Below are 144,179 nucleotides of genomic sequence, written 5' to 3' on the forward strand. Positions count from 1 at the left end.
CATGGAGCCTGCTTCTCCCTCTGCCTGTGTCTCTGCCTCTTTCTCTCTCTGTGTCTGTCATGAATAAATAAATAAAATCTTAAAAAAAAATACAACAATAACATGTAACTTGGAAGGAGGTTGCGAATGGCTCATATTTTTTTAAAATGAGAGTGAAGAGGGATTTATATTTTATTCATCAATTGAAAATTTCAAAGACAATTATCAAAAGGATCAAAATATAAATTACTCCCAAGCCTGTTAAAACAAAAAGATGAATCATAATCAAATAAACATAATATCTCAGTCAATCCAAAAATAAACCAAGAAAGGGAGGGAAATAGTAAAAATGGGACAACTAGCAAAAAAAGAAAAAAAAAGATCGAAATGTCAAAGTACTTATAATCACAATATTCAGTTCTTTCCGGGTGAAAGACAAAATGACTAATTATATATATTTTTTAAGATTTTATTTATTCATGAGAGACACACAGAGAGAGAGAGAGAGAGAGAGGCAGAGACGCAGAGGGAGAAGCAGGCTCCATGTAGGGAGCCTGATGTGGGACTTGATCCCAGGACTCCAGGATCACGCCCCGGGCTGAAGGCGGCGCTAAACCACTAAGCCACAGGGGCTGCCCCAACTAATTTGTATTTTTAGAAAGAAATCCAGCATCCAGCTATATATTGATTTCAAGAGGTATGCATAAAAGTGAAAAAAGTTGAAAACACAGGAGAAAACGATTACTCAGGAGGATTTTTTTTTCAGGAAAATTCTTTTTTAAAAAATGGAGTAGTTATCAATAACCTGTAAGTAACCTTTAATAGCCATTAATCAAAAAAAAGCATTATTAGGAATAAAGAAGTCAGAACATGTATTGATTTATCAATAGCTGTACGTAAACTTACTACTATGGGTTTGTAGGTATTAACTTATTTAAACCTCATTTTAGTCCTCAAGTAGGTATTATTTCTATCTCCATTTTTCAGGTGAAGAATGAAGGGATAGAGGTTAAGTAATTTGCTCAAGATCACCCCGCTAATAAGTTTAGGATTCAAATCCAGAGGGCAATATGTCCCTAGAGTCCATGCACTAAACCACCAAGATATGGTCCCTGATCAAAGGCTCACTGTACTAGAGACTTGTAGGCATCTAATTTAATGGCCTCAAGAATATAAAGTTATTTATTTATTTATTTATTTATTTATTTATTTATTTATTTATTTATTTATGATACAGAGAGAGAGGCAGAGACACAGGCAGAGAGAGAAGCAGGCTTCCTGCAGGAAATTTGACGCAGGACTCAACCCCAGAACCTTGGGATTGCAACCTGAGCCACCTGTACGTGCCCCTATAAAGTAAGATTTGAGAAAGCTACAGGGAGAAAGAGACAAATACAAAAATGATTTTAAAAAAGAAAGATTTCAATACCTTTCTAAATTATCGGAAGATCAGGCAGCTAAAAAATTTGCAAGGTGAAGAAATTGAACAACATAATTTAAGAGTTTGATTTAGCAGAAATTAATATACTCTGTGTTCATTCATCAACACTTTATTCAAGGCAAGGACAATATATGAGTTGTTCACTGCTCACAAACAATCACTCCAAAGCATAGTCTCTCAAAATAACACACATCTTTTATATTCCATTTCCTGTGGGTCATGAATTCAGGTTTGGTTTAACTGAGTGCCCCTGGCTCAGGGTCACTTTTAGGTTTCAATCAGAGTGGTGCCTGGGGCTATGCTTTCATCTCAAAGCCTGATTTGGGCATGATCCACTTCAAAATCTCTCAGGTGGTGGTCAAGATTCAGTTCCTCTTGGGTTGTTTGGACTGAAGGCCTCGGTTCTTAATGGCTGATTGCTGGAGGCCCTCCTCATTCTTTGCTACCTTTTCATAGGTAAACTGACTGTATGGCAATTGGCTTTCCGCAGAGCAAGCCAGAGATCAAGAGAGGAGGGGTGAGAGGAGCAAGGGAGAAGTTATAGTTATTTTATAATCTAAGAAGTGACCGCCATTATTACTTCTCTCATATTCTATTTGTTAGCAGTGAATCATTAAATGCAACCCACCCTCAAAGGAAGGGGATTACATGAGGGTATGACTAGGAGAAAGTGGTAGTCATTGGTGGGCATCTTAGAAGTTGCCTGGCACAGGTAATAAACACAATACAGGGCAGTAGCTTGGGGCCATGAGAAGCAGAGTCACAAGAGGAGCATAGAAGTAGGTGCAATCATATTGACATAGCATATTTCTGGATTGGATGACTGAATTGTGGATGTCTATTTTGGTATGTTTTATAACCTTAGAGATACATACTATTTTCTTTTACATGCATAAAATACCACATGTCTTTTCAAAAAGAAAGGTACCGGTCATCCTCGAAACAAAACAAATCTCTATGTATTCAATACTGACCTCTTTAGTTCTACTGAAAATTAGTCATTGCATTTCATTTGATTTATGAGTCTTTGGGAAAGTTGCTTCATCTCTATCTGCCATATATATATATATATATACACACACACACATATATATGTATATATATATAATGAATAGAGCATTTTAATTCTATCTGTAAAGTAATATGTTCATAAATTCATATTAAAGTATCATTAAGTCATTTCTCTAAAGATTCCAAAAAGTGGCATGTGGGTGGCTCAGTGGTTGAGCATCTGCCTTTGGATCCGGTCTTGATCCCGGGTCCAGGGATACAGTCCCACATCAGGCTCCTCATAGGGAGCCTGCTTCTGCCTATGTCTCTGCCTCTCTCTCTGTGTCTCATGAATAAATAAATAAAATCTTAAAAAAAAAAAGGTTCCAAAAATTTCACATAATAGGCATTCTATAACATACAAGTATAAAACATTATTTTGTGGTATATGTACTCCCATAAATTTAGGCAAATGTGAACTCCTTGATTGAATTATTCAGGTAATAAACTCAACTCTAAGCTGTAAATGTGTGACCTCTAAATGTTAGAACTAATGCAAACAAAAGAACTTGGTTTCATCATTTTCATATGTAGCATATTTCTCTCCTGCCCACCCCCTTGCCTGATAGTATTAGAAATATAGTTTGATAACATGAATCAAGCTAATAACATTAGCCTGTGACTGATTACCTGTCCCGTTTGGCCTCATACGAAAATTCTGAGCAATTAATTTTAATCTTATGATAATACTCAAGGGACTGTAAACCATTCTCCCTAATTTAAATACAATGGTTTCCAAGTTAAACACATGTGCAGAAATAAATTAGCAAAATCTTTTCTCTGAAAAGAGTAGAAGCATCATGGCTAAAATTTTATACAAAGAACATACTATATTTTAACTCATTTTTACTTACCCTTTTCAGTTAAAGAAAACTACACATTGGTTCTTTGATTTTCAATTCCTATTATTTTGAGTGTCTCTTAATTGGCATTTCAAGAAAGCTGCATTGTTTGGGGGTAATTAGAGATTCTGCAAAAAATTATATTGTAAAAATAAGATTATTATTAAAATTTTAAGCAGTACAAAGATATATGAAATAATAAAGAAATCTACTTACATCACCCTTCAGCTCCTAATTACACTTCCCTGACTTACAAAATTTTAAACATTTGATATTTGTCTTTTCTTTTAAAGATTTTTATTTATTTATTCATGAGACACACAGAGAGAGGCAGAGACACAGGCAGAGGGAGAAGCAGGCTCACTGCAGGGAGCCCAATGTGGGACTCGATCCTCGGACCCGGGATCATGCCCTGAGCCAAAGGCAGATGCTCAACCGCTGAGCCACCCAGGTGTCCCGATATTTGTCTTTTTAGAAATTTTCTATGCTTTTAATAATATACATCTGTTTATATATATGCAAACATACACATTTTAAAATGAGAGTATATACTATAATTATTGTCTGAAAATTTGCCTCTGCATTTTTTTCATTTGCTATAACATAGCCATCTTTCCAAGATATAAGACATAGTTCTGCATGAATCATTATTTTATTGAGTATATAGAAATTCTATAGATGAGTATACAATAATTTAACTATTTTCCTACTAGTCACTTAAATATTTTTATTTATTATTTTTTTATTTTTTTGTATTGAAAACTATGCCACAATAAACATTTTTGGCAGTGGAATTATTTATTGCCCTAATAATTAAATTATCAGAAGAGTAACATACCAGAGGTTATAATTTTAAAATCTCCATGTGCTCTCTCTCTCTCTCTTTTTTTTTTTTTTAACATTTATTTATTTATTCATGAGAGAGGCAGAGGGAGAAGCGGGCTCCATGCAGGGAGCCCAACGTGGGACTCCACCCCAGGACTCCAGGGTTACGCCCTGAGCTGAAGGCGGCGCTAAACCACTGAGCCACCCGGGCTGCCCTCCATGTGCTCTCTTAAATGGCCATATCTCATAATTTTCACTGGCAGGTCCCAGTTTATTGCACTAAATAGATGTGATAATTCTTTAAATTTGGGCATCAATGAAAGGTTATAGATTTTGATTTTAATTTTCACTTGTTAATTCAATTATATTATATATTAACTAAAGTATTCATAATTGTCAGTTTCAACTCAAATGAACAGCTTAACAATAATAAAGTTAGTCTTAAATATTTTATCTAATTTAGCATAAAAACTATCACATATAGAGTATAAGAGTATTTGCTCTCCTCTGACAGTCTTACACTTAAGATAAAGAATTTACTTTGCTTTTTAAAAAATAATGAGTAGCAATCATCTTAATTAATTGCAATGTGGCTTTTACAAAGAGCTTGGAGCCTCATTAGTTAAAATCTCACATGTATATTTTCTGCATGAGTATTCTATCAGAAGTTACAAACTGGTTATTCATTTTGGTTTCAACCACACTTGTCTTTTTGAGTATTCCCTAAGGGAGGGGAGCCCACCCCTTTCCTCTTTCCTGCAAGATATCTCACTGATGCTTGTTAAAGGGAAAGGCAGAGCCTGAAATAGGCCTGTCTGGGTTGGTAAAGGAGTTTTCTGTTTTAGTGGAAACTCAATATTTACTCGCTTGGAAGACTGTTATGGTGTTTAAAACAATTACAAATAGAATTTTTCTCTTAATTTGCTTGTCTTAACAGTGATAGGAAGGTTAGGTCAGCTAAACAGAGCTCACAGATAGTATTCTATCTGGGATCTGTGTTCTCTCATTTTAGGTGAAACAACAACAACAATGTATTCCTTGGCAGGCTCCTCCTTTTTTTAACGTGAATCTAATGTTGGAAGCTTTTTAGAATATATTATGCATCAGGACTTTATCATTAACGGTAAACTGCCTTCTGTCCGCTCTAGCCGTTGCCCTTCTTGATTTGACCATATGGCTTTAGAAAAATCCCACTCTTGCTCTGCAGAGCCAGGCACACAGCCATATGCCAAACCCTCAAAAGGAGCAATTCAGGCTTTATGTTTTGGGAATGCAAATTTCCATTTCCTATAGTTATTTCTTCTCTTATGGGGTGACAAGTAAAACTAAAATATGTTTTCAAAGTATTTGCGACTCATGTGAGACATGATGCATTTTCTCTGTATAAAGGTACCCACATTTTACGCCAAGCTCTGTTGGTGCCTTGTGATTTTTTTTTTTCCTGGATCAAACCATTCTACTCTCCTATGTAGTCCATTGTGTAGGAAATGATTGGTCAGACTATGCATATACATCGTTACTGCTTTATTCATTTCACTTGTAATGCTGCAGCAGGCTGTGTTTACAACATTACACTGGAAATGGCTCGACTCTTTGATATAGGGAGACAGGATTCATGTCAACTCCAAAGAAAGAATGGAAAATTGCCACCAGAAAGGATTTGAAATAATAATAATAATAAAAATCCTGTTCGGGATCCCTGGGTGGCTCAGGGGTTTAGTCTGTCTTTGGCCCAGGGTGTGATCCTGGGGTCCCAGGATCCAGTCCCACATCGGGCTCCCTGCATGGAGCCTGCTTCTCCCTCTGCCTGTGTCTCTGCCTCTCTCTCTGTGTCTCTCATTGAGTAAACAAAAAAATTTGTATTTATTTTACTCATGAGAGACAGAGAGAAGGCAGAGACACAGGCAGAGGGAGAAGCAGGCTCCTCGCAAGGAGCCCGATGTGGGACTGGATCCTGTACATTGGGATCACACCCTGGGCTGAAGGCAGATGCTCAAAACCGCTGAGCCACCCAGCAGTTAATAAATAAAATCTTAAAAAAAAAATCCTGTTCAATTTTACTGTCCTCAAAATTGTCAGTCATCAGCGAGAATGCTTTAGCAGAGGTTGACGTAGCAAAAAAACAGTCAGATTAGGGGGATGGGGCATCCATCAGCTGCCATCTGTATTGACCAACATCCAGGCAGCATCAAGGTCTTCCCTAGAAATGAGTGACAGATCTTGATAGCTAAAAACACAACTTGACGGGGCCCTGGGAGGCCCAGTTGTTTAAGTGTTCCACTCTTGATTTTGGCTCAGGTCATAATCTCAGGATCGTGGGATCGAACACACTGTCAGGTCCTCACTTAGCGGAGGATCTGAGATTCTCTCTCTCCCGCTTCCTCTCCTTTTCCCCCTCCACCCCCACTGTGTACATACTCGCTCTCTCTAAAATAAATAAATAAATCTTAAAAAATAAAAACAAATAAATAAAAATAATAAAAACATAACTTGGGGCCATGGAATAAGCAAACTTTAAGAATTTCCTTTGATTTGTAATCAGAGCCCTCAACCAAAAAGGAATATTTCAACTTAGGCAGCACTGAGCCAAAGCAGTAAAGGAAATGCTGATGAAGATCCCTAGATCACAGGATGAGAATCTAAATTAGACAATAATAGTATTTCCTGGCCACATTAACAAGGATTGCCACCAATTCCATGGTGAAGAAGACTGAAGTCTGATATCAGAAGCCGCTCTAGGGACGCCTGGGTGGCTCAGTGGTTGAGTGCCAGCCTTTGGCTCAGGGTGTGATCCTGGGGTCCTGGGATCCAGTCCCACATCGGGCTCCCCACAGGAAGCCTGCTTCTCCCTCTGCCTGTGTCTCTGTCTCTCTCTTTCTGTGTGTCTCTCATGAATAAAGAAATAAAATATTAAAAAAAAAGAAACCACTCTATATATTGTGATCTATGTATCTGTCTGCCTGAAGGAATTAAAAAATAAAACAAATTGAGATTATTCTTACTCTAATATTTGTATCCAGTAAGTCTTATACTTTTCTCAAGTTCATAGTTTTTTTTTTTTTAAAGATTTTATTTATTTATTCATGAGAGACACAGAGAGAGAGAGGCAGAGACACAGGCAGAGGGAGACACAGGCTCCATCGAGGGAGTCTGATGTGGGACTCGATCCTGCGTCTCCAGGATCACGCCCTGGGCTGAAGGTGGCTCTAAACTGAACCACCAGGGCTCCCCAAGTTCATAGTGTTTTTAGTCAAAGATTCTTTAGGTATCCTCATGTCCAAGACACGTGGCTGGGGGGATCCTACTTACTGCAGACAAAAGGCTGGTGACAAGAAGGAGCATATTCAGGAAAACATCCTTCACAAATATTTTTTTCTCTTTCATGGAGAGATCCTATGAATCTTGATTTAGAATTATTTTTTAAGTACAGGAAAAAAAGGTTTAATTTTGAAATACTTGAAACTACTGGCTATTAAATTGCTAGAATTTTCCAAGTTCAGGGTATATATGAAAATCAAAAGGTTTTCTGCTTACATTAATATTACTCACAAAAGTTTTAATCTAGTATAGATTGGGTAAATCACCACATCTTTGAATGAAATGTTCACTGCACTCAGGCATGTGGCTGTTATTATTGATTACTCATAAGGAGTGATGAAGACATCTAGGTTTGCAGGAAAGACTGATACTGTATTAATGAAGAATTTTAATTTTGAAGAATGTCCTGTTTGCATTAAATATTTAGTAGGCTCTCTTACTAAAGTCCTTTTGCGTTTCTGGTGTGTTACCTGGGAACTGAGGATCTAGCACCACCTGCAGGCAAAAATTGGCTAATTTCATCTGGCAGGATACAGTTTTACAAAAGCTTTCCAGTATTTTAAAGCTTTCCAATGCTTTAAAATTGTTTCTCCAATGAAGAAGGCGGTCCTTACAACAAAAATGTCAGGTGAAATGCCATCTAGTTTGTTTTCCATTTCTTTCATTCTCTCAGAGCATCCACAGTGGGTAGTACTGTGGTCTAAGACTCAGTATGCCACCAGCTGCTACACTGGCAGGCAGGGCCACCTTTCTGATTAGGCACAAAAGACATAGTGACTAGGATCCACAGTACTTTTAGAGGCTCAAGAAAATGTTTTAATTTTATGTAAAATCAGGGAAAAAACCATTTATAGGTCAAAGAAAATGTTTTATTTATTTATTTTTATTTTTTATTTTTTATTTTTTTATTTATTTTTTAAGTATTTTATTTATTTACTCATGAGACACACACACACACACACAGAGAGAGAGAGAGAGAGGAGAGAGAGAGAGGTAGAGACACAAGCAGAGGGAGAAGCAGGTTCCACGCAGGGAGCCTGATGTGGGACTCAATCCTGGGACTCCAGGATCATGACCTGAGCCAAAGGCAGACGCTCAACCACTGAGCCATCCAGGTGCCTCAAGAAAATGTTTTAAAGTATAATATTAATATATTGGCCTTTTTATCAACCTTCCTGAAGAATATCATTTTAAATATTTTTAAGTGGAGGAAGTGGCCCAAAAAGACAGGAGGGCTCAGCACCCATGGATGGCTCAACGCTGAGCTAGAAAGAGCACCTCCTCACATGATCAGGAGGAGCAATCAACTGAACCTTGTAAAGCACTTACAACACAGCCTGGCACACACGCAGTTCACAAATTGTAGTCATTCTACACCAGCTGCTTTTAAAGCCTTTTTAGTCTCATTCTCACTAATTGTATGCAGACTTGATTTAAAATTTACATCCACTTATTTTATCTCGTTTTCAGTTCACATACTATTTAATCAATGTCTTTTTTTTTTTTATAAATTCTTTAATCAGGGAACAAGAAACACCAATATACAGTAACCACTGGAAAACCTAGAACCCAAGTAGGGGAGTAGATTTGTCATCCTGTCCTTGGGTGGTTCCACAGACTTATTTTCAGCAACAGAAATAATAGATAATAAATATAAATAATAAACCCATATATTTGGCACTTATTAGATGACAGTCATTGTGAAAAATCATTTCTAATAATCTCATTTTCAATTTAAAATTACCCAGTGTTCCCATGAAATAAATATTACTTACCCCTATCTTACACATGAAGGAATTAAATATGAAGGAAGTGAAGCTCTCTGTGCATGTCTACATCATTGGGAAGAGGTGGAGCAAAGATTTGAGGCTGAATTAAACTCAGGCTCCCCCAACTCTAAAGTCCCAGCCCAATGTCATGCTGCTCTCCTTTAGTTTTATTTCTGGAGAATGCTCTTTCTTATCAGACTCCTTTCTAGATATGGATGCATATTCCACAATTAAAATAGAACAGGCTACTAATTCAGAAAGTCTTCTTGAAACGTGTTCCATTCAAAAATACCTTTGCTAGATAAGTGAATAAATTAAAACCCCTTATTTTAACATGCATTGTCTTTTTTATCAGTGCATACTGTGGATCGAAAAGATATGGAGGGGAAGAGATACCCAAGAGGAATCCTTTATTGAAATATTATCAAGTGGTCTTGAGCCATTGAAAGCCATTGAAAATTCTCAGCTTTTTTTTTTTAAATAAGTGATACGATGCAATTAAATAATAGGCTTCCATTTCAGATAGATATGCATTCAAATACAATCTCTGCAATACGTAAGTAGCAGCATATTAAACAACTGGACTTTTCTGGCCTTTGGAATCTTCATCTGTAAAATGGGGATGAATCACCTTATCTCCATAATTTTGTGAGGTCTAAATAATTAATATTAGTTAAAATCCCTGGCGTTGTGTTCAATACAGTTTAGTTTTATTTCTCTCATTGTAGCCTGACAATTTGATAATCACATAATTGATCTACTTCAAATCAAGTAAATACTTCTGATTCTCATAATACGCTACTAAAAAACCTATGAAAAAAGAGTGGATGTTGACTGGAGATAGTATCATAGATAGCATTTTTCTTTAACAGACATTTATTCTCATGAGCTTTAGTTTACCTGCCTCAAATACATAATTTTTTTAAAATCCAGGGGTGTGTGGGTAGCTCAGTCATTTAAGCATCCAGCTCTTGGGTTTGGCCCAGGTCATGATCTCAGGGGCATGAGATCAAGTCCAGCTGGGGGAATCTCCACTCAGCCAGGGGTGTGGTGGAGATCGTTCCTTCTGCCCCTCCCCACACTGGTAAGCACACGAGACAGAGCACGAGTGCTATCTCTAAAATATATAAATAAATCTTTAAAATAGTTAAAAAGAAAACTCAAATACAAAAAAACTTCCCTTGACAACAATTTTCTGTCTAGAATTACCATAATTTTTCAAGAATAGGGGCCTATTCTGGCCTAATTATTTACCTCAATTAATTTCAGGAGCGCCAAAGTCAAACTCTTAGTTATTTAACTCAACTAACTTTAGCATCACAAAACCTTCTCATAGCCTAAATACAGGCAGCTCCACCCATATAACTCTTCTGGCTGTGATCATGGCTAGTCAGAGCTGGACACTGGTTCAAGCCTACCCAATCCTTAGACTTTCATTACCTTCTGAGTTTTTTCTCACTCTAGACTTTTGAACTAAACGAGATGTTTTCTAGCCAGTGGGTGGCTGCTATGGGAACTGAAAGACTGCCATGTAGATTTGGTGGCTATATTGGATCCTGAGGAGGATCCATAAAGGACAGCAGAGTAGAGAGAACTAGAAAATTTCAGAAAAACCAAGGGAAGATGAGCTATGCAGCTCTGGTAAGAGAAAAGAATGGGTCTATTTTCTTGATTGTTTCTGGTTCCCATTAATCCCAACTTCGCATCTTGCCTTTGAGCTTTATGAGATTTCTCTATATTCTTTTACTAAGTCATTTTCATGGCGTTCAATTAGACTTACAACTTGATGCTTTGTTTGTTCGAAAAGAGGCAGTTTTCAGCAAAGTACGACAAGACAGAAAATGAAGGAAGCTGGGGGCAGTTAACCACTCTTCAACACAGGGGATAGGTAGCCGTCCTACATACATATATGCAGCAAACTCTGAAGTATTCCAGGCTGTTGCGAACAGATAATCAGAGGATGTGGTGTCAATGATGCTGCCCTTTTTTTTTTTTTTTTTTTTTTTTTTTTGCTGCCCATCATTTTCAACATCATTGAAGAGTTATATGAGGAGGTCCTTGGGAAGCGAAAAACTGACAAAGTCATCAACAGGCTCAGTTTTTGCCTCCCATTGTCAGGATTAATGGCTGAGTTCTATGAAAAATGTAAGGTATCTAGGAAAAGACTTTGTAAGATGTTTTTTTTTTTATTTTTTTTTATTTTATTTTTTTTTTTATTTTTTAAATTTTTTTTTTTTTATTTATTTATGATAGTCAGAGAGAGAGAGAGAGAGAGAGGCAGAGACACAGGCAGAGGGAGAAGCAGGCTCCATGCACCGGGAGCCTGATGTGGGATTCGATCCTGGGTCTCCAGGATCGCGCCCTGGGCCAAAGGCAGGCGCTAAACCGCTGCGCCACCCAGGGATCCCAGATGTTTTTTTTTTTTTAAAAAAAAGATTATCTATTCATGAGACACACACACACACACAGAGAGAGAGAGAGAGAGAGAGAGAGAGAGAGAGAGGCAAAGACACAGGCAGAGGGAGAAGTAGGCTCCATGCAGGGAGCCCAACGTGGGACTCAATCCCGGGTCTCTGGGATCAGGTCCTGGGCCGAAGGTGGCGCTAAACCACCAAGCCACTGGGGCTGCCCAGATGTTTCTTTTTCAATGTTAAATATTAGAAATTTCAGCATAACTGTATTTTACTGCTGTTTACAAATGTATCATTTCATCCTCTTCATCAGATGAGGAAAATATGTTGAAAATGTATGGATTCTTAAGACTATCAGGATTTTCTTTTTCTATAAAGAATTGAGTTGATGTTTTTGGTATCATTTGCAGTGACTGAGAAAATATCAGCTACAGGGCTATCAAAGTCTCAGAAGTAATTAATACATTCCACATAGATCATCTACAAATCTTTTATGAACACACAGCTATTTCTCTTTTGTTTCCCCATTTAACATGTTTAATATTTAGGCTACTTCATATCATTTTAGAAATAAGAGGCACACATAAAGAATGAATTATTAAGTGGCATAAAGGAAAGCAAAATATTATATTATTTAACTAATATAAATACACTGGTTTAAACTCTAGCACATAAGTACTATAAAAATAATTACAGACTAATAATGATACTTATAAAATATATATAATATATATATGTTCCATTATTGGTTCTAAATATTTACAGATAATTCTAATCTAAAATTTAAAATTTTATTATGTATGTTGTGATTTGGATAAGTTTTATAATTCATGAATATGAAAAATAAGATATATTTATAATTCCATCAAAAAGATTATGATACTTTAATATTTTAGAAAAAGGGCTGGTAGGGATATTTTAAAAGTTTAGAGAAGTTTATATTTAAATAGAGGGCCAGAGAAAGGATCAGAATATTGGACAACTCAAACATTTCATTTAAATGTTAACATGAATAAACACAAAATAGCCAAGCATATTAAACAAAGCCTATGATCTGAATTCTTTTTGGAAAATGATTTATAAGATAAACATTGAAAGGTACACATTTTAAAGCATTTTTGCTTAAGTTCTCAGACACTCATTATCTTCAAAGTATTATCCAAATGGATTCTGGATAAAACATTTTAAAGTTAATAAATGTGAAAATATCAACAAGAAGTAAGAAAAATTAAATTTCTTCTCCATAAATTTATCAAATTACTTGCTTTTCTAAACTCACATTATATTTCTAAAACATTACTTTCATTGCATGAGTCATTAGCTTTCATAAAGAGTGCTTTTATATAAAATCTGTAAACCATAGCATTTCTTCATTATTAGCATGTACAGGCCCATTTAATCTATTATAAATGGATAGTCTACTGATTAATATTTTAATTGTAGCTTGGGGTTCTTGATGTAGATCTAGAAAATATTAATGAAAGATTAAAAGTGTTGGTTTAGACATTTCAGAATAAATCCTTGAGCAATTATAACTTTTTAGTCATAAAAAATACCTTGAAATTTAATTGAATAAGGTATTGATAAAGTTGCTATGTTGAATACAGCAAAGGTCGTAAAGAGACAATTATTAAAATTATATCTATTTTTATTATATCTATTTTTGTAGGAATTTTAATTCCAATTATTAACTTTTAAAAAGTATTCAGTTTTATCTAGTGTTTTTTTTCTTTCTAGGATTTACATTTTTATGAGAGCACAAAAATTGAAACACACACTAATTGTCAATTGCATTGTCATTCTGCATTCATGTATCTGCACTTTTGGTAACAAAGTAAAACATGGTGAAATACTGTATTTTCTTAAATAATTATTTAAAAATACCTTTCTGTAAATATGAAATAAATTAAAATCTCTTTAATTCTGACATTAAATGCTATTATTTACAAGATTCTTACAAAGTCAGCATAATTTTAGTCTAAAAATGTCTTACTTTATCTTATAGTTTAAACATGACTTAGAAAAAAAATAAACTTGACTTAGGAATGCTCAGTATTTCCACTTAAAAGAACAAAATGAGTTTTGTGAACTTGGATGCTTTAAAATAGATATCTTCAAATTAAAATATTTTCTGGGGGTGCCTGCGGGCTCAGTTGGTTAAATGTTTGCCTTAGGCTCAGGTCTTGATCTCTGGGTTCTGAGATTAAGCGTGGTGTCAGGCTCTCTGTTCAGTGGGGAGTCTACTTCTCTCTCTCTCTCTCTCTCATAAATAAATATAAAAATATTTTTTTTTAAATTAAAATATTTTCTGGAAAAGACAAAGTGAGGTCAAATATGAGATAGGAGAGGAAAAGATTTATAACTGTAGATAATCTAGAATTATTTATATCTGAGGCAAATCCTTCAATCACATGTTTATACTTGTTGACATTACCCACTTCCCCAATAATTAATGCCATTAAGTTTTGCTTTTATTGGGACGCCTGGGTGGCTCAGTGGTTGAGCGTCTGGCTTCGACTCAGGGTTCTGGGATTGAGTCCCACATCAGGCTCCCTGAGAGGAGACTGCTTCTCCCTCTGCCTGTGTCTCTGCCTCTCTCTCTCTGTGTCTCTTATGAATAAATAAATAAAATCTTAAAAAAAAAGTTTTTCTCTCTTGCACCATACACAAAGATAAACTCAAAATGGATGAAAGATCTAAATGTGAGACAAGATTCCATCAAAATCCTAGAGGAGAACACAGGCAACACCCTTTTTGAACTTGGCCACAGTAACTTCTTGCAAGATACATCCACGAAAGCAAAAGAAACAAAAGCAAAAATGAATTATTGGGACTTCATCAAGATAAGAAGCTTTTGCACAGCAAAGGATACAGTCAACAAAACTCAAAGACAACCTACAGAATGGGAGAAGATATTTGCAAATAACATATCAGATAAAGGGCTAGTTTCCAAAATCTATAAAGAACTTATTAAACTCAACAGCAAAGAAACAAACAATCCAATCATGAAATGGGCAAAAGACATGAAGAGAAATCTAACAGAGGAAGACATAGACATGGCCAACATGCACATGAGAAAATCACTTGCCATCAGGGAAATGCAGGTCAAGACCACAATAAGATACCACCTCACACCAGTGAGAATGGGGAGAATTAACAAGGCAGGAAACAACAAATGTTGGAGAGGATGTGAAGAAAAGGGAACCCTCTTGCACTGTTGGTGGAGTGTGAACTGGTGCAGCCACTCTGGAAAACTGTGTGGAGGTTCCTCAAAGAATTAAAAATAGACCTGCCCTACGACCCAGCAATTGCATTGTTGAGGATTTACCCCAAAGATACAGATGCAATGAAACGCTGGGACACCTGCACCCCGATGTTTCTAGCAGCAATGTCCACAATAGCCAAACTGTGGAAGGAGCCTCGGTGCCCATCGAAAGACGAATGGATAAAGAAGATGTGGTTTATGTATACAATGGAATATTACTCAGCCATTAGAAACGACAAATACCCACCATTTGCTTCAACGTGGATGGAACTGGAGGGTGTTATGCTGAGTGAAGTAAGTCAATCGGAGAAGGACAAACAGTGTATGTTCTCATTCATTTGGGGAATATGAATAATAGTGAAAGGGAATATAAGGGAAGGGAGAAGAAATGTGTGGGAAATATCAGAAAGGGAGACAGAACATAAAGACTTCTAACTCTGGGAAATGAACTGAGGGTGGTGGAGGGGGAGGAGGGCGGGGGGTGGGGGTGAATGGGTGACGGGCACTGAGGGGGACACTTGACGGGATGAGCACTGGGTGTTATTCTGTATGTTGGTAAATTGAACACCAATAAAAATTAATTTATTAAAAAAAAGTTTTTCTTTTATTTAGCATTCGCTTCTCTTTTGGTATTTGTAGAAGGATTTGATTTTGTGATAGTTTCTCTCTTTGCTTCTACATCAAAATAGATCAAGGTACCAAAAGAATGGAAAAATGAAACAGACATCTTCATGTTCTTTTTACATATCAGTACAGTGACCAAGTAAGCCTTCCAAGACAAAAATTTCATTATTTCTTCCACTTCATTCAGAAGTGGTACAGGTTAGAGCAACAGAAAGACTTGAGGGGAAAAAACAGCAAAACTAAATACAGTATTTTTATCATGGAAAAATGATGGCTTTAGTCTCTGGAATATAGCCCAAAGCAATAAGTAAGATGCAGGGTATGTCTTCTATTAGCTTACTATTGTCTCGTCGGTAACACTGTGACTTCCTTCTAAGGCTGGAGCGACATTCTCCGGAATCCCCTTTTCTATGTGGTTCTCGGTTAGAGTTTGCTGATGAGAAAAGCTTTCCAGAGAGACAGGAGATGGAAATGGAAGTCATTATTTTTTCAAGGTGTTTGCATCTAGGTATTTCGATAGATAAAAAAAAAAAAATTCACAGTGGCTTTGCAACAATTTTTTTTATGATGACCTGCTTTGCTTGAGAAGTTGGTGGAGTTTTTAAAGATTCTCAAGTATTGCAGCAGCTCTAAGAAAGTTGAAAGGCATCTGCTTGAGCCTTTAGGCTGTCTTCAATATCTACTTCTCTGACCTCCAGCAGCTGCTTTCCTGAACTCTACCTCCCCTTTCCCCATCCTCACCTCCAGCTCTTCCAAGAGTCCTCAGAGTTCCTAATTCTGCACGAAACACTTCATATCTGGATACATCAAATGGCTTCTGTTATGTTGACTGATGACTGATTCTTGATGATAAAGACACCATCACAGTAAGAATTGGGAAATACTCAGTTTATTAGGTTATGGTGAATGTCTCAAATATCAGATACATCATCTCAATATGAAAATAAAAAATCACATTTCCAGGTCAATTCAGATTAGCTGGATTTCTTCTTTGATATTCTCTAACAATGACAGGTAAGAGCATTCTATATGTTATTAGTTTCTTCAGTCTTTACATAATTTTTAAAATTAGGTTCAAATCAACTTCAAGTAGTTATCTTCAACTTTTTCTGAATTAAAAATTTCATTCTTACAACAGGCTTGTGATTCACATAACTTGATATTAACGGCGTTTTGTCTGTAGTAGGAAAAGGGAAATCAAGTTTCAATGAATATTAGAAAACCATTTGACCCTTGCTCATTATTTGTACCTCCTTTTCTCTGATGTGACAGAAAGCTCTTGGTTCTACGTTTGCCACTGCAGACTAAATACTGTTCTCATAAAAATAAGATCTAATCCAGATCATATTTAAATATCAAAGCAGTTGTGACTAAATGGAGCTTGGATACTACATTACTCCATCTTGACAAAAGGTTGTATTCAAGAAACATCCATGCTGAATAGAAGCCAGGACATTTCTTCCTGAAACTTTTCAGGAAAAGACTGTTTTTTCAGTGCGTGACAACATTTCTCTCCAGTCTTTTTCCTCATTTTTTTTCCTTCTACTGGTCTATTCCTCTATTCAATGTAATAATCGTAATAATCGATAACCAGGGATCCCTGGGTGGCGCAGCAGTTCAGCGCCTGCTTTTGGCCCAGGGCCTGATCCTGGAGACCCGGGATCAAATCCCACGTCGGGCTCCCGGTGCATGGAGCCTGCTTCTCCCTCTGCCTGTGTCTCTGCCTCTCTCTCTCTCTCTCTCTCTCTCTCTCTCTCTCTCTCTCTGTGACTATCATAAATAAATAAAAAATAATAATCGATAACCAGCTTACACAATGTTTTCTCCATACTAGGCATATGTGTTACTTTAGTCCTTTAACAATCCTATGATTAGGTGTTATGAGCACTGTAGTACAGATGAAGAAACTGAAACTCAGGGGGTTTCAATACCTTGCTGAAGGTCATAGAGTGAATAAGTGGCAGGGCCAATGCTAAATGTACCTAGCAGCTGGCAGCAAGTTCTGAAACCTCTGGAAGTCTTTCATAAATCCACCTGTCCTTAGCACTTCCTTTGCCCTATTTCCCCTTTCTGTATGTCCCTAGTTTCTAGCTAGAAATTCTCGTTTTGTTGTTTCCATTGAAATTCTAGCAACTCAATCACTATCTTCCATTATTCCCCCCCCCCCCCCACTACCTCAGGATGCTGGAAGAAGGGCCAGGAAGGTAGGCAGGGAGGGAGCAGGGAAGAGTTCAGGGAGGAGTCAGGGAGGGTTCTGTGAAACCCATAAATAGTAGTTGTTTGTTTTTCCCTGTTAAAAAGAAATTTATTTTTATCCTCTGTTATTGTTCACCAATGAGCAATAGAGTAAAGCTCAAGTGAGAACTGAAGTCAAGATTTTGGAAGAGAAGATTATAGGAAAGTAGGACATGGGGTCCCTGAGCTATTTTTTTTTTTTTTTGTTTTGTTTTGTTTTCCTTTTCCTTCCCCATGACCCACTGTTCTTCCCTTCCTTAATAAGACTCCAGGTACGGTCTTAGAAGCACCATTAGTGGGGATGAAGATAATCTCAGGAAGGAGTGAGGTAGTGAAGAAATAGATAAATATAGGTTATAGAGAAGACACCTAATTTAGTATGTCAAAGTGGATTTGAAAGCTTTTGAGGTCATAGGGTTTTCTGTGCCATAAAAATCTCAAATAAAATAAAATAATACATGTGTTTGCTGCTTTTGAATCAGGGAATTCAGGTTTTTACATTTATTGTTCTTAACAACAGTTAATCAAATGGATACTCAATAACTTTGGTTTTCTGGTTTTTAAAACACAGTAATGTTATGAGTTTGTTTTGTTTTTGTTTTGTATGCATCCAGGCTGGACACCAGGGCAAGGAGAAGTGCAAGGGCATGTCCACTTTGCCTCTAAGCCACATTGATTCACTATCACACTTCAGAAAGAAAATTCCTTATCATTTTTCAAATTATGGTACTCCAACAGACTGATATTCACAACCTTGGGCTTTCTGAAGTGCTAAATAGAATATAATTGCTATTTATTTATTTTTTTAGAGATTTTATTTATTTATTCATGAGAAACAGAGAGAGAGGGGGTTGGAGACACAGGCAGGGGGAGAAGCAGGCTCCATGCAGGGAGCCCGATGTGGGACTTGATCCCAGGTCTCCAGGATTATGCCCTGGGCCGAAGGCTGCGCTAAACCCCTGAGCCACCCAGGCTGCCCTATAATTGCTTTTTAAATTAAAACTAATGCAGATTAACTTTAAGAAATTTTGAGAGCTCTGCTGCCTTTTTGTTGTTGTTGTTGTTTTTGCAATTAGCATTACCCTCATACATACTGGAATTAGGACTGATAAAATACCTTGGCTGTAGATATTTACAAATTTAAGACTGGAGACAAAATAAAATTCAGTTTAATCTTGTAAGCACAGATTTGATTACAGAAACTCTTAAAATAGATGTTTCTATAACACTGGCCTTCTAAATAAGTGTGGGGCTCTATCAGGAACTCTAAGAAAGCATCTATTTTTCCTTTGTTTTCTTGATTTTTAAAATTTAAATAAATCCAAATTCTAATGATAAGAAGAGGGTTTTTTAAATTTATTTTTATTTTTTATTGCTTTCCCTGAAATGGATTCTAATAGGGAGCAAGTAAAGAGAAAGAAATACAGTATGATGGGACACCTAGGTGGCTCAGTGGTTGAGTGTCTGCCTTTGGCTCAGGCCGTGATCCTGGTCCTGGGATCGAGTCCCACACTGGGCTCCCTTTGGGGAGTCTGCTTCTCCCTCTGCCTATATGTTTCTTCCTCTCTCTTTGTGCCTCTCATGAATAAATAAAATCTTAAAAAAAAAAAAAAGAAATACTGTCTGAGAAAAGAATGAGGATAGACAAGGTTTTTTTTTTTTTAAGATTTTATTTATTTATTTATGAGAGACAGAGAGAGAGAGAGAAAGAGGCAGAGACAGAGGCAGAGGGAGAAGTAGGCTCCATGCAGGGAGCCCAATGTAGGACTCGTTCCTGGGTCTCCAGGATCCAGGATCATGCTCTGGGTAGAAGGCAGTACTAAACTACTGAGCCACTGGGGCTGCCCGATTGACAAAGTTTTAATGTCACACAATCCATCCTCAAATCAATGAAGTAGTGGATTTAAAAAACAATTGAGGGAGGAGGAAGGTAGTCTTTTAATCTAGTATTTGACCAAAATATAAATTAATGGTCTTAAGTCCATATTGGGGAATATTGGTTTTCTTTCAGCTCCAGTGCCATGAAATAAAACATTATACTTGCCAGTCATATCTATTCATTAAAATTCCTTAAGTGCACATCAAAATTTTGAATAAGATAACTATAATGATACAAAATGATATTATTTTTAGTTTCAGAGGCAAATAGTAAATCCTCCCATGTTTTTTATTTGGAAGTAAAAGAAAATAAACATAATAGGTAGGTGTCAATTGCTAAGTAGAATATCTGAGTATACAGCAGATGTCAATATATAATATTTATTTTCTGTTTAAAATTGAAAATACCTGTACTTTCTTTTCACATTTGACTCCAGAATATCCATTGCGACAGGAACACACATTGGGAAATACACATCTCCCTCCATAAAGACACTTCTGTTTGCAAATTGCTGCAATACACAAATTTTTACAATTACTGTCCTTTGACACAAATGCTTGTGACATCATTTATTCTGGTGGTCTGAATCCATTCAGCTACTCAACCATAAAATAGTCATAAGATTTTATGAACGACCAACTGCAGTCCCATCCTTGTGTAGCCACTGTGCGTGCACACAGACACACACACACTCATACACATAAAAAACAAGACATTCAAAACACAACATTTCTATGTTTCACATTTCTATGAAATGAAATTTCATGTGAATTTCACATTTCTATGAAGATATTTTTAAAGCAAATAGAATTTTCGTTGGCTACACTTTAAACACTAGGAATATGGTTTTGTTTTCTTTAGAGAGGAGATACAAATCAGCAACATAAAATAGAATTCATAATTTGCTTTTTAATAATTTAGCAAAAGTTTAAAAGAGGTAATTCAGTACTGGCCAGTGTATGGAAAAATTGACAATTTAATATACTATCATTGAACGTAATAACTTTATTAGAAACTTCCTAAAGGGATGCCTGGGTAGCTCAGAGGTTGAGCGTCTGCCTTTGGCTCAGGGCGTGATATCAGAGGAGCAGGATCGAGTCCCACATTGGGCTCCCTGAATGGAGCCTGCTTCTCCCTCTGCCTGTGTCTCTGCCTCTCTCTCTCTCTCATGAATAAATAAATAAAATCTTTAAACAAAAAAAAAAAGAAAGAAAGAAACTTCCTAAAAATTTTTACACTAGCAATTTCTTCCTTAAAATCTCTTCTCATGAAATCTAATACCTATACTTATCTCAATATACCTCAATATCGATCTACTTATCTATCATCTATCTATCTAATCTATCAACCTACATTATCATCTATCTACCTACCGCCTTATAGAGAAAATGCCTGGTAGAGTAATACTCTGTAAATGACTATAATATTCAAAATAAGAGTAAAAATCAAGTGAATGTCATATGTATATATGTACATATAAATTATGTTACATTTAAAATTACATTTTATATGTATTACGGAACTTAATATTCCATTCAAAATTATGTTTTGAAGGACATAGAAAATGCTTTTAAGTAATACTGAGTGAAAATAAGCATAATATAAAATTGCATACAATACAGTTATTTTTCATGAGAGAGGTATCTGCTTCCAGAGCTCGTAATGAAAGCTTGTATAACTCAAGAATAATATTGTCTTTGGTATAAGTGCAACATTAAAAGGTTATGTTCTTCTCAGGGCTGGTAGGTATGGTTGGGCAGGTTGTGTAAGGCACAAAGTTCCACAGCTAAGGAAGAACTTTTCACATCACAGACATCATAGATTTGCATATTTGTTACAAGAACTTTCCAGCAGATGGCAATAAGACATCTAGTTCAAGTAACGTCAATATTTAGAATTTCTGGACAGTTGGAAATAAAGGATTTTGAGGAAGGGGACTTTGAAAAATTCTCAGAGAAGCTGCAAGGTACAAAATTAGAGTGCACATCTGCAGGCTGTGGTCAGAGTACTTCAATCCACACACACTAGGTCACGTCCCACATTAATGTGCTTTTAATATCTTATCATTCTCCCTCCTGGTCCACATAGACCTCTCTCCAGAATAAGCAGGCCAAATTGATTGTGATAGCTCTTTTTTTCTAGAAATTTAATCACACTGACCTTCAGGCAGATCAAACTTTTTAGCAGATATTTCCTAACTAGGTACTAGCACTTAGTGAATTCTTTGATAATATTTTCTTAGGATGAAAAATGTACAAATTATAACAGCAGTTACCAATAAAATAAAGTCAAAGAGTCATAAAAGATATATGCAGATTCTCTGGTACATGGAAAGAAGTGTGGTTCATAAAACATCAAAAAAACAGGGCAAGTATTTCTAGTAAAAACACATGGTCATTTTGCAACTGTATATATTCAGTTTACAATGCACTTGGATCATCAGTTTTGAAATGATGCAATTATTGATCACTTGAAAATATTTGGGGGGATTTCCAGTTTTTCCCATTGAGTTAATTATTCAATATTTATTTATTTAAAGATTTTATTTATTTATTCATGAGAGACAGAGAGAGAGGGGGGGGACACAGGGAGAGGGAGAAGCAGACTCCATGCAGGAAGCCCGATGTGGAACTTGATCCCAGGACCCCAGGATCACACCCGGAGCTGAAGACAGGTGCTAAACTGCTGAGCCACCCAGGGATCCCCAAGTTTTTAAATATTTTAACATGGTATTTCAAGTTTTCATAAATTTCAAAATTTCATGAAATTTGATTTTCTTCAATATTCTGACACCTCATTTATGTAACATCTATGACTAAAACTAAAGGGAACTATATTAACATACTAAAGTCATAAAAGGAATTATTTCTGGGTGGTGAAATCTGGGACAATTTAGTTTAAAAAAATTTTTAATATGTTTTATTATTTTCATGATTAATATGTATTTCTCTCATAATATGAAAAAATACTCAAAGTGTATATTAAGTGCTTCTTCAGCACACCTGAGAGAACTTCAAAGGCAATGCACAGACTGTAATTTGGAGTTAACTCTATCATACAAAATCTTAAAATCATTTTACCATATTTTCTCCTTTTGAATGGGTGTAACAATGAATAAGATTTTCTTATTTCTAAAACCATTTTTTGAATGGATCAACATGCTGGGATTTGCTCTTTTCTGTGATTTTTCCTCACACTACACTTTGATAATTGTAAAGATTCAGGTTCAAGAATGTAGACTAACAAAGTTTGTAGGCTTACGTATTTGACACTGCCCTCCTTCCCATGCGGTAGGACAATGGCATATACTGGGAGCAATACATTCACCACCATTTTTACATTTCTGAAAGCAGAGAGCTGTAAACAGAAATATAAAAAAAGTTAAAAAATTAAACCACAAAAAATTTCACTAAAGGAGAGAACCAGTTAAAAGTTGATGATTTAAAGTTTTCTCATAACATTTTGCCAAGAATATTTTTCACTGTTCTTGCTGACTCAAATAAGTTGGTTTTAATGAGTATATAACATTCCACTGATCTAATGCATTGTGTTTCAACTTTTCCTCAATTGTCGGATATTTAAGTTGCCTCTTATTTTTCACTTTGATAAATACCTTATAAGGGCTGATAATTTTAAATAATAATTTAAAAGAGGAAGAAAATGAATCATTTGGATGAGGAGAGCTGCTATCACCTCAAAATCTAGCCAGACTTGAAAGCAGGAGCACCCAACTTGGAAGGTTCTGAATTGGTTTGTCTGAGACAGGGTCGAGGAATGTCATTTTTTACACTTTCTCTCGTCTTCTACTTAATGACAAGGAGACAGGTCTTAAAGACTTGTCATTTATGCTGGCAATCACAGTGTAGACTGGAAAAACACCCTCTTTCTCTGGTAACCTGAAAGAATGAATTCAGAGCGCTTGGCATTTTACTCTATTTCAAAAGGGAATCCCCTAAAGTAGGAACAAAAAAACACAACAAAAACAAGGAAAATGTTTTTTTTTGTAGTAAATTCTGCTTTATGTTCTCATAAGTATTCTTACCTATGTTGCATTGTTTCCCTCTCCAACCGGAAGGACAAGAGCAAATGTTTGGTCCCACGCATTTTCCTCCGTTCATGCACATGGGATCACAGATACCTTAAGGTAAAAGAATGAAACAGCCCTGAAACACCAATACTTTTGAGATTTAATGTGTCTGCTTTACCTGTGGTTGGCAAATACATCCAGCGGTGTCTTACTTTTTTGGCATCTCTTCCCAGCATATCCTTCACGACAGGCGCACACATTATTTCTCATGCAGCGGCCACCATTCTTACAGGGAGGGTGACAGATAGCTAAAAGAACACATGGCAGCAATCTGTGAATATTACAAATTCAATTATTATATATTACATATTGCATCATGTGCTTGTTATCTATGGGGCCATAAGGCAGAGAAATGTGCTATTAAAATAAAAGATCACAACTGCAGGTGATTAAAACCATCCTTTCTAAATCATAAAATCCAATGCTCATAGCTTTAAGCAGCTAGTGAATTAGCACAATTTGAAATGTATTGATGAAGTGTTCACAACAAATGGCATCTTTGGTATTATAATGCTTAAATTATGAATCTTATATTTCACCACTCTTATAAGTTAAGAGTGAGTGAAATGATCTGGGTGGAACCAAGAAAATAAGTTAAAACCTGGCTCAAAATAAGAAATGTATCTATTCCTGCAGAAATTAGAAAAATGTCAATAATCTGTCACAGGATTTTTGGAAAATAATCTTAAGTTGACTTTTGAATAAAGGCAGAACTTTATATGTGACTTATTTCTGTGGATGCTTAGTGAAAATTCATTTTAACAATAAATCCTTGGCTTTGTTAGGAATATTTATTGGATAACCTTGACTATGCTATTACTCGTATTTTCTGTGTAAATGATTCTGCTCCATGGAATTCAGAAGTTAATATTTATCATCTTTTATGAGAGAATTTTTATTGTTTCATGTTTCTTCCAGACATGATGATTAAATGCCTTTACTTAAAAAAAAAAAAAAAGCAATCCTGCCTGGAAATTTAAAGTTTATTTTTTCTGTAAATGATAATAAAGATCATGTTTTTTATCTCTTCTGCATCTTGTCCAGCATGTCTTAAAGACAATTGTACTGGAGCATCTGGGGAGCTCAGTCAGTTAAGCGCCCTACCTAAGAGCCTGATTTCAGCTTAGGTTGTTTCTCAGAGTCATGAGATCAGCTCTACATTGGGCTCTGCTCTGGGCATGGAGCCTGCCTAGCATTTTCTCTCTCTCCCTCTACCTCTGCCCTTCCTCCTATCCCTCTCTAAAAACAAAAGAAATGAAAAAAAATGAAAAAAAATATTATTTATGATAGCTAGCCATGTGCTTACAGTATGTATGTCTCACTTAATCCTACAGCAACTGTCTAGTTCAAACCTGAAAGTCAGGAGGTCTGATCCTAGAGACTTTAAGTAAATTTCAAACCCATGCCAGCTACAACTTTTAGAGGCTACCTAATTCCAAAACCTGCTAGCATGACATATGTTCAATAGGTACATTTTAGTTCAATATTTAATAATTGAGAGATCTGCTCCTTTCCCAGTTATACAGTTGGCATATAAATATTGGAGAAGTTTTCTCACTCTTATCTTACATCTACTGCAAGGAGCATGAGAGAGATCAGCTTTTTATTTCTCTCTTACATTCTTAGTCAAAACTACATCTATAGCTCATAAATATGGGTTTAGACATAGGCGCTTGGTTTCCAAGGTTTGCCTTATCTTAGTCTTTACTTCCTCCCCTTTCACAAACTAATTCCTTAAAGGAAATCTTAATTAGAAAAACTCATCTGCCATGCCTGTATAGCTAGTACTCTAGTGATGGTTTCTTCTCTACCTCAATGGCAATGTAAGAATCCTAGCCAACCTCCAAAATAAAAGAAATGAAATCACATCAAAGTATAACATGGCAAGGAAAGTATAGGTTTTAGGAATTGAATTATGACAGGTTCTGACATAAAAATCTACTCTGCATTTTGCATAAACCCAAAGATATGATGATGTAGAAAATACATTTTAAATTCCATTTACTGATATTAATTCATGACTACACCGTGAGCTTCAGGACATGCTTGTTATTCTGAAAAAACAAAACAAAACAAAACCCTGTATCATTACTATATCAGGAAAAGCATTAAAATAGCAGGCCACAAAGGGGGGAAATGATGCATCTTTAGGTCCCCATATCACCTTGCACAGTGCCGTGCATAGCTAGCTTTTCATAAACATTTAATAAAACTGAAGTTGAGAGATCATGAGATAATAGCAGACATTAGCTTAGCCATAAATCAAATGCTTTTGCTGTGGGGGCAATAAAAATGACACCACTGCACACAACAACAGACTGCAAGAGAACTTTGCTTATTTGGTTCACATTTTGATCCTATCGAACTGCACAGACAAGTGCCAAGGTCGGGAGCCTAATGTATGTTGAATAAATACAAATATTTTATATAATAACTCAAACATTTCTATGATCTGGTCATTTGGTGGTCACAGGTGCAACATCACAAGAAATAGAGAAAAAAATAGCATCTTCCCATTTGAGACTTATGTTTACTCTGAATTCTGTTTATACTTTTCCCTTTTTATTTATAAGAAAAAAAGAAAGACATAAAAACTAATTACCATTCTGACACTGTGCACCAAAGAATCCATTTGGACAGAGGCAAGTGTTTGGCTTATTACAGGAACCACCATTGAGGCAAACGGGGTCACACAAAGCTGAACAGCAGGGGGAAGAGACACCATAAAAGTTTTATTATTTAAAAAATGAAAGCTGCACTGAAGTACAAAAGAGTGCATAATGAAATATTTTATTTTTACTGCAAGTAAAACCCATAACCTACAATTAATTTGACTTTGCCAAACATAAGAGGAATGAAATAACTGGATAATAGCTTTGAAAGTTTGTTCATTAAGTTTACAAATAATACCACGCTAAGAATATGGAGGTTATCATTAGAATTCAGAATGCCCTCTGTAGGCTGAGAACATGATGGGAAACTAGAAGACATTTCAACAGCACTAAGGGATGGTCTATAATCTACTCAAATACCTCTTTAAGTCTCCTTCCTAATCCAAATTGGAACACTCAAGTCGTTCTTTTTTTTTTTTTTAAGATTTTATTTATTTATACATGAGAGACAGAGAAAGAGAGAAAGAGAGAGAGGCAGAGGGAGAAGGAGACACAGGCAGAGGGAGAAGCAGGCTCCATGCAGAGAGCCTGATGTGAGACTCAATCCCGGGACTCCAGGATCACACCCTGGGCCCAAGGCCATGCTAAACCGCTGAGCCACCCGGGCTGCCCAGAACACTCAAGTCCTAACATTTTCAAAAGCATTCTCTGTTTTTGCTTCTTCCCTTGTCCCACTTTGAGAGGCACCCCCAATTCGATTTTTCAACCCAGAATTTACCCGTCCTCCAAGGCCTACCTCAATACTATTTTCTTCCGAACTGTACATTCCAGAATGAATTTCTGTCCTCTCTGCTTCCAAGGAACTGTGCATTAATTACATTGCCTGTTATAATCCAACCTGTATCATAGTCTTTTTAAATAACTGTATCCTAAGTCTCCTTCACTAATGCTGTGCTACTTGAAGTCAGGGTAAACATCAAACTGATCTTTGTTTCCCCCTTGCATCATGCTTCACACATAGTTGGCAAGCTATAAACATTAAGTTAAATTTGTGAAGTCATTAGATCACAATAGATTAGATTACACATAGATACCTGCAAACATTGCTGGCAAAGAAGTAAGCCTGATATTGTGATAAAGAAACAGAATAATGTGATGGTGTCACTTAACTCAATTGCTTGAATGTTTTCGTGAAACAGAATGTCTGTGTTGTGATTAAAAAAAAAAAAAACTTGAAAGAGATCGAGAAGATGTAGCACAGATCCGTTTCTCTCCACTCTAAGGCAAGTGGATGATGGAAATAAAAAGCCCCCCCCCAAAAAAAAGAAAGAAAAAGAAAGGTATTGGTTGGGGTGGATAACAGTAAAGCTGAAATACACTCTATGATCTGAGACAAGAAAAAGAACCAAGATAAGAGATAGGGTTTTAGTAAAACTTCAAATTAATCTTATCATATTAATTTTATGCTTTAAATTTGTTTTAACTGATTTATTCATTGAAATATTTCTTATTTTACCTGTACCACAAGTAGGTCCATACCAGCCAGGCTTGCACTGGCAAATATCTGGTGTAAGACATTCACCTCCATTTTCACAGTGCCTGTTACAAACCACTAAGGTCATAGAATAAAAATAAAAGCAAAGTAAATTAGTCTTGGAATTGGTTATATTATTGGCTCTTACCTAGCTAGCTCATAACTGCCTATCACATTTTCTAATGAATGAGATCAGAAAGAAAAATAAAAATAATTTATTCTTTGGCTTTAAATGGTCTCTGATTCTCACATTCAGCTATTTTTTTTTTTGCTAATAGATATGGGGAAAGAAGAAAATCACTGAACTGAATGGTAAATAAGAGTTGGCTATTTGAGAAAATTATTAATTATTAATGAAAATAATCATAGATATAAATGAAACAGATAAACTTACATGCAAATCAACAAACTGAAATTCTTATTATCTCAAAGAAATGGTCAAGAAGAGAGTTGCTAAGAACAAACTTCTTTATCTTAGTACTGGCACCCAGGGCTCCTGGTGGTATGCAGAATGATAACTGTCATAATAAATCATGAATGTACGTTCTTTAACTAGGCTCTGGGTTTATCTTAGTATTAAAGCCATCAACTATTTAAAGGAGCAGTTTCATTACATTAGGCTGCAAGAGAGTTCTGCTTACTTGTTTCACACCTTGGTCCTATAAAACCGTAAGGACAGGTGCAGAGATTTCCAGCCAAGCAGGTGCCACCATGTTGACAAGGTGGGCTACAATGTTCTGCAGACACAGATTATGTTATTAAATCAGCTATTTGGAAAAGGTCAGTTTATATTTACAAATCATAGCCGCAATAAACTTTCTTGTAAGAGCAATTTATAATAAACTCAGTTCTCTTTTATTTTATTTTTTTTAAAGATTTTATTTATTTATTCATGAGAGAGAGAGAGAGAGGGAGAGAGAGAGAGGCGGAGCCACAGGCAGAGGGAGAAGCAGGCTCCATGCAAGGAGCCTGATGTGGGACTTGATCCCCGGACTCCAGGATCATGCCCTGAGCAGGAGGCAGGCTCTAAACCGCTGAGTCACCCAGCGTCCCAAACTCAGTTCTCTTTTACTATGAAATTTAGTTCTGTGGGATTGACTATTCAGGTTTATACTCTAAAAACACCAGCAAATCATCAGCATGTTTTGGTTAGTTGGATGGAAATATACCATCTTAGGTTTCTTCAGAAAAGTGAGACTTAGACTTACATGTTTCTGCCCTAAAAATACAATACTCCTATATTTCCACAATTACTTTCATATGCTATCGATATTGAGTGTTCTATTAATTCACTCTCTACTGAATTTAATTTGTTAATTTGTACCTACCCTTGACATGAAAGTATTTAATGTAACTTAGTTTGTTCATAATTATTGTACCATCTATCAAAGTGTGTTCTTTAAAATGCTATATTAAAAATAACAAATGTGTTCTTTTAAAATATTAACCATTTTTAAAATGCCATTTCATAAACTCTCCAAAGATTTCAACCAAAATAATAAAATTATATGACTATAGGCATGTTTTTAAAAATCACTCTTCAGGATTCTTTTTACTATTTAGTATCTTCTAACTATTTGGATTTAGCACTTTCTTGGAGCCACATTTGGCAAGTTATTCAATAATCAGGTGTCCTTTGCTTGAAGCTAAAATATACGTAGGGATATGGCACCTTATAACTAACACTCAAAAATATTACTTCCGAAGACAATTTTACCAAGGACAAATAAGCTATTACTCTTTGGATGTCTAATTCTCTATTTTTAAGTTTTCAGAATCTTCAAATGAATTAGTTTTAGGGATGCCTGGGTGGCTCAGGGGTTGAACAGCTGCCTTTGGCTCAGGGCATGATCCCAGGGTCCTGGGATTGAGTCCCACATTGGGCTCCCTGCGGGGAGCCTGCTTCTCCCTCTGCCTGTGTCTCTGCTTTCCTCTCTGTGTCTCTCATGAACAAATAAATAAAATCTTTAAAAATTAAATACATTATTTTCAATAAACATTAAAAAGCTTAGACTTCCTCACCAGCATTAATGAGCATATATTAGTATAAACACAGTAAAACTGGTTTATCTTTACAAAAAAACTTTAAAGAAAACAGTTTTATTTTGGATCTGTTATTTGATTTTTAATTTGAATTATCACCTTCATCACAGGTTGCACCCCCATGTCCCGGGGGACAGTCACAAATGTTAGGCTTGATACATTTTCCATGGTTTTTGCAATCAGGATGACATACAGCTGCGTAAAATAAAGCTCATGTTTTAGAAATGTCAATTATCAATTAATTTCATTATGTCAACTAATGAATATTATACCTACCAGTTTGGCAGTTAGAACCAGTGTAACCAGGTTTACATTTGCATATGTTTGGGGCAACACACTCCCTGCTTTTTCCACATGGGTGTCTACAAATGGCTGCAGAAATGAAGGAAAAAAAGCTGAATTGTTGATACAACATATACATGTTGCTCATAGACTTACAAGGAAGATCAAATTCTCTGAAATTTGAAAATTTTGAGGCTGCTTATTAAGCAATAACCACTGCATTTATCCATAAAATTTTTCCCTTGTATTTGTTTTACTACTAGAGTGACTGAGAAACATGACTAATATAGTCAGAAAGAAGTACCGTATGTGGTACTCATGATATGTTCTATTAGGCATTTAACATTTTTCTGAGGTAACCTAAATGTATGTGATTGTTTTGTTTTGTTCATTAATAATATGGAGTTTTATATTATAAACATGTAAGAATTGAAAGTTGTTATTATTATCACTATTCCTACAAAAAAAAAAACAAAAAAAAAAAAAAGAAAGAAAGAAAACCAAAAAAAAAAAAAAAGTAATTACTCTTAGTAATACTGGGAACAAAGAAATACTCCAACAAGCTCTATTGCTTAAGTGGGTCTCAAATAAATCAAAATACAAATAACACAAAACAAAAAACAAAATAACAGCAACACAGAAAAGCTTCTGCAGTACCAAAGCCAACAATTTGATTTGCATCGAGGAAAACAATACTGATAATTGTGAAAAGTAAACGCTCCTTTCAAAATTAAAGTGATGCCCAACTTGTTTTATTCTCAAGAGCTAGAGGAATTACAGAGAAATCTAGTTTATGCAAATAAGTGAATATGCCAGAATTAGTAATTTAAATTACTAATGGGCTAAATGCCCACCATGAGCTGAAAAGAACCCAGACCACAATGTCATTCACATCCTTATTTTATCTCTTTAGCTGCTTAATGCTAGGCAAGTGAGCTAGCCCTCTAAGGCTCTGCCTTCCTATCTGGACAATGGGAAAAATAACACTCAATATGTGGAGTCTTTCTGGATTATATGGCATACCTGACAAAGAATGTTTCTATAGAACTTGGAATACAGAAGGTACTCAGAAAGTATTAGTACTATTTGACATTATTTAAAAAAAATAACTCAGGAACACTCATGCTAATATTTTTTTGAAATATGAAGAGTATTTATACAAATAATAAATACAATGAATAGAAATTGGTGAACTAAGTGGAGTAAAGAGAAAAGCATCTCTTAATTACTTAAATGTGAACCAAATAGTTTTCTTCCCATCTTCTGAAGAATTTTCATACTACCTCTGCAATTGATACCATCTCCATAATATCCAAAGGGGCAGCGTCCACATTGGAAGTGACCATCTGTGGTTGGCACACAAGAAACACCGAGAAAACAAGGTGATCCAGCACAAGTTGATATTTTCATCCATCCAGGCTTTTCTGGCAAAACAGTGATGGCTCTAGTAACTGATGAGGCATACCCATCTTTATACTGCGTGTAACTTTGGGCAGACCTGTTAATTTGAGAATTATGCCCTCCTGCCTCTGTTTGGATGGTGCTCTGTATAAAATCCTTTACTTCACCAAGGGAATGATTTGGGTTAATGCTTAAAGAATTGTGGTTGTTCATGGAAACTCCCAATTCCTCCAGACTGAGATTTGTACTGATAGTATGATCCACCTGTTCAAAGCCTGATATCTGATGGGAAAGAACTTTCTTTGAATTATTCATTTGAGTTGTAACTGATTGTAATGAGAAGTGTGAGATGTTACTGGGTGTGTCCAAGAACTTCTTGACAGTAGGAGGACTGTGGGTAAAGTTTGCTCCAGATGGTGAGTGATCTGTTGATGGTGGCTGAAATGCTGCATATAAAGAACGAAAAAAAGAAAAAGAAATGTCAGTCAATAACATTTATTAATATTCTGCTCTTCCCATAGTATTTAACATTAAGCAATTAATTCCTTTATTTAATGTCTATCACATGTATACCATTATACTAGGAGTTGTATAGTAATAAGAAGTCACCAATCAGTTCCTGCCTTCAAGGGATTTGTAATCTATTTGGATATGCCAGGTATATAGAATGTTAAGCATTGTAAAAGTTAAAGAACAATAATAATTTTATTAAGAGTTAGAAATAGCCAACAAATATTTATTGACCACTTCATACACTGAGGCTCAAAGCAAAGGAAATTACTCACAATTCATAATAATAATCTGAAGCAAAAATTTTTTTAAAGATTTTGTTTATTTATTCATGAGAGACACAGAGAAGGGGGGGGCAGAGACACAGGCAGAGGGAGAAGCAGGCTCCATGTAGGGATCATGGGACTCGATCCCGGGTCTCCAGGATAGGGCCCTGGGCTGAAGATGGCGCTAAACCTCTGGGCCACCTGGGCTGCCCTGAAACAAATTTTAAATTATACAAACATACTATGTATAATTCTAAGGTAAGAATTTGAAATCTCAAAGAGATAAACATTTTTTTTCAAATTATAAATGATTAAATTGACTGAAGAAGAAACAGAGGAGTTGATAGAACAATTGCAAGGAAAGAAACAAAAATATTTTAAAGTCACCCCCAAATATGATGCCAAGACAGATGATCTAATGGAAAAAAAAATTACCAAATTATCAAGGAAAGAATATTTCATAAAACTCTTGCAATGCACAGAAAGAGATGAAAAGTTTTATAAACAATTGATCAAGTGGCATAACCCTATCATCAATACCATTTATGAAAATACATAAGCATTTTAAATGAAATACTAGCAAATCAAATACAGTAGTGTAATTACAGACTCTTACATCAGGATGAAATAGACTTGTATCTCTACTAATCGAATTACACATAATTGCATTATAATATTAATAAAGAGAGCAATATAAAATGTTAAAAAGTAATTTGATACAATTTTCTGTTGAAACATTCTGAAAAAGTTAGCCTAATGAAACATCAACAGAAATAACAGCAAGTAATAAATGATGCTGAAAAACCATTTGATAAAATTTGAAAACTACTTCTAATTTAAAACTAAAGTGAATTCTTAGAAAGCAACAAATAGAAGCATTCTTAACTGGGTGAAGGTTTTCTAGCAGAAACCTATCATGATATCATACTTAATAGTGAAACATGAGAAGAATTTCCATTAAAACCATTAAGAAACAATTCTCTCCCTACACACTTTGCACTGGAGGTCCCAGCCATTTCAATGAGGGCCCAAGTTTGAGAGCTGGAACTCTGCAGTCAGACTATTCAGGTTCAAATCTCTCTTCTTTTACAAACTCTATAAATCAGAACAGAACACTTAACTCATCTATGCCTCTGTAAAGATGAGTAATATCTGTTAAATGGAAATAATAACAGTTACTGTCTATAACTATTGAGAGGACTGAATGAGATAGTATATAAATATTATCTGTCTAACGCTGGTATATCATGAATACAGGATAAATCATAATTACTACTATAATAAGAAAGTAAATAAGAGTTAGAGACAAACTCACTATTGGCAAGAGGTATTACCTATTTATAAAACAAAGAAAGAGAATAAACTATAAAAACAGTGTAAATAAGAACGTTTAGTAAGGTAATGATGCATGAATACATTAAAATCAGATAGCTTTCCTATATTGCAGTAATCAACGATATCTTTCAAAATAAATAAGTGTAGTGATAATCTTGCAAGATGAATAGCTAATATTACGAAATGCAAAAGCATAAAGAAAACTAATGTAAAATGTGTAAGGTCTTTATGAAGACAATTAGAATATTTATTGTATAAATCAAGAGTTGTAAAGATAGTACTCTTTAGGAAAAGAAAAGGCATTATGAAATAATGAGCTTCTTATAATTTTTAGGGTTTGAGCTGATGTTGAATGACCAGGGAGTTATAAAATGTAACTTTGAAATGGTCACTTCCAGTCATAAGCTTCTCTGAAATCATCTTAAATGTCATTTGTGCATTATACAACATGCATTATTTTTCTAGAATATAAGCCAAAGGAGTCAATGGATTAGCAAGAAAAAGAATAATCTGTAAACTGTATTGTATAATCTTAAAAAGAAAAATCCCTATGGAAAAATATGTTGGTCTTCTCGGAAATAAATGGGAGGTATTACTCATCATTAAATTTTAGCAAGATCGTTACTTACTAGAGGCATTTCCATTTGTTGACTTAACACAGCTCTCTCTTTGTATGGCATTTTTACCATTCTCTTCCTTAGTTTTACTTTTGTTAGAACTTGTCAGAACCACAGTATGTGTAGTAGATTCATGTAAAATCTGTGTTTCAACTGTGGATGTATGCATGAAAAACAGACTAAACTATTACAAAATCAAAATACTCTAAGAACATACAATAAAAATGTCACTTGGAGGGCAGCCCGGGTGGCTCAGCGGTTTAGCGCCTCCTTCAGCCAGGGGCCTGATCCTGGAGACCCGGGATCGAGTCCCACATCTGGCTCCCTGCATGGAGCCTGCTTCTCCCTCTGCCTGTGTCTCTCTGCCTCTCTCTCTCTCTGTGTGTCTCTCATGAATAAATAAATAAAATCTTTAAAAAAAAATGTCACTTGGAATGAACGCTTCACAATTTAGATTACAGAGCTAGTTTAAATGTTCCTCTTCAGCAAATCCATGCGTTATGGACTGAATTGTGTTCCCCCAAATGTATTTATTTATGTTAAAGCCCTAATTCTAAATGTGACTGTATTACCTTTAAGGAGGTAATTAAGGTTAAATGAAGTAATGAGTGAGGTCCTAATTCAACAGGACTGGTGTCCTGTTAAGAAGAGGAGGAACCACAAGGAAGGTGTACAGGTGAGGACAGTGAGAAGGTAGCCATCTGTCAGCCATGGAGAGAAGCCAGAAACCAATTCTGGTGGCACCTTGATCCTGACCTACCACCCTCCAGAACTCTGAGGAAATGAATTTCTGTTGTTTAAGTACCTTATCTGTGTTATTCTGTTATGGCAGCCCGATGTGAATAACAGATGCTCCGACGGTCTCACAGCCACCCAACCAATTTCATCCATCTGTGTTCTCCCAGAGAGTTTTGTCTTTCATGATATTGACTCCTATGTGTTTCTTTCATTTTCTAGTTAGCAACCTCAAGAATAAGAACTGTGCTGCATTTCCTTTTATAGTCAGTGACTCTGGTGGCTGTTATAAAACTAACCAAACAATACCAACAATAAAAAAAAATATTTTGTATAAGCATCTTCTTAAATACACAAATGTCTGTACAGAGTTGAGAAATGTATTAATCACTCATGTGTAATGGGACTTGGTTCAACCTGCTTTTGTCCTAAGTTCCACTTGCTACAGGTTTCATTCAGGGAATGAGTCTCTGTGAAAGGCAGATTTTAGATCACTTGAGTTCATAGAGTGAAGGGTATGATACTGTTGAGTATTTGGGACTGTGTATGGAGGGAGAAATGTGAGTGGCTGAGCTAATAGGGAACTTCCCTTACCATCCTGCATTAATACCTGTTTTTCACCAAAATGGGGTCTTATTCACTTAACGATACCAAAATACAGTTCTTTGACACTGTCTTCTATAAATAACTTTTCTCTTTTAAGCTTTTAAAATGTTGGCATCCACCAATTTTTGTCCTCCCTTCTCTTAGCATTCTCTTTGGGCAATTTCATCCAGGACTTATGCTGCTAAGAACTGTATCTTTACTTTAACCTTCCCTTCTGAGTGCCACTTGAAGTCACCTCAATCTCTATGTATCCATACTGAATACATTCTTTCCCTTCCCAAATCACTTCTTCTTTCTTAGTTTTCATGCATGTTGTGTGTCTTGGTCAGCTCAGGCTGCCATAATAAAACACCAGAGACTGAGGGTCCTACCAACAGGAATTTATTTTCTTACCACTCTGGAGGGTAGCAAGTTCAAGATCAAGATGGAGGCCCTTTTGGTCCCTGATGAGAGTCTCTTCCTGGCTCCCAGACAGCCACCTTCTCCCTGTGTCCTCACAGGGCAGAAAGAGAGTAAGTTCTCCGGTGTGTCCTTTTATAAGGATACTAATCCTATTGGATCCAAATCCTCCCTTATGATCTCATGTAATCTCAATGCGAATGCCAATTCTACACACTCATTTGCCTAAACTGAGTGCTTGGGACTTAGTAACTCTTTCCTTTTCCACATTAATATTAATTACAGACCACGGGTCATCAACTTGCTTCTTTAGTGTTTAAGACATTACCTCTTTATTAAAGGTCAGAATATCTTCATGTCTTTCCTATTTATTTGTAATATTGTCTCAGCTTTTCTTCCCACCTTCAGACTTGCACAGTTCCTCACCCATAAGTGGTCATCCTCCGTACGCGTCTTGAGTAGACTTCTCAGATGTAAACTGTATCATGTTTCTCATGCTGTCTCAGTGATCTGGCCACTGGCTAGTTCTCTAGCTTTAACTCTTTGTAGCAGTCCCTTTTACCCTCGACTTTAAGCACACTGAGTTATTCATAGTGCCCAAGGTGTGCTGTGACATTACATGCCTCTCCACCCTTATTCAAGATGTTTCTTTGCTTAGAAAGCTTCTCTCTCTTGACTGGATACATTAGATTTAGCTGTAACGACACTTCCTTTTTAAAACTTTTCATTATCCCTCCAGGTAGACATGATTCCCTGTCTCGTATTCCTCCTATTCTCTCCAGGCACTTCTATCAAGACACAGAACACCATATTGAACTATGTGATTACACATTAGACTCCCTGGTATTATACTCAAACCTATTAGGTCAGAGGGCATGTCTTATCTATTTTTGCATCCTCTGCATCCAGCTCAGTGCATGGCACTTAAAGAATATATACCGCATGAATGCATGAGTTAAAGAGATAATAGAACTGAGAAATTTGGATTAATTAAATGTAGCAAAAAACATTTCATGGCAGAAAATCGAGATGTTTACCATGACATATTTTCCCATCACCATAAAATCCTTTTGGACATGCACCACAATGATAGGAACCAAAGGTATTGAGACATTCTGCTCCTGGAAAGCAAGGCCTGGATTCACACTCATCAACATCCTCCTGGCAATTTTTGCCTAAACAAAATACAGATTGAGAGTTTAAATTATTTATTTTGAAAAACATCATATGTCCTATCAAGCACTCATTATTTGATTTCTTTTACCTAAAGATATTTTATTTTACTTTCCTAAAGACATCCTTATTTCTTTTACTTTATGCTATGTCTTACAAATTCTGGAAAAGCTATCATACATTAAGAGGAATGTACTCATTTTAAAATTTACAGCAGAATTAAAAAGTCATTAACTAGATTCTATTTAACATTACTTGAAGACCTTTCAAGTACATAAGATTTTTTTCTATAAAAAAGAAGAAGACCATTAATATTTTAAGGCAAAAAATTACCATATAATAGCAGCAAATTTTACCTTGTTACAAAAAGCCCAGGGAATTTTTTAAAAAGTTATTAGAATGACTGCCTGCTTAACTTAAGGACAACTTAGTGCAGTTAATGCATTAGCCGTGAAAATCCATGAAAATTTTACAACATGCTAGGAAAAGTTAATCTTTCCTCAGTAAAATTTTTTGAGATCAAGTATTGCTCTCTGAAATGCTTAAAAACTTAATTGAATTAATATATTCATAGTCATTTATTCATTAGAGTACAACATACGAATTCTTTAAATGTAGTCTATAGTTCAATAGTTCCAAATTATAAAATGATAAAGTTTTTATTTTAAGATTTTATTTATTTATTTGAGAGAGAGGGAGAATGCGAGCAGTAGGAGGAGCAGAAGGGGAGGGAGAGGGACAAGCAGACTCTGTGCTGAACATGGAGCCTATATAGGGCTTGAACTCAAGACCCTGAGATCACGACCTGAGCTGAAATCAAGAGTCTCACACTTAACTGACTAAGCCACCCAGGTGCCCCTATTATTTTTATTTCAAAATGCTGAGAAAACTAGAAGACACCTAAATATCCTGCTTAGTTCTATTACAATGTTAAAATAGATGTCTTCAAGGAAAATATCAGCTCAATAATTGCATATTTACTTATTTAAAATTTATATTTAAAAAATAATAAAATAAAATAAAATTTATATCTGGAAATTAGAGGAAATATCGGTAAGACATATGAAAAGCCTTGGGAAATTAAAAGTTGTCATTCATATACTTGGTTGAGATTTCTAGAATCAGACATTTTAGGATAATTAATGAGTTAGCAAATTTCATTTAATTTCAATTCTAACTTTATGTCATGATCTTTTTTTTCATGATCTTTTTAAGTTAATGAAATATCAACGTTTTTAAATGACAATTTTTACATTTCCCATGGCAAATTTCCTTATTATTCCATACAATATTTAAATGGAAATTCATTAAAATATGTTTCTACCTACTAAATATATACAGAAGTGTTTGGGAACCTGCAAAATACTACATAGACATGGAATATTGCCATTAAAATTATGAAAATGGGAAAAATTGTAAGAGTGTATGCAATGAATATGGGTAGCAAATGTATTTGTGATGACTTTTACTAGACTTTCTAAATGTGTATTAAAATCTTTAGGACCATATACTTGCTTGAGTAATCTGCAGATTAATTTGTTTGCAGATTAATCTGCTGTCTAACTTGTTCACATATTAATTTCATTCACGAAGAACCAAAACTTACCTTTGAGTTCAGGTGGACATACACAAGAATAGCTCTGAAATCCACTAACACATTTGCCAAGACCACAGGGGTTTGACTGGCACTCAGTGACGTTCACTTCACAAAGACTGCCCTGAAAGCCAGGCAAGCAGACACACAGGTACATTCCACTTCCAGGAGGAGATTTAGTGTCTGACACGCATAATCCACCATTCAAGCAATCACAAGACTTCACAGTCACCTTCAAAAGAAACAAAAAGTAAATGCTCTACTTTTCAATAAAAGTAAATTCAGTTTATGCCCCCAGAAATTGTGATAAGTATGTATGTTTATGTGTAAGTAGGACCAGATCACAAGTTTTGCAAAAAATTAAAAAAATTAAAAATACATATATATTTCATGTACAAGAGTATTTGAAAAGATAGTTTAATAAAGCATTTATGCCAACTTTCAATAGCATAGCCAAAATATAAATGCTGGGGAAAATTTTTTAAATGTTACTAGATGATCGATCAATTTCTATAATGCAAGCAAAACAATTGGAAAAAAAAAATCCCTGAAGTGTAAAACAGTCACCAGTTATCCCAAATATAGAGAATAAACAGTCACTTGAATTAACAGGTTAACATGACAGTACACAATTGCACTTCATACTACTACTTCTCTATAAATGTGTCCCAAATTTCAAGTGAATACAGTGTACAAAATACACTATTAATAGCTCATGACTGATAATACCAAAATAATAGTCAATAAAAAATGACTTTCCTTGAAGGAAAAGTATATAATTATCAATCTTAGGTTGATCATTCAGAGAGATAGACATGAATGTATTCTTTATCCTTGTTATAGTTAAATACAGGCCAAAATGGTCTAGGAATTAGTCATTTAGCTCCATGCTCTAGACTTGAGACTCTCCCTAAGGTTTAAATTCCAACAAAAACAGCATTTTGGCAGTTTAATTTTTCCATGACGTTGAATAATTTAGTTCCTCATCACAAATTAAGAATTATATTTTGAGTTTAAAATAGATAATGGTATTGTTAATTAATTCAGTGGCATTTACGTAATGATAAATATTACCATAATCGTGACTCTCGTTTCAGCATTACAGTCGTCATTAAAACGTAGAGTGAATTCCTGTGGAGTTTGGGACTCTGTTTTCCACATAAGAAGTCCTGAAGAGGAAACATTTGCTCCTTCAGGACCCGAGTCCAAGGTAAAATGGACGTCAGAACCTTCAGGATCAAAGGCCGTGAACTGGTACAAAAAGTTCTCCCCGAAAAATGTCTGTAATTTGTCTTGCGGTATCTGAATCACTGGAGGTTGGTTGTCTGTCACAGAGAAAACATATACTTTATATTTGTGTAGAAAGATAAAGGAAAAGGGAGACTAGGCTACAGAGAGCTCTCACTTCAACATTCTGATGAAGTTTTTGAACTCTGCTAAAACATCCAATACCTACCTTGACTCCTTTTTCAATTTTTTTTTTTATATTTGAAATAAATTCAATTGCATTCTTAGAAAATGTAAAAGTAACTGGCAGGTGCAAGACTTCAAAATTTGCTATGAGAGCATAAAAGCACTTTGACCAGAGCATAAGATACATAGCACATTTGCATTCCCCAGACAGGATGCATCTTCTTTGAGATCTGAAAACTACTTCTGGATGTCGACCAACTAACTGCTTGCTCTTTCACTCTCTCTTCTTCATTCTCTCCATTTTCAGCTTTACTTTCCCCCTCGACACCTTTTTTTCTTGTTCATTTTTCTTGTCCCCTGAATTTTCCTCACTGCACCTGTCTCCTCAGTTAGAACTGGGGGCCAGAGAGTCACAGCAATACTCTGCTCCTCCAAGGGCTTTCCTGCTGCCAAGCTCACATGCTGGAATGCTGGTTATTTCAGAGGGCACAGGGGGCTCCCTTTGTGCTCAAGTCATGCTTTAAAACATCTTTTTATACTGTCACATTAAAAAATGTCCCCCTTCCTTACCAACCGGCTTAACAGATAGGAAGAATAGTCTTTTTAATTGCGCTGGGTACAAATACACTCTGCTGACATCAACAAAGCACTGATGCCAAGAGAATGTAGTTCTGGCTCCTGTTCTGCCCTCATATATCTTTTTTTATTTAAGATTTTATTTATTTATTCATGAGAGACACACAGAGAGAGGCAGAGGAAGAAGCAGGCTTCCCGCAGGGAGCCCGATGTGGAACTCGATCCCGGGACCCCAGGATCAGGACCTGAGCCAAAGGCTTAACCACTGAGCCACTCAGGCGTCCCTGCCCTCATATATCTTTATATAATTTACTGACTTTAATGGCCTCACCCCTCAATATGAGAAATTTGGAATAGATGATATTTCCAGACCCTTTTATCCTTGAACATTGTAAATCTATGATGAGTCAGTCACACCAAGCCATGAAAAACATAGACATCAATTCATAAGCTCTATTGTGTTTCCCTGGTCTCCGGCACTAAATTCTTCTCCAAATTCTCATCGTCTTCCTATAACACCCCATGAGTCTTGCACCTGAGCGATGAATTATCTGACAAATGGTCTAACACAGTAACGGAATTTTTATATACAATAATATATATAGTGATGTTACAAAGCACAGTATAAGGTTTTATGACTCAGATAAAATTACATGGGGGTGGGGGCAGGGAGTAATTATATAATTATATCTTGTCATATTTTATGATGCCTGGTCTTTTGACTGAGGAAAGAGAATGAAGAAATATCTACATGGAATTATATAAGCTGTACTTCAGGAAGTGACAAATTTTATTTTGTATATTTTTTATTGGAGTTCAATTTGCCAACATGTAGTATAACATCCAGTGCTCATCCCGTCAAGTGACCCCCTCAGTGCTCATCACCTAGTCACCCCATTCCCCCGCCCACCTCCCCTTCCACTACCCCTTGTTCATTTCCCAGAGTTAGGAGTCTCTCATGTTTTGTCACCCCCTCTGATTTTTCCCACTCATTTTCTCTCCTTTCCCCTATGATCCCTTTCACTATTTTTTATATTCCCCACATGAGTGAAACCATGTAGTGATTGTCCTTCTCCGATTGACTTACTTCACTCAGCATAATACCCTCCCAATTCCATCCACGTTGAAGCAAATGGTGGGTATTTGTCCTTTCTGATGGCTGAGTAATATTCCATTGTATACATTAACCACATCTTCTTTATCCATTCAGCTGTCTATGGACACCGAGGCTCCTTCCATAGTTTGGCTATTGTGGACATTGTTGCTATAAACATTGGGGTGCAGGTGTTCTGGTGTTTCACTGCATCTGTATCTTTGGGGTAAATCCCCAGCAGTGCAATTGCTGGGTCTAGGGCAGATCTATTTTTAACTCTTTGAGGAACCTCCACACAATTTTCCAGAGGGGCTGCACCAGTTCACATTCCCACCAACAGTGCAAGAGGGTTCCCCTTTCTCCACATCCTCTCCAACATTTGCTGTTTCCTGTCTTGTTAATTTTCACCATTCTCACTGGTGTGAGGTGGTATCTCATTGTGGTTTTGATTTGTATTTCCCTGATGGAGCATTTTCTCATGTGCCTGTGGCCATGTGTAGGTCTTTGGTGAAATTTCTGTTTATGTCTTCTGTCCATTTCATGATTGGATTGTTTCTTTGCTGTTGAGTTTAATAAGTTCTTTATAGATCTTGGAAACTAGCCCTTTATCTGATATGTCATTTGCAAATATCTTCTCCCATTCTGTAGGTTGTCTTTTAGTTTTGTTCACGGTTTCTTTTGCTGTACAGAAGCTTTTTATCCTGATTAAGTCCCAATAGCTTATTTTTGCTTTTGTTTCCCTTGCCTTCATGGATGTATCTGGCAAGAAGTTGCTGTGGCCAAGCTCAAAAATGGTGTTGCCTGTGTTCTCCTCTAGAATTTTTTTTTCCTCTAGAATTTTGATGGATTCTAGTCTCACATTTAGATCTTTCATCCATTTTGAGTTTATCTTTGTGTCTGGTGTAAGAGAATGGTCCAGTTTCATTCTTCTGCATGTGGCTGTCCAATTTTCCCAGCACCACTTATTGAAAAGACTGTCCTTTTTCCAGTGGATAGTCTTTCCTGTTTTGTTGGATATTCGTTGACCATAGAGTTGAGGGCCCATTTCTGAGTTCTCTATTCTGTTCCATTGATCTATGTGTCTGTTTCTGTGCCGGTACCACACTGTCTTAATGATCACAGCTTTGTAGTACAACCTGAAATCTGGCATTGTGATGCCCCCGGCTCTGGTTTTCTTTTTCATATTCCCCTGGCTATTAGGGATCTTTTCTGATTCCACACAAATCTTAAGATGATTTGTTCCAACTCTCTGAAGAAAGTCCATGGTATTTTGATAGGGATTGCATTGAATGTGCAAATTGCCCTGGGTAGCATAGACATTTTCACAATATTAATTCTTCTAGTCCAGGAATATGGAATATTTTTCCTTCTCTTTGTGTCTTCCTCAATTTCTTTCAGATGTGTTCTGCAGTTTTTAGGGTATAGATCCTTTACCTATTTAGTTAGGTTTATTCCTAGGTATCTTATGCTTTTGGGTGCAATTGTAAATGGGATTGATTCCTTAATTTCTCTTTCTTCAGTCTCATTGTTAGTGTATAGAAATGCCACTGATTTCTGGGCATTGAGTTTGTATCCTGCCACATTGCTGAATTGCTGTATGAATTCTAGCAATCTTGGGGTGGAGTCTTTTGGGTTTTCTATGTACAGTATCATGACATTTGCGAAGAGGGAGAGTTTGACTTCTTCTTTGCCAATATGAATGTCTTTTATTTCTTTTTGTTGTCTGATTGCTGAGGCCAGGACTTCTAGTACTATGCTGAATAGTAGTGGTGAGTGTGGACATCCCTACTGTGTTCCTGATCTTGGAGGAAAGGCTCTCGGTTTTTCCCCATTTTTTTTTTTTTTTTTTGGTTTTTCCCCATTTAGAATGATATTTGCTGTGGGCTTTTCATGGATGGCTTTTAAGATGCCGAGGAATGTTTTTTTTATTTTTTTTATTTCTTAATTTTATTTATTTATTTATTTATTTATTTATTTATTTATTTATTTATTGTTTTTTCCCCATTTAGAATGATATTTGCTGTGGGCTTTTCATGGATGGCTTTTAAGATGCCGAGGAATGTGCCCTCTATCCCTACACTCTGAAGAGTTTTGATCAGGAACGGATGCTGTATTTTGAGGAAGTGACGAAATTATATGGTGCATAACTATGATGTAGGGTGTTTTTTCAGATGGAACAAAGTATCCAGACATTATCTGGACCTGCTATTATACTCAAGTAGTCACAGAATGGTAGGGCTGGGAGGAATTTAATAGATTCGTGAGTCCAGGTAATTTTATTTAATAGGTGATGAATGCATGGCTTCTGGAATTTAAATAGCTAGATATCTTGTCACAAAACTAAAAAAGAATTAAGGCTAAGAACAGGATATAAAGCATTGGTCTCAAAGCAATGTTCTCTTTCCACTATACCCACCAACCTTACTGATGGATGTTTTATGTACTTACCTAGTACTTGAGAGGTTGTTTTGTTAGTAGCTATTTGACTTGTACAAACTGTATAGCTGAACTAATCATTTCCATTTCTTCTATTAATAATTCACATTTGCTTTCAGTATCAAACGTTAAAATGAAAATCCCATACTCTATTGTAGTATAATCATAGAAATTACATGAAATAACATTTCACCTTATATTACATTCAAGCAAAGTAAATCATGCAGACAGGAAAGATGCTAAATTAAGCACAGTGTTAATCTTAAACACATTTATGTAACTCATGGTTTATAATCACTTTAAAAATATCTTGTAGAGAAAACATTTGGATTAATAAAGATTAACTTACTTTCTAAAACTGACCAAGTAAATTTTGACATTTTTGGTTTACAAATCAAACAAGGGCTGGTAGGATTTTTATCTTCTTCAACGTAGCAGAGTCCATCAATAATGCAAACATTTTCCTAATGGAAGTTTAAAAAGAAAAACAAGATACTATAGTTAGTGTTTAGAAAAAAAATGTACATAGAAAGCCAGCATCACATATGTTGGTGATTCTAGTGAAAGTATATTTTAAGTCTGCTTTGATTTTTTCATATGTCCTAATGGAACTGATCAATATGGAGAGAATAAGAAAACACTTTATAGCTTTATCTCTATGTAGAATTATAGCTTATAAATAACATAAAAAAATCTGTCTTTTCTTCTTGTTTTGTTTTTTGTTTTTTTACTGCTAACTCAGCTGGAAGTACTCTTTTAATAAAGAAATGAAGCAATTTTTTCCCCTGCTCATCTTACAGAAACACATTAGTTTATAGCATTTTCCCTTGCTCTAGGAGCCCACTATGTCCTCTGAACATGGTGAAACTCAACCAGAAACATGGCATAATTATCCACACTTGACAATGGATAGCCTTTTACAAAATAGTAGAAAGAAAGGCTGATCTGCAAAAAAATAATGTTAAATGTAGCAATCATTTTTAACCTGGGTAGAAGACCAAATTTTGTTCAGCATATATAAACTTTGCCCATTTAACAAAATCTCCTCTGATGTCACTTAGAACATGACGCAAAAATAAGAACAGAAAGAATATAAAACAATTGTGAGTTACAACATTTTAAAGGTATTTCTTGGGATGCCTGGATGGCTCAGAGGTTAAGCTCTGATTTTGGCTCAGGGGGTGATCCTGGAGTTCAGGGATTGAGACCTACACTGGGCTCCCTGAGGGGAGCCTGTTTCTCCCTCTGCCTGTGTCTCTGCCTTTCTCTATATATCTCTCTCATGAATAAATAAATAAAATCTTTAAAAAAAGAAAAAAAGTATTTCTTGTAAGATGTGGAAATGGAGTATTTAGGGGAAAGTAAAAATCAAACAACTTTTCAAAAACAGAAACTTCTTACTGATATGGTCTAATTACTAATCTCAAGGGAAGATAGATTTAAAATTTTAAATAATAATACTTTAAATTTGAGTATTATTTGATATGCTTCTCGGTTTTGAAGAGCTAACTAATATTAGATCCATGGTATCTATTAAATCAGCGACTGGCATGTGAGAAAGATCTGATGATAAACCCAACAGACTGGACCTAGGTTAAGAGGGTGTGGCTGTGAGGATTCAGCTTTTTTGGGTTGTTCTGTGATCCTTTCAGTGGTGGAGATTTGCAAGGTTCAATTAATTTAGTTGCCACAAAAAAACAAAAAACAAAACAAAATAAACCAAGAAAAACCTCCTTCCTGTCAAAGTGTTAGGCTTTTACATTTTACAAGCTCCATTCAAATGCACACCACTTGTTACAAAGATTAGGTGATTGCGGAGAAACATCTTACTGGAAAATAATTTTTAGTCCTTAAAAAGAAATATATGCAGGAATTAAAATTCAATCTGAACCTCCTCTTTTAATTTTTTTTTAAAGAATAAACAATCTGCCAACTTCAAAACACAAAAGGTAGAAATCCTTTCCTTGCCATTTCAACAAGAGTTACAGTCAGAGTAACAATTTTAATTAACCTCATATAAACTTGAGAAAGGCTTTTCTCCATTAGTATTTCTGATATGAAGGTGAAAAAACTAATATACCATTATCATGCCAGTAGCATGGGAAATGAAAATACCTATCAAGTAAATGTGAAAATAAGTGAAAAAAAATACATACTTTTAGAGCACATGAGTCGTTCCCATAGAGACCACAAACTTGACAAGCTCCATCATAAATGATCATTATTTTGGGATTACTGAACCTATAACCATCATTGGATACCTGTAAGATATAGTTTTAAAATAAGATAATTTATTCTAAATGTAGCTTCATAAATTATGAAATTTTAATATATATTTACTTTGTTTACAAATATGATAATATATATATTTTTTACCTTTAATTGCCACTTCGCAATTGGTTTCTCACCCATCAGATTCATGGTATCAGATGGTTGAACATCAGGGGGCAGCTGACAATCAACAGTTCTGCTATTTTGAAAAACAGTATGCGTGTAGACAGTTTTTCCAAGGACCCATTTACTGCTATTATACTAAAGGCATAATGAGAAGGTAATTAACCCCTTTTAATTATGGAAATCTCTTGCTAGTGAATTATGTATAATCAGAATATAAATTTTAAAATGCATGCCTGGTATATTGGAATATATAATGAAGTAATAAAAGTGACATCCACAGTGAATTTTATCCAGAATAATGAAAACCATATACACCTTAATTTGACATAAACTGCTTCTAATGCCTCATGCATTTCTTATGGGTTCAGATCAAAGAAGTTACCAATATTGATCATACATAATGAATCACCATGTAGTGAGTTTTGTAGGAAGAGGAAACACATTTGACTACATAGCTGACACACAGTGGATTGATTTCCTACCCAGAAACTAATCTCTCCTGCAAAAGCTCCTTTCTACTTCTACTCAAAATTGCTCTTTCCATTCTTCCATCTGTGTGGTTCCCAGAACCCCCTCATGTTCTTATATGACCCATCTTCCTAACTACACTTAACTACTCCCTGGTGGATCTAAGCTGAGCCAATGCTTTGATTATTTGGAGTATTTTAACTTTGTACTAGAGGGTATGTTGGGCCAGTCCAGCTCTGGTGGCTTGAGGTGCAAGACACAAAGTTATGGAGCTGTGGGGGCTGTGCTTCTCACTACTTGGAGAAAGTTAGTATCTAGTAAAAGGGGAAAAATGAAGCCTGCAGAGAAAAACAGAACTGAGACAGATAAACACACATATAAGTGCAGAGTTTTTATGTGTTCAAGCCTCAAGTTCAAATTATTCCTGAGAATTCAGCAATTACATTCTAATCCTGATTCTGTGAAAAACATCTTGTCCTCATAATAAATACTATTTTTGCTCAGGGTAGTTCGAATGAATTTATGTAACTTATAACTAAATTCTAATCAGTTAGCTCTATTTAATAACTCAGAGGCATATCACACTTAGCCTATGCTTAAAGGACTATTTTTCAGTATTAAAATGCATTGGTGTCTAAAAAAGAAAAGCCACAATAATTTTCTGTGTACTGGTAACTACACAGAAAACTAAAAGGACATATTTTATTGACAATATTTTTTTTATTGACAATATTTTGATTTCAATTTTTTAAAAAAAATTTCTGACTGCAGAATGCTTTCAATTGCTCAGAAATGATCAAGGAGGGATGCCTGGGTGGCTCATCGATTGAGCATCTGCTTTTGGCTCAGGGCGTGATCCCGGAGTCCTGGGATCAAGTCCCACATTGGGGTCCCTGCATGGAGCCTGCTTCTCCCGCTGCCTGTGTCTCTGCCTCTCTCTCTGTGTGTCTCTCATGAATAAACAAAAAAATTTTTTTTTTAAAAGAAATGGTCAAGGAGCATGCTGACACTTCCATACTGAGGGTCAGTCGGAGATGGGAAAGAAAGTAAGAACATGCTCACCTGTGGCCAACAGAAACTATCCTGTTAAGATTTGATAACTGAAAGAGTAGGCCAAAGTAGAAATCTCTACGTTTAAGGGGGTGTGTACAATCTGGCCCAACAGATCGGTCAGTTCAGTGGTCCCTCTCTAGTCCCCCTCTAGTGGAGAGAAATTGACAACAATGTCTCAGGGTAGTCATGATATGGACACTTGGATGGACACAGGACTTTGTGCATTGAAACAAGACTCCAGCCAATGACTGGAAATCCAGAAATTATTTCCGCTTGTCTTTGGAGAAGCCTACCCCAAATAAGGAATAAACAGAGTTCTATTTATTTTCCATTTATCCATATTTTGTGTATCTTTATATGCTGAGGACTCTCTGATGAAAAAAAGATCACAGAGGAAAAGACAGACAAATAAAATAATTTTAATATTGCTGTAATCAAGACTCAAATAAAGCTTAGTGAGAGGGAAAGAAGCCATTGAGTCTAGCACAGTTAGGGAGGCTTCTCTTCCTGAAAGCAGAAGAGACTGCCATCTGGACATTGGGAGCAGAAATGGAGAGAGTGCCATTCAGCGTGGCTGGAGGGGATACCAAGTGCAAGGCAAGGATGCATGAGACAGCATGAGATTTTAGTAGAACATGTCCAGGGAGTTCAAGTTTGCAAAATTAGACAAGAGCTGGATCACAAAGGGCTATTCATTTCTAGGGCAGCTACTTGGATTTAATCCTATAAGTATTTAAAAACTGTATTCTATAAACTCCTGTTTTGGGGGGAAGGGACTGAAAGAAAGGATTGGGTGCTTGCATCTCTAGATAAAAACTTGTTTAAAAGTACTACTGCAAAAGCAGAAAAGAACATCAATAATACGCTACCCTTCATGCAAAAAGAAGGGATTTATCTGTTCCTTTGTGCAAAAGAAATGCAGTAAGGATAAACCAGAAAATAATGAGAGGGGATACCTCAAGGGGATAGATGGAAATGGAATGGAAAGAAAGGATAATGGACAGAGTGGCAGAGATGATAAGACAGTGGCATTTCTCTGTGTATACCTTTCACATGGCGCAGACCCTCAGAACCATGATATTATTTTGTATATTTTCCAAGTAAATAACTAAAATCAACTACAGTGTGGAGAAAATGCAAAGTGGAGTACAAATATTTAAAAATAAACCAAATTGTCTTACAAGTGAAATACAAAAATATCCTGAACAGGGTGCGAAAGAAAATAGCTAATCTAAGTAAGTTCGGTTGGGGCTAGTGAACATGGATATTTCTTTCTGTAGTTCTGTATAGTGTGCTACAGAATTTCAGTGTGCTCTTTATCAGATGTTTAGAAAAGGAATGTAATATGAGAATAAATATCACAGCAAATAATGTATCTGAAAGTAAGCACAACGTGTACTTTCCAAGAGAATATAAACCTACAAAACTCTTTCTTGGCAAATCACTTAATAGTAGTGTGATGTCATATAATTTATTCTGCCATGAACAACATGAACAACTTTACATGAACAACAGTAGACATAATGTCTACTCTCTTGAGTAATACTGAAGTGAATAAAATTTCCGTTTTCTATTTTCTGTCTTATTTCATTGGGATTAAAATATTTCATGGTTATTTAGAAAAGCTCTACTCAAAAAACATGGAAGTAAGTATACTTGTATCATGATTTTATAAAGACAGATATAAAAAAGTTATTTCCTCCTTAAATTCTCAAATCCAGTATTATATTTGGCTTCAACAATTTAGAGAAAAAAGTATAAAGAATGCTAAAATGTCATTTGTTATTTTAAGTTTTCAGCTTCTCCAAGTAAGTACTTCAAAGAATTTTCCTTAAAATAAAAATCCACCTGAATAAAGAAAATGAACATACAAGTAATCATCCAAATAAGGTATAATCTGATATACCAGTGTTCAGACTGAGTGATTATATGTGCTGTTTGTGGCCCAAAGAAAGAAAAACACTATTTTCTTTTTGAAATCCATAGTAAGAGAATATACAGGGTAAGTGCAGTTAATCTTCATCTTTTTGTCTTGTAAAGGGAATTGTTCATATCCTTATGTTCTATAAGTTATACAGATTGTCTTGGATAAAAATGATCTCCATTCTTTGAGGTTTTACATTTCGATGAATACAGAAGCTTGCATATCAAGCTAAATATCATATTAATTTCTTAGTATGACTGGAATAGTGAACCAATACTGCAATAAGAATTATATAAAATAGTTTAATAGAGTTAACAAATAAGGGAGAAGCTTTAAGGTTAAGCAACTTAGCCATTTTCCTACTGAGGTCTCTGTGGATGACATCTTTTGGGATTATGTTGCTAACTGGTAAACCAAATTAGTCCAAGATAAAATTAATCTGAATAACTCATAAACTTAATTGTTTTTCAACACTAAATTTAACATACCTGCAGTTTAGTAATTTCACATTTAATTGAAGGTGAGTCTTTGAAGCCTTTACCAAACACTCTCACTATCATACAATTATATTTTCGAATATTACAGAATCCAGCATTCTCAAGTTCTATAATTTCAGGAGGCATGTCTTTTGGAAAGAATGATAAAACAAAATGGATAAGTTTTCTTTAATTCCAGAAAAATAAACTAATTATTTTCAAGGTCCAGATTAAAAGCATATGGAACATAATATTTTGAAGTCTACTCCAAATATTAGCACATTAATTAAACTATTAAATATTAAGAATAATTTGATGTTAAAAGAAGTGTAACCCACTATCAAACCAATAAAAATAGCAATAAAGATATTACCAATACCTAAATATGCAGGTTTAATTCATGTTTTAATAAAGTTTAATATCAATTATTTACAAGTATTAAGAAATTACTACTACAATGATCTGTGTTTTGTTCTTGCCATTTTGGTTTGTGCCATAGAGATAGGTTACAGAAAAAAATACTTCGGTAATAAAATACTGTAATTAGGAAGGTCTGGGTGGCTTAGTGGCTGAGCATCTGCCTGCAGCTCAGGGCATGGTCCTGGGGTCTGGGGATGGAGTCCTGCATTGGGCTCCCTGCAGGATGCGGTTTCTCCCTCTGCTTGTGTCTCTGCCTGTATCTCTGCCTTTCTCTCTGTGTGTCTCTCATGAATAAATAAATAAAATATTTTTTAAAAATAGTGTAACTAGCAATGTAATGTATTAAAATTCTTAAACATAAGAGGTATCAAAATTTCATTTAACTGTTATTAATGTTTTTAGGTATTATTGCTATCTTATATGTCACCATAATCTTAGATGTACTTTCAATCATAGAAAAAAACTCTCCTAGCAGACAGAGTTAACTGATCTTCGTATAGTTATATCTATGATCTGGCGTTGGTAAAATAATACAGTATTTGTATAAGCAAGATCTGGTTGTCAAAATAGATTAATGCAGCATATAAAAGTAATTGAATCCTCTATTGGCAAAACTGGTGTGAATAGAACTTTACTAGCAGTGGGATATAAAATCATAATTTGTGTACTCAGAATCCCAAAAATGCTTATGAAAATTATAAAAACATATTTGGTAGTTTATGCTTTCATATTCTACAAACTTTTTACTAAGCAATTTCTATTTTTCTGGTTATTCTAGGTACCTGGGATATATAGCCAGAATAAAGTTCCTGCCTTCATATAACTTACATTCTAATATAGGAGGACAAAAAAATAAACAAATGAAAAATAAAGTGTATAACATAAATGTTTTCAAGACTAGGGAGAAAACATATATATTAACCATATGAAGGGACATAAAGACTATAGACTTGTGTGAAGAAAACCACTTTATTTTGAATGACCATGGAAGAAGTCTCAGATAATATGACATTTGAAGAGAGATGAGAAGGAAGTCCATCATGAAGATACGTGCTGAAAGAAGTAAATGCAAAGATTCTGAGGAAGAAGCAGGTTTGGCCCTTTGAGAAACAGCAAACAACCACTTAAGAATACTGGGGAGCAGTGAAGTGAGTTATAGAGAGAATGACAGATGAAATTCAGTGAGAGAGGAGACTCCCATTGGATAGGGGCTTCTAGGCCATGGGAGGGAATGTAGATTTTACTTGGAAGGAGAGGGGAGAGCCATTAGAGAGATTTAAGCTGGAGTACTATGATCTCACTATCATTTCAAAGGGATTACTATTTTTTTTTAAGATTTTATTCATCTATTCATGAGAGATAGAGAGAGAAAGGCAGAGAGAGAAGCAGGCTTCCTGCGAGGAGCCTGACGTGGGACTCAATCCCAGAACCCCGGCATTACGACTTGAGCCAATGGCAGACACTCAACCGCTGAGCCACCCAGGTGCCCCTCAAAGGGATCATTTTAGTTGCTGCATGGAGAATAAGCTTTGAGAGAATTTATAATTAGGTGAGAGCTAATGGTGGCTTGGACTAAGTTGTACCAGGGGAAGAAATGAAAATCGTTGAAGCTAGAGCAGGATTTGCTCCTAACGGATTAAGCTTGAGACATGAAAAAAAGAGGAAAAGTCAACATGACTACAAGTTTTTTTTTTTTTTTTAAATTTATTTATTTATGATAGTCACACAGAGAGAGAGAAAGAGAGAGGCAGAGACACAGGCAGAGGGAGAAGCAGGCTCCATGCACCGGGAGCCCGATGTGGGATTCGATCCCGGGTCTCCAGGATCGCGCCCTGGGCCAAAGGCAGGCGCCAAACCGCTGCGCCACCCAGGGATCCCTGACTACAAGTTTTTAATGCGAACAGTAAGAGAAATGAAGTGTGCATTTACTGAGATGGCAAAGTCTGCAGATGGAAAAGGGCAGGATGGTGGGGGTAGAAGGAAAATCAGGAGGAGTAATTGGTTTAATAGCTAATGAAATCAAGTTGATTTTTAAAAAAAGATTTTATTTATTTGTGAGAGAGAAAGCAAGGCCGGGGTTGGGGGCAGAGGGAAAGGGAAAAGCAGACTCCTCACTGAGCAGGGAGCCTGAGGAAGCACTTGATCCCTGGACCCAGAGATCATGACCTGAGCCAAAGACAGACGCTTGACCAGCTGAGCCACCTGAGCGCCCCTCAAATTGATTTTTAAAAATTTCTTTCTCTTACATATTGAGATATAATAGTTTGTACCATGTAGGTGGACTAGAGAAAAATTAAGCAAATTGGTATGATTAGCAGAATATTATAAACACAGTACTCAAAAAATATTAAATTTGAGTTCTAGAAAAAATAATTATTCTCTACAAGTGGAGGGATGAGCTGTGTGCAAAGACCCTGAGGTCAAGAGAACTTGGCTTTACAGAAACCAAAGCGCACCGAATGAAATGAGTAAGGGTTTTAGTTGTAGGGGATGACTGAAGAGTTACTGCGTGCCTGATTATGTTGTGCAGTATAGGCTACTATAAGTACCTCAGCTTTTACTCTGAGTAATATGAGACACTTTGGAAGAATTATTACTATATTGATTAAATAATTTGGGTTCTTTGCCCTATATAATCTGAACAAATATTGTTAAGATACTGAAGGTAAAAAACAAAGAATTTTCATAATCAAATAACATACACAATATCGAAGTTGGAGAGTACTTACCATGCGAATCACTGCAGTCATAGGAACCAAAGCCAGGGGAACATGCGCATCCCCATTCCATGCACTGCCCATGGCCGCTGCATAAATTGGGGCATTTTAGTACCAAGAGAATATCTTCGACTGACTTGCTATTTTCTTCTGCATTGTATTTCCCCTCTTCCAAAATTCTCTTTTCACATTCATTTTCTAAAAGAGCCACACCTGCTTCTGCCCAGCTGAGGTCATCTTTTAGGAGAACATCTTTAACACACATATCTATAGCATTGTCCAGACTCTTGCCCAGAAAGGCAAGACAGTGTCTTCCTACACTAGAGTTGGCAAGAGTCTGCTGGCACAGTGCCAAAGTGTGGCTTTCGGTGAGACCAGAGGGTGTGGGCCACGTAGGGACAAACTCCTGGTGGACATACTCAGTATGGTCCTCGGGGAAAAAATAAGTCAATTCTTCTAGGTCACTTTGGCTGAGACTCTGGAAAGCAAACATAGGAAGAAACTCATAAAAGTTTTGCCGTTTCCATCTGTTTTGTGGATCCCGCCTCATATCCTGGCTGTGGCTCCCCTGGTCCTGTGTATGTTTCCCGTTGTCCAAAGTCTTCGGTGCCTCTTGTTTTTCATTTCCAGGATGTTTTTGTAAATGTAATTCCAGTTTGCTTAGGTTCACATGCTTTTTTTCTTCAGGCAGGAAGTTCAAGTTATTTTCTTCTCCAGATGTATACTCATTTATCCCTCTGATGAGAGCTTCTGAATTAACATATTCAGAGGTGACATCTAGTTCTGGTATCAGGAAAGAGAATTTGGCATGTTTGAGATCTTTGCAACCTGAAATACTCTCTTGTTGAGATACACTGTCCAGTTGATCAAAAGGATATAATGAATTAGTGTTCAATGAGCAGCTACAATAGGAGAGTTTTCCAGGTGATGGCGGAGAAATTGGCATTGTGTCAAACATGCTTTTCCCCGGCAAAATCCTTCCAGGTGAAAAACAGAAAAGAATAGTAAATTGGACAAGAACATGTTTTCTCAGTAATGTGTTGCAAAAAAAAATCTGAGAATCGTGTCACCATTTTAAGTCAAACGTGAATACAATAACAAATGAAAATAGTTTACCTTCTTACCTCCACTCATTAATAAAAGCAACACAATTATTAAATGTTAGATCAATTTTTATCCCATTTTTATTATGGAAATCATTTTCTGGGTTATTATCAAAGGTGCCACAAAGTCCCAGAGTGTTTCGGTAGTCTAGGCTAGGGGCTCTGATTGTTAAACTCATGCCCCATTCACTAAGATCAGCACGGATAAATGCTCCAGAAGAAAACCAGATCTGAAATACAGAAATAAAAGATGCGTAAACAATATTCAACATGGATTAAGAAAAAAACTATTAGAGAAGAAATAAATTCATTTATTCCTTCAATATAAAAAGAGAACAGAATACTGATTTTCTTCAGACTACAATTTTCCTTTTAATGCTATATGTCAAACCAGTGGGCTTTTGCACTTTGCTGACTTGAAATTTGATCTCCATATTGATTCTTTCATTGATAAATATTGTTCAAGCCTCTTTCTTTAAATAAATTTAAACTAAGGTGAGATATTTTATACAATCAAAACAGTTAAAGATGCTGAGGATAATGTTTATCAAGTAATGTCTCTGATGATAATTAAATATAGATTTAGACTACCAAGTAATTAATTTATACAGATAAATATAATTCCAGAAGAATATATGTTCCTGTGGCTAATCAATATTCTCATCTTCACAGTAGGCAAATTTAATCAGAAGCCAAATTATAACCAGGGCATATCTGGGGAGCTGGAATGAGAGCAAGGGGTTTGTTGAATTATCTTAATAGCCTGTGTCATCTGTGATCCTCCTCGAAGGCCTATCACCACTCCCAGATCCGGGACTTGAATGTTGAGAAACTATCCTCTAAAAATCATGAAGATACACCATCTGTGTCTGTTCTTCCGACTCCTTCTCCATTAATTTTTTAAATTTAAAAATGGCACTTTTTTCTCTTTATAGAAATGGTAAGTGCTCATTCCTGAAAATTATTTGAAAAGCAAACAAACCTTATATTGCTTATTCAATCTGAGCTAGTTAATGTTAATGTGGTGCAGATTCTTCTAATTCTTCTTTCTTCTAAAACTATCTTTGCCTGTCAATAAATACAATCAACTCCAAAAAATACAATCAACTCCAAAACTTTAACAACTAGAAAGTGTTCTATTATATGACATCACTTAGAGTTTTGGTTAACCTAAAATATTCATCACTGATTAATTTCAACTTTTTCCTTTAGAGAGAGATGCAATGAATATCATTGGGGCTCTGCATATACTTAATTATTTATTATGGTAAATTTCCAGAAGGAAAACTTCTTGAAAAATGACATGCAAAGGATTTATACATGCATAATATATGTGTTCTCTGGAAAGAGTGTAGATACTACTTCTACTTTTGCCAATATTGTATGAGATGTTTAATCTGCATTTCTTTAATAATGAGGTTGTGGTTTTCATATTTTTGTTGGTTATTTATACTTTTGGATATATTTATCAGTTTTATTTCTTTTGTAAATTGCCTGTGTATATTATTTGTTCATTTTAACTGGAGTCCCGATTGTTAGTAAAGTATAAGATTGTTTTCTAAGAGCACCTGGCTGGCTCAGTCAGTAGTGGTTCTTGATCTTGGGGTTTTGAGTTCAAGCCCCACGTTGGCTGTAGAGTTTCTTTAAAAAAAAAAAAAGATTGGAAGATAGAAAAATATTTTTAAAAGGGCATATTTTCTCTGCTAGCTGTATGTTTTATATGTAGAAAATATTTCCCCAATTTTTCATTTGCATTTTGTTTTTTTGAGGATGGAATTCAAATATGTAACATTATGTTTAAAAATTCTTGTTCACCTCAGGTAAAAAAACATTCACCTATCTTTTCTACTATTTTCATTTAAATTTGAACCTTATTCACCTGGAATTTACTTTCTTGGAAGATGAAAGAAAAATGACATTATAACATAAAGAGCTTATAGATGTCAAGCATTATTTTAAAATATTAATAATATTTAAAATAATAATAATATTTAAAATAATAATAATTTTAAAATATTAATATTCTTGGATCTGTTTGTTGGTTTTCTAATCTCTTCCATGTACCTGCCAGCCTATTCCTGAGGCAGAACCACCTATAGTCATTTCAAAAATTGGCTAACTACTCCTGAATATTTATCCTTTTTTTAAATAATTTTTTAAATTTATTTATGATAGTCACACACACACACACAGAGAGAGAGAGAGAGAGAGAGAGAGAGGCAGAGACATAGGGAGAGGGAGAAGCAGGCTCCATGCACCGAGAGCCCGAGGTGGGATTCGATCCCGGGTCTCCAGGATCGCGCCCTGGGCCAAAGGCAGGCGCCAAACCGCTGCGCCACCCAGGGTTCCCCTGAATATTTATTGTTAATTATATATTTCATTTCTGTGTAACATATAATTTATTAGGTACCATCAAAAATAATTTTTAGGAATAACCCATCAAGTTACCAAAATCTTTTTTTTTTAATTTATTTATGATAGGCACACAGTGAGAGAGAGAGAGAGGCAGAGACACAGGCAGAGGGAGAAGCAGGCTCCATGCACCGGGAGCCCGACGTGGGATTCGATCCCGGGTCTCCAGGATCGCGCCCTGGGCCAAAGGCAGGCGCTAAACCGCTGCGCCACCCAGGGATCCCAAGTTACCAAAAATCTTAAAATAAGGCTGCTTAGATTTAACAGAGTCTTAACCATGTTGTGTCTATTTGTGTGTGCAAAGTGGAAAAAAAAATGTTATTCCTTCTAAGATCAGTATTAATCAAAAAGCTATTTGGGGGAAAAAAAAGTAATGTTAGAAAACGATAGTTCTTAATTTAATGGAGATGAAAAAAAGTTCAGACTTTAAGGAATCTATAGGAAAAAGAGGAAAAATACTTTTAATTGTAAAGAATTATACATACTGTGACTTTTCTTCCTAAATAAGATTCACTTATCTTGACATTGCTGGTTACATCTTGACTCTTTACAGATAAATATGGCTGTGATTCATGTAGCTGACCACTGCACATGTCGAAAGTTACTACATCACTTTCTTCTTTGGCAACAAACCCACAGTTACATGACACAGGATAGTGAAGGCTTCCACAGTCCCACTGGCGTACATGGACTTCAAAATCACGTGACATACTCTTATAAAGCACAAATGTTCCAGTCTTGAAATTATCATATACCCTATCATTAACAAAAATCAACTGCATTAAGAATTGGTACAAAATACCACAGTAATATGTTATTAGCAAAAAAATATGTGTTAAATTTATTCATACACATTCAATATATTTTGATGCAAGAATGAAAAATTCATATTTCTCATAGCTTCATATTATCTTATTAAGATTTACTTATTTGAGAGAGGGAGTGCATGCATGCATGTGAGAGGGAGGAGGGGCAGAGGGAGAGAGAGAGAATCTCAAGCAGACTCCTTGCTGAGTGTGGAGCCCTACAGGAGGTCCCAGCCAGGACCCTGAGATCATGATCTTGAGCCCAAATCAAGAGTCTGATGCTTGATCGACTGAGCCACCCAAGCGTCCCTGCTTCATATTAGTTTAGAGAACTGAATGAAACAAAGTAGTGATCTCACTACTTGTTTCTTCATTTCACCACTTCAGTCAACTCCTGCTAGATTCTTCTCCTCTCATCCTTGCTGTATCTTTTTTCTTCATAGCACCTATGTTCCTTAGATACACTATGTATTTTATTTATTAATTGTGCATATCTCTCTTTACCTATACAGATGTAAGCTGCATGAGAGCAGAGGATGTTTGTTTTATGCACTGCCATACCCTCAGCATTTAGCACAAATTTTGTCACTCATTGCACAATTAATCTTGTTGAATCATAACCAATTAAAGTAATCCCAACTATGCTTTCTGGAGGCTTTTCCACTAAAACTTCTAAGCTTTTCATTGTAACCATAAAGGATTCTTGCATGTGGGATCAATTTCCACAACTTTTCAACACTTGCTCCAACTTCTGGATTATCATTCGCTATGGAGTTCAAAAACTATTTGCTCATATTGAAAAATATTACTGACAATGATCACATTAAAAAATTAAAAAAAATATTTATTCATGAGAGAGAGAGAGAGAGAGAGAGAGAGAGAGAGAGAGAAAGAAAAAGAGAGGCAGAGACATAGGCAGAGGGAGAAACAGGCTCCCTGCAGGGAGGCCGATGTGGGACTTGCTCCCCCATCCTGGGATCATGCAGAGTGCTTGGGTGGCTCAGTGGTTGGGCACCTGCCTTCCGCTCAGGGAGTGATCCTGGGATCCGGGATCAAGTTCTGCATCAGGCTCCCTGCAAGGAGCCTGTTTCTCCCTCTGCCTATGTCTCTGTCTCTGTCTCTCTGTGTCTCTCTGAATAAATAAATAAAATCTTTAAAAAAATCTTTTTGTAAAGAATAAATTACCTTACATCATGAAGAAAATTTTGACTCAACAAAGAGGTGTTCTTATAATTTTCTTTAGTGACATCTTAAAATTATATATTTCCCAGAATGGTATAACTGAGTTTAAATCCTCGTAGGTAGATATTAATAGCAAGATAGCTTAGATTACTTTTTGATCATTTTGCCCACTTTACTTGCATTCCAGGGGCAGATATCCAGCTATTCATGATAGCTACAATAGTTTTACCCTGATTATTCTTGTCATGAAGTAGAAATGCTTAGTTTTAAAAATAATTATAATATGTTAGTTAGTCTAATCATTTTGCCTAAATCCTAAAGATTATTTCAGTATCATTCAGAAATGTAATATACTAAAATATCACTAAAGTAAAGAAACCTTATTAAAAATAACTAAATGATCAAGTTGAAATGATTGTTCATATTTGCAAGAATTTTCATTTTTACAAATTCAGCTCACAACTAATTTGTGTATTTACCAAGGGCCAAATTTTAAGGTAAAAACACTCCATACAAATAAATCAGTGGTTTGAAACAAGCCAGTGATATCCATATATGCCTTCCCTTCTAATTTTTCAGTGACGAGGATGAAGAAATAATAAAATAGTAAGATATTTCAAACAAGAAAACAGCAAAATCCAAAGGAAACAACAACTACTATAAGAAAAAACTTTCAGGAAATTACCTGCCATCAAATGTAATTATATGTGGGTCAGTAAATGAATAGCAGTAAGCAGTTGGGACATCCTTTACTTTGATCTTAAAAGCAAAGATATTTTTGGTAAATATTATCATTAATTGTATTTACTGATACACAATAAATTTCTTAGCAATCTCAATGACTTTTTCATTAATTATTGTTTTATCATAATTATTGAAATTGAATCATTTAAAATGGAAAAAACAATTTTGAAATGAAAAGTTTACAAGATGCATTGACAAATAAATATATCTTTTTTAAAGCTCCAATTGTAAAGATATTTTTGTAATTTGTCAACCTGGATGCTGTCTGGAATGTAGCTGTTCCACAGGAAATCCTCATGAACTATAGGCTCCACTACAATGTTTGTAACTCGATCTCCATCTCGAGAAAAATCTGTTACAGCAGTGTAGTACACAAAAGCATGGCTACAGGATCCATTAGCACAGGATGATGTTCGGTGAAGGTCCACGTGACAGGAAGACAATGCCAAATTTAAACCTAGCCGTTCTTTACCTATTTTGTGAAAGAATACATTGAGATTTTTTTTAAGGAAATATACCAACCCAAACATGTAATAACTTGATTAACATGGAACACTGAGTTGAGAGATTATTCTTATTTTCTCTTATTTAAAAAATATGGTTGTAATTTTGCCTAAATAAAACCAAAGCTATGAACCCTTCCCAATCTTTACAAATAATTAATCAACTGCAATATAAACATATATCTATACATACACAGTACTATTTTCAATAAGGTTATAAACCTATGTGTACCTGTAAAAAATTCAAAAGCAATATATAAGATTGATTGTATGTCTGTAAAAAAAAATCATAATTCTACCACCAAGGAATATAATTTGATGTTCTTTCCACCTAAAAATTGTGCTTTGTGTCCAGATATGTCTGTAGTATTTCACAGGGTTTGTACTTATGTTCTATCCATTGATGAGTGTTAGCAATGATTATTGATAGAGATGATTATTGTATCATCTTAAAAATGGAAAAATTAAAATAAATTAAGTAACTCCATACCAGTAATAAACTCTCTATTGCTTTTCATCTCCCAATGGCCCAATATATTCAGAACCCTAAGATGCTCCCTTTCCTATGGAACAAGAAATAAAAACTAATAATTTAGAAAGAAAATGGTAACAGAAGAGAAGAAAGGAACATCGCAAATGTGTAACTAAACAAAAAGGACAGATTGCTCCAAAAACTGGCAACAAGGGAAGTTTGCTCTTATATCTAATCAATGATTACAAAACCTTTTTGAGATGTGGAAAAAAATCAGCAGTCATTAAAAACTTTCTATTTTCTTTTCTTCCACACATAATTTTCAGTATAAAATTATACTGCTCTGACATAGAACACTGCACTAGACTCCAAATTCCTGAAAGAAAAAAAAAAAAGTTCCACTTCGTACATTTCTTCCCCAAGAAATACATACTGTTCCTATGCACTTAAAAAATAACAGAAACATCTAAACTCTTAGCCAGTTCCCTAAGGTAATTATGGAATATATCTGGCTTGGATATAGCCCCTGACATCATTTCCCTTGATCCACAGTGTGAGGGCCAAATACTGTTCTCTGTAAGCCTATAAAAATTAGCGCAGTCATTGTAGAAAATCCCTAAGAGACACCAACTTGTTCCCTATTGAAGTAGATACACTTAAAAAAAGATAAAATGAGGCATATCCAGAATGAAATCCAGGAATTTTTCTCCAAAAAAAGGGAAATTATTTTTAATTGAAAAATAATAGGAACATGCCAATTTCTAAAATGTAGAAAATATATCGCTTTCTTATTATTATAATAATGCTTGTCTTGTTGAAAGAATTGAGAGCACAAAAATATAGTTTAAAGTAAACTTGCAGCTGAAGAAAATCTTTGTCTAACACAGGTCTGGAAAATATTGAAAACATCATCCTCTTCCTATTTGCCCCTCATAAACTATAGTAAAATTTACAAAATATGTCTTTCACAGATAGTATGAAGTAGAATTATGTCAAGTCTGATAGACGGTTTTACTGCATATTTCTGTGCTGAATTTCACAACACAGTGTTGTTCATGATGCTCCTGAAATCTAAATAGGTAGTGGGGTATTACCTCAGTCTCTGCTTATTGTCAATTGTCTTGGGATAGCCTCTCCTGATGCCTCTATTTCCATATTCATCTCTTTTCTGAGTGCAACATTCATTCCCATTGGACTCTCCTAGCATTTTTATCCGTTTCTCTGGTTTAATTTGATATAACATAGACATGAAGACCTAGATACATTGTATTTGGTGTATTTACTACATAACAGTTTATGTCTTATGGTGAAAAACTGTATAAACAGAATCTCTCTTACAACTTATATTCTAATTTATGTATCTCTTACATGCTTTGGTCTCTGCATCTATGTCTCAGGGGGAGAAATAAAACTCAATCAAGCCAATGACTGCTATATATGGTCTGTCCTCTCATAGTCAATCGTGTTCTATGGGAGAATTTCATCTCTATCTATAGGCTATGACAGTGACATATATGCAGCCATACATCATACAATCTATATTATTAGTAATTTAAATAGAATTTTAAAACAAAAGATCTCAAACACAGCTTATGTTAGATAGAGGTTAGGAGATCCGTGTTGCCCAAGTTTGAACTTATGTTAGCATAACATATCATACCTCCCTAGTTAGGAGTATCTGGAAAAACTTAAAGGGCAGTTTGTCTCTCCAACTCAGAAAACAAAGCAAAGAAAAAAACATAAGTTGGTTAATGTGTACTGAGTTTGTGGTCAAGCCCAGGAGGGATAAATGTGAATTGCAACATAGATCGTTTTGACAGTCATAAACATGGCCCAGTATTATTAACATGACTGAGCTGTAATTTGATGTAAACACACAACATAATGAATTATATGTGTACACTCCAGTGACTTTTTCTAGAAGAAAAAAAGCATTAAATATTATTTGAAATCTAATAAAATTAAGGGAATTTAGCATATTACCTTGCTCAACAGTTTTCAGTTTTAATGAGATTTTGCATTCCTGGTCAAGCTCATTGAATTCAGAACAAATGACAGGAACTGTGCTCTCTATCTTCAACTGATATTCTTTCCCATCTTCTGATATAGTGCTTAATTCAGGGTGTAACTGGTATAAGAAAATATGTAGAGCAGATATGTAGAAATAGAATTTATTCCAAAGACAAAAATTTGCAAGAGCAGTTTTCTCAACAGCTCATATTTTGCCAAAAAAGCTGGGAGTAATAACCTTAAACCCTGGAATTTTTTTAATTAAATAAGATCAGTTAAAACCAAACCCTTAAAAACATTAGCAGCCTGTAGAGTCACTGGACTGCTCTGAGTTAAGGCATAATCTGGTTCCCCAGCATGTTAGGCAGTCTGGTAGGAATCTGCCTTAGCGATTATGGTTCTGGGAATGGTTACTGGAGACTGGAGGAGACAAAGAAATGCCTATACTCTTTCATTTGTTTGTTACTGTTTACTGACTCACCAAGGTCTCTTTATTCTTAGGGATTAATACCATCCCTAACATAAGTTACAAATCTAAGGGTTTTTTCTTCAATTTTTTATTTAAATTCTAGTTAGTTAACACACAGTGCAATATTAGTTTCAGGGGTAGAATTTAGTGATTCATCACTTACACATAATACCCAGTGCTCATAAGTGCCCTCCTTAATACCCATCACCCATTTAACCTATCTCCTGCCCACCTCCCACTATCAACTGTTTGTTCTCTATCATTAAGAGTCTCTTATGGGGATACCTGGGTGGCTCAGATGGTTAAGCATCTGCCTTCACCTCAGGTCATGATCCCAGGGTTCTGGGATCGAGTCCCACATTGGGCTCCCTACTCAGTGGGGCACCTGCTTCCCCCTCTCTCCCTGCTCATGCTTTCTTTCTCTCTCTCTCTCTCTGTATCCCACAAAAATAAATAAATAAAAATCTTTTAAAAAAAGTCTCTTATGGTTTGTCTCCCTCTTCTTTCTTCCCCTCCCTCCCATATGTTCATCTGTTTTGTTTCTTAAATTCCACATGAGTGAAAACATATGGTATCTGTCTTTCTCTGACTTATTTCGCTTAGCATAATGCATTCTAGGTTCACCCACATTGTTGCAAACAGAAAACTAAGTATTTTTGAATATATAAATCGAAATACTTTTGTCACCTCAAACATTTCAACCTTCAGCTTATTTCACAGCCTCTGTTTTCCTCATTTGGATTGTGTAATATTGAAATCTAAAACTGGTCCTATCCCAGTTCATAGATCAATCCTTTTTTGAGGCAGGAAGTTTTTACTCAGTCTTAATTCTTGTCTAGCTCTCAAAACAGATGCTTCTTAGCACCGCACTGTCTTCCTGTTAGCCTAATCAAAAACATTTTCTGGGGGCTGACCACTGACCCTGATACTGACTGCTGAGTGTTCACCAGTGGAGATCCAAAATTTCTGTGTTCTGATGTCTGAGGCTCTGCTCTCCTTCCACTGTGATTATGCTGTTCTGGCAACATGGTTGCTCTTCTCACTCTTTTCCCTGGTTCCTATTGTGTATAATTGGACCTTTTTTAAAAAAATTAGGATTTTGAGGCTCTTGGTTCTCAATATTCAGTCTATGATGAGATCCTGAAACCAAGGATGCCTAGATAGCTCAGCAGTTAAGCGTCTGCCTTCAGCTCAGGATGTGATCCTTAGTTCAGGGATCAAGTCCCACATCAGGCTCCCTGTGAGAGCCTGCTGCTCCCTCTGCCTATGCCTCTACCTCTCTCTGTGTGTCTCTCATGAGTCAATAAATAAAATCTTAAAAAAAAAAAAAGATCCTGGAACCAGCATCCACAGTATGGAAAACACAATGATAGAGAAATAATCTTTCTGATCCATCCCTATGGCTACATACCTTAATGCCTGCAAAAAATTCTTGGCTTTCGATGGCTATACTTTGTACGTGTGGTTTCTCCAATAAAAAGATGGAAGCACTACAGAATATCTACAAATACAATTAACAAATAATCATTTATTAGTAAAATTATGGAGACAATATGTGTAAACTTATAATTAAGTACTTAACTTTTGGTAGTGCAAAAAAGAAAATAAGAAATTAAATAATGTTAAAATTTAATTGAAAATTGAGAAAAATTCCACCATTTAAAAGTATTAGCTATTCAAAACCTCAACATAAATTAAAGAGCTATAGACTTTGTGTTTAAGATATATTTAAAAAAAAAGATATATTTAAAAATATATATAATGAGTGATACCATCATTAAAAAAATAAAAACATTTTTCTAGAATAAAAACATATCATTTTAAAACCAGAAAGAGGCATCAAGTTATAAAAGTTCATTGATAATACAGCAAACTGTAACAGTGGATATTCCTACGTAGTCACTAAGATCATGCAATTATCACTGGAGTTGGCACAATTGCAAAGGAAAAAAGAAAAACAATAGTGCTTTATATTCTGGGGACAAGAGTATTTTCAGGATATGTTATGTTAAGAAATCCATTCAGAACATAAAGACTTCTAACTCTGGGAAATGAACTAGGGGTGGTGGAAGGGGAGGAGGGCGGGGGGTGGGGGTGAATGGGTGACGGGCACGGAGGGGGACACCTGACGGGATGAGCACTGGGTGTTATTCTATATGTTGGTAAATTGAACACCAATAAAAATTAATTTATAAAAAAAAAAAAGAAATCCATTTTGAAAATTAATACATTCATGACAAGAAAAGAAAAGAAAAGAAAGAAAAGAAAAAAGAAAACCCAATTGTTTGTGAACATACCCTATCTCCAAGTCTGAGATTTATGCCATCCAGTTCTAATAGAGAGGATGCCTGAACTGTGGTCTCTTGCTTCAGTTCCTCTTTGATTTCTTGAGAAGAAAGTCTAGACCAAGTTATGAGAAATCCCACTGAGGTGTTTGTAGGGGAAACATCAAAAGCACACCTACAGAAAAGCCTGGATCCAATCAGCTCCACCACAACTTCCGGCCTTCCTGGGGGTGGTGGTGGCAATGAGGCAGACAGCTGACCTGATGGGAGAAAATGAATGATCTGTAGTCAGGCATCTTAAAGAATGGAAACTGGCTTATGGGTAAAGCTCACGGAGACTGTACTCGGGGATTTATATTAGAAAAAGGAAAATAACATTTAGAGAAATAATTATTCTCTAGCAATCAGCAAAATAGCATGTTCTTATTTTGACCCATAATCACAGAAATACTGATAGCAGAGAAATTCATCAGCTCATCAAGTTTATATTAATGCATGTTGGATACATCTAGCCTTGAAGAGTCTAGCTCTTGAACATTAAAGTAATTTACCTCTTTTTAAGAAATTTCTGAAAGATTTTCCTAAAAGATGGAACAAACAAAATTAAGATTTTTTACATTATAATTTCTTGCTTAAAAATTATAATGTAAATTCAAATGACTTACTATTTTACTGTTATCATTTACTCTTACAACTCAACACATCATTACTCTGGATTGAAAGAGCTGCTCATTATGAGAGTGATTATACTGTTCAGTGAAATACATTTAATGTTAAAAATAGTTTTATTCTTTTCATTTTTCTGATATTAAAAATGTTTGAAATTTTCTCTAGAAACAGGAAGATTTCACAATTTTTATCTCTGGTCACTTGCAAGATTAAATTTGGGGATCTAAATGTTTTGATTTGTTTTTAGAAAAGAAAAAAATAAGTGATAAATTTTACAAGATTTAAAATATATGTGCTAAAATGTACAAATATTCTTCTGTGAAATAGGTGGTAACTTTACAAGAATTGCAAAGTTAAAATTTTAGCCCCATCATATAGATTTTTGGAAACTCTGAGGGACTTTAAACTAAATGTATGGGAGAAAACCTAATGTATTTTGAGATATTTTAAAGTGCTATTTTGTTAGATATCTAGTTACAAAATCTCAATAACAAATGAATTTTTTCAAATTTATCAAAGTAGTAAATATTTTGCCAAACACCAAATCATTATGTTTAGATGAAATAATAGGCTACCCTTTAGTACATTGATTTTTTTTTAAAGGTCCATTTATCTATTCATGAGAGACACAGATGAGAGAGAGAGGCAGAGACACAGGCAGAGAGAGAAGCAGACTTCTCCCAGGGAGCCCGATGTGGGACTCGAACCTGAGGCCCAAGATCACAACCTGAGCCAAAGGCAGGCACCCAACTGCTGAGCCACTCAGGCGTCCCTACTATATTGATTTTTAAAAAATTATATATCCGAGGGAAAATTCCCACTTAAATAAATTAGGAAAAAGAAGATGAACTTTTATCTAAACAGGGAAGAACTATCTGTGGAAATGATGATTAAGAGTAAGAGATGATAAATAACTGAAAATAAAATAATTCATGAAAATTAAAATTTTTGAATCAATATTTTATTTGTTTTTTTAAAGATTTATTTATTCATGAGAGATGCAGAGACACAGGCAGAGGGAGAAACAGGCTCCTCTGAGGGAGCCTGATGTGGGACTCGATCCCAGAACCAGGATCAAGCCCTGAGCCAAAGGCAGATGCTCAATCACTGAACCACCCAGCCATCCCTGAATCAATATTTTAAATGGTACCAACTCTGGGTAAACAGATCATTACAGCAATGTAGATCAAAGAAACGTTGTCAACATATACTTAAAAGGAACGGTTTCAAAAACGGAGAGATAAATGATCTCTGCTTCAAAAGCATAATTATTATCCCTTTGTCAATTCTAATATTAACAGTTGCTAAATATGTTAACATATTCTCTATTTTATCCTGAAGCTGTTGACTTTTTTTTAAGATTTATTTATTTATTCATGAGAGACACAGAGAGAGAAAGAGGCAGAGACATAGGCAGAAGGAGAAGCAGGCTCCATGCAGGGAGCTGGATGTGGGACTCGATCCGGGCACTCCAGGATCACACCCTGAGCCAAAGGCAGACACTCCACCACTGAGCCACCCAGGTGTCCTGAAGCTGTTGACTTTTGACTAAATATTTCCATTCAAGTGTCACTTCCCCAAATTGTGTATGGTTTTGTATAGCATTTTTTCCAATTAATTGCATAAACATTCTGAATAACATAAGTAGCTTAAATTTATTACTTATTCAGAAGAGAAAGTGATTTTACTATAATATATGTGTATGAGAAAGAAAATCCAAATCTATTATGCAGAACAGCCAAGAAATTATACTTTATGGTTAATGTCCGCTATATTAGGGATATCATTTTATTCTCTTAAAAACTTAAATCACAGGATTTAATTAAACTGAGACTTTCAAATAAAATAACAGCTTGTTTAAAGAACACTAGAAAAATGAGAAGGCAAATCCATTTACAACTGGAATAGAATATAGGAACAGAGTGATTTGTTTTGACCACTGCTATAAGAGTACTTTTCAAGGCAAAGCATATTAATTTTTAGAACTGATATCTAAATATTATGTGATATATCCTGATCTGTTTTATATCATTATGGTTTATTTCACCATTAAAACACCTTCATTAATTATATGTCAACAATCCCTTATTCATTTAGAATATCCTCCTATTACCATCAATATATCTGATTCCACCAAAAAGCTAATGTTTCAATAAAAATTTTTAATTTCTTTTCATCCTTTAAGTAGACATCATAAATTTTATTAGACAATCTATTTAGAGTGATTTATTTTAAGAAATATTAGAGTAGTGAGCCTTTATTTTGGAAATAACTTAAAAATTAAAGTTGGAAAATAAAAAATATATAGATTGAGAGGAGGAGAAAAACAGTATCATTGACATCTTTGGTGGTTATCTTTCAAGAATTATTTGGTACAAATGTAATAATTCGCAGAAAAAAAATGGGATTGTGCTGTGTAATCTAATTTCTTACCCACAATATGCTATTAATAATTACTAATGTCAAAGAATGTATTCCTGAATTTTAATATTGTTTAAAGAATATTTTATTATAATGGGTACTTCAAAAATATTGAATTATCAAGTTATTGGATATCTGCAATTTATTTTTTTCATGTTTTTAGAAAATACTGTTTTAAACATTCTACTTGTATACTTTAAATATTTCTCTAAGCTAGATTTTTGAAAATGGAATTGTTACAAATACACATGAATTTTTTTTTAAGATTAAAATAAATTGCCAAATTCCCTTGTAAAAAAGATGCTACCAACATACATACATGTCTTCAGGGTATGGAAATGCTCAACTCTGTATATTTGCCAATTCCAGTATTATTCCTTAAAGGCATGATAAAGTGATTTTCATTTTTGATAGCCACTAGAATGAGGCATTGTCAAACAGTATAATTAACACCTAAGTTAAGTTATAGAACATAAAAACCCACTGAAATTATTAATTTATAATACATTATTAAAAAATAACGTGATACTTACGAACACAGTCACCTCCAATTTCAATTTCATCAGGGTCACATGGGTATAATTTTGCATCAGAAATAGCTGCAGAAGGTTAAGGTTTGGGTACTTATTCAATTGAGCATAAAGATATAAATACATACATAAATACTGAAATGACATTTCTTTGGAGAAGTATGTTTTAATAAAGACTAAGACTTCTCATTTTTTTAATAATAATTTTTTCCCCTTTCAGGATGAGATCAAGTGGAGATAATCTGGAATCCCATTTTAAAACAATAGCTTTCAGGGATCCCTGGGTGGCGCAGCGGTTTAGCGCCTGCCTTTGGCCCAGGGCGCGATCCTGGAGACCCAGGATCGAATCCCATGTCAGGCTCCCGGTGCATGGAGCCTGCTTCTCCTTCTGCCTGTGTCTCTGCCTCTCTCTCTCTCTGTATGACTACTGTAAATAAAAATAAATAAATAAATAAAACAATAGCTTTCATATCTTGTTTTCTTTTCTTTTTTATTTTAAAGATTTTATTTATTTGAGAGAGAGACAGAGAGAATGAGTGGTGGGGAGCAGCAGAGGGAGAGGGAGAAGCAGACTCCCCACTGATCAGGAAGCCCGACAGGGTTTTTGTTTTGTTTTGTTTTGTTTTTTGTTTTTTTACAAACTAGAGATATAAACCTTTATTTCACAACTTTGTCATAATTCACTTTCTGGTAAGACACATACTGGAGACAGAGTTTAAAATACTGGGAAAGCTAGATGCTGGGTGTCTTCCAAGCAGGAGCAAAGATGTGGTCACTCCAGGGCTGATGAGTTCCTGGGACTCTCCAGGCAGCACAGGGCACATGCACCAGTATCATCTGATCCCAGTTCTACTTAGAGCCGCCTCCTTTTTTGGGGCTGTTAGTCCTCATTTCATGCCAAATTTTCACTAGAGGCTCCCTGTTCTCCCAAATGAGTTCATGACCATAAGTAATATACCATATTCCAAAGAGAGCTCCCCCGAGATATGCTGCATGATCAAAAAATTTCCAGCCCAGGAAATTCCCAGGGTCCAGAGACCATGACCTAAGCTGAAGGCAGATGCTCAACAACTGAACCAACCAGGCATCCCATATCTTGTTTTCTAAATTTTAGTCTACATTATTAAGTAATGAAACAATTTCCGTAAATTTATACAACAGTTGGTTTGAACCACTTCCATGGAACTTGCCTCGCCTCTAATCATGTGCATGATCACAGAAATGAGTTAACAACTGTCATGGCAATAACTCAATGCCACAGCTCAGATAATTGGAACAAGGGTAACTACCTGAACAAAGATAGGCTCATCACATTGCCTTTTGGAAGAATTTAGAATTTAAACTGAGAGATAGAACTTGAAATCTGAGTCAGGTCAATGATGGGATGTCTATAGACTTCTGCCAACATCATGGGAGCTGCTTTATGGCTCATACCTTCTGAGGCCTTCCTATGTAACTCTTCCTCAGATTCAATAACATTTCCTAAAATCTCTACAGTTCATCATTTTTAAACATTGTTTTTGTTTTCTAGTATTTGCAACTCTAATAACCATTGTGAGTCACTTTTTCATTTGCATTTTGATCATTTTATTTGTATATGGAAATCTAATTTATTGAAACCACTGTCACTTTTCTAAAGAATTGACTGTGTTCCTGGGTTGAAATCAGTTAATTATGTGTTAATTTATTTCTGACTTCTCCATTCTATTCCACTGATCTGTCTATCTTGATGGAAATATAACGCTCTGTAGATCATTGCTACTTTAGAATAAGTCTAAAAGTTAGTATAAATTGTTCAATTCTTTCCCTTATCAATATAGTTTTGAGTATTGTAGGTATTTTATATTTCCATATAAATTTTAGGATAAATTTATCAATTTCCACAAAAAAGCTTGCTGAGTTATTGACTAGGATTGTTTTAGAGTTTTAAATTATTCTGAGGAGAACTGATTTCTTAATATTGAATCTTTGTTCCATAAACATGGTTTATTTCTCCATTATTTTAAGTTTTCCAATTTATCTTAGCAAAGTTTTACTATTCTCACTTTATAGGCCTTATACAACTTTCTCCATATTTATTCCTAAGTATTTCATATTCTTGGTACTATAATTGGTATTTTTAGATGAAATTTCTCTAGTATATAAGTACAAGTGTCTTTTAATATGTTGGTCTTTCTTCTTTCAGCATCGCTGCTTGCTAGCTCCAGGAGCTATTTTATAGATTCAACTAGATTTCTAAATAGATGATATCATCTATATTTATATTCATGAAGGACATTTTTTCATAGTTTTCTTATAATGTCTGTGTCTGCTTTTAGTTTCAGAGTAATGCTGGCCTTACAGAAATTTTGTAGTTCCTACTATTCATTTTTCTGGAAAAGTTGTGTAAAATTGGTATTATTTCCTCCTTTATTATTTGGAAGAATCCCCAAACCATCTGGGCCAGGGATTTTCATTTGTTTTGTTTTGTCTATGGAATAGATTTTAACTAGAAATACCATTTTTTAATAAATATAGGACCATTGAAGTTATCTTTTTGAGTGAGCTCTATCTGTGTATTTCAAGAAATTTGTCTTCATTTCAGTTGTCAAAAGTATTGGGAATTATTCATAATAATTCTTTATTCTTTTAATATCTGTAGGGTTTGTATTTGTATAACCTCTCATTCCTGATACTAGAAATTTATCTTTCTGTACTGACTGAATTGGCTAGAGAGTTACTAATTTTATTGAATTTCTCAAAGAACTAGCTTTTGATTTTAAGTTTTTTGTTTTGTATATTGTTTCATTGATTTTCATTCTGATCATTATTTCCTTTCTGCTTATTTTGGGTCTCCTTTGTGCTGCTGCTTCTAGTTTCTTAACATATAAGCTGAGGGTTTTTTTGTTTGTTTGTTTTGTTTTTGGTAAAGTTTCTTGTTTTCATAGTATATTTAATGGGTTTTTCTTTTTACTAACATCAAACTTTTTCTAATATTTTAATTTCCTTATTTATGGCCTAGACTGTAATCTATTTTGGTAAATGTTTCCTGTGCACTTGTAAAGAATGTGGGTTGTTCAATCATTTGTGGAATCTTCTCTGTTATTTATTTATTTATTATTTATTTATTTATTTATTTATTTATTTATTTATTTATTTTAAGAGCTGTGATTTATAGCTTTATTATAAAATGGTAATTTATTTTAACAAATGTCTTTAGATCTGGTTATGTACTATAACTTGAGTTTCATATCTCATAGGATTATTTGATTTAATTTTTATAAGCGTCTTATCCCTGAGGAATTACATTTTTTAATAAAAAATTCATTTTTTATTGGTGTTCAATTTGCCAACATACAGAACAACACCCAGTGCTCATCCTATCAAGTGCCCCCCTCAGTGCCCGCCAACCAGTCACCCCCACCCCTCGCCCTCCTCCCCTTCCACCACCCCTAGTTCGTTTCCTAGAGTTAGGAGTCTTCCATGTTCTGTCTCCCTTTCTGATATTTCCTACCCATTTCTTCTCCCTTCCCCTCTATTCCCTTTCACTATTATTTATATTCCCCAAATGAATGAGAACATATAATGTTTGTCCTTCTCCGATTGACTTATTTCACTCAGCATAATACCCTCCAGTTCCATCCACGTTGAAGCAAATGGTGGGTATTTGTCGTTTCTAATGGCTGAGGAATATTCCATTGTATACATAAACCACATCTTCTTGATCCATTCATCTTTCGATGGACACCGAGGCTCCTTCCACAGTTTGGCTATTGTGGACATTGCTGCCAGAAATATCGGGGTGCAGGTGTCCCGGAGTTTCATTGCATCTGTATCTTTGGGGTAAATCGGCAGCAGTGCAATTGCTGGGTCGTAGGGCAGGTCTATTTTTAACTCTTTGAGGAACCTCCACACTGTCATTTAGATCAAGTTGGTTGATAGAGTTTTCCTAGTCTCCTCCATTTTTTTGTTGTTGTTTCTATGTGCTTAATTATCAACTGGTGAGTGTTGATCTTCAACATGAGCTATAGATTTGTCTATTTCTTTTCTTTTTTTTTTTTTTTTTATTTATGATAGTCACAGAGAGAGAGAGAGAGAGAGAGGCAGAGACACAGGCAGAGGGAGAAGCAGGCTCCATGCACCGGGAGCCCGACGTGGGATTTGATCCCGGGTCTCCAGGATCACGCCCTGGGCCAAAGGCGGGCGCCAAACCACTGCGCCACCCAGGGCTATTTCTTGTTGAAGTTCTGTAAGCTTTGCTTTATGTATTTTGAATTCCATTATTAGGTACATAAAGATTTAGAACTGTTTTGTCCTGTTGTTCAATTGACCCTTTTGTCTTTAGGATATGACCTTTTTTTATAGGTAGTATTCTTTGCTCAATAATTTACTTTCTTTAATATTAATAACACCTCTCTAGATTTCTTGTGATTTGTGATACCTAAGTATATATTTTTCTATCCTTATGTTTTCAACCCCATTTTTCTTTATATTTAAAATGGGTTTTTCTGGGCAGCCTGTAGTTGAGCATGCTTTTATTATCCAATCTGGATAACATTTCTGGAATGGAAATTTCTGACTTTCAATTGGGGTTTTTAGATAATATATATTTAATATAATTATTGATACTATAGGGTTTAGACTTATCATGTTGCTCTTTCCTATATGTCCTATTAGCACTTTTCACCTTTTTCCGCCTCTTTAAATAAATGTGTAACTTGTGCATCTTATCTCATACTGGCTATTAGCTATTATACACACATACACACATATACATTTTCTAGTGGGTCCTGTAGGATATATAATATCTGCCCTCAATTTCTCATAGCCTACTTTCAAATGATATAATGCCTCTTCATGTGTAGCATTAGCATCTAAGTACCTTAGATGCTAAGTAAAAATATGGAAAATGTGAAAAATATTTTTCCAGTGAATTCTTCTTAAATGACATATAAATATTTTTGTTTGAATGGCATTGAATGTAAGTATAAGAAATTAACATTTCTTTTATTTGGCTTCTAGAAAATACAGATAAATTGTGTAAAAATTATATATAAATTATTTTTAAAAATCCTCATGACTATGACGATATATTATTAAATTGGAAACATCTTTATTTTTTTCTGTTTTGATTATTTTAAGCTAAATATGACTAATTGTTGATATCTGATAGCCTATTAGTTGGAAGCAGAAGTATGTTCAGGTAAAAACAGTACATTTTACAGACTGCCTCTGAGGACAGAGATAAGCTAAAGAATTCTTCTGAAGTAGCTATGATAAGTCTTCCAAATAAGCTCCTTAAGGGGGGATAAGTTTCAGTTAACAAACACCTTCTTTTGATGAAGAACCTAGGGCTTCTGCTTTTCTCCTTTCTAAAATGCACATAAAGGGTTAAAACTGGAGCTTCATCTCATCACTGTGAAGGAAAAGCAAAAGCCTAGAAACTCACAGAGACCTCCACCTGACATTGTAAAGTGGCCAAATCACCATCACCAGGGAACATCTGCTTCAGATTCTTAGTAAGCAAGAAAAAGAGACACTTAAGTGGGTTAAGTGACTCATTTTTGTCTGCTATCTATGAAGTCTAATTCAAGTCTAAAGAGTATTTCAAAGTAAGCTTTTATTGACACATCAGAGAGGATAATTCATGTGTTTATCTGATTAATAACTAACACACAGAGTAAAAATAACTATCTTCTCCCCAAAATTCTCTTGACTTAAAACCAGTAGGAGGACTTGAACATGGAAAATAAGAGAAATAATCCAGAATATTCAAGCTTGAGGAACTGAATGGGTGGAAATGGCATAAACGAGAAATTTTTTTTTAAGTTTTAAAGGCTTGTCTTAAAAATGCAAATTTTATGTACTAAGTTTTTAAATTCAATGTAATCTCTTTCTGTTGAGGTGATTGTCTTTATTTGGTGTTAAAGTTTTATTTTCATCTTTAATAGTAATCAATATTTCTTAAAATAATGTAGGCATATTTTGGTTTTTTTTTTCCCATTGCAACACCTACACCATTTTCCACACATACTTGGTAATATTATTTGAGATTTTATAAAAATTAACTATTTTTAATGACCAGAATTTTGAAAAATACACAAAGAGACATTTTTCAAAATCTCTCATCTTGGCCACTCAATGAAGCTGAAGCATCTCCCTGGATTTTCTCCTTCCCAGTGAATAACACTAGCTGTATTAACTTGAGCAGATGCTGTCCATCCTTACTGAATATATTGCTTTCCACCAGTTTTAGCTGGCTAGCAGCCCTTTAAGAAATGTGAAGATTTACTGGCTATGGCTCTCAGGATAATTCTCCTAAGACTTCTCAAAGCACAGAGAATAAAATGAAGAGCTCCCTAAATATCAGGCCTTGCAGCCTTTCCAAACCCATGGCTTGTTACAACCCCCACTCTTGGCAATCCAATGTCTTGCTCCAATGTCTCACGGGGCTTCACTCTTGAAGCAACACCACACTGACTGCCTTAATGCCTTTCACATGCTGTTGTCTGGAAGGTTCTTCCCCACACTCTTCTCTTTATCTGACCCAGGACCATTTAGCCTCAAACTCTGTCAATGCCCTGCTCTCAGAAGAGGCTTTCTCAGGTGGCACCTCATTGTAAATGTCACCCTCCCTCCTCTCCGGTGTTCTCAGCTACAACAACTTTTAATCTCCTCATTCATGCCATTCACTGCAATTTGGGGTTCCATGTATGCTCTTTAACATCGTTGTGCCATATCTGTTATTTGGGTTTTTTAATTTGGAAAATCTAACAACCTCAAATGAAAATGTTTGTAGGTATTACTCATACAATTATTATTGTTTGCTGAATCAAGTGTTTGCCTAGTTTAAGAACACTGATCTACAACACTATCTCCTAGCATTTTCAATCTCCTACGTATAGAGGAGTCCAGATAACATAGCAGAGGAAGGTTGGTCTTCTCCCACAATCTGGTCACGTAGCAGCATATCAGTACACTCCCTCCATCCTCCCAAAAGAATAAATCCCTCAATTATTGGCTTCATTCTTATCTAAGCAGCCCAAGTTAAAAAAAATTACCATTATGGAGTTTCTTTCTATTTTGAGCTCCTAGTATATCTGAAGAGTTGCGTCACTAGTTCTATTAAACATTCATTTATTGAGTCCTTACTTTGTTCAAGACATAAGGTCATGAGACCCTGGTATAAAGGGTACATTATCTTCAAAGAGTTCATAGTCATAATCGAGTATAGAGAAAAAAGAAACAAAACATCATTAAGTTCAATTATCTATTGTGAGCTCCATGATAGTGTGTTATGGGAGTTACTCACAAGTGACTCTACTCCCCAACATCCTTAGTCAACACCGTATCAGTGGCAGGCTCATGAATCTCGTGTGCATTTTATGTCTGTACATCTCATGTCCCCTCTTACAGAACAGGACAAAATACAACTCTCCATTTCTATCTTCAATCTAACTGATGTGTTACTTTCCCAATTCAGTGGCCCAAGCAAAAAACAACTAGGACTTGCCCTTGGTTCCTTTCTTTCCATCTTCTATATTCAATGCATGAGCTCTGCTTCCAAAAGACATCTCAACTCAATAACCTCTTTCCTCTGCCACTAGTTTAAATCATTTCCTCTTCCCCCCACCTTTGAGCCACCACCATCTTTCCATAGCCTCCTAGGTGGAGTCTTACTGCAGCATTCGTGGCCCTTTAAATACAATCTTTAGGGATCCCTGGGTGGTGCAGCGGTTTAGCGCCTGCCTTTGGCCCAGGGCGCGATCCTGGAGACCTGGGATCGAATCCCACGTCGGGCTCCTGGTGCATGGAGCCTGCTTCTCCCTCTGCCTATGTCTCTGTCTCTCTCTCTCTCTCTGTCTGTGACTATCATAAATAAAAAATTAAAAAAAATTAAAAAAAAGAAACTGACCTTAAAAAAAATAAATACAATCTTTAGATCATATTCACCTACTTTAAACCCCATAAGACTTTATACTGCAATTATGACTAACTCTAAGTTCTTACCATGGTCTACAGACCCTATGGATTCTGCCTCTTCCTATTACTCTGACTTCATCTCTAAAGTCTCATCCACCCAGTCTTCCTGCCATTTTGTTCCTCCCTCAGTTCTTTGGAGGGCCATTTTCATACCTGTCTAAGGACACTGACATTTGTTGCTCTTTCTACCTGGAATGCTCTTTCCCTCTTTCCATGGCTGGCCCATTGTCCTCATTCAGAGCTCAGCTCAAGTTCATCACCTATTGAGAGAAACCTTCTTCAGGTATTCTTTGTAAGGTAGCAACCCTGTGCCAATCAATGCCTATTGCATTGACCAGTTTTCTCAATCATCATTTTCAACAGGAGGGATGGCAAGCAATCTGCTCTGATACTTTCACATTGACAAATATTTTCCAAGATCTTAAGATCTTGGTAAAGAATCCTAAACAAATTTGGACAATTTAAACCAGAAATTTAGCTATCATTTTAGCAACAGTGGCAGACCAAGCCTCTTCCTGAGATATGTATTATCTCAACACAACCTCTCCAGAGAATGGCCCCAACACATCAACACACACAGTTCTGTGATTAGCAGTTCACATATATTACTCATATTTTCTTACCTTCTGCACAATATCCCATACATCCCTGAGTGGGCTGTAGTAAGTAAACAAAAAAATTTCCACAGTTTCTTACAGACACTGGGATTTGAAAAAGGCAGCAGTCTTTGGTAGCACTAAACAAAACCTGCCATGTAGCACAAGCTGTCAGTTGCTTGATCTCTCCAGGTAAAGGCAGGGTCTCTGTATCTCTCAGAGACAGCCAGATAGGAGCCTGTGTTCCACAGTGATTCATCTTTTGCAACAGAGAAAACAAAAGTTGAAAATCCAATTTATTTTCACACATGATAGATAAGTCAACTTTGCATTTTCTTCTAAATAACCCTTAAAATAATAAATTATTTAAAGATTCTAATAACTTGTACCCTACTATTAAAGTAACTATAGAATACTAAATTTAAGGTAAATTGCTCATAATTAATATAATCTTAACTCTTTTTTTTAAAGATTTTATTTACTTATTTATTTTATTTATGAGACACACACACACAGAGGCAGAGACACAAGCAGAGGGAGAAGCAGGCCCCATGCAGGGAGCCCGATGTGGGACTCTATCCCAGGACTTCAGGATCACGCCCTGGGCTGAAGGCAGGCACCAAACCTCAGAGCCACTCAGGGATCCCCAATATAATCTTATTCAATTTAAATGTATTCTATTTGTTACCTTTGTAAACAAGAGAAATTCAGTGTCAGATAACTTACTACCATAGTGATACATCCTAAGATAAGTGAATCTGAAGTCATCTTAATACAGAGCAAAAGATAAACTCACCTTGGAGATTTCTTCTAAAATTACTGGATATAGGGTATGTAAGAAGTTAATGCACAGTTCAGGAGACATCAAAAGTCAGGGGAGAAGGAAAAGATGTTCAAAATCTGGTGATCAAACAATGGGTTTGCAATTTGGAAAAAAAAAATGAAGTTAAAGCCTCACTTGAAGCCAATTATCAAAATCATTTCCAGATGGAAAATGGAGTTAAATAGAAAACTGACCCAGGAAAAATAAGAGGAAACTTATAATTTGAGAAGGACCCAAGCACTTGCTAAATGCATGACCTCAGGCAAGGCACCCAACATCCTTCCCTTTTGCTCTAGGTGGATGGTAGTACCCACCTCACTGTGCTGTGGTGAGATATAAATATAATTATGTACATAACATAATTTCTACAAAACAATAAGTCAGTAATTGTTAGTCAGATTATAATGCTCAATATTATAACTATTTCCATGCTTAAAAACAAAAGAAATCATAAAGGACAAGATTGATAGTTATGTTTAAATAGTAATTTTTAAAATATAAGATAAGAATAAGAAAAAGTATTTGTTAATAGCATTATATTCAGTGTATTGTTTATTGTCACATTATTATATTTCTTATTTTATTTTAGTGATATATTATCCACTTAAAAACTCTTAAGATCATAGATGCGTAAAATACACAAACGCATAATTCACAGAAGAAACATACAGATGCTTAATGAATACATGAAACTATTCAGTATTAGAAAAGATATTTTTATCTACTAAAATGAGAAATGAGCATTATATTTTTAAAAAATAATCATGTATCGAACCTTCAAAAGGACATTAACCTTCACTAATTTTACTTATAAAAATAATCTAACTACACTAAAATGTAACAGTGATTTTTTGTAGTAGTGATTTATATGCTAATTGCAGAATTATTACAGCAAAAGCCTGACTGTGCACACATGACAATGTTTAAATATGGCATATTATATATGACAGAATATTATTTTCAACATTAATATTAAAGAATTTTCAACAGTATAGGCAAATGCTAATGCTGTACTTGAAAACTGAACACTGTACCTGAAAAAAGCATGTTATGCAACTGAACATGCATCATGAACCTTACAGAACAATATGAAAAGAAGGAAAGATAGAAGAATGTTCATGGTAGTATGACTGTGTGAGTAGATGATGAATGAATGTTATGCTATAAACTGTCCGTTATTCTAAATTTTCTATAATACACATGAATTATTTTAACCATCATAAGTAGGCATTTATCTACACAGATTTGTACAATCCTGTAGAGTTAAAGAAAAAAAATTCTACTAATTCTCCAGTTGGATGCTCTAAAGTCTTGGCTCAAGTAGGATGAGAGGGTGGGGGTAGGGAACACTTCCCCATGGAAGACCCAGCAAAATCAGTTCACCTTTACATTTATGGGAGGCTCTAGATACAATTATAATTAGTTCAGTCAAAGAAAAAGAACACAATATTTAAGGATGTAGTGAATTTCCTCAAATTTTACTTTTATTTATTTATTTTAAAGATTTTATGTATTTATTCATGAGAGACACACAGAGAGAGAGAGAGGCAGAGACAGGCAGAGAGAGAAGCAGGCACCATGAAGGGAGCCCAATGTGGGACTCGATCCCAGGTCTCCAGTATCACTCCCTGGGTCAAAGGCAGACATTCAACCCCTGGGCCACCCAGGCATTCCCAAATTTTACTTTTATTTTTATTTTTTTTTATTTTTTCAAATTTTACTTTTAAATTCTGATTTAAAAGGTGGACTGCATGAATGAGCATAATATTAATGTTACTATTATTATTAGAACAGAAAACATGGCAATGCTCTTTTGCATTAATTCAATCTTGACACAAAAATAAATATTATAAAATAATATTTACAGTAATATTAAAGAATATAATTTATAATATTAAATAATATTATACATATTATAATAAAATATTTCAGAGCAAGAAATAAATGATTGTAACATGATTCAATCCTCACATAAAAGAATATATAAGAAAATACATGTGGGGGATCCCTGGGTGGCGCAGCGGTTTAGCGCCTGCCTTTGGCCCAGGGCGCGATCCTGGAGACCTGGGATCGAATCCCACGTCGGGTTCCCGGCGCATGGAGCCTGCTTCTCCCTCTGCCTGTGTCTCTGCCTATCTCTCTCTCTCTCTGTGTGACTATCATAAAAAAAAAAAAAAGAAAGAAAATACATGTGTAGTTCTTAGTAGTTGAAATACCTCAACACATTTGGTTGGCATCTCAGCAGGTCTGTCAAAGATGAGAAATCGATACCATCCAGGAGACAGGGAATGGTCACATATTAGGTCTTGAAGGGAAGAATGCTGGAGGTGCATTGAGTCAAAATGCACACTTCTATAAGGGCTCTGAAGAAGCTGGTGTCCTCCAGGAGAGCACTCCTGAACTAGGATGGAAAGACAGGTGTCTCATGTGTATGTGTTTTCTTCATTAACATAATTTAGCCCTCAATTAAAATTGATTTCTCCCCCAAATTAAGCAAATAACCTACAAGTGCACATCATGACCATCTGAAATGTCAGGGTCTCTTAGTCAAAGACGACTTGCATTTTCCATAAATGCAATAAACCAATCTACAAACTCTGAAGAATGTTTGAGGTACTGTATTTCAAGAAATATATTTTCATTTAATTTGGACAAGGAATACTGCTGATCACTGTTGAGTTAGGACTGTTGCCACCTGAGGTCACAGACCCTGCAAAGACTCCTCTTGAGAGTCGCCTTCCGGATCTGAAAGCCATCAACGACCCTCCATGACCTGCTTTCCACATGACTCCCCAAGTCCCATCTCTGCCACATCCTGGAAGGCAACATAGTAAATTAAGCTTTTAATGTCAATCTGTTTTTTTGCAAAATGCTCTCCTACTGAAGTTCCCTACATTATTCAGTACAGGAAAGAATATAAAGTTTTCAAAGTTTTTTTCTTTTTTTTTAAAGATAAAGTATTGAAATCCACTTTATTACCAAGCACAGGAAAGGAATAGGGTGCAGGGGAGCAGTTTTGAAGGAGAAACAAGAAAAGACCCTAGAGAAAGGGAGAGTTCTGTAGTTTTTTTTAGGGAAACCATTTTCTGAGTAGCACTTGACCTGGAAGATAGATACCTTTTCTGTCAAACCCACATAGGCAGATCATAAAGCTCTTGTCCCAGCAAGAAGAGAGAAACTGAGGTAGAAATATATCCTAGAAATAAATTAATAACAGCACAATAAATTAGAGATATTAATGTGCAAGTTGATCTCCTAAGTGTAGCTTATAAAAACTGTTATTATTATAATTTTTGTTTTTTGTCATTTGTAGAGATAGCAATTAAACTGTACAAAATATAGTGTTCTTCAAGACAAAGTCTCCCCAAAGAATTTTTTGTAGTAGAAAAATTTAGGAATGAGCACAAAAGATTTCTCCTCCTTTTATCTCTTGCTCCACCAGTTTTCAACTTCCCAAGAAAAATGTAATCCAAAAGGCTCTATTGACTTTGATGATCTCAATCTGTCAACACTAGATAAATATTTCATAAAATGTGTATGGATAGAACTCAGGGGATATATACTGTCATTTCATTTAATTTTGAAATAACTCCAATATACTATCAATATCAGAACATTGTACCTGGTTGGAAACTTAGGAAAATATTTAAAAAGAGATTACCAGTGAGGTTTGCATGAATTATTGAAATGTTTTCTCTCTTTCCTGAGATAGAATATTACCTTGGGGAAAAAAAGTCACTAACTCCGTTTTTATTCTGTACAGTTTTTCTCCTTAATGTTTCTGTAGTGCTCACATTTCCTCTGACTCTGCACTTTGAATTACTGTTCACTAATCCAAAGCTAAAAATGTAATAAATGTAGTGGCAATCACAGCATAACATCAATAGTGTGTGAAAATTCTGAGGTTTAGAGCAAACAGTCAAAAAAGAATTCTTGAGATGTCTTTGGTGCAAAAATGTGGTTTTATTAAAGCATGGTGGGGCACCTGTGGCTCAGTGGTTGAGAGTCTGCCTTTGGCTCAGGTTGTGATCCCGGGGTCCTGGGATTGAGTCACCCATTTCTCCTTCTGCCTGTCTCTGCCTCTCCCTCTCTGTGTCTCTCATGAATAATAAATAAAATAAAATAAAATAAAATAATAAAATAAAATAAAGCATGGTGACAGGACTTATATGCTTTTGAGAGGGGGTTAGAGTAACTCTCTGAGTAATTTTGGAAGCAAGGTTTCTAGGACCTTGAGGGGGTTAGCTATTGTTAGAGAAAGGCCATTCATTACTGTCTACTAAAAACCTAATCTTGAGACCCTGCAGATGTGTATCAATGGGCCATGTGCTTGGGGTATGATTGCTAACATGTATCTTGTGGGGCTAGAGATAAAGGAAGTTTCCAAAAGAATTTTTATATGTTAAAGGAGACTTACAGGATTGTGGGGGTTGGGTTAATATTAAGATAAGGTACTAGCAAAGTATTACATTGAAGTAGTTGAGTTCCTAGAGAAAGGTCACTCTGCTTTTCTCAAGGACTTGTCAGTGGGTTTTAAGTTGTAAGGAAATTTATTTTTTTAAAGATTTTATTTATTTATTCATGAGACACACACAGAGAGAGAGAGAGAATGGCAGAGACACAGGCAGAGGGAGAAGCAGGCTCCACACAGGGAGCCTGACATGGGACTCAATCCTGGATCTCCAGGATCACGCCCTGGGCCGAAGGCAGGTGCTAAACCGCTGAGCCACCCAGGGATCCTCCAGGATATTTAATTTTTTCTTTTGCCTTTGTTCCCCACATCAAAACACTAAAGAACTATAAAATATTTACTCAGAAATTTTTAAAAGTTTTTTTATTTTTAACATTCATTTTAGACAAAAATTCTTATTTCATATAATTAAAAGAACTCATATTTTGTATTGTTCACTTCATTTTTTCCAAAAAAATCAGCTTGTCTTTTTTTTTCTGCTTGTCTTTTTAAAAAGTTCAAGATCTCTGTAGAAAATTTAAAAATTTTGTTAGCAATGAACAAGCCACACTCTTAAAAACCTAATTACAACCTTAACCCTAGAATGCAACATATAACTAACTAGGTGAGAATTATTAGGATGGTTTTGGCTCCCATTTGGAAATTTGGGGACTTAGCTTCTCAAATAATAAATAATATTTCTCAAATAATAAAAGAAAGCTCTACAATTAGATTATTACAATTACTCATTAATCAATTTCATGACATGAATAATGTGCTAAGCTTTCTAGAAAACTTCCAATATAACTTTTCCTTCATAACAAAAGTACATATAGGGGTGCCTGCGTAGCTCAGTCAGTCAAGCATCTGTCTTTAACCTAGGTCATGATCTCAGGGTCCTGGAATCCACCCTCATGTCAAGCTCCATTCTCAGTGGGGAGTCTCCTTCTCCCTCTTCCTCTCTGCTCTCCCTCTCTCTGTCTCAAGGAAATAAATAAAATCTTTATTTTATTCAGAAATACATAGAAAATACACATTAAAATTGACATTTATATTTATTCTGTTCTCTTTTTTTAAGATTTTATTTATTTATTTGAAAGAAAGAGTGAGAGAGCACAAGGGGAGCAGCAGGGGTAGAGGGAGAGCAGGGAGAGCTTGTCAAGTTGTAAAGTTGATACATAATGATACAATATGAAAATGGTTTTCTAGTTTTGTTTGTAGATACAAGATAATCTGTACCAAATTGTTTTCTAGTTTAACACAATAGCCAAGATTCTTTAAAATTCATAATTGGTGGATAAACAAATATGTTAAGAAAGTAGATAAATCATTGTATTATTAAAGGCAAAAATGCTTATTAATATCTGAAGACAGGTACTTCATAATATTTTCATTTATAATTATAAAATCTTTGGTATATTGCCCTATGGTAATTTCAAATATTTGTGGATTTTTAAAATTTTTATACCTTCCCTAAAGCTTCTGATATTCAAAATAGGACTATGAATCCTGCAACAACACAAAGGTTGAAAAGCAAGGTCAAATAGTGACTAGTTTGCTATATTACTTTGCCCTCTTTTATAACAAGAGGCAAAAAGTGTGCCTCTTGCAAAGAATACAAATAGATTGAAAGTAAAAATATGAAATATCATGCAAACAGCAACCACAAAAAATCTGGATTGGCTAAATTAATATCAGACAAAAAAAAACCTTTAAAAATGTTACTAGAGATAAGGAGGGGCAGTTAGGTTCAGTTCATGAGGAAGAAACTCAATTATGAATACACACATGCACAGAAGGAAAAAATACATACTTCAATGGTAATGGTTGGAGACTTCAATACTTCATTTTTTAAAATATTTTATTTATTTATTTATTTATTTATTTATTTATTTATTTATTTGAGAGAGAGAAAGAGCAGGGGCAAGAGCAGAGGGAGAGGTACAAGCAGACTCCACGCTGAGCATGCAGCCTGACACAGGGATCAATCTCACAACCCAGAGATCATGACCTGAGTAGAAATCAAGAGTTGAATGCTTAACCAACTAAGGCACGTAGGTGCCCCACAATTCTCCATTTTCTTTTCTTTTCTTTTTTTCTTTTTTAACATTTTATCTATTTATTCATGAGAGACACAGAGAGAGAGAGAGGCAAAGACATAGGCAGAGGGAGAAGCAGATTCCCTGCAGGGAGCCATTGTGGGACTCAATCCCAGGGTCCTGGGACCACGCCCTGAGCCAAAGGCAGATGCTCCACCACTGAGCAAGCCACCCAGGCGCCCCAATACTTCATTTTCCATATGAATAGAAAAACGGCAGAAGATCAACAAAGAAATAGAGCTAGAACAATACTATAAACCAATGTGATCTAACAGACATCTATAGAACACTCCTCCCAACAACAGCAAATAGAAGTTCTTTCGAAGTGCACACACAACATTCTTCAGGAGAGACAATACACTAGACCACAAGATAAACCTCAATAAATTTTTAAAAAGATAGAAATCATGCAAAATGCGTTCTCTGATCACAATGGAATGAAATTACAAATCAATAGCAGAAATAAATTTAAAGAGCTTACAAATAGGTGGAAACTAACCTAAATAATCAATGGGTCAAAAAAGAAATTAAGAAGGAAATGAGAAAATACATTGAAAAGATTAAAACAAAGATACAATATGCCAAATTTATGAGATGCTGCCAAATTAGTACTTAGATGGAAATTTATAGATGTATTTGCCTACATTAGATAAGAGTAAGATCTCAATGTAATAACTAACCTTGCACCTTAAGACACTGGAAAAAGAAGAGCATACTATGTCTAAAGGAAGCAGATGCAAGGAAATTATAAAGATTAAAGAGAAAATTAATAAAATTGAGAATAGAAAAACAATGGAGAAAATCAATGAAACCACAAGCTGGTTCTATGAAAAAAATCAACACTACCGGCATATGTCTAATGAGGAGAAAGAAAAAAGAGAAGACTCAGTTGCCAGAACCTGAAATGAAACAGGAGGCATCACTACAGATTTTATTAAGGAATATTATTACAAGGGTACCTAAGTGTTGGACTCTAGGTTTCAGCTCAGGTCATAATCTCAGGGTCGTAAATTCAAATCCTGCTTCAGGCTTTGTGTTCAGCACAAAATCTGCATAAGACTCTCTCACTCTCTGTCTCTCCCTCTGCTCTCCATTCTGTACATTCTCTCATTCTCTCTCTAAAATAAATAAATATTTTTTAAAAGAAAGGAATATTATTACAAGCTGGTATATGTCAATGAAGTAGATAAGTTAGATGAGATTGCCAAATCCCTAAAAAGACACAAATGACAAAACTGACTCAAGTAGAAATAAGCAATCTGAATAGGTTTACATCATGTAAAAATATTGAGTTAAAAAACAAAACAAAGCACAACACACCCATAAAGAAAAGGCCAGATTCAGATGGCATCAATACTATATTCTACCAAATATTTAAAGAATAATACCAGTTCTTTACAAACACTTCCAAAGAATATAAAAGGATGGAATACTTCCAGATTCGTTCTATGAACCCAGGATTATTCTTGATACCAAAACCAGAAAAAAAAAAAAAAAACACAAGAAGACTGTAGACCAATGTATCTTTTGAATATGGATGCAGATATCCTCAGCAAGATATTAGCAACATGAATCCAGAAATTAGAAAAAGAATTATAACCATAAGCAAGTGGAAATTAAACCAGGTGTGCAAGGTTGATTTAAATTCCAAAAATGAATCGACATAATATGCCATACTGATAGGATAAAAAAAAAAAATTCACAAGTGCTTTTTCAATAGACCCAGAAGAATCATTTGAAAAAAATCTAACACCCCTTTTTTTTTTTTTTTATGATAGTCACAGAGAGAGAGAGAGAGAGAGGCAGAGACACAGGCAGAGGGACAAGCAGGCTCCACGCACCGGGAGCCCGACGTGGGATTCGATCCCGGGTCTCCAGGATCGTGCCCTGGGCCAAAGGCAGGCGCTAAACCGCTGTGCCACCCAGGGATCCCTAACACCCTTTTTTGATATATATACCCAACAAACTAGGAATAGAATAGAACTTACTCAACCTGACAATCTATAAAAAAAAAAAAAAAAATTTAAAAGAAAAAGCAAGCCTCCAGTTAACATCATACTTAATGAAGAAAGACTGGATGCTCTCTTATAAGATTAGGAAGGCCCATTCTCCCTGCTTCCATTTAACATGGTACTTCAGGTTCTAACTAGGACAACTAGGCAAGATAAATAAATTAAAGGTACACAGAATGGAAAAAAAGAAAAACCATCTCTGTTCACAGATGACATGGTCTTTTATGTAAAAATTCCTAAGAAATCTACAGATACAAAAGTTACAATGAACAAGTTTAACAAGGTTTCAGAATACAAAATCAAGATACTAAGTTTAATTATGCTCTCATACATGTGCAACAAACAAATAGACTGAAAATGAAATATTCAAACGATTCACTTACATAGCTTCAAAAGAACAAAATACTGAGGGATAAATTTAACAAAAGAAGCCCAAACTTACACTTTAAACACCAAAAAAACATTGTTGAAGGAAATTACAGATCTATGTAAATGGAAATACATCTACATTCATGGATCAGAAGATTTAATGTTCGGATTACAATCCTCCCCAAATTAACATGAAGATTCATCAAATCACTAACAGAATACCAAATGACTCCTTTGTAGAAATTAGCAAACTAATTCAAAATTCATATGGAATTTCAAGGGACACAGAATAGCTAAATCAATCTTGAAAAAATATAGGAGGAATCATATTTTCCAATTTCATAATTTACTACAAAGCATCAGCAATAAAAACAGCATAGTGTTGACATAAGGATAAACATAGGTCAATGAATAAAATTGGAAGTCCACAAATAAACCCACGTACCTACCTATGGTTTTCAACTAATTTTCGGCATGAGGGGCCAACGTCATTTAATGGGGAAAGGACAGTCTTTTCAGCAAATGGTGCTGGGAAAATTGGATATTCATATGCAAAAAAAAAATAAACTTAGACCCTTATGCTGTACCATATATAAAAATTAACTCAAAATGTACCAAAGACCAAAATACAAGAGCAAAAACTATAAAATTCTTTAAAAATATATTGGGGTAAATCTTCATGAAACTTTAGATTTGGCAACAAATTCCAAACTATGATAACAAAGCACAAGCAACAAAAGAAAAGATATATAAATTGGATTTCATTAAAATTAAAACTTCCGTGTTTCAAAAGACATTATCAGGAAAGTGAAAAGACAACCCACAGAATGGGAAAAAAAAACTGCAAATCACATATTTGATAAGAGAATTGTATCTGTAATACATAAATAACTCATATAACTTAACCCAATTTAAAAACTGTTAAAGTGGGATCCCTGGGTGGCGCAGCGGTTTGGCGCCTGCCTTTGGCCCAGGGCGCGATCCTGGAGACCCGGGATCGAATCCCATGTCGGGCTCCCGGTGCATGGAGCCTGCTTCTCCCTCTGCCTGTGTCTCTGCCTCTCTCTCTCTCTCTGTGTGTGTGACTATCATAAATAAATAAAAATTAAAAAAATAAAATAAAAAAATAAAAACTGTTAAAGTATCTGAGTAGTATTTCTTTAAAGAAGATATACTAATATCCAATAAACACATGAAAAATGCTTGCCATCATTAGCTACCAGGGAAATGAAAATCAAACCATAATGAAATGTCACTTTATACATAATAGGATGGCTAAAATCAAAATCTCAATCTTGACAAGAACATGCATGAATTAGAACACTCATACACTTCTATGGGACTATAAAACAGCACAGCCACTTTGGAAAACAATCTAGTCCTCAAAAGGTTAAATAGAATTATTCCATGATTCAGTAATTCCACTTCTAGTTATACCTATGCATAAGAGAAATGAAAACATGTGTCCACATAAAAACTTGTACTATGATGTTCTGAGTAGTAATATTTATTACCGCCCAAATGTTCATCAGATGATGAATATACATACAAAATGCGGTAAATACTTAGAATGGAAAACTATTTCACCATAAAAAGAGATGAAGTACTAAATATGGTACAATATGGATGAACCCTGAAAACATGCAATGTGAAAAAAATTCAGTCACAATAGACAACCTGTTACATGATTCCATTCATATAAAGTATCCAGAATAGGTAAATCCATAGAACAGAAAAAGATCAGAGATTGCTTACACTTGGAAGAGTGGGAGGAGAGGGTCATGGAGGGAATAGGGGATCGAAAGCTAGAGTAAGTATTTTTTCTCAAGGTGATAAAAATGTTCTAAAACTGATGACAGTGGTTGCACATATCTGTGACTATACTAAAAACCAGATCACTGTACACTGCAATAACTATTGTACACTGTGGACTATATTCAATAAAGTTGTCTGAAAAAAGTTTCATATTTTCCATTCCTCTCTCCTATCTCTATTAAATATAAAAAAGTTACCAACTTTACCATGATATGAGTTTAGAACCCGGTAAGGGTTAATATTTGGCTTCAGTAGAGAGATGATAAAGCTATTATGGAGAGGCAAGAAGGGGTTATGTGATCTATAGTCAACACTGAAATTCTCTTTATATATACTGGTCATTTTTTTAGAAATATTTTATCTAACCGCAATACATGCATATTTAATGTCATTACACGTATGTTTAACAGTTCTTCAGGAAGATCTAGTAAATCTGTAAGCAAATCAAAGAAGGTATAGACTAATAATGATACCTTTCAGGAAATAATATATTTAATATTCTTTAAAAAATGTTACATGGGCGAGTGCAACTTGCTTTTTTACAGAGCAAATTTACCTTAGTAAAATAGATGGAGATCAACAAGATAATAAGACAAAATTATACCCTAAGCAATTATAAATGTTGCACATAATTCTTTTTTCGAAGCTGTACAACAAATTTATTTCTTAAAAATATATGGAAATTTATAATACAAGAATAAGTTACCTTTCACTTAACATCTTATCTACATATACACAAAAAACAATCAGGAAGCGCTAATTAACGTTTTAACTTCACTGCATTCTATACTATTCTTTGTCATGGATTAAAGAGGCAGGAATGGGGCTATTTTTTTCTCTTTTTTGGGGGGAGGAGGGCTATTTTTTTCGTTGAGATCTCTTACAGGATCAAGAGAGATTCTAATAGATATACTAAAAAAAAATCATACACAAACCTTACTGATTTATTGTAGGGATAGAATGTTCATCAATTACTTATTTCCAGCGGTGGGGTGGGAGTGGGGTGGAAACCGAGCAGTTTGGGACCGAACTCTTTTCGGATAATGCGGATCCACTTGCAGCTGGGATGCCTGGCAGATCCAGTGAAAAAGTTTCTTACGGCAAATTAGAGAGAGGACCAGGATAGGAGGAGGAAACAGAGGAACAGCAACATGCACTGGCCAAAGGCTGCGGTCGGGGAGGAAGGAGCAGATGCGCAGGGGCGCTCCCCGAGTCACCCAGGGCAGCCCCGTCCCCCCAAAGCCCGGAGCGTGGCCCCGGGCTCCCTCCCGCCTGCGCCCTACCTCGCCGACCTCGGCCCGGGGCCAGGAGCAGCAGGGCCAGCGCCCAGACCCGGCCGAGCATCCCTGCTGCTGTCGCAGAGCCCTGGCAGCGGGTGCAGGCAGGACGCGGACCCCCGTCCCCTCCTATCAGGGCTTTCTCAGTCCGTTCGCGCTCAGAGCGCAGGGTCGCCGCGGGTCCTCGCTCTGGGACGCAGCCGCCCTCCCCGGGAAGAGCCGCGCTGGCCCTTCGCGCCTCCCCTCGGCGGCTGCAGCAGCCGGCGGAGCCACGCCCCCGGCGCAAAGCCACGCCCCCGGCGCAAAGCCACGCCCCCGGCGCAAAGCCACGCCCCGACACAAAGCCACGCCCACTTCCCTCTCCCCGGGGACCCTTCCCGCGCTTCCCAGCTCTGGCTCCACCACCTTGGATCTCCACCACAGGCGTGCAGGGGGCAAGCTCCCGGGGTAGAGCTTGGCACCTCGCATCTCACTGATAACCCTAGAAATTGTTCAGATGGGCCTTCAATAAAAGCAACCTTTGAGCCTTTCTGTTGGAAGGGGCAGTGTCCTTGATTATACCTGTGCAGGGATTCTTGGCCTGATCATTGGGGGTGCTGGTTTGCCTCCAAAGGCACACATGCTTCTCAGAAGTTGCCCCTGTCCCCTCAGGCCTCAGTGATGAAGGATGGGAGGGAGGGAGTGGGGATTAATGTTGCTGGCTGTATTGGCTGGTGATCCTACTGTTCTTTCAGTTATCCAGTGGTGACCCAGTAACTCAGGATCCTTTAGTACATGGTCACATGACTCCCAGAATGGCCTGGGAAATGGTCTTTGATCTGAAGCTATCTTCATATGTGTGGTTCCCTCTGCAGAGGAAGCAGGCCCCCACCTTTAAAACAACAAACACCTGATTCTGTATCATACTCATTAATGAAACCTCAACTTTCCTCGCTTTTCTTTGGCAGTCTCAGTTTTTGAGTCCCCTTATCCATCACCTAGAACTATGCCCTCAGAGCTGGTACTTGAGGAGAAAGAAGACACTAGTCAACAGAAAGTAGTCCCAAGGTCCTGGTGGGTTCCAGGATTCAGGCCACAGTTTCACCTATAGATTTGGAAGACTGAGGCTTGGATGAGGCATGCTGATAACACAGAAGATGCCCAAATGCATAAAGAAGTTCTTTTAAAAATAGTTTAGTTTTTTTACTTGAAAGAGAAATTGCAATTAAAAAATTTTAAACCTGTTTCCAAAATATAAATATTAACCTATTTTGAGAAAAAACAAAACAAAACAAAAAACTTTGCAGTGCACAAAACTTGTGTGTAGGGCAGCCCCGGTGGCCCAGCGGTTCAGCTCAGGGCATGATCCTGGAGATCCTGGATGGAGTCCCACATTGGGCTCCCTGCATGGAGCCTGCTTCTCCCTCTGCCAGTGTCTCTGCTTCTCTCTCTCTCTCTCTCTCTGTCTTTATGAATAAATATAATTTAAAAAAAAAGTTGTGCATAGCCTCCTTTACACACAAAGAAGGCACCCAATCCAGAACAAAAATGAAACATAACTTTTTGGTGAGGCTAGGTAGATGATTTTTATCTTTAGACTAATTATGGAAGAACAATTTAAAATAAGCAGGATGAAAGCTGAGAGATTTCTTAGTGTACATCTTTGGTTTTAGCTAATAAGGCCCTACTAAAACTGGGACAGAAGGGCACTTGGGTAGCGCAGTCAGTTAAGTTGCTGACTCTTTTTTTGGCTCAGGTCAGGATCCCAGGATTCTGGGATCCAGCCCTGCATAGGACTCCATGCTCAGTGGGGAAATCTGCTTGAGGATTCTTTCTCTCCTTCACCTCTGCCCCTCCCTCCATTCTCTCACACTGTCTCAAATAAATAAATGAATCTTTTTTTTAATTTTTATTTATTTATGATAGTCACAGAGAGAGAGACAGAGAGACAGAGACACAGGCAGAGGGAGAAGCAGCCTCCATGCATTGGGAGCCCGACGTGGGATTCGATCCGGGGTCTCCAGGATTGTGCCCTGGGCCAAAGGCAGGCACCAAACCGCTGTGCCACCCAGGGATCCCTAAATAAATGAATCTTAAGAAAAAAAAAAACTGGGGCAGAAAAATAAATATCAATTGTCTCAGTCTATTTGTGAAATAACAAGGAATAAAATAATAGTTATAATCAGGATTAAGTTGTAACAGGATTTTTGTAAATTTTTTTGTTCAACAATATATGTAGAAATGCAATAAACTTTTATGCTTTCTTAGAGGACATTACTTACCTAATTTTCAACAAACCCTGATTATACAATTTAAGTACCATTTTTCCCTTCAGTTTTTGATGATGAGTACCATTTTATGAGTTTACAATACATTTGTTACATTTGTAACAAAGAACCAACTTTCTTTGCTATAAGTGAGTTAAGATGGAAAAAAAGCTGAACTCAAAAAATTGATTTTCAAATCTCAATGGAAATATTGTCTAAACTGGTGTGGGTCTGTAAGAACATACCAAATAAAAATTAGTCATAGGATTGTGGGAAAAAGCAAAGTAATAAAAATGATGCTTTAACACATATCTGGTGAAGTTCATCAAAAATTGGTAAAGGATTCAAACACTTTTAAGTTTTTATTTATTTTTGAAAAGGAGAAAAAACAGTGAATGCATGGTACCCTTATTGTAAATATCTATAGCGCTGGGGAAACCCAGCAGATATCACTAAGAGGAAAATAGTATAGAATGTCCCAGGGAAGATGAAATGAAGCCAAGAGTCAATAAGTACAATATAACTTGAATAAAGAGAAAAGCCCGTCAATAGAAACTTTCAAAGGATGATTTTTTTTTTTCTTGGAAATGAAAATAACTCAGCACTTGCCAGGTTCATTTGCAAAATGATGATGAACTTGTCTAGGTAAAGCCCCCAAATTTGGAGGGGGCAGAAAGACACAGCAAATTAAATGCACAGACCTTGGAGTCAGAACACCCAGGCTCTAATCCTAGATCTACCTATTTACTAGCTATGTAACCTTGGACACCACACTTAACCTCTTTTAACCTCATTTTGCTGTACAACGGGGATGATGATAATAATAATACATACTCCACAGAGTTTAAGAAACAGAAGTGTATATATGTGTGGGGATGGGTGCTGAGAAGGAGTCTGAAGAGAGAGCACTTAGCATCTGGTGCAGAGTAACTAAAATGAATGCAGATAATAGTTTACTGTTAATAAAACAAAAGTGTAATACCACATAATTATTCTTTTTCTTATCTTGTTATTATATAAAGGTACATAGTTTCTCAGTAGTATCCTGTAACAGTGTACAGTGTAATTTGGAGTAAAATTATTGAAAACACACATTTACATAACATATGAATTCCTCAGTCAGTGTATATTTAACTAAATGAGAGAGTCTGGCTCTCTCCCAGATACATCTAATTTTTTCTTGGCAGTTGGGGGAGGGTTAACAGGAAATACCATCAGGGGGAGATAATGGTATCACCAAATCAATACTTGAGCTTCATAAATAATGTCTTGGCTCTAATTCCGAGTTTATATTCAGGAGGCTATTGCTCCCAGACAGAGACACTAAATGGAATAGACATCTTACTACCACGAATACAAGCTTCTTTTTCTTAATGAGGAGTGAACTAGAGATTTGATATATTAAAGGAAAGTCATTGAGAACATCCATTAACTGTGAATTTTAATGTTTATCGTGACACGCCTCTACAAAATAACATGAGAGAGGAGAGTTGCCTGCCAAGATGAATGCTGGTTAGAAGAATGAATCTTTCCACACCTGTTCAAAGCAGCATTACTCACCATAGCTAAAATGTGGATGAAACCCAAGTGTCCACTGATGGATGAATGGTAAACAAAATGTGGTATATACATAGAGTGGAATATTACCACTTTAAAAAAGGAGGGACGCCTGGGCGGCTCAGTGGTTGAGTGCCTGCCTTCGGCCCAGGGAGTGATCCTGGAGACCTGGGATCGAGTCCCACGTTGGACTCCCTGCATGGAGCCTGCTTCTCCCTCTGCCTGTGTCTCTGCCTCTCTCTCTGTGTCTCTCATGATTAAATAAATAAAATCTTAAAAAAAATAAAATAAAAAAGGAAAGAGGGACACCTGGGTGGCTCAGTGGTTGAGCGTCTCCTTTGGCTCAGGACATGATCTTGGGGTCCTGGGATCAAGTCCCACATCCGGATCCCTGTATGGAGCCTGCTTCTCCCTCTGCCTGTGTCTCTGCCTCTCTCTCTCTCTCTCTCTCTCTCTGTCTCTCATGAATAAATAAATAAAATCTTAAAAAAAATAAAAAGGAAAGAAATTCTGATACAATACAAACATGGATGAAGCTTGAAGACATTATGCTAAGTGAAATAAGCCAGTTAAAAGGACAAATATTGTATGAGTCCACTATGTGATGCACCTAGAGTAATGATGTTCATAGAGAAAGAAGGTAGAATGGTGGTTCCTAAGGGCTGGGGGCAGGGGCAAAGGGGAATTATTATATAATGATTACAGAGTTTCAGTTTGGAAAGATAAAAAACTCCAGGAGATGGATGGTGATAATGATTGCACAACAATGTGAATGTACTTATTGCTACTGACCTGTATACTTAAAATGGTTAAAATGATAACTTTGTTATGTAAATTTCACAATAAGAAAAAATAAATAAAATGAGTGAATCTTTCAGACATCAGCCAGAAAGTAAACCCTTCATTTAAACAGATCTCAACATTATTGACTACAAGAAGATTCCTTGAAATGTTCAGTAGAGTAAAAATAGTTTAACTTCTGATTGAGTTTACAATTGGGACATAAACTCATACTTACAGAGGTTGACAAATTGATTACACATCAACCAGGCATGCAAAACCACATAAATTGCAACATGGTGACATAAGATTTGCCAGCTAAGCAGTTTTCTTATCTCGTCAGTCAGAATATTTCACATAAATTACTTTTCAAAGATTTGTTTCTGTCATTTTTATAGAATAAAAGCAGATTTTATGAAGTTATTTTAATAAAGAAATTAACTTGTTTCAACTTAATATTTTCCACAATGTGGTTTAAAAACGAGAGTGAAATACTAAAGTTCCTTTGAATGGAATTGGAAAAGGTGTATATTATTCCCTTTAACAGCCATCCATACACATAAGTAATACTGTTTGCATCTGAAGTATATATTATAAAATGCCTTTATAACCAAAATGTCTGCCTAGTAAGTGTCATGATTATACTTGAATGTTATTTAGATTCTTCCAGAAGACTTAAATAAAATGTTGTAGCAGGTGGGAAAACTATGCAACATTTCTGTTTATATGATTTATGTTATCATCCCTTTCTAAATCATAAAACATTTTGAGCCTCATAATTATGACTTGTAATATATAATTAGCTAAATTCTGTAACTATAGAAGGGAAGTTTGATAATATTGGAGCAGAAATTCCATTATTTAGAAAATGAATAGTTAGATTTATGACAAAAATCTAATAAATCTAAATCTAGTAAATTTGTTTTTGTCCAACTGTCCCACTCACCCTAATCCAATTTGAAATAAGCCAGAATTTTATAAGATGCAAAGTGATCTAGGAATGGAATTGCTGGTATTTATCTCTAAAATGAAGTTAGTAATAGTATTTCCTTGATAAAGTTCTCCTGTGAATTAAACTAAACAATTTATATGAGGTGCGGAATATGCTCTACAAATGGCTGAGGCTTTTGTTACTGTTAATATTACAATTTCTCATTTACTGAATCAGTGCAAACTCCTTTACCTTAGCACATCTAGTAACTGCGGCCTGACGAAGATAAAATTATAGGAAATCATCCATTTCTTGACTGGATTATTTGGTTTGGGGTGTCGAATTTGATAAGCTCTTCCTAGATTTTGAGTACTAACCCTTTACTGATAAGACTACGTGTATGGAACTAGAGGACATTATGCTAAGTGAAATAAGTCAATCAGAGAAAGACCATTATATGATTTCACTCATATGTGGAAATTAAGAAACAAAACAGATAATCATAGGGGAAGGAAGAGAAAATAAGACAAAATCAGAGAGAGAGACAAATCATAAGAGACTCTTAACTACAGGAAACAAAGAGTTGCTAGAGGGGTTGAGGGGGGATGAAGTAACTGGGTGATGGGCATTAAGGAGAGCACATGACGTGGTTAGCACTGGGTGTTATATGAAACTGATGAATCACTAAATTCTACCTCAGAAACTAATAATACACTATATGTTAATTAGTGGTATTTAACTAAAAAATTTTTAAATTACAGGAAATTGTCAGGAAACTGAGAGATTGCTTATGGCTATCATAAATACTCATTCCTAGGCAGCCCCTGTGGCTCAGGGGTTTAGCGCCACCTTCAGCAGAGGGCGTGATATATTATATATATATATATATATATATATATATTCTAGTTATATTTGAATAGAATTTACCTATTTAGAGCTGGAGAAGTCATCAAGATCAATGGTTTTTAAGCTTATTTTAAGACAATTCATCAAAAAAAAAAAAGTGTGTATCAAAGGCTCTGATTGAAGATGGAATGGAAGTCCTGAAACCCTACCTACTAGCTTTGCAGAGGACGGTTTAGGAAACACGGCTTGAACTCAGGGTACGTACTCAGGATTCCACAGATGTAGAGCAGGAGAGGTAAATATGTGACAATGGTTCAGTGCAAGGCAACTAGGAAAGGTGGGGACTAGGGCATGATATATGCATTGATTACATAAAGTAGCTGCTACCTCCAGCTGATTGTTGTACTAACAGAATTTGGACCTATTTTGCTAAATATATCTTTTTTCTAAAAAGCAAATACTTTTTCCTTTCATTCTTTCATTTTTAAAATACTTATTAAACACTACAATTTTAAAAGTCACTGGGATGCCTGGGTCCCTCAATGGTTGAGTGTCTGCCTTTGGCTCAGGGTGTGATCCCAGGGTCCTGGGATGGAGTCCCACACAGGATCCCACATCAGGTTCCCCTCAGGGAGCCTGCCTCTCCCTCTGCCTATGTCTCTACCTCTCTCTGTGTGTTTCCTATGAATAAATAGATAAAAATCTTGAAAAAAATAAGTTAGAAACTAGTTTAAAACAAACAGAAAATAAACAATATTTTGTTAGACCAAAGAAACAATTCTGTCAATCAGTAACTTCTGCTTAGGATCAAGGTTCTCAGGCAGCCCCGGTGGCTCAGCAGTTTAGCGCCACTTTCAGCCCAGGGCCTGATCCTGGAGACCCAGGATTGAGTCCCACATCAGGCTCCCTGCATGGAGCCTGCTTCTCCCTCTGCCTGTGTCTCTGCCTCCCTCTCTGTGTGTCTCTCATGAATAAATAAATAAAATCTTAAAAAAAAAAAAAGGTTCTCATTTTATGGGTAAGGGAATGGAAGATCAGAAATCATGACTTCAGTAAGGCTGGTATATATTCTTTGACTTTGGTGTCCAAATACACTTTTCACTAACACATTATCTTTGACTAGGGGAGAGAACTGGGCTGATCATGTAGTAGTTAAGAGAGCAGACTTTGTGGTTGGACAGACCTGTTTTAGAAATCTCAGCTCTGAATCCTATTATATTTTAGCTTTTTCATTTGTAACATTAAAGGATAAGCACATATTTCCCAAGGTTGTGAAGAGGGTTAAATGGGATAGTGAATGGAAATCACTTAGTCCCATTCCTGACATATAGTAATCACTTGATTAATGGGCCTATTACTAAATTTTACAAAGTAATGAAAATTTTGATAAGAAATAAGTGTGAAAATATAGATCTAATTCATTGGTTAATTGTGGCTATGTCCATATACACATTTCTGTCTTTCTGGGTCTACAGAATGAATTAAAGTCTCCAAAAATTATTACATGAATAAAAGTTGTTTTATTATATTAGTTTTCAATCAAGAAAACAAGGACAATATGAATGCTTTTGGAAGTTTCCAGAGGCAGATGGAATGAGACTGTAGCCCTCTATGTATGTAACAGTGACAATTCATGGAAACCCAATTCATATAGCGGAGCCTATCTTGCAAGTATCAGTGAAACATTACATATCTCAGTTTCATGTTAAACGTTGTAACACTCAAGCTAGATGAGAAAGGAACTACACCTAAAAATAAGCAAACACAGGAATATAATTCACTACAAAAGGAGACTGAAGAAATTGTCACATTGAGGAAACATACGGCTTCTTGAAATTCATATCATGTTGAACAATGGTTTTAATGAGAGACTTCCAATAAAATAATGCCTTTGAAAAGATCTCTTTCTTCCCTTTAACTATCAAAGCAAATCCAAGCAAGTCTTGCTTCAGGGAACTGAATTTCCTGTTTATTTCTTAGAGCTACAAGTTGTTTTTATTGAATGGCAATTTCAACTTCAGGCAGTAATCAAAAAGGCATACACCACCAAAGCACTGTAATAAAAGGATTTTGTAGATGATAGAGGATATTATCTGAATTAAATGAAGAAAGGTTTCAAAAACAAATCACTATGTTCATGTTTCATTTCTTAAAATCAAATGTATAGCTCATCATTAGAAGCAGGATATAAAACAAGAAGACTCCCCGGAGTCTTTAGCAGAAAAGTTCTCTTTTTATAGTCCTCTTTAAACCTGATTATTTAAACAGTGAACAGCTTGCTTTGATAAATCATCATGACCTATTCATAATGAAAATTGTTGAAAATAGTAGACTAAAGTAAGTACCAAATTGGCAGGACTGTTGGGTTTTGTAATCTAGTTGTGTGAAAGATTCCTAAGAAATGAAAATAGTAATATTTATTACTTTTCACTTAAATAAATTCTTAGGTAGGCCGTGATTTGTTGGGTACTGCAGAGGAAACAAATATAAATAATACATGGGCCACTTAAAAATAGTGATAAAGTGGGGTGCCTGGGTGGCTCAGTGGGTTAAGCATCTGCCTTCAGCTCAGGTCATGATCCCTGGGTCCTGGGATGGAGCCCCAAATCAGGCTCTCTGGTCATCCAGAAGTCAGCTTCTCCCTCTCCCTCTGCCGCTCCCCCTGCCGGTCCTTTTTTGCTGGTTTCTCTCTCTCAAATAAATAAATAAAATCGTAAAAAAAAAAAAAAAAAAAAAATAGTGAGGGCAGCCCCGGTGACTCAGCGGTTTGGCACTGCCTTCAGCCCAGGGCCTGATCCTGGAGACCGGGGATCGAGTCCCACCTCGGGCTCCCTGCATGGAGCCTGCTTCTCCCTCTGCCTGCGTCTCTGCCTCTCTCTCTCTCTCTGTCTTTCATGAATAAATAAATAAAATCTTTAAAAAAAAATTAGTGATAAAGTTGTGTAAGTCAAGTTGCTGTGCTGGAAACAATGACTCTGTGATGTAAGTAAGAAGGGATTTAATGGAGGAACTGGATGCTCCCTCAATCATTGCAAGGGCTGAGGAAAAGACTTCAGTCTAGGTCCCAGGAATCTCATGGCATGAAGATCTGCCCTGACAAGTGGGCTTCTATCTCTACCATTGTCAGAAATGTGAATAATCAAGAGGCTGCCTCAGAAATATCGACTCAAAAGACCCATTACCTTCTCTACAAAGCAGCATTCAGTAGGTGGAGATGAAGCCAGCAATGCTTCTTCTGCCTCTGCAGCCACCAGCACTGCACCAAAAAGCCAAAATGTTGCTACAAGGAAAATGGAAGAGAGTCTGGCCACCAGGCTCACTCTAATGGCTCTAGATACTCAATAAACTGAAGCCAGGGCGCACAGGAAGTCAGCACTGCTACAGAAAACCTGTATCTTCACATTCTTTTCTGCCTGAAGAACAAGACATGTTTGCCTCTATTTCACCTTTGCAGCCATTCCATTTAATTTTTGTTTCTTTAATATCACTCAATTCCATTCATCTCTCACCTTCCTACTGATAATACATTAGCACGGCTTACCACCACCGCTCCTGGGGTTAGTAAGTAGGTGAACTCACCCCGTGGTCTTCATTCATGCCCCCAGGCCTCCTAACACCTCTGCAGCGGCTCCCCTTTATCTTTGTCCATAAGATAGCCTGCAGGGCTCTTCAGGGTGGGCTGCTCTCTATCCTACATCTCTGGAGTCTCCTACCACAATACAGTTCTCCAGCCGTAATAAACAGCTTGGAATTACCTGGACTGAGCAAGTACTTCCTTGCAGCACTGGATCCCTGGCCTGCATTCTTTCTGTTCCTCACCTTCTACCTGGCTTTCTACTCCCTGAGTTTAAGTCTCACAGAGACATCTTTTTCTCCAGCATTTTCTTGTCCCACTAACAATCATTCTGATGGCATTCATCTTCCACATTCTCACTCGCAGCTCTTATCTTCACCTATGGCATTAAAAATCTCCTCCTCCTGGATTGTCTAACTCACCATATGAGGAGGTCCTGGAAGGTAAATCTTTCTGAGATGTGATGTTTTCCCCAAGGTTGGCTCAGTGCTTGAGGCATCATAGACACAATCCACACATGCCTAATTAAATTGGTTCTAGCAAAACCATGAATTTTACTGATGTAGAATGGAAGGTCAAGATCCTCAGTGGACGAAATTACACAGCAAGTTCATGAGGAAAATTCAGAACAAAGCTCGATCAGGGGTCCAGAGCTCAGAGTGTCCTGTCTGATACCTGGTGAGAGGTCTGGCTTCAGGTATGTAACTACCTACAAAGGCTGCTTTGTCTTCTCAGTTAGATTGTCCCCTTCAAATACTTAAAGAGAAAATCTAAATTTATCTATGTGATCTTTGTAAAATGGCATTAATTATCTCTAGGCCTTGTTAGGCCTAGAAAATATTTAATAATTTTATATATTTTTAAGAATATGTTATTTTGGGATGCCTGGGTGGCTCAGTGGTTGAGTGTCTGCCTTTGGCTCAGGTCATGATCCCAGGGTCCTGGGATTGAGTCCCACATCGGGCTCCCTGCAGGGAACCTTCTTCTCCCTCTGCCTGTGTCTCTCATGAATAAATAAATTATATTTAAAAAAAGAATATGTTATTTTAAGTCGAGACCAGACAAGATGGCCAAGCTGCCGTGCAGGATTATCAAGGAAACCCAGCATCCTGGCAGAACCAGTTCCTGGCATTAAAGCAGAACCAGATGAAAGCAACACCCGTTATTTCCATGTGGTCATTACTGGCCCCCAGGATTCCCCCTTTGAGGGGGGGGGACTTTTAAACTTCATCTATTCCCTTCAGAAGGATACCCAATGGCAGCCTCTAGAGTACGTTTCATGACCAAAATTTATCATCCTAATGTAGACAAGTTGGGAAGAATATGTTTAGATATTTTGAAAGATAAATGGTCCCCAGCACTACAGATCTGCACAGTTTTGTTATGGATCCAGGCTTTGTTAAGTGCTCAGAATCCAGGTAATACATCAGCAAATGATGTAGTGGAGCAGTGGAAGAGCAATGAAGCCCAAATCATAGAGTTGGCTAGAGCATGGACTAGGCTATATGCCATGAATAATACTTAAAATCGAACTGATCATTAAGTGTGCATCACTTCTCCTATTCTGCCAAGACTTCTCCCTTTTTCGTTTGCATTTAATGGACACAGTCTTTGAAACATTACAGAATAAAAGCCCAGACATCTTCATTTCTTTGATGATAAAATGTACATTAGCAAATCTATGTTTTGTCCTGATTCACTGTTGTAAAGCATGAGCAGAGGTTAGAAGTACCATCTGAATTGTTGTGAAACATTTAAAATCAGTGGCCCCTTTCTGCTTTTATTCATTTCTCCCATCATGGTTTAAGTATAAAGCACTGTGAATGAAGGTAGTTGTCAGGGTTCGCTGCAGGGGTGTGGGTGTTTTTCTTTATTATTTTTTTTGAGGGGGAGAAGTAGTTTTATTTTAATTTTATGGGCTCCTTTCCCCCTTTTTATGGTGGTCTAATTGCATTGGTTAAAAGCACCTAACTAGGGATCCCTGGGTGGCTCAGTGGTTGAGCTTCTGTCTTTGGCTCAGGACTTGATTCCAGAATCCGGGATCGAGTCCCACATCAGGCTCCCTGCAAGGAGCCTGCTTCTCCCTCTGTCTGTGCCCTTGCCTCTCTCTGTGTGTGTGAATAAATAAATAAAATCTTTAAAAATAAATAAATAAAAAATAAAAGCACCTAACTAGTTCTTTAGCATATACTCTCTAGTAAGTCTAACTTTATTTAGACACTGCAGATGGACAAGCTTGATTGTTTGAACCAAAATGGGAACATTAAGCAAACATCACAGCCCTCACTAATAACATATGACTTTGCTGCCAAGGGTAGAATCCTTCCTTCAAGAAAAAGCTTGTGGGGGGATCCCTGGGTGGCTAGTAGTTTGGCATCTGCCTTTGGCCCAGGGCGTGATCTTGGAGACCGGGGATGGAGTCCCACCTCGGGCTCCCTGCATGGAGCTTGCTTCTCCCTCTGTCTGTGTTTCTGCCTCTCTCTCTCTCTCTCTCTCTCTCTCTGTGTGTCTCTCATAAATAAATAAAATCTTAAAAAAAAAAAAAAAACAAGAAAAAACTTGTGACCATTTTGTATGGCTTGTCTGGAAACTTCTGTAAATCTTATGTTTTACTAAAATATTTTTTGTAATTCTAAAAAAAAGAATATGTTATTTTTTTTAGGTCACATGAATATATAAAGAATGATTTCAGAAAATATAAAAGTATATCCTTTTTTTTTATGGATACAAAACAACATTTTAAAAAGTCATTCCTTCAGGGGTGAGTGGGTGGCTCAGTTGGTTAAACCTCCAACTTTTGATCTCAGCTCATGTCTTGATCTCAGGGTCATGAGTTCAAGCCCCATGTTGGGCTCCATGCTGGGCACGGAACATATTTTTTTAAAAAGTCAGTCTTCTAAAACAACCTAAAAATGCATGTTGGATGGTTTAATATACCAAAATTATAAGGGAAATTCTCAAAAGAATGGCGAGTAACTGTACTCATGAACCTGTGTTATATAATTATATGTAGTTACTTGTAAATGTATTATCAAGTAATTATTTTAAAAACAAAATAGTAATAACCTTAAATATATAGGAAAATTTGAAAAGTAAGAAATAAGACATTTTCAAATATTTGGGGAAATTGTTTTTAAGCTTATTTAAGGTGAAGAGCGATTTATTCAAAATTAATTGCAGGTGACAATGGCTTTGGTTGAAGATGGTGTGGGAATTCTAGTATCCTACTCACCATCTATGCAGGGAGCAGTTTGGAAACATGGCATGAGACCAGGACTAATAGTCAGATGTCCACACAGGCAGTGCCTGAGATGAAAACGGGTGACTTCTGTTCAATGCAAGGCAACTGAAAGTAGTAGGAATTAGAAAATCAAAAGTGCATTAACAACTTAAAGGGAACTGTCTATCCCAGCTGACTGTTGCACTGAAGGAATGTGGTCCTATTTTGTCAGATGGTTTGTTTTTTCAAGAAAAAACTAAAAATATTTTCTTTTTACTCTTGCTTTGTGTGTTTTTTTAGTATAATATTTTTAAGTTGCAATTAATCTTAAAAATTAAACAACAACCTTGTTCTGGCCAAAGAAACAATTGTTTGAGGCAACTGCCAATTAGCAATCTGTACTCAATAGGGTAGAGATGAGGGAATGGAGAATCAGAAATCTTCATAACTTGAGTAAGTCTGGCATATGGCTCTATGACCTCGGTAACCAAATGCTAGATCAATAACACATTATCTTTGATTTGAGAAGAGGTTTGAGCTAATCTTACAGCAGTTAAGAGCCTGGACTTTGTAGCTGGACAGAACTTTCCACAATTCTACCTCTGGGTTCCATTGTGTCTCAGTTTGCCTGTTTCTAAGATAATAGTAATAAATGCATATCACACAGGGCTGTAGTGAGGATGAAATGGGATAGTAAATGGAAAGTGTTATCCTCACCCCTGTATATAGTAACTACTTGATAAACTGCGATATTACTAAATCTTAGATAGAAGTAAAAAATTGAGTGTGAGTTAGTGAGAAAAGATAAAGTATAGGCCTAATTGGCTTCACTGGGTAAGCATGAGTATAAATATATATGCTTTTCCCTTGGGTCTACAGAATAAATTTCTCCCAAATTTATCACATAAGTCCAAAATATATGCTCATGTATTCTTCTGCAATAAAACAAATAATACCCATCACAGGTTTATGTGGGTGTTTCTAAAAACAGAGGGGATGAGACTATAGTTCATGACATAGATAACACTGAACGTGCAAGCTCACCAAAGTCATACAAGAAAATTTGTCTAGCAGGTAACAAGTGACACACTGAATATCTCAGTTTCACCCTTATTATTTGAGTTGCTTAATGTAGAACAAGAAGAAACTACAGTTCAAAATGTACAAGCAAATGAATGTAATATTTTACAAGAGTATAAAAAATGTTGGGGAAATACAGTACTTATTACAAATAATGCCATGTTGAATAGGGCTTTAATGATAGACTTTCAATAACATGAAGCCTTTGAATAGATCTTTTTCTTTCCTTTTAACTACCAAAGAAAATTCCCAGCCTTGCTTAAAGCCACTAATACATATGTTGTTTATATGTCTTATATTAATGACTATTAGTTTGTATTTATTATATTGTTATATTAAATACTTTTAGTTAATATTAACTGAATGCTCCATTATAGTACATCATTTAATATTAATCTTTGGGAATTATCATCAAATAAATAAAAAATACAAGGTATGTTTTATTCTGTATGCTAGATTTTACATAAAGACTTTCTGGAAAGGAACCTAATGTTTTGTGCTTTTCTAAGACTTTATTTTTAAGTAATCTCTACACACAATGTGGGGCTTGAACTCATGACCATGAGATCAAGAGTTGCGTGCCCTAGTGACTGAGCCAGCCAGGTGCCCCAGGAACCTTTTTTTTTTTTTTTTACTAAACTTTTTTTTACCAGATTCTATGAGACAGAATAGAGCAAGAAAGTCTGAAACTGCCCTTGGCATCTCCTGTTCTTTTCTTTCTTTAACTATTTCCCCATTCTTGATATGTTAATTCTTATTCAATGATGTTAACTTCTTCCCTTGGCCCATAATTCTTATTTTGTTCACGTTTGTAATATTTTTGCATTATCCATCAACTCTGATGCTTTATCTACTTTTCTTGCCCACTAAATTACAAATGTGATTCTCTAGTCCTGACCTTCTGCCTGAGCTTCAGTTTCATATAATCAGAATCTGTCCCCAACATGATGACCAAGACTTAGCTCATTTATAATGTGTACATTTGTCCACGATCTGTGCTGTGTGTAATTCATCAACCTCAGCACCTCATATCTCTTGCTTCACACTTAGACACCATGGAAACGATCTCTGTTTTCGACCATAGTACATTTGCTTTTATCTACTGGTATTGAAAGGTTATCTGTTTCAAGTTTTATCTCACCCACTAGGCTCTAAGCTCCATTAGAAGCAGAACCTTGCTTACTACTCAACTTTGAGAACCCAATGCTTAACTTAGTATTTAATACTGATAACAAAAACACTGTTGAATTGGACCAAACTAAAATTCATCTACTTGAAATCTACATCTGACATTCACAGCTCCATTGCCTACTGGAAGTTTACTGGGGTATCCTAAAGGAAAAATGTAATACTCCACTCTACCCATAGGTGGTAAAATCTACTTACAAAACTAAGGAAACAAAAGTTCTAAATGTGTTTTAGGTACTATTAGATTAAATTTGCATTTTTTTGAAGTTTAAATTTAGTCTGTATAAGATTGCAATGCGTAAAATTTAATTTGCTGCAAATTTTAAGGAGAAGACAGTCTATTAAACTGAAACCTCTGTGAAGATTTTCTTAGTCAAGATCTTGAGTCACCTGCATTTCATTGTCCCACATTTTCCAGCCTTTTTAACTTCTATATATATTTTTTATTTTTTTTTCTTTATTTACTTGAAAAAGAGAGAGCGTGAGTGAGGGGGGCAGAGAGAGAGGGACAAGCAGATTCCCTGCTGAGTGGGGAGACCCAACTTTGGACACCATCCCAGGACCCCGAGGCCATGACCTGAGCCTAAGGCAGATGCTTAATCAACTGAGCTACCCAGGTGTTCCTTGTCTTTTCATTTTAATATAAACTTTGGGCTAGTTTTACCCAGACCAAGCGATGGAAACAGTTTTCCCCACAACTATTAAGGAAAAATAAAAGTTAAACATATTTAGTTCAGATCTTTCTTCTTCTTTTTTTAAAATCACATTTCTGGGTTATATATAACAAGGATACACAGCATTAGATGTGAAAAGTTGACCTTTTTTTTCATGCTCGTCTAATTATTTTAATGTAAACACAATTTCTCCCTAGAATCTAATTCATGGTAATTACCTTTGTCTATTTTAGATCACCTTAAAGTAGCAAGTGGTTTAGTAAATGAAATACTATATAGTAAGACATTAAAGGCCAAAGTTTTTATCACTTACCAAATAACAATATAGCATTTACATTTATCTTGGTTCCCCAGTTTATCAAGGCTTTCTGAAAATACTTGTTTTTTTTAAAGATTTTATTTATTTATGATATTTTATTTATTTTTATTTATTTATTTTTATTTATTTTATTTATTTTTTTATTATTTATTTATTTATTTATTTATTTTTATTTATTCATGAGAGACACAGAGAGAGAGAGAGAGAGAGAGAGAGAGAGAGAGAAGAGAAAGAGACGGGGGGCGGGGAATGGCAGAGACACAGGCAGAGGGAGAAGCAGGCAGGGAGCCTGACGTGGGACTCGATCCCAGGTGTCCAGGATCACACCCCAGGCTGAAGGCAGCGCTAAACCGCTGAGCCGCGCCCCACCCCACCCCCCACCGGGGCTGCCCAGAAAATACTCGTTTTTATAAAAATCTTCCTAGATGGTTAAAAGTAATTTTCTGCAGTTCTTGGAATTATTATTTACCAAATAAATTTAACACCCTGCTAACAAGTCAGTCCTAGAAATTAGTGTGTCACTGGCAAAGAATTTTTCTGTACAAAAAGTTCTAAGTACGGACTCTGAAGCTGGAATCTACATCTTTGAATTTTTCATGAGCAAATTGTGACGCTGGTTAAGTTCATCTTAGGGGGCCATGGGAGCAAATATTGGGGGTTGCTCGTATCCAGCAGGTAAGTTTTCAGTGCAGGTAAGTTTGCTAGAGGTGATGTATTAGCAAACTCATAAGGCAAGAGGAAGAGTCAGCTACAAAAACAAGAAAAAGAGACTGAGAGTATGAAGTCCATAAGCAATCTCTAAACTCCCTGACAATTTCACAGAGTAATATGCAATTTAAGCTTTTTCTGGCTGCACTGAATAAATTTGCTGAATTAATAAGATTACATTATAGGTCACATGAGGAATAATAATACTAATAATAACAAAAGCCTTAGCCATCTATTAAGCATACAATAACTTTACAAGGCAAAGAGTATTATTATCTCCATTGTACAGAAGTAGGAGACAGAGGTAAAGACAAGTTAAAAGAACTTGCTCAAAATTGCCTAGTTGATGATTGGCAAAGCCAGTTTTCAAAACAAGTCATTCTAATTCCAGACTCATGATCTTAATTACTGCACTGACTTGCCTTACATTGTCCTTGAGTTTAATGCAGTAACTCTCAGGGCAACAGTGACCTGGCATCAACTATCCAGCTGACTTTCTGTGCCTTGAATTCAAACTCTCCAAAGGTGAAGACGTAATGTGTTTACAAAATCAGCATCTGACTTGGAGCCTCCTGCTATGCAGCCTACTCCCCCAAATTTGTATGTTGAAGATGTAATCGTGAATGTGACTATATCTGGAGGAAGAATCTTTAAGAGCTAATTAGGTTAAATGAGATCATAAGGAGATTTGCAAATGACCACCTTGTCTCTGTGTCCTCATATGGTGGGGAGAGAGTGAGATCTTTCTCTTCCTCTTCTTACAAGGACACAGTCCAATCAGATTACAGCCCTTCCCTTATGACTTCCAAGACAGCTCCAGTACCAGAGCACAGCTAGAGTACACTAAGCTGTAAACTCTGGCCCTCCTGCTCTACTCCCGCTAATGGTCTGTCCTAGTTTCCAGGCATCTGTTTGGGTTAAATTAAAATACTTGCAGGTTCCATCCAGGCTGGCAACTTGCAACCCATGAACTCATGTCCCCAGAGAAAGATGCAGTGCCCTTTGGAGCCAGAGAGGGCCTCCTGATGGCCACAAAATATGTCTTTCCAGATAGTCTGTGGCATCTATACAATCTTCTGATGGTGTGGACTGGATTATGGATACAAGGCTCAAATCTGTTTGGATTTTCCTATGAAATTCTGGTATGAACCTCTCTGATTGCATTTATTATAAACATACAACTTACTTGAAGGAAAGACAAAAGAGCTAAGCAAAAGATTTTCTGTTTGAGTTGAAGAACATCAGGAAGTCAGTGAGAAGATTAGACTTAATAAAGAAGCATATGACGCTCTCGAGTTCATCTGTGGTAGAGGCCAGTACTCAAAAGGTACAGACTCTGTGTTTGGCAGCACTTAGTAAAGATGCAAACAGGTCTACCTTTTCCCTGGGGGACAGAGACCTTCACAGAGACTCAAAAAGAGAGTCACCAAAAATTTTATTGAATGGAGGGGTACCTGGGTGGCTCAGTGGTGGAGCATCTCCCTTTGACTCAGGTCATGTTCCCAGGGTCCAGGGTCCTGCTTCTCCCTCTGCCTATGTCTCTGCCTCTCTCTGTGTGCTTTCATGAATAAAATAAACAAACAAACAAATAAATAAATAAATAAATCTTTCTAAAAAAATTTCATTTAATGGAGTGATGATAGTTTATCTTTAAAGGAAGTCGCTATGTCACTCAAAGAGTGATCAAAATCTTTCCAATTTCAAGTTACTGGGGCCAAGGACAACTTAAAGGCATCTTAGAAGCAAATGGAACTACATCAGAGTGGAATAACTAGTGGTTTTGATGGAAGAACTCAGGTTCAAGAAAGCATAAAACTCTTTGCCAGAGAAGATGCAGAATGGCAAGAAAGAATGTGGAAACTAAAGGAACAGAAAAAAAAAAAAACTTTAAAACTTTAACATACAATGGGAACTTGTGAATCTCTCTCTGATTGAAACTTTCCTGAGGATGATGAGTACGCTTGATCTCATTGGAGAAGATCACATTGATGATATCCACTTGGAATTAGAGAAAAAGAGTGATTCAGGAAAAATGATAATTTAAATATTAAAAAATATTTTTAAAGTTACGTGAAGGCAGTCAAATGAATGAAGCAAAATTCAGTTTCAAACCGAGACAGCATATTCACAGTGTGAAATACACATTTTGAAAATGGATTCAAGAGCTTCAGCCGACACCTCAAATACTGCTTCAACTACACCATGAATGTGTCAGGCAGCGTCTTGGTAAATCAATTGATGAGGAAACTTATAGCTTAAGATGGAGCAGAATGCAAGAGGAGAAGGTAATGTGGAGATGAAGGCAGAGAAAGGAGTGATGTGGCCATGAACCAAGGAATACCGGCAGCCACCAGAAACTAGAACAGGCAGGAAGAAATTCTCCCCTAGATGCCCCATGGCAAGTGAGGACCCTGCCAACTCCTTGATTTCCACCCAGTGATTCTTATTTCTGACTTCTGGCCTCCAGAACTGTGAGATAATACAATTTCTTTAGGTTAAAAGAAGGGGGGAAGGAGGGAGAGAAATAGAATAGAAACTTCCCAAAGTTTATGAAAACATCAGCCTTACATATTGAAAATCTGGCACCTGCAGTAACATGGCCAAAGATCTGGAGATAGAATTGGAAAGGATCACTTTATTCTATCACAGATGGATTTTCTCCTGTGATGAAAACCCTGAAGAATGTTGCTTGACAGCTCTGTTGACTGAAAAAAAGCTCCATGAGCTAAGGGAAGAAAATGTTTGAAATAACTCAGAGTTTAGGACCCCCTTTGCCAAGTGGCCCTTTTGCACCTGCTATTCCCCAGGCAGCCCTGGGCAGTGACCAGAGAGGATTAGAGCACTCCCTACATCCTCAGGTTCCCAAGTGAGGGGTAGGGGACTGTGAGGGCACAAAGGTTCAGGGTGATCTACAGGTTTGATTCAGATTTACAACAGCTGAGTCTGAACATTCACATGTATGGCAGGACATCTGAATGGGGTTTTCTCTCTTTAAAGTAGTTTTGATCCAGCTCTTTCAAGTGTAAATGGCACCCTGTAGCTGATGATGCATGTTCTATTTCAAAATTTTATATATTATAACTCCTAAGAGAGTGATTCCCAAATATAGATGGTTGAAATATAATTCTTATTAATGTATTATTTCCATTTCATTGGACTTTACAAAATCAGATTATATAAATATTGTATTTTTAAAGGAATAAATTGGCCCACAATTACTTTAGCTATAACTGAAGTTTGACATGACCAGCTGAAGATATTTGAAACATTAAAGTCTATTTCTACATACTATCAAGTACACTAAAAAATCTGTAGAAGTAACTTAATATTTACTTTAATAATTGATTATTGGTTTAAAAGTAACAGAACCTCCTCCCCCAAAAAATACAAAACAACAAAATCCAAGCAAAATTTATTAATGTTTTGTTTCTTCATTCTTTTTAAGAATCTCCTCATTTTGGGGGTGCTTGGGTGCCTCAGTTAATTAAACATCTGCCTTTGACTCAGGTCGTGATCCCAGGGTCCTGGGATGGAGCTCTACACCAGGCTCCTAACTCAGCATGAAGTCCACTTCTCTTTCTCCTCGCTGCCACCCTGCATTCATGCTCTTTCTCTCAAATAAATAGATAAAATCTTTTTAAAAAGAAAATAATTTTCCTCATTTTTAAGATATGCTAATCATTTGCAGATGCATCCATTGTCGTTTGGTTGAGCTTTCCCTCCTGAGCCCCAGCAAAATATATTGTTTGTCGGTTTAGTAATAATTTTATAGACCAATTTAGGGGAGTTGACTCATATCCACAGGAAAGCATACATATATATTTAATTAAGACTCTTTTTATATATTCTTTAGAATTTTTCTCATCCATGTGCTGCACACTTATTTTTAGACTTGTTTTTAGGTATTTTAACTTGTTAATAGTTATGAAAATACAATATTTCAAGATATTAATATTTGTTTCCTTCATTTAGGGGAGATTTTCTTTCCTTTGATTAGACTCTTTGTATAATTTGGGATGTATTCTTTTCATAGGTTGATATTTAAGAATGAAATTATCTGTGGCTTAGATTTTTACAATTTTATAAAGTTTATAAGGTCACATATGGCACACATACCTAAGTGAAAGTGAATCAGAAATACTCAGTGACTATGTGAGTATAAAGTCCTTTCCCTGTTATAGCACCTTTAACCAAGAGAAAGACAATTGGGATCAAGTCCTCCCTAACCTTCTCACCCCTTGCCATGCTGGGAAGCTGAACCACAAATAAGATTTTGGTTTATGGGTATGAATCACCAGTGTGGCTACTGCACAATGCTTTTGTGTTTCTCCTTTTAAAATAACAATCTCTGAACATTCAATGTATCCTCTTTGTGTAGAGCTCTGAAAGTTTTCATGACATAATGTGTGTGCACCTACCTCCTTAAGCAAGAGATAAAGAGGGATCTCCCCCCAAAATGTGCCTAGTGTTCGTTTAAATTCAACAGATCTCCCACCTCCAGTCCCTGACACCTGCTAAGCTGTTCTCTGACCAAGGAGTACACTGCCACATTGATGAAATCTAACAATGTGTAGCCGTTTGAATCTGTCTACTTTCACACAGCACAGTGGAACTGAGATGAACCCTTATAAAAATGCCATATTTGCTTTACAGCTCTAGTGCTAGCTGTTGGGCAACATTTCTTTCCAAACACAGCCTGCCGGTGTCGCTTATTTGCAAGAAATGAATCATTTTTAATGTTGGAGGGAGACATATAAAGTTTATTAAAATACAGCTTGACAATTACTATGCAAGTATGGATGAAGATTAATGGGTGCAACAAGGAAGAGGCATAGAGAGCAATGAATGTGACACTCTGGAGATGACTTACTTTTCTTGGCGTGGAATTTATAACTCCTTTACCACTGAATTTATTTCAGCTGAATCATGAAAAGGGTCTTGTCAGGAAGAAATAGCAGGAAAGGCAGTTTGGGCAAAGAAAACAGTGTGAACAAGGCTATGGCAGTGTGAGAACACATGTACATTTTGATATCACAGTGCAATAGAGTGTACTTACAGAAAATGGTGTGCATCAATCTCAATTTCCTAATCCAAATACAAGACCCCTTTATCATTGATAGTCTGTAGTCTGGATATACTATCCCTGAGTTACATCATGCTAAGCAAATATATAACCGGAATTGTACCATGACTTGAAAAACAATGGTATATATTTTTATAATATGATTAATTACTGAGCATTTTGTTGCCCTGTGTTGGTTCATAAATTGGTCCCACTGCACGGCAGGCAAGGACAAAGTGAAGAAAGGGCCAGACCTCCCCAGACTGGCAGGCTTAATAAGCAAGGGAAGAAGAATTGTCTTGGCTATGTACCCACTAGAATCTTAAAAGTTTATAGAGAGGCCTTCACTGGGTTCAGTTGCATACAACATCCTGATGGTCTCAACAACACATTACTCTCCAAGGCTGTGTCCCTGGAACAGCCCCAGCTATGGGAATAAGGGTAGGTCACGCATTCCAGGGAGAGAGGAAGAGATGAGGAGCCATGGGTTCAGCTCTCACGTAAAACAGCTGTCCGTCCTTTTGATGACGCCCCGCAACAACTTGGTAGGCAGGTAGAATCAATTGGCAGTGATTATATATCAACTTAGGTTTTATGTCTTGTTTTTTAAATATCTGAGGGTGAAAAAAAAATAGAGGACAAAGCAGATGAGTTTTTAAGCAGGTTATCTGGCACCTTCATATGTCAAAGCTGAGTCTCTCAGCTGGGATTGCAGAAGCAACTGTCTCCTAAGACCAATAATCGGCCTTATTCCTAACTTTCTCATGAACCTACTGAATAAGTCCGTCCCCTCAGGCCTTTGTCCTACCTTTCCTCATCAGCACAATTCATACTATCATCAGGTTCAATTTATTTTATTTATTTATTTTAAAGATTCACTTATTTATTTTAGAGAGAGAGAGAGAGAAAGAAGAATGAGCATGAGCGGTGGGGAGGCACAAACACAGAGGGAGAGAGACAGAGAAGCAGGCTCCTGCAGCTCAGAGCATGACTGAAGGCTCAGCAGGACCCTGAGATCATGACTTGAGCTGAAATCAAGAGTCAGACACTCAAACGACTGAGCCACCCAGGCACCCCCAGGTTAAATTTAATCCGGCAAGTCCTTTTTGAGTGTCATCAATGTCTCAGTTACTGAGCCTTTCTCTGGAGATAGCAATCTTTAACTTCAAGAACCTTACAATTTGATAGGATAGGCAGATGGGGAAATGGGAAGTTTTCACACAGAAAAATGCTTAGTACATGGAACTATGGAAATCTTTCTTGGTGGTTTAAGAAAATACCCAAAAAAGTGAGGTCTCAGCTGAAAGTTAAGGCTGAGTAGAAGATAGCCAGATAAAAAAAAGATGAAACAGATAACCTTCAGGCCAGGAGAAATGAAAGAAAGAAATGAAGGAGAGGCTGGTCATATCAGGGAACTGTAGGCTGTTGAATGAGGGTGTGGGGAAAAAAAGAATAAATAAAGATAGAAAGGAGTCTACCCTGAAGACTCTTGTAGCTTATCTTTTGAACAGGGGGCCTTATGCAAAGGACAATGTGGATGAACTGATAGATTTAAGTAGGAATATGAACATGAAAGCAAGAAGAGAAGTTACTGCCGCTAACATAGGAGAGAGGTGATGGCTATCTGCCCAAGCAGTGTCAGGAAGAAATGGAGAAAATGAATGGAATTGAGTTTTGCTAAAGGAGCAGATAGGTTTTGGGGACTGCCTGGCTTTGGAAGGAAATGAAGATGACCCGCAGGCTTCCAGTTGACAGGAAGGGAGAGAATTATTCCTAAAATAGGAACTCATGGAAAAGAGAAGTTTTGAAGCAGGTGTGTGAATGGGAGCAATGGACATAACTGGATCCGGGGACCATGGGGAAGCTGGACAACAGGCATTTGGTTTTACTGGTATGGAGCCAGCAGAGAGGTTGGGCTGAAAGAACTCTGGACACACTGTTATATATTGTTTACTGGTTGGTACCACAGGTTTGAATGGTGTCTTAGGTTGCTCCTTTCATTTCTTAAATCCTGTGAAATCTGCAGGGGAAGAGGGATGCTGCTTTTGCAACATTTGTCTCCACTTTCTCACTGTGCAGGAAGGCAGCAGAAGCATCTCCTGAGAAGCAAGGTTTTCATGAGCAATCCAGCACAGAGGATTGTAAGGTTAAGAATCTGTCTGCTGTAAATAATAATAATAATAATAATAATAATAATAATAATAATAATTTTTATAAAGAAAGAAAAAGAAAAAATTAATTAAAAAAATAAAAATAAAAAAGAATCTGTCTGCTGGTTGAGGTGCCAGGGTGGCTCAATCCTTAAGCATCCAACTCTTGGTTTCTGCTCAAGTCATGATCTCAGGGTCCTGAGATGGAGCCCAGGTGGGGTTCTATGCTCAGGGACAGTCTGCTTGGGATTCTTTGCCACCCTGCACCTTCCAGCCTGCTTTTCCACCCCCCCACCCCCCCCACCCCCCGCCACACACACACAGGGGCTCTGGCTCTCAGAGGCTCTCTCCCTTTCTCTCATAAATAAATAAATAAATAAATAAATAAATAAACAAATAAATAAATAAATCTAAAAAAAAAAAAAAAAAAAAGAACCTGTCTGCTGGGACAGTCAGGGCGCTACCCCTTCCAAGTGAGCTACACCTGCTCCATCTATTGGAAGCTCCTCTCTGCAGTTTCGAGAACTACTAAGCCTTCCCCAAACAATTGCACTTAGCCGGGTGCTGCCTGCCAATCCCCCCTGGCGAGCCTTCCCTGGGACTGAGGCCGGGCGGCCGGGCGGGATGCACGAGTGAGAAGGAGCCGGAGGGACTGGCGGCGGGCGGGGTCGCGGGCGGGGGGCAGCAGGGGCCCCGCGCAGCCCCAAATCGCTGCCTGGGCCGCGCGCCCCCCGAACCGGGAGCCGGGACGCCGGGCCGATCCGAAATGTCGCAGGACCAGCGGAGCACCTGTCCCCGCACCTCGGGCTCCGTGACATCTCGGACTCCTCCCCCCCAGCAGCGCCCGGAGCTGGCCGAGGCCTCGGCAAGGTCGGGGACGGGACGCAGGCGCTGAGTGGGGCGCAGGCCGCCGCCCGCTGCGGAAAGGGGGGGCGGGCTCCCCGGTCGCCCCCCGCCCCCAGGAGCGTCGCGGAGCATCCCCGCGCAGGGCTGGCGCTGTGACGGGTCGGGACCCAGGCCTCGCCCCGCCTGTGCAGTGCCGTTGGCTCCCGCTGGTGGCGGTGGCTGCTCTTTTTCCTCTGACACCCCGCTCCTTAAAATCTCCTTAATGATCCGTGAGAAACTTCTACTAGCTCCTAAAGGCGTCCTAGTGGCAAGGACATTCTACTTAGCAAAAAGCATAATGAGACCCGGATTTCTGCTACAGCTCCTCCTACTGTAAACTGGATCCCCACTGAGGGAAGGCTCCCGCCCCCAACTCCTTTCATCCAGGCAAAGACAACGGAGCTTAATACAGCGTGCTTGAAACAGCAGCAGTATGCGTTAGCCATTCCTAGTTACTGTTCAGTGGTTATGCAGACAGGAGTATTAAATTATTTTAATAATAAATATAAATAGCCACGCCTGGGTGGCCCAGGGGTTGAGCGTCTGCCTTTGGCCCAGGGCGTGACCCCGAGGTCCTGGGATCGAGTCCGCATCAGGCTCCCTGCATGGAGCCTGCTTCTCCCTCTGCCTGTGTCTCTGCCTCTCTCTCCCTCTCTCTGTGTCTCTCATGAATAAATAAATAAAATCTTAAAATATAATAATAACAATAATAAACATAAATAAAATATAAAAGAATAAATATAAATAAAATATAAGTAAAAATAAAACATTATTTTCCAGATACCCCTATGTTTCACAAAACTAAATCTGTCATGTATGGGGAGGAATATTATCGACAGCTTTAAAAGGGTGAAGTGCAAGACTCAATAACTGTTTAGGATTTGTAAAAATCAGGAGCTGTCCTCTCACCCACCACACAATTTAAAAATGAATATTAAACCGAATTTATTAGATCATATCCTGAAATAACACACCTGAGTATAAGTGCTTTCTGAATTTCTCCAACAGAAATACTATCTTCATAAAGAATGTTAAAAAGTGGATTTGTGTAGTTTATAAAATATGTATTTATTATAAATAGACGAAACATTTTGCGAGAAAATACTTGACCAACATTTAAAAAGGAAAGAGACTTAAAAGCTTATTATATTTTTCTCTTTTATATTTATCCTCTTTTTAGCCCTAAGTGGCCTTGTCATCTCTCTACTTAAGGCAAGCATTGTCACCAGGTTCAGAGTTCTAGGTATCATTGGTTGGTGCCTCCTCTGTTTTGCTAGCAAATTTACCATGGATTTACTGTGTCTTTATGAACATCTTTTAAAAATGCACGCATATAAGATAGTGCATGTCTGTTAATTTCGGTTAGACAAACTATTTAAAATAAAAACCTTGACCAAAATTTTATTTTATTTTATTTATTCATGAGAGACACAGAGAGAGAGGCAGAGACCGGCAGAGGGAGAAGCAGGCTCTATGCAGGGAGCCTGATGTGGGACTCAATCCCAGGACTCCAGGATCATGCCCTGAGCCAAAGACAGGCACTTAACCGCTGAGCCACCCAGGCATCCTGACCAAAATTTAATAAGGAAAGGTATTTCAGTTTTTACTATTATAGACCTCATATCTCCTTTACAGCCATCACATAAATAGTAATGGCATCTCGCTAAGACAAATATTATCACTTACCAGGTTCTAAGCTCCTCTAAAAGTAAAGGGGATAATATCCTTTAGTTTAATTGAGTAGAGGTACAAGGAGAAGTGAGAGAAAATGAATGTTTATTGAGTATCTTTTATATTTAGCAAGCATCATAAGGGCATTAAAGTATTTAATTAAATAATCCTTATTAAATTGGAAGTTTCAGTTGACGCATGGTAGAGTCATTTACAAGTCACTAGCAGCAGAAATACAGAAGATTTATCTTAGATGTGTGGTATTAGAAAACACCTTAGTTTCACAGTATATGCAAGCAATACTGGAGCCAATGACTTTTTATATTATGATAGTTGTGTTACCAGAATATTATCATAGAATTATAACTGATACTTCATTTTAGTATCAAAATAAAGTTAATAGAGTCAATTTTCATTGAAATGTCAACTCAGACACTATGGAAACATTTATAGAGAGAATAAGCTATTTTACATCTGTTCTTCTGCAGGAGAAGCTGTGTAGAGGAATTAACTTTATAAGTAAAAATAGGAGGAGTTAGTTAAAATAGTTGGCATATTTTTTTAAGATTTTATTTATTTATTAATGTGAGACACAGACAGAGAGAGACCGAGAAAGAAAGAGAGGGAGAGAGAAAGAGAGAGAGAGGCAGAGACAGGCAGAGGGAGAAGCAGGCTCCATTCAAGGAGCCCGACACGGGACTCGATCCCGAGACTCCAGGATCACGCCCTGGGCCGAAGGTGACGCTAAACCCCTGAACCACCTAGGGATCCCCAAGTTGACACATTTCTAATTGTAAGACATATTCTGAAGACATACAGCAGGCACTGAGGAAAATTCTTTTACATATTTTCACTTAAGATTTTGTTTGTTTTTGTTTGTTCACATGCAAGGGGGTAATAGTGTCCTTTCTTTATTGTATATTTCTTATGGTTTTTTGAACAGATTGCCCAACAATAACATATGACATTATTAAGTATTTACAATAATCACAATCTCTTAGTGTATACACCAGTACTATTTTAGAATTTATTCAAAGATGGACCAAGCTAATATAGACTTGAAAGTAATCTTTATCTGTTTTTCTCCTCTCCTACACACACTTACTACAACAAAGATGCAGTTAAAATATCCCAGATCTGATGCTTTACATTGGAAAGTGAGTGGAATTAGCGCAAAGATATTAAGTGGCAAACTAGTCTTTTTGCTCATCTTTTAAAAGAATATTCTTTTTATTTTGTACTATCAACAATAACAACATTTTCTGTCTTGTCTAATCTCTCTTGTTTACATTTGGATGGCATTTGTAATAAAATATAAATTTAAAGAGCTATTTTTGTTGTCTTCCATACTGGGATTTTTTTTGTATAAGTTTCTCCTATGTTAGAGGGCACAGTTGTATCCTTTTTAGATATGTCCTAACAGTGTAACTATCCACGTGAAAATATAGTCTTCCCAAAAATGTAAATATTTTTGATAACTAAAGAGTTGTATTATATGATGAAAAGTGTAGTGTAGTGCTGTAAAGGAAGTTTACTTTTGGCATTCATTTATTTATATCATTTTACATAATATTAGAGTTTCCTAAAACTTAGCCATTAAAGCAGACTTTTATTATTTTTTTAAAGATTTTGTTTATTTATTCGTGAGAGGCAGAGACACAGGCAGAGGGAGAAGCAGGCTCCCTGCAAGGAGCCCGACATGGGACTCGATCCTGGGACTCTGGGATCACGCCCTGAGCTGAAGGCAGACGCTTAACCTCTGAGCCACCCAGGTGTCCCGACTTTTGAACCTTTTAAATTTACATTATATTTCACAAAGCTTTTGTGATTCTCAGAATTCTTTTAAATTTACATTATATTTCACAAAGCTTTTGTGATTCTCAGAATTTTTTGATTCTCAGACTTATCCGAAGACTCCTAACTGGTCCCATCAGAACAAAGTGGCAATGGTTTTGGTCTTGAACTTACAAGTTCTTGTAAGTAACAGAATGTTTGATATACTTTTTCTTCTTTGTAGTTCTTCATGGTATTCTGTGTTCTGTGCATTTAGAGTTTGTATTTGTCTTCTTGCATCTCAGTGAACTGAATCAACAAAATACATTTATCAGTTCAACTTGTATATTGAGCACCTGTTGTGTGTTAGTTCCAGAGTTGAAAATATACATGAATTGGGAAAAAAGAAAAGTAATGCAAATTCTCCAAGTGCTCTGTTTTCAGGAAAATGTATATCTAAATGAAGAAAGTAAAATGATACATGTGACTATTGAAGAATACTTTAGGGGCTTTATTTTGTATTGCTGTTGCTGTTGTTTTAATGTTAGCATTATTCATGACAGAGCCTGCTTACAGATTTAAATGGAAAAGGAGCTGGAAAGAACTTGTAACAATTTTAGAGATAAGAAAACATCTCAAATTCATATAGTGTGTTGACGTTGGAGAAAGGTTAAAATCATATGAACCCAGTACTCTCAGTAAATGGTTGTTGACTGATTAAATTATTAAAATTGTTAATTTGTCAAATCTATTAAGTATCCACTATATGACCAATCCAATATGAGTAAAACAGATGATATATATAGATTTTTTGCAGTCTAGTTTAGCCAGTCTGTCTTTAAACAAAAAGAATGCTTCTCACCATCTTATTATTGTTATTCTAAAATCCACCATTATCCTTTATCTTTACCTTTAGTATACTTTTTTTCTACTGACTGCCTTACTCTCTAGGTTGTGTGGATTTCTTGTAATGGGAATTTCTTTAACATACCCCTTGGTGTTAGAAGGTGAAGGAGAGACAATAAAGTATCCTCCAAACTGTGAAGTTACTTTGAGACTGAAAAATGAAACAAACCGCTCCATACCATTTACACAGGGTTTTATTCAATGTAACGTATTGACGGTGGTGACAGGGGCAATAATCCAGGTGCTATGCAGCTATTCTCTGCCTTAATCCGGACCTTAATCCACCGGTTTTATAGAGCTAGGGGCATTGTGTTGAAGTCGAAAGGCAGTTATCTAAAATAGAGCTTTCTGTGCACCACTTTAGGGAAGATCAGAACAAGCCTTCCCAAATTTGGGCCAAGGCATATGTTAACTTCCAAGAGTCCTGGAAAATATAGCCCTGAGGGAGGCCATTGTGTGGGCATGAATGCACGGAAGGCCAAGGATAGTGTCAGTGTTGTCAGCACCCCCACAACTGGGCATTGTGAGAAGGTTGATCCTCAAGAAGTAGGTAGGGATGATGGTACCACATTACACATTTATTTGGATTCTGGATACAAAAACCGACATAAAACACTAGATTTCCCTTTGAACTAATAACTCAAGAGGAATGTCCTAGAATAGTTGAGACATAATTTAGAAGGGACTGATTATGCTGTGTCTGCCAAAAAATCAAGCTGAGAAGATTCGGGCCCAGAAGACTGTTCTGCCTTCAGTGAAAAGAAGAGGAGTTGACACTATAAGCTATGTCTTTCCTCATTGCACCTAAAATATGTGTGTATATACGTACATATCTATCTATATCTTTTTTTGTTTCCTTCTTTGGAACTGGGTGTTATGACTACTCTTGACATATTTTTTTTCTATGTAAAGTAGCTTATATAAAATGATAAACTAGCTGCTTTCAGGCATCAGAGTACACTAAAGTAGCCAGAACACAGGGACTAAGATCCCAAAGAGAAGAAAAGTCTTTTGAAAGGAGCTCTGTGGGGTGCCTTGGTGGCTTGGTTGGTTGAGTATCTGACTCTTGATCTAGGTCTTGATTTCAGGGTTGTGAATTCAAGCCCTGCATTGGGCTTCATGCTGGGTGTGGATCTACTTATATATATATATATATAAAGTATACTATCTGATGCTGCCATGAATGTGAAGAAGGGCAACTCTCTTGCTTTGCTGGCTGAAATACAAATTACTATTGCCTTCTGAGAAATTCATTGGCAAAATTAGAAAAAAAATTAAAATATACCCTTGAGAGAGCACTTTCTCATCTAAATATAAATTCCACAGATATAAAAAGTCCATATTAAGGGTATTTGGAAGAGATCTTTATGATAGCATTTTGAGTAAGGAGGATCAAAAAGCTGAAATCAACCTGATTATTCATTGAGAGAGGAATGTTGAATAGATTGGGATATGTCCCCCCGTGGCTATTAAAAATAGAGTTAAATCTATGCTTACAGACATGGAGAAATGCACAGCACGTGTTTTCAGTAAGAACACAATTTACATAGCTGGAACGGCATAACCTCAATTTGCAAAAACAGAAACAATAACCCCAAAGCCTCCCTTCTGCCTATACATGTGTGTTTTTGTGTGCATATGTGTGTGTGCGCATGTGATTTTAAGTGTGTGTGAGTATATGGTAATGATTGGTTATCTAAAAAAGGAAGGTGCAATCTTGTGAAACTTTTGGTTATGATTTTTAAAAATTATCTTGCATTATGATACAAATACTTTAGAGGGTAATTTATATCTTAGTAGAAACTAATTGTTGAATACATGTGGAGAAGCCATTTGAAATGAGTGGTAAATCCTTCAAGGATAGCCAGAAAGGGAGGTTCTACTGTCAAGGGAAAGAGATGAAGTACTAATCTCATTAGTAAGAGCTGAGTCTCTCGACTTTGATTCTATTGGTTTAACTGCAACCTTAACTATGTTACAAAATATATCTAAGCTTCACTTTGTCCTCTTAAAAAGGGAAATAAGTTGGTATAAAATTTAAATAAAATGATGCATACAAAATATTGAGCACAATGGCTAGTAAAACTCACTGGCAGTGATTCCTACCATACTGTCATTGCTGGGTCATCATTACAAGCACAGTACATAAAATATCCTTTTCTATCATTGGTGACAAGTGAACATGCTAATTAGAATATAAGACCCAGAAGGACAGAGAGACTGTCTGTCAACACTTTGCCAAGGATTTCTAAATACTTAGTCCCCAACTGAGCTAGAATTTTTCTGCTCAGTAGGTGATGTTCAGCTTTTGCTGTAGGTTTGGCAAACTTCTTCTGTAAAGGGTAAGATAGTAAATGTTTTTGGTTTCACTGGCCAGTCTTTTGCAGAAACTATTTATCTCTGCAGTTGTGAAGCAAAGGCAGCCATATACAATCGATAAACAAATGGATATAGCTGTATTACAGTAAAACCTTATCTACAATTACACAACACAGCTTTGTAATTCGGCATACCAGCTATAGTGTATTAACATATTCCTTGCAGTTTGCATTAATAATTGTCAATATGTCTTGCAAAGACTGACTGGCTATTTCCTTAATTTTTACCCATATGATATTATTTTTTGTTGTATTGTAATTCATGTGAAATCTATTGGAGAAATTATCTAGATTTGTGTGTGTGTCTACAACTTTTGCGGAAGATGAAATGGGAGTCCTGAAGTCCTTCCCCAGTGTCTAGGACAGTTGCCAACTGGCAAGCATATCATTAATAGGACAGACTTTGAAATGAATGCTGCTTAAGGTCTTAGAAAATGTGATGTGATATTACACTTACCTACACTTTTCTAGTAAAGTAGGTTTCATAGTTTTTTTTTCCCTATATGTAGCTGTGTCATTTTGTGAGGCGAGGTCTTTAGTTCTAAAGTAAACATTAATTAAAGTAAAAATATTAATTTACTGTCAAATGTAATATTTATTTTGCACATAGAAGTCTACTTTGCAAATTGAGAGTCAAATAATATCATTTACACTAAACTATGCTTTTTTTTTTTTGCTTCCAAGTTTCATTTCTGTATTTGAAACTGGTAAGGATGTAACTATTAGTTGATGTTACTTTTATATTCCATAACTGATTGTATGAAATATATAACTCCACAAGTTGGTACTGATTAGTTATACTAAGTGATATTAGTTAACCTTATATATTCTAGTTAAAATTATATTAATTTTACATTTTACAACTATTTTAAAAGAAATCAAATAAACATAATGCCTTATTTATTCTTTATGTAGTTTTCTTGTGTTTTTCTGGACAAGCATCCATTTTTTAATCAAACATTTTTAAAGAATCTTGTGACACAAAAAAAAATGAAAAATTCCTTTTCAGTGCCCTATTAGTCTTCTGGTTTTATCCTTATAAACTATCTCCTTATAGGTTTTTTTTGCTCTTCTGACTCTTAATAAATGTGTTCTTAACTCCTCTCTTTTGTTCATTGTTCTTTTTACTCTGTCTATACAGTATTATTGTATGATTCATTCTCTCTCATGGTTTATCTATTATTCATATCCACCAGCTCATAAATGTAAATATCCACTCCTGACTTTTGTCTGAGCTTCAGATTCATATTATAAGCATGTCCATCCAACATGTCCAGGATATAACTATTGTATATCATTCAACCCCCATGCCCCCCATACTTATGTTGTATTAATCCACATGAAATATTTTTCTACCTTAAAACAATTTTCCATGATCTGGGATATGCCTAACTTCTCACCCTTTACTCTTCATAGTTTATACTTCATACCTACACGTTATTTTTTTTTAAAGGAAATTCCTCATATGGAGCTTCCTTTTTTTTTTTTTAATTTATTTATTTATGATAGTCACAGAGAGAGAGAGAAAGGAAGAGACACAGGCAGAGGGAGAAGCAGGCTCCATGCACCGGGAGCCCGACGTGGGATTCGAGCCCAGGTCTCCAGGATCGCGCCCTGGGCCAAAGGCAGGCGCCGAACCGCTGCGCCACCCAGGGATCCCATACCTACACGTTATTAACACTGAACTCTGCTGTTTTCCCATAGCACAGGATCTTTTATCTCAAGGTATTAAAATTATATGTTTCTGGGTTTATCTCAACTACTCTACTATAAGCTCCTTGAGAATCAAAGCCTTATTTGTATATGGATTCCCAGTGCCGAATTCAGCATTTAATATTGATATTAATATTATTTGAACTGAACTAAAATGTATGAAATGCAAGCCTACATCTGATACTGTTCTATAGCTCACTGATGGACATTGGAGTATTGATGCAGATTGTCATACTCTACTATTACCTTTGGGTGGCAGCAAGCTCCTAAAATTAGAGAGAAAATGGTCTGTGCATAGGTTCAGTTGATCACAAGTTAAAATGGTATATATTCTACTGTATATTTTGGCCTTTACATGAATAACTACTATGTAAAGTTTAATTTTCCAGAAACACTAAAAACAGAACACAACATATTAAGCTCCTTGAAGTATTTTCCTGTCATGATTACTCATTATCTCCAGAGTCACTTAGAAAACCTCATTGTCTTACTCTTTCCTGTTTCTTTTAATGTAGAGGCTGTCATGTGGGCCTCTATATTTTCATTTTGTGGGCATTGAGCAAAACTATGAAGTTGATTAATTTCTTTTTGTAATAATTTTTTCCCTTGACAAAAGAACCTCTTTTTCTGACTTTTCCTGAAGTATTTATCACTCATTCCACAATGAGTCTTCCTGAAGTACTCATCAGTAAATTTTTAATAAAATATTAGTTACATCTTCTGAAACATTTATATCATAATACAGAATAATATTTAAAAATTAATAACAAAAATTAGTGATTTTTTTCTATTTTCTAGGGTAACCAGTTATAATTATTTTTAAAAATATTTTATTTATTTATTCATCAGATCCCGGAACTCCAGGATCATGCCCTGAGCCAAAGGCAGATGCTCAACCGCTGAGTCTCCTGGGCATCCCTAGGTATAATTACACGGTATAGATCCTTCTTCATACTTAACACTTATAAAAACACACATACACATGCAGATGCACACATAATATTTAGGGCAGTTTTGGTTTAGTTTTTATAAAAAATGAGCTTATATTGTAGTAATATACATAAAATATTTTTCCACCTGGAAACAAATCATGTACATTTTCAAGGTTTATATGTATATATCTAATTATATTTGATAAATTTAAAATATTCCACAATGTATACATATAAAAATCTAGTCAATATTTATGGATAATTAAGTTGATATCAGCTTTTAATAATCCATCTTATCAAAATACTTCTGTATAGATAATTTACAATTTACCCTTAAAAATAGCCCTTTTGAGGCAGCCCTGGTGGCTCAGTGGTTTAGTGCTGCTTTCAGCCCAGGGCTTGATCCTGGAGACCCGGGATGGAGTCCCTTGTTGGGCTCCTGCATGGAAACTGCTTCTCCCTCTGCCTGTGTCTCTGTCTCTCTTTCTGTCTCTCTCTGTCTCTCATGAATAAATAAATAAACAAAATCTTTAAAAAAATAAAAACACTTTAAAAAAATAGTCCTTTTGTCTCTGGGAAATCATATATGAACAGAAACTCCAAATTACTCTTTAATTTTAATTGCTATTACCAAAAAATGCCTGAAAAGCAATAATAATATTCCCACCCACATTTTAAAATGCATTTATGAAAAACCCATAGCTAACATCATACTCAATGGTGAAAGACTGAAAGCTGGTATGCCTGGGTGGTTCAGCGGTTGAGGGTCTACCTTTGGCTCAGGGTGTGATCCTGGAGTCCCGGGATGGAGTTCTACATTGGGCTTCCTGCAAGGAGCCTGCTTCTCCTTCTGTCTGTGTCTCTGCCTCTCTGTCTCTCATGAGTAAATAAATAAAATCTTAAAAAAAAAAAGAATGAAAGACTGAAAGCTTTCCCCCTAAGATCAGGAACAAGACAAGATGACTTCTTTACCACTGTGATGAACTGGTAGCTCCAGCAAAAACAATTAGACAAGAAAAGGGGGGGGGGGAAAGACATCTAAACTGGAAAGGAAAACGTGAAACCATCTCAGTTTGCAGATGACATGATTCTGTATATAGAAAATTCCAAGGATTCATGAGAAAACTATTAAAACTCATAAATGAACTCAGCAACATTAAAGGGCATAGGATTAACACAAAAAAATAACTGTTTCTGAATGCCTAGAGTGAACAATACAAAAAGGAAACTAATGAAGCAACTCTATTTATAATAGCATCTAAAAGAATTAAATACCTAGAAATAAATTTATTAAGAGAGCGTGAGACTTGTACACTGAAAACTACAAAATATTATTGAAATAAATTGAAGAGGATCTAAATAAAAAGAACTACATCTCATGAATAGGGAGACCTAATATATATTTTTAAGATTTTGTTTATTTATTCATAAGGGACATAGAGAGAGAGGGGCAGAGACATAGGCAGAGGGAGAAGCAGGCTCCTTGTGGAGCCTGATGTGAGACTCAATCCCAGGACTCCGGAATCACGACCTAAGCCAAAGGCAGACTCTCAACCACTGAGCCACCCAGGTGCACCAGGGAGACTTAATATTATTAAGGTGTCAATATTGCCCAAAGTGATCTACGGATTTATTGCAATCCCTATCAAAATTTTAACAAACTTTTGGCAGAAATGGAAAAGTCGGTTCTCAGTTTCATATGAGTAGCCATAAAATAAAGAACAAACTTGGAGGATTCACAAATCATTTTCAAAACTTACTGCAAAGCTACAGGAATCAAAACAGTATGTAGTGGTATTAGGATAGACATTTAGAACAATGGAATTGAATTGAGAGTCCAGAAATAAACCCATACCTCCATTAATTTTTGACAAAGTTGAAAAGTTCATTCAATAGGAAAAGAACAGTCTTGTCAACCAATGATGCTGAGACAACTGGATTTCCACAAACCAAGGAATGAAGTTGGACTCCTACTTCATACCATCTACAAGAGTTAATTCAAAATGGATCAACAACCTAAATATAAAAGCTAAAACTATAAAACTCTTAGAGAAATACATAAAACTCTTAGAGAAATACATAGAGGTAGATCTTCATGAACTCAGATTGTGCAATAAATTCTTAGGAATTACTCTGAAGGCATGAGCAACAAAAGTAAATAATTGATGAATTGGACTTCATTAAAATTAAAAACTATCATGTCTCAAAAACCATTATCAAGAAACTGAAAACATAACCTATAGAATGGGACAAAATATTTACGTATCATGTATCTGACAGAGGTTTAATAACCAGATTACAAAAATGACTGATACAACTTTAACAACAAAAATGTGGCCCAATTAAAAAGCAAAGAACTTGAATAAACACTGTTCCAAAGAAGAAATGCAAATTACCAATAAGCCAATAATTGAAAAGATGTTTAACAATATCAGTTGCGAGGGAAATACAAATCAAGAACTCAGTGAGACATCACTTCATACCTACTTCATCACTTCATACCTACCATGATGCCTCTAAAAATCATTTTTAAAAACCTCAAAAACAAAAGAAAGTAACTGTCACCAAGGATATAGAGAGACTTGAAATCCTTGTTCACTGCTGGTGGGAATGTAAATGGTAGCCACTGTGAAAAATAGTGGTGGTTCCTCAACAAACTAAACAGAAATACCACATGACCTAACAATTCTCCTCCTAGGCATATACCCCAAAGAATTGAAAAAGGACTCAACACCTATGTGTATGCCAATGTTCATTGCAGCATATTCACAGGAGCCACAAGGTGAAAACAAAGTGTCCACTGACAAATGAGTGTAGTATATGCATACAATGGCCCTAAAAAATAAACCCTTGATCCATGCTACAACATGAATGAACCTTAACAACATTATGCCAAGTGTAGTAAGCCAGACCTCAAAAGACGATTACATGATTACACTTATATGAAATCTCTAACATAGGCATGTTCATGGAGCTAGAGAATAGGTTAGAGATACTCTATCTATCCAGGTGCTGGATGGAGGGAGTTCTAGGGGTTATTGTTTAATGTTGCAGTTTCTGGTGGAGTGATAAAAGTTTTAGAAATCAAGAGTGGTGATGGTTGTACAACACTGTGAGCATAATTAATGTCATGAGTTGTATACTTAAAAATGGTAAAAAAAAATACATGAGCATTTCCCTTTCTTCACATTTATGACAACACTGGATAGAAAAACTCATTACCTCTCATCATCCAATGCATAAATAATGATACTGCTTCAATTTACATTTTTCAGCCACTGGTGAGAGAAAGAAATGTTTTCATATTTACTGACCATTTGGTTTTCCTCATCTGTGATTGTTTTCATTACATGTTTTCTTTATATATTTTGCCCATTCTTATATTTGTTTTCTTATCAATTTGTGAGGACTCTTATAATATCATGAGTATCAGGATAATCTCCCCATGTATCACAATTTTTTCCTATTCACTCACTTTTCATTTGAAATACAAAAATTGAATGTCAAAAAAACATACTCCATATATCTTTCTATAGAAGTTAAGAGCATTCTTAACACTAGTTTTACAAAAAGAAAAAGTTAGATAGATGATAGATGATACAGATAGAGTTGATATGTGTATGAGTATAGGTATAGGTAGGTGTAAGTATGGATATAGGTATAGGTATAGATATCAATATATTTTGGGTGCAACGAGGAATGGAGCTTGTAGTGTCAGCAGCCCATTTTCCTAATCTTACTCTCTTCTCATTTAAGTCAATGCATTTTTGTGGTCCAGGCTGTCTTTTGGATTTGACTGATGACAAAAGCAGTATTATTGATCTTTCCTTGGCCATGTCTTATAGGACTTCAGGCCACTCTGCTTTAGTTCACAGTGTAAGTGGAAAGCCAGAATTTTGAATTGGGTCCTTATGTGTAACCCAAATAATTGCCATGTTCAATGCAACTGTTCCAGTCAGTGCCTGAGGATCAGTCTTCTCTCCCAGCTCTCAAGGTCTATTCCCACCACTCAAAGCAAGAAGCTACTCTTCATGGAGGGATTGTCCACAGAATTTTTATACCAAAAGTTAAGTGCTGTTTCTAATTAGTTGAATAGTATTGTTCTTGGCAAAGCTACGTGTTAGTAATTTGTGGAATTAAATTTTTGTATAACAGGTCATAAGTAACTTGATTGTTACTTTTGATTTGTTTCCATTATAGTTGCTACCTATAAGGAAACTTGATGTTTTTATCCTTTTTTTGTAAGCCTCCAGAAATCATGAACAAAAAAAACTTCTCATAATAATCTACACAAACTAGAGAGTGAAGAAGCCACATAGAAGAACAGATAGTTTACTAAAGATGAAGATCAAGAAGAATGGGTATAACGTAAGCAGGTGGTGATGAGCTTTCTATTTTCCTAAAAGAAGAGAGAGGCACAGAGCATTTTATGCTGTTAAAGTTCCATATATAGTATTTGTTTGATTCAAGTTGAAACTTTATATCTGCTACAGAGTCTACCCTATTAGTGAGTACATACTGGATATTCATTTGTCAAATTATCCATTTTCATAATTTATTTAGTCAAAAAACATTTATTGAGATTATGGAATCCAAGGATTATATTCCCTCTCCAATATCAGCATTTTATATGAATTGAGGAAATTTTATCATCCAGAAAATTACTTCATAAGTTTCTTTCACCTCCTTTCATACTTGAAGCAATAGGGAGGCTCTGTAATAACCAACATTATAAACAACAGCAACACTTTAGCAATAACAAAGTAATTCTTACCCAGGACTTTTTCCTTTCTTAACATTGTGCGAAAGAGCAAAATATTAACATTATTTCATTTGAGTAAATCAGCATTAGACTCTTGCTTCTGACATAGGAGTTAACATTGCCAATCATTTTACTAAGAAATACTTAATGCAGTTGTATCGCCTTTCACCGGTTTGCATATACAGTTTGAATAGTCATAATTTTATTTCATTATTTAATGACATGATTGTGTTAGTATTGCTTAAATCATAAAATAAAATAAATTATTTCTGAAAAAAATACGGTGAAGTCTAAGAACATTTCAATTAAATGGAACAGAGTAAGAAGAAAATAATTTTGTGTCTTTGTGTGCATTTGTGTGTTTTCAGGTGTCAATTCTATAAATCCTATAAATAATCCTATAAATACTTTTTTAAAAAAATGGAGCATCTTAGCTTCTACACCTGGTATCTGACTTTTACGTGACCTACTCTGATTTATTTTATGCCATATAGCTCATTTTATCATACCTTTAAATCTGACATGCTATAAATCACCTTTGGTTATTGTATTACTTGGGAATCAGCAATCCCTTGTTCATTTAAAAACATTTCATTTAGTCAATAGGTCCCACAAAGAATTTTCAATAAATAAATTTGACCTCTGTCTATTCTTTAGATAGAAATTATAAATGTACTTAGTCAACCTATCCCCAAGTTTTTTAAAATTTTGCTTTATTTTAAGTTAATATCTCTTTATTTTGAGAGTAGCAAGGGAAGCATTTTTAAATAACAACACAATGTTAAGGTCTGCATTTACATAGAAAAAATATAGTTTATTTTCCCCTTCCTTTATTGGCTTATTTTGTTTTAATAATAATTGAAATACAAAGTCCTAAATACATATTTTGGAAAGTCCAATGTGGGATCCCTGGGTGGCTCAGCGGTTTGGCACCTGCCTTCGGCCCAGGGCCTAATCCTGGAGTCCCGGGATCAATTCCCACGTTGGGCTCCCTGCAGGGAGCCTGCTTCTCCCTCTGCCTGTGTCTCTGCCTCTGTGTGTATGTCTCTCATGAATAAATAAATAAAATCTTAAAAAAAAAAGAAACTCCAATGTAATCTTAAAGCCTGGAAAATATGATTTATAATCCTGACAGCCAGAGCCAATGGCTGTTAACATATTCAGTTTTTATTTACTTCCTTTTTAAATTCCCCTTTTTTACAACATACTTTGTCTCTCAGCATATGACAACTTTCCATAACGTTCTTTTTTTCTAGCATGGTAGAGTCAGAGTAGTTAGCCTTCTTCTATGGTGGCTGGCTTATCTCAGAGCAAACATCCCAGGAGAACCAGGTGAAAGCTGAATGGCCTTTTCTGATCTAGCTCAGAAATCACATAGTGTTACTTTTACCATTAATGGTAAAATCCACCATAAGCCTCCCTAGATTCAAGGAAAGAGCACAGACACTCATATCAATGGGAAGAGAGTCAAAGAATCTTGGTTTATGTTTTTGAACTACCACAGAACAGTAAGAAACAACTGTAAACCAAAATCATAACTGGCACTATTTTAATGAAAGAAAATATAAACATTTCTACAAAGGAAAAGCCTATGCTGTGTATCATCTCATTTCACTAAAAGAGCTCTTTCTTATATTTAGTATGTGAGGATTTTTATCAAATTCCACAATAAAACTGATGGCCATGGTAGGAAGGATGAAAACAAAACAGATTTTAGAGATACTTGAGGTGTAAAGATTTGAAATGTTGCTTCTTATACTCTTCTGAATAATAGCTGAAATTACTGAGACTTGCTTTGTGCCAGGTGATTGCAAATATAACTATGTGTGTTGTCTCATGTAAGTTTCCTAAGATATTGGAAAACATAATGATAAAGTCATACTGTGGAATATTCCACAGTAGAATGAATTGGATCTGATATGTTGATTTGTAGAGATGTCTATTATATATCAAGTGAAAAAGGAAATTCTACATTTATATATGTATGTGTATGCATATATAAAATTTAATAGAAAAATGTCTAAGGATGCTTATCAAATTGTCATACTTGGTATCTTAAGGAGTTGATATTGGAATAAAGAAAAACACTTAATTTTTTTAAGGAATTGTCAAATTGTTAGCATTCACATATATTGTTTCTGTAATAATAAAACAAATTAATCTCTCCTTCTCTCTCTCTCTCTCTCTCTCTCTCTCTCTCTCTCTCTCACTTTAGGGAAAGAATTGGGATAAAGGAGAACAGAGTAAGAAATTTAAAATGAAGTCAGGAGTCTAACCAGGGAGATGCAAAATTTTCAAGTCAGAGTAAAAAGTGCCATGAGAACCTGAAGGAAGGAATGCTAGATCCTGCTTGTGGGGTTAAGAAAGGTAACTGCGCTCTTAAGGAGTTCTGGACAAAAGCATGGATAAGGAGCCCATACATTGAGGACACCACTCATGCAAAGATATGGTGAAAAAAATCCTGAGGAGTAAGAAAACTGGTCGGGTGTTGTTGTTTTTTTTTTATATTTTATTTATTTATTCATGAGAGACACTGAGAGAGAGAGGGAGGCAGAGACACAGGCAGAAGGAGAAGCAGGCTGCATGCAGGGAGCCTGACGCGGGTATCGATCTTGGGTCTCCAGGATCAGGCCCTGGGCTGAAGGCGGCGCTAAACTTCTGAGCCACCCGGGCTGCCCTGGGTTTGGTTTTGTAGAAGCAAAATCTCACTGAGCAAGAGAATGGCAAGTGAAGACATTGGATAAGCTGGAATGAACCCAGCTGTGAAGGCTTTGCATTTCTGGCAGAATAATGTTTTGAAATATTATGCTAACTTCTTTCGCCTTCTTCCAATATTTTTGCCTTTTACCTATTTAGATTTTAAGTACATAGTTTTCTCTATGTTCATTGCTTGAAGGAGAATTCTGAGACATAAAACTGGAATATACTAAGAATCTCAGCTTTTGCTTTAATTTCACAAATTCATAGGAGAATTTAGTAGATTATAATTCATAAGGAAAAATCTGTACTTCATGGGTAGGATGATGCCCTTGCACCTCTGTACTCCATGTAAAAAATATTCCAGATGGCCACAGAGGGGGAAAAGGTGGGCAATGACATACACAGGGAAAATGGGTTAGAGAGCAGGTCATGTTCTCTGTCATCATCCCAATGGTGAGGCAGGACCAGAGAAATAAATATCTTATGACAGATTATTTTTGTATTAACATTTTCTTTGATCTTATCTCATCAGAAAGTTATTACAATTAGAGTGACATCTTATTTTGCATAATTATTATTGACTTTCCATTTCATTCTAAAAAATTCCATGGTCTGAGCCACAAATTAGATAGTCATTCTAACTATAATCAATATATTTCAAAGCCATTCTTTACTTTTTTTGAATGCTGCCACTTACTTCTCCACTATTTTCATTTTCAAAAGAATTTGAAGGATCTTTGTAAATGACACAATAACATAAAAAGGTAAGTATATTGAGTTCAAAGACCTGACGATATCAAATAAAATGAAGCCAAGAATAAAGTCAACACACAAGTGAAGAACACAAGGTTCTCTGTGGTTTGTGCATCTGAATCATGAACATGTTTTTAGTATCAAAATAAGCAACAGGATTCATAGTTCTGGTGAGAAAAGAAGAAATAGCTCAGTGTAAAACATCAACAGGAAACATTTGAGAGACTGACACAGGCTATTGTAAATGAAAACATTTTGACAATCGGATTTCATTAATTTTCTCACTAGATGCCATGCATGACACTAAAGTGATAGGGATTAACAAAGCTAAGTTCTAGACCTCATGAAGCTTATATTCTATTAACGGAAACAACTAACGAGTAAATAGTCAATAATACTATTTCATTCAATTATAAAGTTAATAAAAATGGTGCTAGTTTTAGATTGAGGTGTCAGGAGGCAAAACCTGTTGGATCCAAGAATAAAATATAAAATATGAGGAGGATAAAGTGGTTAAATTTCCTTTAAACAAAGTAACACACTCTCTGAGAACCAAAGGCTCAATTAATAATAGAATAATCTGTAATTTAAAACTGTATTTTAGATATACATGGTTACGATTATAATTCTGATTCTCCATTCTGATTTTATATATATATATATATATATATATATATATTCACTTTTACATTTACTTCCAACTCAAAAAAGCTACATTTATATAAAAGTCTAAAGATGGATGTTTAAACTAGGAAACTGAAAAAAATATGAGGAAATAAATTACCAAGTAATAGCCAACAAAAATATGTAATGCACATCCTTTCAATTTTTTTGTGTGACTACTTATATTTAGCATAATTAAGTTACTATTCATGTGCTTTGTAGCCTACTTGTTAAATTTTTCTGATATATTCTTATTATTTTAATAGAGAAAACTACATATCATCCTCTTTATGACTGCACACTCCTATATCATTGTGTGGATTGTATGGATGTAGTATTTGATTTAATAATATTCTTTATATCATCATTTAGGTTAAGAGCTATTCCAAATTTTTATAATTTAATACTTATGCTTTAGCATTTAGTGTGAAGAATTTTACAACTGATCATATTATGTTTCAAATGACATAAAAGATTATTACAAGCAGAAACCCTACTAAGTTATTGGCTGAGATATTTGGATATAAAATTTCTATTTTCTAAGAAAGAAATTGTTAGAATTCTTATGGGCTGAACATTTTTGACTCAGATTTCAGTCTAGACATGTTTAAAAACAATGCATACCAATTATAAGCTAATAGAAAAAATTTTAGTATACATTGCTTACTGCATATTTTCACACAAAATGTCAATAGATTTGACGGTTTAAATTTTTTTTTATTTATTTTATTTATGATAGTCACAGAGAGACAGAGAGAGAGAGGCAGAGACATAGGCAGAGGGAGAAGCAGGCTCCATGCACCGAGAGCCCAATGTGGGATTCGATCCCGGGTCTCCAGGATTGCGCCCTGGGCCAAAGGCAGGCGCCAAACCGCTGCGCCACCCAGGGATCCCCAGATTTGACGGTTTAATGTTTGTTGAGAGAGTAAATAACAGTTCATTTAATTCTAGAGGTTATTAAAAGGCACAATTATTTAAAATCTAAGGTACACTTCAAGTCAAATCATATACCTTTTATATGCATCAAATACATCTTATATCATTCCATATCTTTATCTTCTCAAGTTATAATAGCTAATGGTTATATGATATATAAAAGGTGTTTTTTTTTTTTAACCTGGAAAAATTGTTTGGGGGGAATTACAAACCGATCTTGCCACTGGGATAGAGGCAGTGTTTTGTTTTTCAGATAAATACCTTATTCTAGGAAGGATCACTTTGTTAGGGGAGTTTAGTAAGAGCTATTGCTTCCTCGTTGTTCTTCTGGAGTCATTTTGCAGTGAAATAGCCCAAAGCAGATACATCATTCCAGGAGACAAGTGTTAAATCAGTTCATGGACAACCCATATCTTGAAATGATCTCTTTTCTTCTGGGGAAGAATCTTCGCCACGTATTTCTCCCACAGTCTGGAAGAACAGGACTGAATTTGGAATGGAGCAGCACACCGTGAGGACATTAATGTCACATTTTATCTTCACATTCTACCTAGGTCTCTGTATACCTCTTTGAAGTTTTACTAAAATATGCTATGTATTTCTTAGTTTTCATAATTCATATATTCACCAAAATTAATTGTGCATGGCCTGGATGTCGGCTCTCCTGCTGTCCTCTGACTCCTACATCTGTGTGGTCCCTGGAACCCTAATCTTAGCACTTGTTCAAAACTTCCTTCTAGAGGACTGCAGAGGCATCAAGCCTGTACATCAAGCCAAAGACTTTTCTTAATAATCTCACATAGGAGCAAGAAGAAACGACCTATACTGCACATTTTATAACGAAATAACTGGGAATTTCTTATTTGTCCTTTTAGATTTTCCATCCAACCTGCACCTCTTCTAGACTTTTCTTTGGGAAAGCAAGCAAGTTCCTTGGCCTATAATAAAAGGCTTCCTGCTAAATGCCTGAAATCCAGGGAGAACAGGCCTATGGAGGCTCAATTTGAACCCTAAAGCAGGCTTACTAAATCATCTCCTCCACTAAGAATAATGAGAAGCTATCCCTTCAAGGAGTCTTCCTACCAACAATTAAGAGAATAGAATGTTCTCACCACAGGTGAGTAGGAATTGCCTCCCTCTGAGAAAATAACCATAATGGGTGATGAAGGGAGAAAAACAAGGAAAATAAGTGACATGTAGAAATGGTTCTTTTGTATCTGGAAGGTGGTCAGTCTTTTGTGCAGTCGTGGGGAAAATGAGTTCTGCAGCCCTTCCCCAGGTAAACAGAGACAGGCCTTTGTCTTAGTCTGCTTGAGCTGCCAGAACAAAATACCACAGGCTGGGTGGTTTAAAAAACAAACATTTGTTTTTAACAATTCTGAAAGCTGAGAAGTCCAAGAGCAAGGAACCTGAAGATCCTGCTTCTGGTGAAAGCCCTCTTCCTGGTTTGTGGATGGCTGCTTTCTTCTTGCTGTACCCTCACAGGGCAAAGAGAGCAAACACTCTGGTGTTTCTGATTCAAGAGTATTAATCTCATCATAAGGGCTCTGCCTTCTTGACCTCATTGAGATCTAATTACTTCCAAAGGCCCCACCTCTGAAAACCAGCACACTAGGGGCTAGGATTTCGGCATATAAAATGGGAATACTTTAGTCTAACAGGTTTTTTTTTTTTAATTTTTAATTTTTATTTATTTATTTATGATAGTCACAGAGAGAGAGAGAGAGAGAGAGAGAGGCAGAGACATAGGCAGAGGGAGAAGCAGGCTCCATGCACCGGGAGCCCGACGTGGGATTCGATCCCGGGTCTCCAGGATCGCGCCCTGGGCCAAAGGCAGGCGCCAAACCGCTGCGCCACCCAGGGATCCCAGTCTAACAGGTTTTAACCCCAATTATCCCTCACTGCCCTCCACAGAAAGTCTCCATAGACCAGGAAGGACCAAAGGAGGAAGTGGAGAGATGAAGATTCCTCAGGCAGTCAGTCAACTGTTTCTCCACAGATTGCTCAGATAGGATAAGAGACTCAAGATAATTTATGAGAAATAAACTGTTTCCTTCAGAAAACCATATTTTGCAAGATTGAATATTCAGCACATATTGTAGGATTTTTTTTCAGCTTTTTTGTTTTTTGCTCTTCACACATTTTAAAAATTAACATTGTAATGAATTAATTATTTGGATAATTCCATGGCCTGGCATGTGATACATTTTCAATATTGTAAATTTAAGATCAATTCAAACTGAGTTTATGAGAACAAGATGATTTTCACCTTGTGTTTAAGCAATTTCTTTAAAATAAAGTCTTAATTTTGAGGGAACCTGGGTGGCTCAGTTGAGCATCCGCCTTTGGCTCAGGTCCTAATGCCAGGGCCTGGAAACTCCACTGCTCCCTGCACAGCAAGGAGTCTGCTTCTCTCTCTTCTGCTGTCCCCCCACCCCCACTCATGTATGCATGTACACACTCTCTTTCTCTTGCTCTGCTCTCTCTTTCTCAAATAAATAATCTTTAAAAAGGAACCAGTGTAAAAAAAATTAAATAAATAAAACCTTAATTAAAAAAAGAAAGCACATTTACAATGTAGAAAATAAATATAAGCAATGTCAGAAGAATGTGTATTTAAAAAAAAAGAAGGCAAGAGAGAGACAAACCAAGAAACAGACTCATAACTATAGAGAACAGACTGATGGTTCTCAGAGGTGGGGGAGGATGGGTGAACTAGGTGAGGGAGATTAAGAGTACACATATTATGATGAGCACTGAGTAATGCATAGAATTGTTGTGTCTCTGTATTGTATACCTGCTACTAACAACACTGAAAGTTAACTATACTGGAATTATTTTTTTAAAAGATTTTATTTATTTATTTATTCATGAGAGACACACACACACACACAGAGGCAGAGACACAGGGAGAGGGAGAAGCAGGCTCCTGATGTGGGACTCGATCCCCGGACCCTGGGATTATGACCTGAGCCAAAGGCAGACGCTCAACCTCTGAGCCACCCAGGTGCCCCTATACTGGAATTAAAACAAAACTTTTAAAAAGAGGGGAAAAAAAGAATATACATTTTTAAAACCACCCATAACCTTGTCATACAAAGATGACTCAGTTTAACAATTTTGATGCAAACTTTCTTCTTCGGAAGGAGTGGAGAGAGGGCACAGAATTTCAAAACAGAAAATAAACCTATTTTCTGGAGGGCTAATTGTAGTGGCAGCATCAGGAATCAAGTTAGAAATCCATAAGAAAATGATGACTAAAGAAAAAAGAGAGAAAGAAAAAGGTCACGGGATTGCTTCTTCCTTACCTAAAATTCTCTGGCTAGAGTTCTTTCTGACTTTCTCAGGTAAGGGACAGAACCAGGTTTTAAGAGGCCTAAAGTTTGTATAATCTGGACCCTACTTATAAAAAAAAGAATACAATTTATGCATACAAAACCAGATACAAAATGAATATTTTTTAGAAAGAGAAAAATCACAATATATTACATATTTTAAAAAGCTGGCAAAACCCATAAATATCACAAAATGCAAATAAAATGCATATTTTTATTAATAACTTCGATAATACTTTTTCCTAAATTTTTTAGCTGCATACTCTGAGTGCCTCCTCACCTGAAATAATGTTATGACATTTTTATGACAATCTTCTAGAATAGTTGATAGAAATTTTTTATTACTAATAATAATTTCAAAAAAATTCATTTCGATTCACAGATTGTCACTAGTGCTTTGAAGTAAAGTTTTGCATAGTTGTGTCTTTCATTTGTGAACTATAGAGTTTGGACACATTTTCACAGGCTAGTGTTTGAGTAGGTATATTTTAAGACCGTTTTTTCCCTCCATTTCTCTTCTAGTGTCAGATGCTGTTGGACATGTTTATAGAGTAATATGCCTCTGACTCAGGTGCTAACATCCTTGTGACATGACACTCATTGGTATGATAGATCACAGAAAGTCATTTCTAGACAGAGGCAACCAAAAATGACGCTACTATCCATGTAAGAGACTGAGCCATGTTAACTAGGTGCTATTTTAAACACAATTGCAATGTGTCCCAATTAATTTCCTTTTAGACTAATCTCAAAACTTTCTTCCTTTTTTTCTTCAAAAATTTATTCCTTTTATTTTAGAGAGAGAAAGAGAGAGAGACAGAATGTGTGGGGGTGGGGCAGAGGGAGAGGGAGAAGCAGACTCCCCACTGAGCAGGGAGACCTGAAACCCTGGAACCTTGACCTGAGCCAAAACCAAGAGTCAGACACTCAACCAACTGAATCACTCAGGCACCCTTCTAAACTTTCTTCAATCATTCCAACCCCATTTACCTTGAAGAAAGTAGAAAGAATACAAAGTGAAGAGAGAACAGTCTTAACTGCTTTCATATAAAATACTTGACTTTTGCAAGTATTACAAAAGCATGTGCCGATTCCCATTGCTATAGGTCCTTTGTGAGGCCCTGGAAGTACATGACCCGTCATAGTAAGAAGCCCTGAAGCTGTGGATTCTTCAACAGCTTCCTGGTAAATCCAACTCTGACGAGAGAGTTGTGCTTTGCTTTACCAAAAGCTAGTCTCCTAAAATTTCTCTCACCCGATCTTGGTAACTCCTTATAGACATAGACATAGAGCCATGTGGCACAAAGCATCCATAGTTCCATAGAACATTTGCTCAGTTAAGTAGACTTCTTTTAATACCAAATGTTATTTCAGGATTTCAGAGTATTGGATTAATAAATTTAAGAATGAGTTTAAATTATGATTATATGTTTATATTTTATGATGGCAAACAATAATAATAATAGTTAACTCATCTATTGTAATGTTTTCCTCTGTTTATACAGTAGTTTTAACTTTTCAATATACATTTCCATAAAGGTCCATGGCTATTAACTAGATTCACTGTCACCAGTAAAAATCTAGATAATACATGTAAATATGGATTAGTAAAAAGATCTGGCATCTCACTTATTTACATAGAACAAAACCTGCATTTACCTACAGTACAATAATTTAATGTGTAAGCAGATGCAGCAGGATCTACAATCCCTCCCCTCATGTAAATATGTGCCATTCTGTATATACAAACTACCTCTACAACAAAATGGAGATTAGATAAATGGGATTAAAGACCATAGTACATGACTTAATGTTTAATATATGTCATTTGAGCAATTTCAAGTATTATATTGAGACTTAAAATTTAGCAATCTCTTTTATTAAATCACAGATTTAATAAAGTTACTAATGCAGTTTAAAATAACATTCACATATTAGTTATGAAAGAAGAATAGTACAATAATTCATTGTAAAAATATCTGTATTTTGATGATGGATTATCACCAAAAACAGATATTTTAGGGATAATAAAATGTTTATTTTTATCTTTTTGTTAGTATTCCAGAAGTTACTGTAATTAGAAATTTTTGACAAATAAAATATGCAAGAAAACTAAAAATGAGAATTCTTATAAATGAAGACAAAAAATAAGCATTCCGATTTTTGCTTAAGTGACAATTTAATCTGAATAGATCAATAATGTGCCCCTTAACTAGGAAAAAAAACAGAATATTACTTGAACTGGGGGAGCAATAAATCAGCTGTGCCATACTGCTTGTTGAATAAGATAAATGTTCTGAACTGACATCATATGACACCAACAGGCTGTTTTTTATAATCAAATAGTAGACATGATTGTGTATGGATGATTTCCTGCAGAAAAATAAATTTGAGAAAATATTCCATAAAAGCCAGTCTTGGTATTCACAGCTGATGCCTTTTTAAAGCAAAAAAGCCCCCCCTTTTTTAATATAGCAAAGAAAATGCTATAACCCCATGTCATTCAACTAACAAACTTAAACTAGAGTCTTACAAATTTATTTAAAATTAAAATTAAACTTGAAAATAAGCAATACACTTCTGACCAAAGGAGTTTTGAATTGACCTACTACTTATCTTGACTCATAGTTTCATTGAGCTTTTTTTGTTGTAATTTTTATAAAGATAAATTCCACAAATGACCAAAGATCACTTACTATGCCCATAATATTAAATCCAGTTATTTTGAAATTTAACTATTATGATCTCCTGATATATGTATTTTGTTTTCTTTGAGACAAGGATCTTAATCTGTGTCTATAATTAGTGAATCAAGCTCAGATTCTGTGAAACCTCTGAAATTATATCCAACATGTTTTGTGAGGTGTGATATTTTTAAAGAAAGGTAGTTCATAGTGCTCATTGGATTCTTAAAATAGTCTGTGACCTACAAAGTCTTCATACCTAATTGACATCATTATCAGCTGTAATGTAAGAAAGTGAAAAACTAGAATCAAGAAAGTCATTGGAGTGTTTGCATCCAACTGAATTTTCATATATATAAGTTAATTTCATGTAAGCTATTCTTTATTTCATTCTAGAGTCCCCTCTTTCTTCCTAGCAAACCAGTCGTGTATCCCAGAAAACACTCAAATGAAGAAGTATACAGAATCATTCTCTCAGTATTTTTGAAATTACTAAAACCTAAGATTATATATTATTTTTCAGTTTTATATTATTGTGTAACAAAACCGAAATTTCTGCTCAAATTAAATAAAGGAGTTCCAAAGTGATTCACTCATGTTGTCATACTTAATATAATAGGCTACTTAAAAAATAAGAAATAAACACTACTTTTTCTTTTTGTGCTGTATCATTTGCCAAAGAAGAACCTACATAAATAGTGTACCTTATTCTAAGTTAACATTCCATCACTCCTTTACAGAGTTACTAAGAAGCCATTATAATTTGCTTTTCATATTCTTTTAATCACATTAACTGTTGGTGTCCATTTATATTTAACTATATGGCCAACTGAGAAACAACCAACAGATACAGGCAAGATTTCATCTTTGAAGATATTATTTTTAGAAAATCATTTTAGAAACAATGTGCTGTGTTGCATTTTAATTTCCCTAGTTGTCTTCAATTAGCGAACTGCCATTCATTATTATTTTGTTTTTGTTTTGTTTTGCTCTATTTGCTATTCCTAAGTGTGTAAAACACCTTTGTCATTTCCCCCTTTAGGACTATATTTGTCTTCCAATCAGTTTGGTGTAGGGTTGTAATATATATAACGTATATAGAGAGTTGTAATAAATATGTAATATATATTTGTAATATATATTTATGTGAATATAAATATGCATATATAATTTTATAAGTTTTTTCTTAAGAAAATAAAAATATCTATTTTATTGATATCTCCACTTAAAAAAGTTAGAATAGCCAGAATTTGAGAGAAAGTAGACAAAACCCTTTTGTTTATGAACAACAGAATAGTCCACTGGGACTGCCAGGTTCTTCTGTGCTAATAATAGTATCTTTAGATGGCTTTATTCATCAGTCATTCATTTTCTGAATTAATTCATTTAGGATAAAAAATTACAGCTTTTAAAAAACTTATCAATCTCAAGTGGCTCCTTCATACCAGATTTCCAGTGTGCTCAGACCACCATCTGTAATGGTGTATTTATTTATTTATTTATTTATTTATTTATTTATTTATTTATTTAAAGATTTCTTTATTCATTCATGATGAGACACACACACACAGAGGACACAGGCAGAGGGAGAAGCAGGCTCCCTGCAGGGATGCCTGATGTGGGACTGGATCCCGTGTCCCCAGGATCACGCCCTGGGCCAAAGGCAGGTGCTAAACCGCTGAGCCACCGGGCTGCCTGTAATGGTGTATTTAAAGGTATGGTAACAGATTAAAAAGCAAAACTTAATAGCTGAATTAGAGTTCCTATTATAATTGTATTTACAAATAATGCAACAAGTTCATCTTCTGTAAAATAAATATATAATGATTCATAGTTACAAATATAGAATTAAGTTTGATTTTCTAATTGAGAAACTATTTAAAGCATAAAGATAGGAGGAAGTCACGTATGTAACAAGAATAGGCAATGGATATAAACAGATGAATTACGGAAGAGAAAACTAGAGGTTAATACATATATCTAAAAAGACTCAACCACATTTACACTAAAAATAGAGATAAAAATTAAAAGCCATTTCATTATCAATTAGAAAACATCTTTAGAAGGAACACAAAATGCTGATAGATGTACAGTAAACAGATACAATTGTATTCTCCTAATGCAACATAAACTTGTACATTTTCTCTGAAAACAATATCAATATAGATCAGGAACCTAAAAATCATTACATACTTTGATATACGCCTGTATCCCAATCTAAGGAGATAATCAGAAATAAAATCAAATTAGGTACTCATTTCCCAAGCTAATGTGAAGTTAACCATAATCCAAAATGTGATCATTGGATTTAGATATTGTAAAGCTATGTTGATTAAATTTCAAAAACCAATAACTAGGGACGCCTGGGTGGCTCAGGGGTTGAGCATATCTGCCTTTGGCTCACAGCGTGATCCCAGTCCCGGGATCCAGTCCCATATCGGGCTCCCTACAGGGAGCCTGCTCTCCCTCTGCTATGTCTCTGCTTCTCTCTCTGTATCTCTTAAGAATAAATAAATAAAATCTTTTAAAAACCCACAAAAAACCAATAACTGTATTATTAATAAAAAATGATAGTGAAAGAGATTTTGTTTTCCCTTTTGCAGAGGAATCTGTAATAAAATCCATAGTTATATTGAGTTATCTTTTTTTTTAAATTTACTTATTTATGATAGTCACAGAGAGAGAGAGAGTGAGGCAGAGACACAGGCAGAGGGAGAAGCAGGCTCCATGCAGGAAGCCCGATGTGGGACTCAATCCCGGAGTGGGACCATGGACCAGACAGACAAGGCAGACGCTGAATCGCTGAGCTACCCAGGAGTCCCATGGATATGTTAATTTTCAAGGTTTACAATGAATATATACAATCAAGAGTATATATATATATATATATACTCTTCTTCACTTGGAGATAGACTGCTCTAGCATAAATACATAAAGAA

At 35.9% G+C, this 144,179-nt stretch overlaps 1 protein-coding gene across 1 annotated transcript; it reads right to left on the bottom strand.

Annotated features, from left to right (window-relative positions):
- Positions 1-16,505: 16,505 nt before the first annotated feature.
- On the bottom strand, positions 16,506-90,881 carry VWDE (von Willebrand factor D and EGF domains). The gene is made up of 29 exons (XM_055314502.1): positions 90,821-90,881; positions 81,009-81,193; positions 77,997-78,228; positions 69,415-69,480; positions 65,804-66,051; positions 64,918-65,007; positions 63,011-63,155; positions 60,307-60,524; positions 59,994-60,067; positions 57,806-58,076; positions 54,930-55,138; positions 53,818-54,782; positions 50,681-50,817; positions 46,727-46,882; positions 46,507-46,611; positions 44,700-44,814; positions 39,907-40,157; positions 38,845-39,064; positions 34,338-34,478; positions 30,191-30,286; positions 30,014-30,109; positions 28,513-28,608; positions 27,854-27,949; positions 26,328-26,423; positions 23,878-23,973; positions 23,681-23,776; positions 22,900-22,995; positions 20,046-20,149; positions 16,506-16,701 (listed from the first exon to the last, which is right to left on the bottom strand). Exons 1-29 carry the CDS (start codon positions 90,879-90,881, stop codon positions 16,687-16,689), a joined length of 4,776 nt encoding a protein of 1,591 aa, XP_055170477.1. The 3' UTR covers positions 16,506-16,686.
- Between the last annotated feature and the right edge of the window lie 53,298 nt (positions 90,882-144,179).

Source organism: Nyctereutes procyonoides, unplaced genomic scaffold (assembly GCF_905146905.1).
Source record: "Nyctereutes procyonoides isolate TBG_1078 unplaced genomic scaffold, NYPRO_anot_genome, whole genome shotgun sequence".
In the NCBI taxonomy this organism is placed as follows: domain Eukaryota; kingdom Metazoa; phylum Chordata; class Mammalia; order Carnivora; family Canidae; genus Nyctereutes; species Nyctereutes procyonoides.

Excerpts from the sequence above, each read along its gene's own strand:
- VWDE (XM_055314502.1), bottom strand. The coding sequence starts at position 90,881 with ATGCTCGGCCGGGTCTGGGCGCTGGCCCTGCTGCTCCTGGCCCCGGGC. Across the intron at positions 30,110-30,190 it reads TGGTTCTAACTGCCAAACTG|CTGTATGTCATCCTGATTGC; the intron begins GTAGGTATAATA and ends TATTTTACGCAG. Across the intron at positions 20,150-22,899 it reads AGGAGGGCAGTGTCAAATAC|CAATTTGCAAACAGAAGTGT; the intron begins GTAAGCCTACAA and ends TGTGTATTGCAG.